Source organism: Hyperolius riggenbachi, chromosome 9, assembly GCF_040937935.1.
Source record: "Hyperolius riggenbachi isolate aHypRig1 chromosome 9, aHypRig1.pri, whole genome shotgun sequence".
Lineage (NCBI taxonomy): Eukaryota > Metazoa > Chordata > Amphibia > Anura > Hyperoliidae > Hyperolius > Hyperolius riggenbachi.
The window spans coordinates 151,498,797-151,642,975 of NC_090654.1; the positions used below are offsets into that span (position 1 = coordinate 151,498,797).

Consider the following 144,179-nt stretch of genomic DNA (forward strand, 5'->3'; position numbering starts at 1 on the left):
GGCTCCCTACTGCGTCGTGACGCTCAAACTCCGCCAATTCTACGCAGATTGCGTCCATAGCTCTCAATCTGTGTGCTAGAATCGGATCGGACGGTTTTGCGTGTTCACGGCCAGTGGGGCTCTTGTGACAGTGGTCGGCAGCGTTTGGGATCTGTGTGTGCTGATAGTATCTCAGGTAGGGCTATCGAATTAGCCCTATCGAGAAACGAACTAATTCGTTGGTAGTGACTGAGTGCAATATATTTTTCATATATACAGAGAGACTGTGTAACCAGTACCCCTCCCCTAAGTTTTCTTTTATTTGGCATGGAAATGTCCGGGAATTACAAGGTCATGGTCCTATCCGACCTGCAGAGTCTGTGCGAGGCGAGAGGCATGGACATCCGCGGCAAGAAACAGCAGGACCTGATAACGGACTTGTACCGATGGGATAGCCAGAATCTGCGGACGCTGGAGGTGTCCACTGTGGAGGACACCGGCTCATCTAACGCAAGTCGAGGGGAACCAGAGACTGAAGATCCTGTGCGTACCGAGGTTGAGCAACCCGCGGGCAATGCGGCAACAGATACGCAGGAGGCTGTCAGTGTGAACCCCGACCCCAGAACCCCTGAAAGTACTCGCCTGGAACCGGCCAGTACTGGACTGTCCAGTTATGTTGATCCAGTAATGCAGCAGGCATTGCAAAAGCTGATGGAAACTGATGTGGACAAGTACCTGCAGTACATGGCGGAGCAAAAGCGAGAGGAACGCCAATCTGCAGAGGCGCGGGAGAGACGACAGCATGAGCTGAACATGGCGAAAGTGCAGCAAGCCAGCCGGAGTTCAACGCCCAGCCTCCCTGCTGAAGGGACTGCCGCTCCAGTAAGTGCAAAATTTAAATTTGCTATTATCGAAAAAGACACTGACATTGACTTGTTTTTGAGGTCTTTTGAAAAGGCCTGCCGTCAGTATCGTCTGTCCCAAGACCAGTGGGCCAGACATCTGACACCCTTGCTGCGCTACAAAGCGCTTGATGCTTTCTCAGAGCTGCCTGTGGAAAAGGACAATGATTATACCGCTATAAAGGAGGCTATAATCACTAAGTACCAGCTGACGCCAGAAGCCTACCGGAAAAGGTTCAGGTCCTGGCAGAAAAAATCTACTGATTCTTATCAAGATGTGGTCAGCAGTCTGCTCACCACACTCCGCCAGTGGACGCTAGGCCTCACTAAAGGGTCTTACGGTGTCCTGGAGGACTTAATCGTCCTGGAGCAGTTTCTGAACATTTGCCCGGCTGATGTACGCCAGTTTGTGCTGGAGCGCCGACCGGCGTCAGCGACGGTCGCTGCAGACCTCGCTGAGACCTTTGCAACGACCAGGGTGCCGGAGACCCGCAGGACTGCCCCATCTAGCTGGAGAGGAGGTCAGTCCCACAATTTTGCAGACTCTCCTACCTCTGTGAGCCGTGCGCCCCAGAGGCCCTCCAGCGCAGCTGCTGCGTCCAGGCCTGCAGTAACAGAGGGCATCACCTGTCACTTTTGCCGCAAGCCCGGACACATGAAGTTTAACTGCCCGGAGCGGAGGCAGACCGCGCCAGCTCCTGCACCACCTACACCTCGCCCACGGCAACTGCCGCCAGCCAGCGCACCCCAGCCTGGAGCACCCAACAACGTCATGTTCGCAGGTGGGAGAGGGATCCACTCCGCTACGAGCAACCACCAGCTGGTTACAGTGAACGACCAGCTTGTTACCGGTTTCCGCGACACTGGAGCGGATGTCACCCTGGTGCGTGCGCACCTGGTCCCGACGGAAAATATCCTCCCTGACAAATACCTTACCCTCACTGGAGTGGGGGGCACTCTTTCTCGCATTCCCCAGGCTCGGGTGTCCATCGATTGGGGGGTGGGGGTTCAAGAGAAGGTTGTTGGGGTCCTGGACCAACTGCCGGTCCCAGTTTTGTTGGGGACCGACCTGGGCAAGCTTGTGTCCTATTATGAACCTGCCCCAAGCCCCTCAGACTGCCAGGAGGGAGACGGACTCTCCGCCCACACTAAGGTACTTTGCACCAAGGGGCAAGAACAGGGGGGAGGTGGGTTGAATGTGCCCAGTCCAGGGGTACCGAGTCCAATAGTACCTGTGTCACAGGTACCTGTGTTTGATATACCGATTGTTTGTGATGAAAATGTTGTTGTACCTGTCACTGTAATTCATGCATGCAGCCAGGATGTGAGTAATGCCAGTATGTGCCAGTCTGAAGGTGTACCTGTACTGGCAGTAACACGCAGCCGCGCTGCTCAGAACCTGGGCTCAGAGCAGGTGGAAGAGGTTCCGGCCTCCTCCCCCTCCTCTGACCACAGGGATGGTAGCCTTCAGCCACTAACTGCATATGCCACGGGCCAGCTGGCTGAGAGCGAGAGTGCTGCATTTGTGCAAGCACTCCAGACTGACCCTAGCCTCGAGGCACTCAGAAGACAGGCTTCGGAGCCCCTCACGAATGAAGATACCTTCAAGGTATATTGGGAAGGTGGTAAGCTGTACAGCGAGCCTGTACAGCCCACCGAAGGTGAAACAAGTGTGGGTACCAAGTTGCTTGTGGTACCCAGTGCCTTCCGGGGGCATGTGCTGAAGTCCGCACATGACATTCCCCTGGCAGGGCACTTGGGAATCCACAAGACACTTGACCGTATCCAGGGTCATTTCTACTGGCCCAGGATGCGGATCGATGTGACCAACTATTGCCGCTCATGTACTGTTTGCCAAAAGGTAAAACGGGCTGGGAACCCCCGCAAGGCTCCCTTGTGTCCACTGCCAATCATAGGTGAGCCCTTTCACAGAGTGGCAGTCGACATAATTGGACCATTGCCCACTCCCAGCAGCAGTGGCAAAAGGTACATCCTGACGGTGGTGGATTACGCCACCCGCTATCCTGAGGCCATGGCGCTTTCCTCCCTGAGGGCGGACAAGGTAGCAGACGCGCTACTTAACATTTTCTCCCGAGTCGGGTTCCCTGCGGAGATGCTCTCCGATCAGGGATCCCAGTTTATGTCCGAACTCATGGAGGCCCTGTGCAAAAAGATACACATGACGCACATTGTCTCCAGTCCCTACCACCCGCAGACCAATGGACTGTGTGAACGGTTCAACGGGACGCTGAAGCAAATGCTGACCACGTTTGTTGAGTCGCAAGGTGGGGACTGGGAACGATACCTGCCTCATCTGTTGTTTGCGTACAGGGAGGTGCCGCAGGAGTCAACCGGGTTTTCCCCGTTTGAACTCCTGTATGGGAGGAATGTCCGAGGACCCTTACAATTGATGCGGGAGACATGGGAGGGCAAGGGCGACCCCACTGATGTCTCCGTGGTCGATTACGTCCTCAAGTTCAGGGACAAAATGGAGTCCCTGTCCGCAGTAGTGACCAACAACCTGGCCCAGGCTCAGGCCAAACAAAAAGCATGGTACGACCGCACTGCTGGAGAGCGGTCATTTGATGTGGGTGACAAGGTATATGCCCTTCTTCCCGTGAGGCAGAACAAGCTGCAAGCAGCCTGGGAGGGGCCTTTTACTGTAGTGCAGCGGTTAAACCCTCTGACGTATCTAGTGAACATGGGGGGCAGGAAGCAGAAGAGCTTTCATGTAAACATGCTGAAGGCCCACCATGACAGGACCCAGTATGCGCTGCCAGTGTGCAGCCGGTTAGAGCAGGGAGAGGCAGACCCCCTGTTAGACCTGCTGGCTGACGTACGAGATGTGGACGGCGACCTAAACGTCAATCCACAGCTCGCCTCAGCCCAGCAAGAGCAGTTACAGAAGGTGCTGGGCCAGTACCAGCACACCTTCTCCGGTATCCCGGGGTGGACCAGTATGGCGGTGCATGGGGTAGATACAGGTACCCATCCCCCCATCAGGCAATCCGCTTACCGTGTCTCTCCCGAGGTACAGGCGGACATGCAGAAGGAGGTGAGGGAGATGCTGGAGTTAGGGGTGGTTCAAAAGTCCAGTAGTGCCTGGGCAGCCCCTGTTGTCCTGGTCCCCAAGAAGGACCAGACAACTCGGTTCTGCGTAGACTACAGGAAACTGAACGCCATCACCACTACAGACGCCTACCCCATGCCTCGCATTGATGAGCTGCTAGATACACTGGCATCAGCCAGGTACCTATCAATCATGGATCTGAGCCGGGGGTATTGGCAGATACCACTTGCACCTGACGCGAGGCAAAAGTCGGCCTTCATCACCCCTTTCGGCCTCTTCGAGTTCACGATGATGCCCTTTGGGATGAAGAACGCCCCCGCCACGTTTCAGCGGGCCGTGAACGACCTGCTAGAGGGAATGCAAGGGTTCGCTGTAGCGTATCTGGATGACATTGCGGTGTTCAGCCCCACCTGGGAAGAACACCTCAAACACCTGTCCCAGGTACTAGAGAGGCTGGCCACGGCCAATCTGACGGTTAAACCGAGTAAGTGTCAGATTGGCATGACCGAGGTGCAGTACTTAGGTCACCGGGTGGGGGGTAACACCCTGAAACCTGACACGGGAAAGGTGGACGCCATCCTGGCATGGCCTCGACCTATCACGAAAAAGCAGGTCCAGGCGTTCCTGGGGACCGCCGGCTACTATAGGAAATTTGTTCCCGCCTATAGTACACTGGCGAAGCCCCTGACCGATGCCACTAGCAAGAAGCACCCCAAGGTTGTTAGCTGGACCCCCGCTTGCGAGAATGCCTTCCAGGCCTTGAAGCAGGCCCTCGCAAGCGCCCCTGTGCTTCAGGCCCCAGACTTCAGTCGTCGGTTTGTGGTACAAACCGATGCCTCTGACTACGGTCTCGGCGCAGTCCTCAGCCAGGTGGATGGAAAGGGGGATGAACACCCTATCCTCTACCTGAGCCGGAAGCTCCTGCCCCGAGAGGTAGCCTACTCCACAACTGAAAAGGAGTGCCTGGCGATCGTGTGGGCCCTACAGAAACTGCAGTCGTATCTGTACGGCCGCTCCTTCACGATCGTCACTGATCACAATCCCCTGAGTTGGCTAAACCGTACTGCTGGAACCAACGGCAAGCTCCTACGGTGGAGCCTGTCATTGCAGCAGTACGACTTTACGATCCAACACAAAGCAGGCAGCCGACACCAAAACGCTGATGGGCTGTCGCGGTGTCAGGGGGAACCCGACCCAACAGCGCCAATAGCTGCTACGGAAGGCGTCCTGTTGACACCTCCCTGAGCAGAGCTCGGGAAGGGGGAGGTGTGACGCCGGGCGACGCCCAGTCGTCCGAGGATTCGCGGCCGATTGTCCGATCGCAACCGTGATCGGAAAACTGACATTCTTTATTTTTAAAATAGAAGTTTTTCCTTCCTGCCTTCCCCCCCCTTTTGCCATGAGGGCTGAATGGGCCTGCGTTAGCATATGGCTAAAGCAACCTGGTTTAGCAAGAAATCCTGTTAAGGCTCCCGGAAAAGCTCTGGTGACACTAATGTGCTAATTGGGCAGAGCTGAAATACCAACAGAGTCTATTCAACAGGGGAAGCTAGCACAGCATGAGGTCTATTGACACCTACATTCCTCCCAGTCCTGACGGCACCGACTAAACTGAGTATGGAATGCATGGTGTTGATAACTTTGTCACATTTTGCAAATACCATCCATGGGAGGGATATGAAAATTACATAATTTTGTTTCCCTAATTCTGTAGAATATGGTGATACTAGACATAGCCAGGTAACCCGAGCAGGGGCTGAGATATGAATAATGGGGTCCCCGTGCGCCCCAAATATTGCAAGTTTGATGTCCTATGAACGTGTATTCTCAGCCCAATCTGAATATGAAATCGGTTTGCATGTGCGACAAAACCCCGGCGGGGTATGAAATTGGACATATTTTGTGGATGGCTGGAAGTTCCTCCCCTGAGAACTCACTGCCTGACACGCCCCTGGGCTGAGCTTGAGACTCCGCCCAGAAATGTCAGTGCTCAAAACTGATTGCATGAGGACCCCCAGCGAATTCCCCCACTTTCCATCATACCGAAAAGACTGCCACTGCTTGGGGAAATAGCAGTGGCCATCTTGCAGGCGGAGCAACGGCCATGTGGTTCGGCCATATTGCGAACTAACTGCAACAAAGGAACTTTGTCTTTTCCCGAACGGACTTTCCACAGAGTCATAAGTATTCGTTCTTTTTATCCCTTTTTCTTTTATGTACTGTGTTATCACTGTCTCTCATCGTTTAATTGTTCACGATTGTCTGTATATATCAATTATTTATATTGTAACAAATAAAGGCTTTTTAAAAGGTCTTTACCTCTCAGTAAAACCTTCTATTCAGTATACACAGACGAGACCTAAACTTCCGAAGGGACGCTACTGTTTTGATAGATAGATAGGAATTGCACAGTTTTAACCGGTTGTTTGTTTCACAGGTCTATAGCCAGTTAGCAGTTTTCTCTGGGCTGATAGAAAACAGAGATGGTGGCAAATCTACCCCTGGGTTGGAGTAAAAGTGTATTTTCGTAACCTCACAGGCTCCCTACTGCGTCGTGACGCTCAAACTCCGCCAATTCTACGCAGATTGCGTCCATAGCTCTCAATCTGTGTGCTAGAATCGGATCGGACGGTTTTGCGTGTTCACGGCCAGTGGGGCTCTTGTGACAGAGCCCCACCCCCCCTTATACAAGGCAAGGTCCTTGTGCCGTTTTACTCACTAGTCTGCCTACACTAATTAGTTAAGGGACAGCTGCTGACAGACTCTGCTAGGGAGAGTTTAGTTAGGCTCTTATAGGCTTGTTCCTAGCTAATTGTTGTTCCTTACATTCCTCACTCCCATCTTCCAGGGAAAAACAAAAATTTGCTTTCCTAAAACAGAAAGAATTTGCGATAATTCAGGTTAGAGTGAGCTCGAGATGTCTCCCAGAGCACCACTGCTGAATATATGCAAATTAACCATGGGTACAAGGGTACAATGGTTAATTTGCATATATTCAGCAGTGGTGCTCTGGGAGACATCTCGAGCTCACTCTAACCTGAATTATCGCAAATTCTTTCTGTTTTAGGAAAGCAAATTTTTGTTTTTCTTAACATCTTAGTAAGGGGGCTTTTAGGACCATTGTAGTCCCTTACACACTCCAATGAGGTCTGGGTCACCATGAGCTTGCTGGTTAGTCTGTACCTCTCGGTTTACAAGCCCTACTCCATAGAGCCAAATTAATCCATGCCATGCACTGATGAGGATCAAACAATCCGAAACAGTCTGTATGCATGTTGGATTATTATGGCTCTGTACAATTTAACAAGCTGACACATCATTGCATTCCAGCGGTTCTGGAGGTGTGTTTAGCTTCTAAGGGTACAATGGTTAATTTGCATATATTCAGCAGTGGTGCTCTGGGAGACATCTCGAGCTCACTCTAACCTGAATTATCGCAAATTCTTTCTGCTTTAGGAAAGCAAATTTTTGTTTTTCTTAACATCTTAGTAAGGGGGCTTTTAGGACCATTGTAGTCCCTTACACACTCCATTGAGTTCTGGGTCACCATGAGCTTGCTGGTTAGGCTGTGCCTCTCAGATAATAGTCATCATAAATAATTTATACTGTAATAGCTCTGCTTAGTCCATAAAAATGTACCATTATCCTAGAGAAAAATTAGCTTGCTTAAAGATTTGTAGGCTTTCAAAAGCCAGCTTACATAACTCGGCCGGGAATTGAACCCAGGTCTGAGTGCGTGGTAGATAGCGCTCTTAACGGCTATACCACCACCAACACTACATTCTGAAACCAGCCTAGCATGCACCATTATGATATATCCTAGAGAAAAATGAGCTTGCTTAAAGATTTGTAGGCTTTCAAAAGCCAGCTTACATACCTCGGCCAGGAATTGAACCCAGGTCTGAGTGCGTGGTAGATAGCTCTCTTAACCGCTATACCACCACCAACACTACATGCTGAAACTTCTTGGAGCAGACTTACGTCCTCCCTCCAAAAGCCACACATACATCCCCATAAAATCATTCAACAGCAACTGCGTGCACAGTCTTTGTGGTACAGAGTCTCTGTGGCACAATTGGTTAGCATGTTTGGCTGTTAACTAAAAGGTTAGTGGTTCAACCCCACCCAGGCATGGCCTTGCCTTTTGTGTTCAACATTTGTCCGAAGAGAACCCCAGATAGCCATGCAGATTCATCTCTCTTTCTCTCTCTCTCTCTCTAGTAGGGATGGTCATCGCTTTCCACGGAATTGTATTTTCCACAATTCCATTCCGTTTGGTCGGAACGGAATTGCTTTTTCAATCCGGCAGAATTCCGAAATTGCCTGTGAAATTCTGCTGGTATCCGTTGATGCCATTGAAGTTAATTTACAGCTTAAAACCATCAAGTCCTAGAGAGAGAGAGAGAGAGAGAGAGAGCAAGCTCATTTTTCTCTTGTGTATATCACAAAGGCACATGCTAGGCTGGCTTCAGCATGTAGTGTTGGTGGTGGTATAGCGGTTAAGAGAGCTATCTACCATGCACTCAGACCTGAGTTCAAATCCTGGCCAAGGTATATAAGCTGGCTTTTGAAATTCTACAATTCCCTGGAAGATGAGACCCTTCTCCCTCCGGGAGGAGGGAGAGAGGGATACACTGTCTGATGTTGTAAAGCAGTGCAGGCCTGTAATTGAACATTGCGTGAGATTTGTGACCTTAAAATAGGGGTTTATGTGAAATCTAGATTTTTGCCTGGGACTTTTGATGTGTATTTCACTCAATCATGTCTTCCTCCAGGTATTAGAACCCTTGAAACATGTTTTCTATCATTTTTTAGCCGGTAGAAATTCTTCTAAAATTTAAAGTTCACCTCCCCATTGAAGTCTATTGCGGTTTGCGAAAGTTCGTGCGAACCGGGGTTCGCGAACTGAAAATCGGAGGTTCGCGACATGCTGACCTAATCTGATGTGCAGTGGAGAGACCTGTTCTGCCAGAGGCTGTGCAAGATGTCTGAGAGGATGCGGCAGCCGCCAGGGTGACGTCAGACACGGAAGCAGCGGCCGCAGCACTCTCCGCTGGTGAGGTAATACTGCTATACCTGACAGTAGCCATGTATAGATGCCCCCAGTATAGTTTAGCCAGCTATAAGTGCCACAGGACAGGTTAGCCAGTATATACATTCACCTAAAGGATTATTAGGAATACTTGTTCAATTTCTCATGAATGCAATTATCTAATCAACCAATCACATGGCAGTTGCTTCAATGCATTTAGGGGTGTGGTCCTGGTCAAGAAAATCTCCTGAACTCCAAACTGCATATCAGAATGGGAAAGAAAGGTGATTTTTTTTTTTTTACGCACAACCATTTCTAGGGTTTACAAAGAATGGTGTTAAAAGGGAAAAACATTCAGTATGCGGCAGTCCTGTGGGTGAAAATGTCTTGTTGATGCTAGAGGTGAGAGGAGAATGGGCCAATTGATTCAATCTGATATAAGAGCAACGTTGACTGAAATAGCCACTTGTTACAACCGAGGTATGCAGCAAAGCATTTGTGAAGCCACAACACGCACATCCTTGAGGTGGATGGGCTACAACAGCAGAAGACCCCCACCGGGTACCACTCATTTCCACTACAAATAGGAAAAAGAGGCTACAATTTGCACGAGCTCACCAAAATTGGACAGTTGAAGACTGGAAAAATGTTGCCTGGCCTGATGAGTCTCGATAGAGTCAGAATTTGGCGTAAACAGAATGGGAACATGGATCCATCATGCCTTGTTACCACTGTGCAGGCTGGTGGTGTAATGGTGGGGGGGATGTTTTTCTTAGCACACTTTAGGCCCCTTAGTGCCAATTGAGCATCGTTTAAATGCCACGGGCTACCTCAGCATTGTTTCTGACCATGCCCGTCCCTTCATGACCACCATGTACCCATCATCTGATGGCTACTTCCAGCAGGATAATGCACCATGTCACAAAGCTCAAATCATTTCAAATTGGTTTCTGGAATATGACAATGAGTTCACTGTACTAAAATAGCCCCCACAGTCACCAGATCTCAACCCAATAGAGCATCTTTGGGATGTGATGGAACGGGAGCTTCGTGCCCTGGATGTGCATCCCACAAATCTCCATCAACTGCAAGTTGCTATCCTATCAATATGGGCCAACATTTCTAAAGAATGCTTTCAGCACCTTGTTGAATCAATGCCACGTAGAATTAAGGCAATTCTGAAGGCAAAAGGGGGTCAAACACTGTATTAGTATAAAGTGTAGAGAAACCGAGAGCCCAATATAGTGTAGTATGTTAAGCATAAATGAAGTAAAGGTTATCGTGAGAAAATTATACTCACACACATGGGTTACCACAAAGGCAACCACTGTATAGGCAGGTGAGTAGATTAGACCTGTCCTCACTCAGGGATAAGAAGTCGCTCTCTGTAGATGCGAAGGGAGGTAGATTACCCCTCCACCAGGGGTGGACACGGTATAGCAGTAGGAGAACAGAGGCGCCAGCAGGATAAAAGCAGATAAAAACTTTAAAATTTGCTGGGAGGAAGTGGTGGACTTACCTCCATAAAGCAGACACGAAAGACTGTCTGAATAGCAGCAATCACATTTATTAAATAGTACCCCAAAAAAGTGCAACACGTTTCGCAGGCCCAGCCCGCTTCATCAGGCAATAAACATGGGGACAAAACAGAATTTCGGCAATAGCAGGTGCTACACTGCAAAACCGCCGCTTTGATGATCCCAAGATCGTCATTCCCCTGATTGCGATTTTTGGTTTTAAACAGAAAATCGTTCAGCCCTACACCCTAGTATGGTAGGTAGTTGTGGCCCACCCTATTATGGTAGGAAGATGGGGGGCCTACCCTCTTACCCACGCTGGTATGGTACCACCCACCCTATTATGGTAGGTAGATGTGGAACCCACCCTCCCTTCCACCTACCCTAGCATGGTATGTAGTTGTGTACCACGCACCCACCCACTTTCGTATGGTATGAAGATGTGCCGCACTCTCCCTCTCTTGCACTCACCCTAGTATGCAGGGGCGCCGTGAGGCATAAAGCGAACCAAGCGGTCGCTTGGGGCCTCAAGATCTTAGGGGCCTCGGCGGCTCCGTGACGTCGGCGTGACGTCACTTTTTCCCCGCAGCCCCGCGGGGCTGGCAGAGCAAAGCAGGGCTACGGGAAGATGGCCGCCGCCGAAGCCCTGCTCTGGAGACTATGTCTCCAGTACAGGGCTTCGGGTAACCATCTTCCCTTAGCTCTGCATGAATCAGCGCGGGAGATTGGAGGAGGGAGCCAGGGAGGGAGCTCCGTGGGAACTGCGCGCCTGAGGAGCCGGCCGGGAGAGGAGACGGGGAGAGAAGACTTCTGCCAGTGCCAGCCTGCCAGGTGAGTAAATTCTTTTCTTTTTGCATCCCTAATTGCGATTGATTTCTGCTGAACTGTGCCCTAATTGCGTTTGATATCTGCTGAAAATGTGGCCCTAATTGCGATTGATTTCTGCTGAACTGTGCCCTAATTGCGTTTGATATCTGCTGAAAATGTGGCCCTAATTGCGATTGATTTCTGTTGAACTGTGCCCTAATTGCGTTTGATATCTGCTGAAAATGTGCCCTAATTGCGTTTGATTTCGGCTGAAAATGTGCCCTAATTGCGTTTGATTTCTGCTGAAAATGTGCCCTAATTGCGTTTGATTTCTGCTAAAATGTGGCCCAAATTGCGTTTTTATTTTCTGGTGTCTGGGGTAACTGTTGCTGCATTTATTATTTAATGGTCATAGTTGGCTATATTTGCTGTTACGGTTAAGCTTCGCCCATACAATGTCATGGCCACGCCCATCTTTCGGCGCGCTACGCGCGCCTCAATCACCCTCACATCCATTTTTTCCCCGCAAACAGCCCCGCCCCAATCCACCCTCCTGCTCCACCCACATGTCATGGTCACGCCCACTTATGCGGGATAACCACACCCATTCTTTGCCGCGGCGCAGGATAGGGCCTCTTGCTACAGTCCGCTTGGGGCCACAAAAACCTTAGCTGCACCCCTGCTAGTATGGTAGGTATATGTGGCTCACCCACCCTAGTATGGTAGGTAGATGTGGCTCACCCACCCTAGTATGGTAGGTAGATGTGGCTCACCCACCCTAGTATGGTAGGTAGATTTCTACCGCCATTTTTAACCTCCTTGGCGGTTAATTTTTTTTGCCTAATTGGCAAAAATCCTTTTTTTTTTTAATTTTTTTTTTGTTTCATGTAAAGCTACCAGAGTGGTAGCTACATGAAACACCACTAGAGGGCGCATGTGTCCCTCTAGTGCAGCTGTGCCCAACCTACGGCCCGCGGGCCATTTGTGGCCCGCGAGGCCAGTTTCTGTGGCCCGCGTGGCGGTGTCCTGCGGAGGGGGAGGCTGGGGGAGACTGAGGAGGCTGCCCGCGGAGGGGTAGAGGATCGGGTGGTATTGCGTAGTAAAGTATCGGCATAGTCCCGCGCATACACGCTGGTATTCAGCCCCGGGTAGCGCTGGGATAGTTAGAAATCCTCGCTCATTGGTTAGTGCAGGAACCTTCCTCCAATAGGAATTAGGCTGATTCCTATTGGAGGAAGGTTCCTGCACTAACCAATGAGCGAGGCTTTCTAACTATCCCAGCGCTACCCGGGGCTGAATACCAGCACATTCTCAAGTATGCGCGACTACGCCGATACTTTACTACGCAATACCACACGATCCTCTCCTCCTCGGGCAGCCTCCTCAGCCCCACACAGAGCGGGCAGCCCACTCAGCCCCACACAGACAGGGCAGCCTCCTCAGCCCCACACAGACAGGGCAGCCTCCTCAGCCCCACACAGACAGGGCAGCCCCCTCAGCCCCACACAGACAGGGCAGCCTCCTCAGCCCCACACAGACAGGGCAGCCTCCTCAGCCCCACACAGAGCTGACAGCCCCCTCAGCCCCACACAGAGCAGACAGCCCCCTCAGCCCCACACAGAGCAGACAGCCCCTCAGCCCCACACAGACAGGGCAGCCTCCTCAGCCCCACACAGACAGGGCAGCCTCCTCAGCCCCACACAGACAGGGCAGCCCACTCAACCCCACACAGACAGGGCAGCCCCCTCAGCCCCACACAGAGCTGTCAGCCCCACACAGAGCAGACAGCCCCCTCAGCCCCACACAGAGCGGGCAGCCCCACACAGAAACTGGCTCACGTTCTCGCATCACAGATGATCATCTTCATTCTGTATTAAGAATAAATGTTACAAATTTGGAGCCAAATATCCAGAAATTGGTTTCTGAAAAACAGCCGCAAACTTCTCATTAAGAAAATGTGCATCAAATGGTGAGTACAACAATTCTTATATTGTCGTTTTCTTTCCATTTCCAACACCATGTTAACTGTTACTAGAAAAACGTTTAAAGTTTTACATCGAAAATTTGTATGCATGTGTTCCAGCCCTCGAGATTTTTCTTGATTTAAAGTTCGGCCCTCGGGCCAAAAAAGGTTGGGCACCACTGCTCTAGTGCGATCGTCGCCGGCATCTATAGCAAACAGGGGAACGCGTATATAACGCGTTCCCCTGTTTGGCTTCTCCTGTCGCCATGGCGACGATCGGGATGACGTCATGGACGTCAGCCGACGTCCTGACGTCATGCGCACTCGATCCAGCCCATAGCGCTGCCCGGAACTCATTGGTCCGGGCAGCGCAGGGCTCTGGCGGGGGGGCGGCGGCTTGAGCGGCGGCGATCAAGCTGTGCGCGCGGCGCACAGCACTTTACAGAATAAAAATCGCCCCACCAGGGGCTGAGATCTCCCCCTGCGCGGCATAGCCCGAGCTCAGCTCGGGCTTACCGCCAGGGAGGTTAATTATCGGTGGGGTCACATGCAAGGCGGTGGAGTCGGAGCTGAGGAGTCAGAGTTGGGGCAATATTTGGGTACCTGGAGTCGAAGTTAAAGCCTCAAGCCACTCTCCCTCTGCGCAGAGCTTACAGGAGCTGCAGTCGGCGAAAAAGCATGCATGAACTGGGTTCATTCACGCGTCGCCTAATGTGAAAGAGCCCTAAGGGCTCTTTTACACTTGCTAACGTGTGCTTGAACCTAGTTCATGCATGCTTTTTGCGACGCAGGGCTAGACATCGGAAAATGTCGATCAGTGGTGTTAGCACTAATTAACTCGACGGTAAACACTTGCGTCATGCAATTAAATGTTCCCGGGAGCATCCCAACGCACGGAAACACAGTGTTTCATTTTACCTAACAAAACATAGAAAATGTCCGTTGCGTTAAAACAGCCATTTTCATGCCTAGTGCAAAAGAGCCATCACAAGATTTGGCAAAGTTAACTTTGCCAAATTTATACTTTTGGAAAATATTCTGAAAGGCAGGTCCATTGGACAAAAATAAATGCCTATAATTTTATCCGACTTGGTATGAAAAAAATGATTAAGTAGGATATCTAGACAAACTCACATATCTAATGTCAATTAATCCTGGTAGTTCAAATTTTAATAGTATGATACTTTGACATCTTCTTATCAATTGTCAATTAATCCTACCAGGTAGTTCAAATTTTGATAGTATGATACTTTGATATCCTCTCATCAATTGTCAATTAATCCTACCAGGTAGTTCAAATTTTGATAGTATGATACTTTGACATCTTCTTATCAAGTGTCAAATAATCCTACCAGGTGGTTCAAATTTTGATAGTATGATACTTTGACATCTTCTTATCAATTGTCAATTAATCCTACCAGGTGGTTCGAATTTTGACAGTATGATACTTTGACATCTTATCAAGTGCCAATTAATCCTAGCTAGTGGTTGAAATTTTGATAGTATGATACTTTGACATCTTCTTATCAATTGTCAATTAATCCTACCAGGTGGTTCGAATTTTGACAGTATGATACTTTGACATCTTCTTATCAAGTGTCAATTAATCCTACCTAGTGGTTGAACTTTTGATAGTATGATACTTTGACATCTTATCAATTGTCAATTAATCCTACCAGGTAGTTCAAATTTTAATAGTATGATAGTTTGACATCTTCTTATCAATTGTCAATTAATCCTACCAGGTGGTTCGAATTTGGACAGTATGATACTTTATGGTGGTCTACTTCACAAGAGACAAGCAGCTCTAAGCATGAGCTCCTGAAAGCCCACCTAATTTTACCTTGTAATGAGCAACTAAAGGGAAATAATGTGAAAAATTAAGCAGCCTATGGAAGACTAAAGCTTAAAATGCAAACAATCTGAATGAAATCTGAATGAAAAGAAGGAAAAACAATAAAAGACACCAAAAAGGATTATCAAGCTGGACCACTCAGAGGAAATGTAGAGAAGATTAAAGGAAAGCAAGCAGCAGCAAACCAAATCCTGTCAACCAACAGATCCTAACAACAGCAGAAACCATCTCCAGAACCGGCCAAGTCTGCAGAACTGAGTCCTTTGAGGTAAGGGCATTCTGCTAAATATTACATACTCTATAGAAATAAGAACAGTTTACTTAGCCATTTTACAATGGAAAGCTTAAAACCAGCAGAACAAAAGACTAGCCATGTAACAGAGGAGCCCAGCACAGCCAGCAGGGGGTCTCTGTCTGACACCCTGGAGATTGTTTACACACCCAAGAGGAAAAGCAAGAAAGCTCAAAAACAGAAAATAATTCAAGATAACCCAGAGACTCTTTATGCAGACTTCTCATCAAAACCCAGAATAAAAACAGATCTGTTATTTCACACAGAGGAAACCGAGGCCTGGCATACTGCTATCTGCCACCAATTCAAGAACACTATATTAGGAAGTATGCCAAATGGGAAACAAATAAGAATTATGGATCAGGAAGACTCAGAGACTGTTTTGCTGACTGTTAGCGTGCACCACACTGGCACAATCATGATACAAGGTGTACAACACTACCTGGATGAGTTTGAAAAGCTGTATCCTCACATGCAAAATCAAGTAATAAGTCAAATAGAAAACCAGCCAGATCCAGATGCCATAAACAGTGGACATAAACATACCAAACCATCCTCCAGAGGCAAGGCTGCATCTGGTGTGATAACATCACATACTTCACAAGACATCCTCAAAGACAGTTTATCTGAACTGGAAAGAGACTTTCACCTTTTCAGAGAGCAGATTGCAAAAAACAAAAGTGACAATGAGATTACAATTAACCAACTAAAAGTGGAATTGAAGTCACTCAAAGATGCAAGTGATAGACTGCAAACTGAAAACAACCAGCTTAAAGAGTAAAGGTAGCCATACACTGGTCGATTTGCCATCAGATTCGACCAACAGACAGATCCCTATCTGATCGAATCTGATCAAAAAGGGATTGTATGGCTACCTTTACTGCAAACAGATTGTGAACCAATTTCAGCCTGAAACCGTTCACAATCTGTGGTGGTGGTGGTGCTGCCGCCGCTTCCCCCCATCCCGCATACATTACCTGCTCCGCCGGCGCGACTCCCGGATCTCCGCTCTTCTTCTCCGCTCTGGTCTGGTCTGGTCTCCGGCATGCTTCCCTTCTTCCTGTCTGGGGGAAGTTTAAACAGTAGAGCGCCCTCTACTGTTTGAACTTCCTGCAGGGACAGCAAGAAGGGAAGCATGCCGGAGACCAGACCAGAGCGGAGAATGAAGAGCGGAGACCCGGGAGCCGCGCCGGCGGAGCAGGTAATGTATTGCAGCTCTATTGCGTCGGTCGTCGGGTACTCGAACGCCGCTAGCGATGCTCTCTTTACCCGCGGGCGATCGACGGTTATTTTCCGCACGGCGCGATCGACGGGATCGGACGGAATGGATCGAAATTCGGCGTGTAGCGCAAACGATTGGCAGCAGATTCGATCCCAGTGATCGAATCTGCTGTCGAAACGGCGGCAAATCGGGCCAGTGTATGGCCAGCTTAACTGTTAGGCATGAATTTAAAAATAGTTTTTTATATCCCTCTTTAATAAAGCCTACAAAGATGATAAAAAGGCACTGGCACATTGAAAAAACATTCACACTTTTACATTAATATGATTTATAAATTCTCTTGCCCCCAGCTCCTAATTCGTATGCAGAGCCGCAAGAGAAGTAGCAGTGAATGCTGGGCGGCTTTTTTTTCTCCTTTACTGTTCCCTGTGCCTCCCCTTCATTTCATATTCCTCCCCTGTATGCAGTAGTGCAGCCCGATTGGCTGCTTCCTCTGCCCCTCACATTTTCCCCAGCCACGCCTCTTCTCCTCTCTGATTGGCAATACAGAGAAGTCACTGTCAGCGACGTCATCTGTAGTTGCCGGAGGAGTGAATATGAGGCTGTTTTCAGCGGCGACCAGAAGACAGGAGAGAGAAGACAGGAGATAGCGGAGAACGGATCCAGACCCGGAGGAGGGTAGACCCTATGCGGACGGACGACTAATCCAGCTGGAGGGGAACTTGCCGAGGCTGCTGACAGAGAAGAGTGACGTGTGGTAATGTATTTTTTTTTTATTACACGCACCACCGCTGCGCATCTCTGCATACTAATGAGGGCAGACCTATACCTACACTGGGGGTAGATCTATATGGGGGGGCGGACCTATAACTACACTGGGGGAAGACCTATATCGGGGGCAGACCTATACCTACACGGGGAAAGACCTATATGGGGGCAGACCTATACCTACACTGGGGGAAGACCTATATTGGGGGCAGACCTATACCTACACTGGGGAAAGACCTATATCGGGGGCAGACCTATACCTACCAGGGGAAAAGCCTATATGGGGGCAGACCTATACCTACACGGGGAAAGACCTATATGGGGGCAGACCTATACCTACACTGGGGGAAGACATATACCTACACTGGGGGAAGACCTATATCGGGGGCAGACCTATACCTACACTGGGGGAAGACCTATATCGGGGGGCAGACCTATACCTACACTGGGGGAAGACCTATACAGGGGCAGACCTATACCTACACTGGGGGAAGACCTATATGGGGGGCGGACCTATACCTACACTGGGGGAAAACCTATATCGGGGGCAGACCTATACCTACACTGGGGGAAGACCTATATCGGGGGGCAGACCTATACCTACACTGGGGGAAGACCTATATCGGGGGGCAGACCTATACCTACACTGGGGGAAGACCTATACAGGGGCAGACCTATACCTACACTGGGGGAAGACCTGTACAGGGGCAGACCTATACCTACACTGTGGGAAGACCTATATAAGGGGCAGACCTATACCTACACTGGGGGAAGACCTGTATGGGGGCAGACAATTACCTATACTGGGGTCAGATATATACCTGTACTGGGTGAAGAACTATACTAGGCGCTGAGCTATAGCTAAACTGGGGGCAGATCTATACAAAGGGCAGACTCATACCCACGCTGGGGGCAGACCTATACCTATACTGGGGAAGACATACCTACATGAAGGGGGAGAAGACCTATACCGGGGACAGACCTCTACCAGGTGCATACCTATACTGGGGGAAGACCTATACCTACACTGGGGGCAGACGTGCACCTATGCTGGGGCAGAAACATACCTATACTGGGGACAAAACATTAACTATACTGGGGCAGAAGCATACCTATACTGGGGGTATACCTATGCTGGGGGCAGATGCGCCCCTATATACCGGGGACAGAACTATACCTATACTGGGGGTATATGTATACCTATACTGGGGCAGAACTATACCTATACTGGGGGTAGATGTATAGGTCTCCCCCCAGTATAGGCATACATCTGCCCCAGTATAGGCATACATCTGCCCCCAGTATAAGCATACATCTACCCCCAGTATAAGCATACATCTTCCCCCAGTATAGGTGTAGGTCTCCCCCGGTATAGGTCTGCATCTGCCCCCAGTATAGAGCTTCAACCAGTACAGTTATATATCTGCCCCTAGTATCGTTATAGGTATAGGTCTGCCCCATTAGCTTGCAGAGATGTGCAGTGGTGGTGCCTGTAATGAAAAAAAATACATTACCACACGTCGCTCTTTTCCTTCTTCCTCTTTCAGCAGCCTCAGCAAGCAATGCGGTGGGGTTCCCCTCTGCCGGTCTTCCGTCTGTCCACATAGGGTCTTCCCTCCTCCGGGTCTGGGATCCGCGCTCCGGCATCCGCCAACGATCTCCACCGTCCTTCTGGTCACCAACGCAAGCAGCCTCCTGTGCACCGTCGGCAACTACAGATGACGTCGGTGACGTCTCTCTATTGCCAATCAGAGAGGAGCCGAGGCGTGGCTGCCTCTCCTCTCCCTCCATAGGACAGTACATGCAGCCTCCTGCCTCTCCTCCCCTCTCCATAGGACAGGACAGTACATGCAGTCACCTGCCTCTCCATAGGACAGGACAGTACATGCACCGTCCTGCCTCTCCTTCCCTTAGGACAGTACATGCAGCCTCCTGCCTCTCTTCCCTTCTCCATAGGACAGTACATGCAGCCTCCTGCCTCTCCCCTCTCCATAGGACAGTACATGCAGCCTCCTGCCCCTCCTCCCCTCTCCATAGGACAGTATATGCAGCCTCCTGCCTCTCCCCCTCTCTATAGGACAGTATATGCACCCTCCAGCCTCTCCTCCCCTCTCCGTAGCACAGTACATGCACCCTCCTGCCTCTCCCCCTCTCCATAGGACAGTACATGCACCCTCCTGCCTCTCCATAGGACAGTACATGCACCCTCCTGCTTCTCCTCCCCTCTCCATAGGACAGTACATGCACCCTCCTGCCTCTCCTCCCCTCTCCATAGCACAGTACATGCACCCTCCTGCCTCTCCCCCTCTCCATAGCGGAGCAGTGCTTTTTAGCGCTGCTAGATTTGGGCGCAGCCGGCGCCTCCATAGACTACAATAGGAATCACTCCTATTGCAGCGCTCAGTGAGTAACGTCGGCTCCGTCAGGAGACGGAGCCGAGGTTGCTTAAAAAACACAATAATTCGGCCTCCAGCAATCGCTGGAAGCCGAATTATTTCATTCCCCCACTATCCATGTCGGCCTGGAGGTGGAATAGTAATTAAAACGGCCGGGACTTGTGCAGAAGCAGGATCAGCCATATACCGCTGTATCCTGCGCCCAAGTCTACCGGCGCCGATTTCAAATGTACTCCTCCATAGGACAGTACATGCACCCTCCTGCTTCTCCTCCCCTCTCCATAGGACAGTACATGCACGCTCCTGCCTCTCCTCCCCTCTCCATAGCACAGTACATGCAGCCTTCTGCCCCTCCTCCCCTCTCCATAGGACAGTACATGCAGCCTCCTGCCTCTCCATAGGACAGTACACGCATCCTCCTGCCTCTCCTCCCCTCTCCATAGGACAGTACATGCACCCTCCTGCCTCTCCTCCCCTCTCCATAGGACAGTACATACTGCCTCTCCCCCTCTCCATAGGACAGTACATGCACCCTCCTGCCTCTCTTCCCCTCTCCATAGGACAGTACATGCACCCTCCTGCCTCTCCTCCCCTCTCCATAGCACAGTACATGCAGCCTCCTGCCCCTCCTCCCCTCTCCATAGGACAGCATATGCAGCCTCCTGCCTTTCCCCCTCTCCATAGAACAGTACATGCACCCTCCTGCCTCTCCCCCTTTCTATAGGACAGTACATGCACCCTCCTGCCTCACCTCTCCATAGGACAGTACATGCACCCTCCTGCTTCTCCTCCCCTCTCCATAGGACAGTACATGCACCCTCCTGCCTCTCCTCCCCTCTCCATAGCACAGTACATGCACCCTCCTGCCTCTCCTCCCCTTTCCATAGGACAGTACATGCACCCTCCTGCCTCACCTCTCCATAGGACAGTACATGCACCCTCCTGCTTCTCCTCCCCACTCCATAGGACAGCATATGCACCCTCCTGCCTCTCCTCCCCTCTCCATAGGACAGTACATGCACCCTCCTGCCTCTCCTCCCCTCTTCATAGGACAGCATATGCACCCTCCTGCCTCTCCTCCCCTCTCCATAGCACAGTACATGCACCCTCCTGACTCTCCTCCCCTCTCCATAGCACAGTACATGCACCCTCCTGCCTCTCTTCCCCTCTCCATAGGACAGTACATGCACCCTCCTGCCTCTCCCCCTCTCCATAGGACAGTACATGCACCCTCCTGCTTCTCCTCCCCTCTCCATAGGACAGTACATGCACCCTCCTGCCTCTCCTCCCCTCTCCATAGCACAGTACATGCAGCCTTCTGCCCCTCCTCCCCTCTCCATAGGATAGTACATGCAGCCTCCTGCCTCTCCCCCTCTCCATAGGACAGTACATGCACCCTCCTGCCTCTCTTCCCCTCTCCATAGGACAGTACATGCACCCTCCTGCCTCTCCCCCCCTCTCCATAGCACAGTACATGCAGCCTCCTGCACCCTCCTGCTTCTCCTCCCCTCTCCATAGGACAGTACATGCACCCTCCTACCTCTCCTCCCCTCTCCATAGCACAGTACATGCAGCCTTCTGCCCCTCCTCCCCTCTCCAAAGGATAGTACATGCAGCCTCCTGCCTCTCCCCCTCTCCATAGGACAGTACATGCACCCTCCTGCCTCTCCTCCCCTCTCCATAGGACAGTACATGCACCCTCCTGCCTCTCCTCCCCTCTCCATAGCACAGTACATGCAGCCTCCTGCCTCTCCCCCTCTCCATAGGACAGTACATGCACCCTCCTGCCTCTCTTCCCCTCTCCATAGGACAGTACATGCACCCTCCTGCTTCTCCTCCCCTCTCCTTAGGACAGTACATGCACCCTCCTGCCTCTCTTCCCCTCTCCATAGGACAGTACATGCAGCCTCCTGCCCCTCCTCCCCTCTCCATAGGACAGCATATGCAGCCTCCTGCCTCTCCCCCTCTCCATAGAACAGTACATGCACCCTCCTGCCTCTCCCCCTTTCTATAGGACAGTACATGCACCCTCCTGCCTCTCCTCCCCTCTCCATAGCACAGTACATGCAGCCTCCTGCCTCTCCCCCTCTCCATAGGACAGTACATGCACCCTCCTGCCTCTCCTCCCCTCTCCATAGCACAGTACATGCACCCTCCTGCCTCTCCTCCCCTTTCCATAGGACAGTACATGCACCTTCCTGCCTCTCCCCCTCTCTATAGGACAGTACATGCAGCCTCCTGCCTCTCCCCCTCTCTATAGGACAGTACATGCACCCTCCTGCCTCTCCTCCCCTCTCCATAGGACAGTACATGCACCCTCCTGCCTCTCCTCCCCTCTTCATAGGACAGTATATGCACCCTCCTGCCTCTCCCCCTCTCCATAGGACAGTACATGCACCCTCCTGCTTCTCCTCCCCTCTCCATAGGACAGTACATGCACCCTCCTGCCTCTCCTCCCCTCTCCATAGCACAGTACATGCAGCCTTCTGCCCCTCCTCCCCTCTCCATAGGACAGTACATGCAGCCTCCTGCCTCTTCCCCTCTCCATAGGACAGTACATGCACCCTCCTGCCTCTCCTCCCCTCTCCATAGGACAGTACATGCACCCTCCTGCCTCTCCTCCCCTCTCCTTAGGACAGTACATGCACCCTCCTGCCTCTCCTCCCCTCTCCATAGGACAGTAAATGCAGCCTCCTGCCTCTCCCCCTCTCCATAGAACAGTACATGCACCCTCCTGCCTCTCCCCCTCTCTATAGGACAGTACATGCACCCTCCTGCCTCACCTCTCCATAAGACAGTACATGCACCCTCCTGCTTCTCCTCCCCTCTCCATAGGACAGTACATGCACCCTCCTGCCTCTCCTCCCCTCTCCATAGGACAGTACATGCACCCTCCTGCCTCTCCTCCCCTCTTCATAGGACAGTATATGCACCCTCCTGCCTCTCCTCCCCTCTCCATAGCACAGTACATGCACCCTCCTGCCTCTCCTCCCCTCTCCATAGGACAGTACATGCACTCTCCTGCCTCTCCCCCTCTCCACAGGACAGTACATGCACCCTCCTGCCTCTCCCCCTCTCCATAAGACAGTACATGCACCCTCCTGCTTCTCCTCCCCTCTCCATAGGACAGTACATGCACCCTCCTGCCTCTCCTCCCCTCTCCATAGCACAGTACATGCAGCCTTCTGCCCCTTCTCCCCTCTCCATAGGACAGTACATGCAGCCTCCTGCCTCTCCCCCTCTCCATAGGACAGTACATGCACCCTCCTGTCTCTCCTTCCCTCTCCATAGGACAGTACATGCACCCTCCTGCCTCTCCTCCCCTCTCCATAGGACAGTACATGCACCCTCCTGCCTCTCCTCCTCTCTCTATAGCACAGTACATGCAGCCTCCTGCCTCTCCCCCTCTCCATAGGACAGTACATGCACCCTCCTGCCCCTCCTCCCCTCTCCATAGGACAGTATATGCAGCCTCCTGCCTCTCCACCTCTCCATAGGACAGTACATGCACACTCCTGCCTCTCCTCCCCTCTCCATAGGACAGTACATGCACCCTCCTGCCTCTCCTCACCTCTCCTTAGCACAGTATATGCAGTCGCCTGCCTCTCCTTCCTCTCTATAGGACAGTACATGCACCCTCCTGCCTCTCCCCCTCTCCATAGGACTGTACATGCACCCTCCTGCCCAGGGCCGGCCTTTGACCTGAGCGACCGGAGCGATCGCTCAGGGCGCCGGCTTCAGGGTGGGCGCTCCTGCCTCTGGCAATAACAAGTAGGCGGACAACTAGGGCACAAACTGCGAGCAGAGCAGGCTGTTGTCCAGTGCAGAAGCGGGCACTAGGACCTGGAGGAGACATACTTCTCCAACGCTCGGACTTCCTTATCAGCCCCCCTCCCCGCCCCTTCAAGCACGCTGGATGGATAGAGGAGCAGTCCGAGGTGGCGAGGTAATCCTCTTGTGGGCTGTTAGAATTTGTGTCGTTTTCTTTCTGGAGCAAGCTCCTACAAACTGTCTTGTCCTGTCTGCCGCTGCTAGAATGTAGTGTGTGTAGCTGTGTGTATATATAGACTGTGTGTGTGTGTGTGTGTGTGTGTGTGTTTGTGTGTGTGTGTAGTATGTGTGTGTGTGTGTGTGTGTGTAGCTGTGTGTAGCTGTGTGTGTGTATATAGACTGTGTGTGTATATATAGACTGTGTGTGTATAGACTGTGTGTAGCTGTGTGCATATAGACTGTGTGTAGCTGTGTGCATATAGACTGTGTGTGTGTGTGTGTGTGTGTGTGTGTGTGTGTGTGTGTGTGTGTGTGTGTGTGTGTGTGTGTGTGTGTGTGTGTGTGTGTGTGTGTGTGTGTGTGTGTGTGTGTGTGTGTGTGTGTGTGTGTGTGTGTGTAGCTGTGTGTATATAGACTGTGTGTGTAGCTGTGTGTATTGTGACAGGGTGTCACAATGTTTATCAGAGAAAGTGCTGGATGGTGTATATGTTGCACCACGATTCCAGCACTTCATGTGTTAAAAGGCTCCAGGAATATTGTTGTTTTCTTCTTTCCTGAAGCCTATTGGGAAAAAGAAAACCAGTCTAGGGTCCTGGAGCCGGTCAGGGAAGAGCTGGGTGGGTTCCCTGACCACCTGGAGCCAGTCCGGGTTTTTCCTATCTGTGTGCTGCTCACACAGGTGTAGTACTTAAGTTAGCAGGCTGGACAATGGGAGAGCTTCCTGTATGCAGTCTGCCTGAAAGCTGCAAGGAAAAGGAGCTCTGTGAGTAATTGCAAACCTGCTAAACTGTAAGTTGCTCTGTTTTGTTTCATGGACTGTGATCAAATATATTTGTGTTGCTAGTATAGACAGGACTGCTGAGTGAGGTAGGCAGGAGCCAGACGGCTATGTTTATTTTCCTTTTTGTTTATTGTTTTGAGCAACTTGCAAAATAAAGCCTGAGCAACAGACTGGTTGTATGGGAAAAACTGGTCACTACCCCTGTTTGTGCATGGTGGAATCCTGCAAGAGGCTGCAACAGTCCACAATTGGTGCTCGGATGCGGGCATAAAGATTCCCTACCAAGTGCGTTTCATCTAGCAAGTTGGTTGCATTGCATCACGTCTGCTGTTTGTAAAAACGATGGAAGATCTTGTGTTACGCTTGGCTCAACTTAGTGCAGCCCAGCAAGAGGCAAATGTGCTGCAGCGAGAGACTAATGCACAGCAGGCTGCCCAGCAGGAGGCGCTGGCTGCACAGCAGGCTGCCCAGCAGGAGGCACAGCAGGAAATTGTACGTCTGCTGAGTGCTCAGGTGACAGCCCTGGCTGAGGCAGCAGAGAGAGATAGGAATGTGCAAGCTGAAGCTGCCAGGAAAGACAGAGAAACCCTTGCGGAGGTTCTGCAGCAGCTGAACTTGCGCCAGGAACAAGCTGGCAGTGCCACTGGTAACAGTGGCTTGGTTAAAGCAAGCCACTTTCTCCAAAAGATGACTCCACATGATGATGTGGAAGCATTTCTGAATACATTTGAGCGTACAGCAGAGCGAGAGGCGTGGCCTAAGACCCAGTGGGCAGGCTTGGTTGCTCCGTTTCTAACCGGTGATTCTCAGAAAGCATATTTTGATTTGACTGCTGAGGATGCTCAGGACTATGAGAAATTAAAACTAGAAATTCTCCGCCGGTTGGGGGTCACTCCAGCTGTGCGGGCCCAACGAGTGCACCGTTGGAATTACCTGTCTAATAAGTCTCCCAGGTCACAGATGCATGATTTGATTTATCTTGTGCGAAAATGGTTACAACCTGAGATACTCACTGCACCCCAGATTGTCGAAAGGGTCACGATGGATCGATTCTTGACAGCTCTGCCGCATGAGTTAAGAAAGTGGGTTAGTCATGCTGATCCAAAGTCCGCAGATGAGTTGGTTGAGATGGTAGAACGCTACCTAGCGGCAGAAGGGTTTTTAGCAGGTGTGTCGGCTCCAGAGAACTTACCTGCAAAGCGGCGTCTGCCAGCAGGGCCAGGAAGAGGCACATCAGCCCTAAGTTCTCCTGGGGGTTCTAAAACATGGGTGAAGACCAACATGGATACCAGGTGTTCGAAAGATACTCTACCAGGCTCCAGTATCCAGTGCTGGCGGTGTAAAGCTTGGGGGCATGTAGCTGCCAAGTGTCCTATGGTCACAGAGCCCATGGAGTGTGAAGCAGCACGGCGGTTATCCTTCTTTGCCCATCCTGCGTGTCTGACATCTGCTGTGGCCCACATGGCGCTGGTCAAAGTGGGTGGAAGGAGTGTCCAGGCATTGCTAGACTCTGGGAGCCTGGTCACGCTTGTACATTCAGATCTGGTAGCACCAGACCAGATGAAAAAACAGTGTATTGGTGTTTTGTGCATACATGGTGATGCAAAGAGTTATGGTACAGCGGTGGTCCCAATTGAAACCCAATTTGGTGTAACACCCCATGAGGTTGGAGTGTCTAAATCATTGATGCATAGTGTTATACTGGGACGTGACTTTCCCTTGTTTTGGGAACTCTGGAAGGTCGAGTTCCCACCCCAGACTCCCTTAACTTTGGGAGATGAATGTTCAGCTTCTTTGCCAGAAATTGGGGACTCAAGTTCTGAAGTCTCAGCTGTAAGGGTAGCCCCACTTGAGCCTGACCAATTCCCTCTCTCTGTGTTGGTTGGGGACACTGAAGCGTCCCAGGAGACTGTGGAAGAGTCACCTATGCCAGAACTGGAGTATTCTCAGGATAACTTTGGCACATCCCAGTTAAGGGATCCAACCTTAGCTCATGCTTGGGAAAATGTGGCTGTGATTAATGGTGTTGCCCAGGGTACAGGATTGGAGAATGTGTATCCTCAGTTTGTTGTCAACCATAATCTCCTTTATCGTGTTGATAATATAAGAGGTGAAATGGTGGAACAACTGGTTGTTCCTAGTTCACACAGAAAAATTGTACTTGACCTGGCTCATAAAAACCCAATGGGAGGACACTTGGCTGCTGAGAAGACTCAGCAACGAGTGCTCCAAAGGTTTTTTTGGCCTGGGGTGTTTTCAGAAATCAAACGTTACTGTGGGTCTTGCCCAGAATGTCAGTTGACGTCCCCTGCTCCTCATTTCCGGGGCCCCTTGGTACCACTACCCATCATTGAGGTACCTTTTCACCGGATTGCTATGGATCTGGTGGGGCCCCTGGTGAAGTCTGCAAAGGGACATCAATACATTCTGGTGGTTTTAGACTACGCCACAAGATATCCAGAGGCGATTCCCTTACGGAACACATCAGCTAAAACAATTGCCCGGGAACTGTTTCACATGTTTGCTAGAACAGGTATACCCAAAGAGATCCTGACAGATCAAGGAACGCCCTTTATGTCTAGGGTAATGAAAGATTTGTGTAAATTACTGGGTATACAACAGTTAAGGACATCAGTCTACCACCCTCAAACTGACGGGTTGGTAGAGCGATTCAATAAAACTCTCAAAAGTATGTTAAAAAGGGTCGTTGATGCAGACGGGAGAGACTGGGATTGCCTACTCCCTTACTTGATGTTTGCAGTTCGTGAAGTACCTCAGTCATCTACTGGGTTTTCCCCGTTTGAGCTTTTGTACGGGCGACACCCCCGGGGACTTTTAGATATTGCAAAAGAATCATGGGAAGAGGAGCCTTCTCCTCACCGCTCAGTTGTGGAACATGTTTTACAGATGCAGGACCGCATCACAGCAGTAATGCCCATAGTTCAGGAACATATGAGGCAGGCTCAAGAAGCCCAGAGTCGTATCTATAATCGGGGAGCCAGACTCAGGGTTTTTGAGCCAGGTGATCGGGTCCTGGTTCTGGTCCCCACAGCAGAAAGTAAATTTCTAGCAAAGTGGCAAGGTCCCTATGAAATTGTGGAAAAAATGGGGGATGTGAATTATAAAGTACACCAACCTGACAAACGGAAAAAGATACAGATCTATCATGTTAATTTAATCAAGGCCTGGAAGGACCCTTTAGTCTCAATGGCAGCTGAGCGTCTCAGTCCTTCACTCCAGGGAGGAGTTCCTGAGGTGAGGGTCTCGGAGGCTTTATCAAGGCCCCAAGCCCAAGAAGTAAAAGAATTCCTCCTTAGAAATGCTGACGTATTTTCAGATTTGCCAGGGTGCACTCATGTCATTGAGCATGATATTGTTACCGATCCACAAGCTCGGGTTCGCCTGAAGCCATATCGTATTCCTGAAGCCCGCAGGCAGGCAGTAGCAGGGGAAATTCAGAGAATGTTGGAACTAGGGGTTATTGAACCATCACATAGTGAGTGGAGTAGCCCTATTGTCTTGGTACCAAAACCTGATGGTTCATTGCGGTTTTGCAATGATTTTCGTAAACTTAACGAGGTCTCAAAGTTTGACACTTATCCGATGCCACGGGTGGATGAGTTAATAGAAAGATTAGGGCCAGCAAGGTACATTACCACCCTGGATCTAACCAGAGGGTACTGGCAGATTCCACTTACTCCAACTGCTAGAGAGAAGACAGCATTTTCTTCCCCACAGGGCTTGTTCCATTATGTGCGAATGCCATTTGGGCTTCATGGGGCCCCAGCCACCTTCCAGAGGCTGATGGATGAGGTCCTCAGACCACACCAGCATTTTGCATCGGCGTACCTTGACGACGTTGTGATATTCAGTTCGGACTTGGAAAGTCATCTTCCCAAAGTTCAAGCTGTTATCAACTCCATTCGGCAGGCCGGTCTGACTGCCAATCCAAAGAAATGTGCCCTGGGCCTCGAAGAGGCACGATACCTAGGGTACATTATTGGAAAAGGCCTCATCAGACCCCAGGTCCAAAAGGTACACGCAATCAAGGAATGGCCTCAACCTTGCACAAAAAAGCAGGTCAGGACATTTCTGGGCATGGTAGGATATTACCAGAGGTTTGTCCCAGATTTTGCCACCATAGCTGCCCCACTTACGAACCTAATCAAAGGCAAAAGCTCAGGGGGAATTACTTGGAACAAAGATGCTGAGGTTGCATTCTGTAAACTCAAGGAAGTGTTATGTAGTGGGCCAGTCTTGATTGCTCCTGATTTCAAAAAAAAGTTTGTGGTACAAACGGATGCGTCCAATGTGGGCCTAGGCGCTGTGTTGTCACAGATGGTGCATGGAGAGGAGCATCCAGTGGTATACTTGAGTAGAAAATTAACTCCGGCTGAGAAAAACTATAGTATTGTGGAGCGTGAGTGTTTGGCCATCAAATGGGCCTTGGAGGCTCTACGATACTATCTGCTTGGCCGTCGGTTTCGTTTGGTGACTGATCACTCCCCCCTTACCTGGATGGCACAAGCAAAAGGTCAGAATGCGAGAGTAACTCGCTGGTTCCTGTCTCTACAAGACTACAACTTCTCAGTGGAGCACAGAGCTGGAAAGCTGCAGGCTAATGCTGATGCTCTCTCCCGTACTTATTGTATGTTTATGGAAAGTGTCCGTACCCACGGGTTCGAACAGAGGGGGGAGGTATGTGACAGGGTGTCACAATGTTTATCAGAGAAAGTGCTGGATGGTGTATATGTTGCACCACGATTCCAGCACTTCATGTGTTAAAAGGCTCCAGGAATATTGTTGTTTTCTTCTTTCCTGAAGCCTATTGGGAAAAAGAAAACCAGTCTAGGGTCCTGGAGCCGGTCAGGGAAGAGCTGGGTGGGTTCCCTGACCACCTGGAGCCAGTCCGGGTTTTTCCTATCTGTGTGCTGCTCACACAGGTGTAGTACTTAAGTTAGCAGGCTGGACAATGGGAGAGCTTCCTGTATGCAGTCTGCCTGAAAGCTGCAAGGAAAAGGAGCTCTGTGAGTAATTGCAAACCTGCTAAACTGTAAGTTGCTCTGTTTTGTTTCATGGACTGTGATCAAATATATTTGTGTTGCTAGTATAGACAGGACTGCTGAGTGAGGTAGGCAGGAGCCAGACGGCTATGTTTATTTTCCTTTTTGTTTATTGTTTTGAGCAACTTGCAAAATAAAGCCTGAGCAACAGACTGGTTGTATGGGAAAAACTGGTCACTACCCCTGTTTGTGCATGGTGGAATCCTGCAAGAGGCTGCAACAGTCCACAGTATATAGACTGTGTGTGTGTGTGTGTGTGTGTGTGTGTGTGTGTGTGTGTGTGTGTGTGTGTGTGTGTGTGTGTGTGTGTGTGTGTGTGTGTGTGTGTGTGTGTGTGTGTGTGTGTGTGTGTGTGTGTGTAGCTGTGTGTATATAGACTGTGTGTAGCTGTGTGTGTGTAGCTGTGTGTATATAGACTGTGTGTAGCTGTGTGTGTGTGTGTGTGTGTGTGTGTGTGTATGTATATGTGTGTGTGTGTGTGTGTGTGTGTGTGTGTGTGTGTGTGTGTGTAGCTGTGTGTATATAGACTGTGTGTGTGTGTGTGTGTGTGTGTGTGTGTGTGTGTGTGTGTGTGAAGCTGTGTGTATATAGACTGTGTGTGTGTGTGTGTGTGTGTGTGTGTGTGTGTGTGTAGCTGTGTGTATATAGACTGTGTGTAGCTGTGTATATAGACTGTGTGTGTGTGTAGCTGACTGTGTGTAGTGTGTGTGTGCAGCTGTGTATATAGACTGTGTGTAGTGTAGTGTAGTGTGTATGTAGCTGTGTGTATATAGACTGTGTGTGTGGCTGTGTATATAGACTGTGTGTGTAGCTGTTTATATAGACTGTGTGTAGTGTAGTGTGTGTGTGTGTCTCTGTAGCTGTGTATATAGACTGTGTGTCTAGCTGTGTATGTGTAGTGTGTGGCCGTGTATATAGATTGTGTGCGTGTGACCGTGTATATAGATTGTGTGCGTGTGACCGTGTATATAGATTGTGTGCGTGTGACCGTGTATATAGATTGTGTGCGTGTGTAGCGCGTGGCCGTGTATGTAGATTGTGTGCGTGTGTAGCGCGTGGCCGTGTATGTAGATTGTGTGCGTGTGTAGCGCATGGCCGTGTATGTAGATTGTGTGCGTGTGTAGCATGTGGCCGTGTATTTAGATTGTGCGAGTGTGTAGCGCGTGGCCATGTATATAGATTGTGCGAGTGTGTAGCGTGTGGCCGTGTATATAGATTGTGTGCGTGTGGCCGTGTGTATAGATTGTGTGTGTGTGTGTGTGTGTGTGTGTGTGTGTGTGTGTGTATAGTGTGAGTGTGTAGTGTGTGTGCGCATACGTGCATAGATCTGCTGTCTGCCTGTTTTCTGTTTTGTGGCTGGGGGTGCCTGCATTATGCTGGGCATACACGGCTCATTTTTGCCACTCGATCGTTTCGCCGCTTGATTCTGCAGTCGGTTCTCTTATCTTCCGCTCGTTTTTCTTAACTTTTCCATTCAGTGCTGTCACAAATCGAGCAGCGAAACGATCGAGCGGGAGATCGGACATGTCGGAAATTATCTATCAAGCCATCTAAATGGCTCAAAAACAAGCCGTGTATTCCCAGCATTGTTTGTGGTGGATTGCCCAGTGGAGGGGATGGGGGGCAGATAGATGGGGGACATCCCAAAGTGTGTGCGTACGCGCAACCGCACGTGCAAAGAGGACGAAACGGGGGGGGGGGCACCAAAATCAGGTTTCGCTCAGGGCGCTGTGAAACCTAAGGCCGGCCCTGCTCCTGCCTCTCTTCCCCTCTCCATAGGACAGTACATGCAGCCAAATCCAAATCCAAAAAAGCTTTATTGGCAGGACCAAATACATTTAGCATTGCCAAAGCAAAACAAAACAAAACATTAACATGGGGGGGGGGGGGGGGGGATTGTGGGAATAAGGGAAGGATAAAGGGGGTTGGGGTATATAGTCCATAGGTGTGTGGAGGATGTAAGGGACAGCATGCGGGACTGGGATATACAGTCCATAGGGGGGTATTGGGGGGGAATACAGCCTCCTGCCTCTCCCCCTCTCCATAGGACAGTACATGCACCCTCCTGCCTCTCTTCCCCTCTCCATAGGACAGTACATGCAGCCTCCTGCCTCTCTTCCGCTTGACATAGGACAGTACATGCAGCCTCCTGCCTCTCCTCCCCTCTCCATAGGACAGTACATGCAGCCACCTGCCTCTCCTCCCCTCTCCATAGGACAGTACATGTAGCCTCCAGCCTCTCCTCCCCTCTCCATAGGACAGTACATGCAGCCTCCTGCCTCTCCTCTCTCCATAGGACAATACATGCACCCCCCTGCCTCTCTTCCCCTCTCCATAGGACAGTACATGCAGCCTCCTGCCTCTCCCACTCTCCATAGGACAGTACATGCAGCCTCCTGCCGCTCCCCCTCTCCATAGGACAGTACATGCACCCTCCTGCCTCTCTTCCCCTCTCCATAGGACAGTACATGCACCCTCCTGCCTCACCTCTCCATAAGACAGTGCATGCACCCTCCTGCTTTTCCTCCCCTCTCCATAGGACAGTACATGCACCCTCCTGCCTCTCCTCCCCTCTCCATAGGACAGTACATGCACCCTCCTGCCTCTCCTCACCTCTCCTTAGCACAGTATATGCAGTCGCCTGCCTCTCCTTCCTCTCTATAGGACAGTACATGCACCCTCCTGCCTCTCCCCCTTTCCATAGGACAGTACATGCACCTTCCTGCCTCTCTTCCCCTCTCCATAGGACAGTACATGCAGCCTCCTGCCTCTCCCCCTCTCCATAGGACAGTACATGCACCCTCCTGCCTCTCTTCCCCTCTCCATAGGACAGTACATGCAGCCTCCTGCCTCTCTTCCCCTCTCCATAGGACAGTACATACAGCCTCCTGCCTCTCCTCCGCTTGACATAGGACAGTACATGCAGCCTCCTGCCTCTCCTCCCCTCTCCATAGGACAGTACATGCAGCCACCTGCCTCTCCTCCCCTCTCCATAGGACAGTACATGTAGCCTCCAGCCTCTCCTCCCCTCTTCATAGGACAGTACATGCAGCCTCCTGCCTCTCCTCTCTCCATAGGACAATACATGCACGCCCCTGCCTCTCTTCCCCTCTCCATAGGACAGTACATGCAGCCTCCTGCCTCTCCCCCTCTCCATAGGACAGTACATGCACCCTCCTGCCTCTCTTCCCCTCTCCATAGGACAGTACATGCAGCCTCCTGCCTCTCTTCCCCTCTCCATAGGACAGTACATACAGCCTCCTGCCTCTCCTCCGCTTGACATAGGACAGTACATGCAGCCTCCTGCTTCTCCTCCCCTCTCCATAGGACAGTACATGCAGCCACCTGCCTCTCCTGCCTCTCTCCATAGGACAGTACATACAGCCTCCTGCCTCTCCTCTCTCCATAGGACAATACATGCACCCCCCTGCCTCTCTTCCCCTCTCCATAGGACAGTACATGCAGCCTCCTGCCTCTCCTCCTCTCCATAGGACAGTACATGCAGCCTCCTCCCGCTCCCCCTCTCCATAGGACAGTACATGCACCCTCCTGCCTCTCTTCCCCTCTCCATAGGACAGTACATGCAGCCTCCTGCCTCTCTTCCCTTCTCCATAGGACAGTACATGCAGCCTCCTGCCTCTCTCCATAGGACAGTACATGCAGCCTCCTGCCGCTCCCCCTCTCCATAGGACAGTACATGCACCCTCCTGCCTCTCTTCCCCTCTTCATAGGACAGTACATGCAGCCTCCTGCCTCTCTTCCCCTCTCCATAGGACAGTACATACAGCCTCCTGCCTCTCCTCTGCTTGACATAGGACAGTATATGGCTAGGTACACACCATACATTTGTCTGGCAGATTTACCTGCTAGTTCGATTATTTTCAATGTGTTCCATCTGAACTAAAAAAAAGTTTTTCAAAGCAATTTTTCTGATGAAATTGTGTTCACTTCCATGAAAAACAAACGGCAAAACCATTGAAAATCAGAACATATTGGTAATAATCGATCTGGCTGATAAATCTGCCTAATGCTGGACATACACGGCACGTTTATGCGCCGGCATCGAGCCACTGGCTCGATGCTGGCGCATCCCTGCTCGTCTGCGCGGATCGATTCCCGCTCATCCCCGTGGGCACTTCCTTATCAGCGATTCGTTTTCTGCATTGTCCGCCCGCGGGGATCAAGCACGGTATCGACCCGCTGCGGTGATCGGACAGGTTGAATATTATCAATCGAGCCATCAGCGGCTCGATTGATAATATAAAATGCGCCGTGTATGCCCAGCATAATAATTGTGTGGTGTGTAGCTACTAGCTAGCATTCAGAATGCATGGAAGGAGGCTCTCTGCTGGAGGCTGGCGCAATTATAGTGGTTGACATAGGAGCTATTTTACACAGATATACGCCCATGACAAACTGCAACACTATAAGTGTGCAGAGGAGTTGTGACATGACATGTTTGGTCTGTCTATCATTAGCCAGTAACTGATCATGCTGTCACACACCTCTAAAGAGGATTCAGTGTGCATGAAAAGTAACGTGTAACGAAGGATGAAACCAAGTGCAGTCTTTAGGCTATGTCACTGCTGCAAAAAAGTACATGCAGACAGGATTTCAGTAAGTTGGGAAATCACTCATCCTCTTTAGCAGTTTTTGACATCCTGTCATAAACAAGCTCCACAGAGTCGCACATTGATGATGTATGAGAAGCCATACCTTGGTGGGAGTGTCTGAGGGCTGGGAAAATGGAGTGCTAATGCATACTAAATCAGAAGGAGGAGGGCAAACAGTAAGGGAGGATATGACATCACGATTTGCTTCACACACAGCCATCCTAAAATGGAACCTCCCAGGAATAGAAATCTCTTTATTTACTATATATAACTCGCTGCAAAGCAAAACATGGACAGTGCAATGCATATGTTATGTAAGTACAGCAAGTATTTATCTACTTATATAAGTGGTTTTTTTTTCCGGAGACACTATGCCTAACAGCTCCTCTTTAAACAAGAGATTGCAAGCCTTAAACAAATAAACACCCAGCCCAGGGAAATGGCTCCACACACCAGAGAAACAAATCAAGAGATCTGCATTTCAAGATTACAGGACAGTGAAACAAAGCAAATGGAAAACACATCCCAAAGTTCAAAGAAAGGCAATAACACCTCTGCAGAGAGACTCCAGCCAAAGAGACCAAGCTTTGACATAGCACTGATAATTGATTCTAATGGGAAATACATCAATACAAGACTTCTTTTACCTGGGAAACATGTTAAAACTATACCCTGCCCAACAATTGAAAAAGCAGCAGAGGTCATCAACAAGCCAAACTTCACTGCCCCTAAGCATATCATCATACATACAGGGACAAACAACCTGGACAATAGACAAGACCTCATTGCAGACAAACTGTCCTCCTTAATAATGGCCACAGAAAAAAAATTCCCTAGCTCCAAAATCATTTTGTCTAAATTGCTACCAAGAAAAGACATCTCTCCCCAGACAATCCAGGATATAAATAAGCAGCTGACTACCGAAATCAGCCCATCAGCAAACATACAACTGGCAGAACATTTCTCTATATCAGATCAGCATCTATATGACAATAAACACCTCGATAAGCGAGGAGTGACCCTGCTGGCAAAAGAGTTTAAAGACCTGGTGCTTAACAGGCCCCTGGCACCCAGACCGCAGACAGCGGCAGCACCAGCCAATCCAAGCCAGACTACCCCCAAAAGGCATAACATAAATCGCTCTGTAAACCAAAATGTGAATCCCCTGAGATGGCAACAAAGGAGTAACCCAGTCACCACAAGACCTACAACTGAGATAACACCACAGAGCACTGACATGGCAGAAGAACTAAGGAAACTGCTTCTCGCCACACACAATATGCTGAAGGATGGACTGTGGAAAACTGACTGCCCTATAAACAGCTCATTACAAGGTAAACAAAACCAAACACAGCATGAAACCCCTCATAATTAGCAGCTGGAATATTCAAGGCTTGAATGCTTCAAGTTTTGGAACGAAAATAAAAAATAAACGACCCAGACTTTGAAGAAAGACTTAAGGCCCATACAGACGTCGGATTTTTCCAAACAACGGGTCGTTTGAACGTCCCGTCGTTCAGTCGTCCGCACGCCAAATTGGGTGTGTGTACAGACTGTCGTTTGCGTGATAAGACTGAGTTTAAGCGATCCGCCCGGATCACTCAAACTCAGTCTTATCACGAGAACGACAGTTTGTACACACGCCCGATTTGGCGTGCGGACGACTGAACGACAGGACGTTCAAACGACCCGTCGTTCGGAAAAATCCGACATCTGTATGGGCCTTAAGAAAGGTGGACATACAGATCCTCCTAGAGACATGGACCCAGACAGAGGACGAGTCATCAGCACCCATTGGTTATTGGGAATTCATTGTCGCAGCCCAGAAACACAAATATATCAAGCAGGGCCGCTGCTCAGGAGGGATTATAATCTGGTATAAGGAGGAGCTCCAAGAATACATCAAACCAGTGAAGAGAGGGAACAGCCACATCTGCTTAAAGTTAAGCAGCCCCATCATCTCTTCTCAGACTGACATTTACTTCTGTGCAGCATATATTGCACCAGCAGAATCACCATACTCTGATCCAGAGAGCTACCAAGTCCTACAAAGGGAAGCTGCTCACTTCCAAACCTTGGGGAAAATACTTAGCTACGGTGACCTAAATGCCAGAACAGGAACAGAAAAAGACTACCTCACTTCAGAAGGCAATTTCCATATATTTGGACCTGAGACCCAGTACCCTGAAACCATACAGAAAGATAGAAACAGCTATGACAGCACAGTCAATAAGTATGGGAAACAACTACTGAACCTCTGCAAAGGTCTAGGACTTCACATCCTTAAATTATGTTAGTGGGGCACAGAGGTTGGTTGTGCACACTAACACCAGCCTCTGTTGCCCCATGGTGTACCTCCAAGACCCCCCTGCGCACCGATATCCCCTCCGCAGTACTAGCGACACACAGCGTGTCGCCAGCACAATGTTTACCTATGCGGTGTCAGTCAGCGCCGCTCCCCCGCCTCCTCTGTATCGGCGCTACCCGCCCTCGACCCTTCCCTCACGCTGATTAGAGGGAAGGGACGCGGCCGGGTAGCGCCGATACAGAGGAGGCGGGGGAGCAGCGCTGACTGACACAGCATAGGTAAACATTGTGCTGGCGACACGCTGTGTGTCGCTAGCACTGCGGAGGGGATAGCGGCGCGCAGGGGGGTCCTGGAGGCACACCATGAGGCAACAGAGGCTGGTGTTAGTGTGCACAACCAGCCTCTGTGCCCCACTAACATAATTAAATCCCACCTCGGGTTCTCTTTAATGGCCGAACCAAGGGGGACTCTCTAGGGAGATATACACTAAACTCCCATGTAGGTAGTAGTGTGGTGGACTATGCCATCAGTGACCTGGACCCTGCAAGCATCCGTGCTCTCATAGTCACCCCACAATCACACCTGTCAGACCACAACCAAATCCTACTTTACATCAATTCCTCAAGCAAACCCTCTGTACAACAACATCTTGGAAGCCTGTGTAACCTACCACCCACTTTTAAATGGTCCAGAGCAGGGCCGCCATCAGAAATTTTGGGGCCCCTCACACAACATCAAGCCTGGGCCCCCCTACAGACTGCTGTGCACGCCCAGTACAGTGCCCCAGTATAGCCAGTATAGTGCCCCAGTATAGCCAGTACAGTGCCCCAGTATAGCGCGCCAGTATAGTGCGCCAGTATAGTGCCCCAGTATAGCCAGTATAGTGCCCCAGTATAGCCAGTATAGTGCCCCAGTATAGCCAGTATAGTGCCCCAGTATAGCCAGTATAGTGCCCCAGTATAGCCAGTATAGTGCCCCAGTATAGTGCCCCAGTATAGCCAGTATAGTGCCCCAGTATAGCCAGTATAGTGCCCCAGTATAGCCAGTATAGTGCCCCAGTATAGCGCCCCAGTATAGCTAGTATAGTGCCCCAGTATAGCCAGTATAGTGCCCCAGTATAGTGCCCCAGTATAGCCAGTATAGTGCCCCAGTATAGCCAGTATAGTGCCCCAGTATAGCTAGTATAGTGCCCCAGTATAGCCAGTACAGTGCCCCAGTATAGCCAGTATAGTGCCCCAGTATAGTCAGTATAGCGCGCTAGTATAGTGCCCCAGTATAGCGCGCCAGTACAGTGCCCCAGTATAGCGCGCCAGTACAGTGCCCCAGTATAGCCAGTATAGTGCCCCAGTATAGCTAGTATAGTGCCCCAGTATAGCCAGTACAGTGCCCAGTAAAGCCAGCACAGTACCCCAGTATAGCCAGTATAGTGCCCCAGTATAGTGCCCCAGTATAGCCAGTACAGTGCCCCAGTATAGCCAGTATAGTGCCCAAGTATAGTCAGTATAGCGCGCTAGTATAGTGCCCCAGTATAGCGCGCCAGTACAGTGCCCCAGTATAGCCAGTATAGTGCCCCAGTATAGCTAGTATAGTGCCCCAGTATAGCCAGTACAGTGCCCAGTAAAGCCAGCACAGTACCCCAGTATAGCCAGTATAGTGCCCCAGTATAGTGCCCCAGTATAGCCAGTACAGTGCCCCAGTATAGTGCCCCAGTATAGTCAGTATAGTGCCCCAGTATAGCCAGTATAGTGCCCCAGTATAGCCAGTACAGTGCCCCAGTATAGCCAGTACAGTGCCCCAGTATAGCCAGTACAGTGCCCCAGTATAGTGCCCCAGTATAGTCAGTATAGTGCCCCAGTATAGCCAGTATAGTGCCCCAGTATAGCCAGTATAGTGCCCCAGTATAGCCAGTACAGTGCCCCAGTATAGCCAGTACAGTGCCCCAGTATAGCCAGTACAGTGCCCCAGTATAGCGCGCAAGTATAGTGCCCCAGTATAGCCAGGATAGTGCCCCAGTATAGTCAGTATAGTGCCCCAGTATGGGTAGGTGGTGCTCGTCCCCGCCGCTGTTGTTACCTTAACAGCGGCGCTCTCCCCTCTCCGGCGCGTACTTTCCAGCAGCATCTCCCGGCTGCTCTGTGTGAGGCGGCAGGAAGCATGGCAGCGGCTTCCTGTAACGGTGATCTGTATCGCCGTTACTATGGGAACCAAGCCATGCTTCCTGCCGCCTCACACAGAGCAGCCGGGAGATGCTGCTGGAAAGTACGCGCGGCGGAGAGGGGAAAGCGGTCGCTGCTAAGGTATTAACAGCGGCGGCCGCTGGGGGAGGGGACATGGGAAAAGACCTCTCAGGAGGTTAATGCCTGGGGGGGGGCCCCGAGGCTGCGGGCCCTAGGCCCGCCCCGGGCCCGTGACGGCAGTCACGCTTGTACCCCCCTGATGGCGGGCCTGGTCCAGAGAATCAATCATAAAGTACAAGGAGACTCTCAACAGACCAGAAGCAATACAGCTACTTCTGGACTATCAAACGTATACCTACAACCCTGATCAACAAGGTGTGCAGCAAGCAGCAAAGTACCTCAACCAGATATTACACACCATTGCAGAAATGTTCAACATAAGAAGGACTGCCCAAAAGAGACCATCAAAGAAAAACTCAAACAAATGGTTCGACAGGGAATGCAAGTCACTAAGAAACAACCTACGAGCCATATCAAACAAAAAACACAGACATCCAAACAACATAGAATTGAGGACAGCACATGACGCCGCACAACGTCAAAATAAAGCAACTATTAAAAAGAAAAAACAAAACCACATCCAAAATTGACTCCAACGGCTTGAAGAATCCCTGCAAGACAACTCCTTTTGGGAGACCTGGAAACAAATTGGCAAAAAACCCAAACAAAATAATCAGCACATCCAAAATGGCCTAGTCTGGCTACAATACTTCAAAGACCTATACAGAGATATTCCTATAAAATAACTCAGCCCAGAACAAGTACAAATATTCAGAAAATTAAAGAACCTGGAGGAGAAGGTGAAAGATTTTCAAAACCCACTTGACACACCTTTCACACTGGAGGAAATAAAAGAGAAGATAAAATCCATGCAAGGCAAAAAAGCTAGTGGCACAGATGAAATTCTATCAGAAATGATCATATCTGGCTCCCCAGAAATCCATGCTGCAATATGGAAACTATTCAACCTGGTCCTGTACGCCGGTTACTTCCCTGAGGTCTGGAATGAAGGACTCATAACTCCCATTTACAAGAGTGGAGATCGCTATGACCCAGCCAACTACAGAGGCATCTGTGTGAGCAGCACACTGGGAAAACTGTTCAACAGCATCCTGAATAAGAGAATCCTCACCTTTCTCACACAGCACAATGTTATCAGTAAGAGCCAAGCAGGTTTTATGCCAAACCATCGCACCACCGACCACATCTACACCCTGCACACCCTTATCAAGCACCATGTACACAGACGAAGAAAGGGAAAAATATTTGCCTGCTTTGTGGACTTTAAAAAGACTTTTGACTAAGTGTGGCATCCAGGTTTGTTCCTGAGACTCCTAGAGAGCGGAATAGGAGGGAAAACATGATGTCATAAAGAGCTCATACACTGGGAACAAGTGCAGTGTGAAAGTAAATGGGAAAAGAACACCTTTTTTCCTCCAGGGTCGGGGGGTAAGACAGGGTTGCAGCCTGAGTCTAACACTTTTCAACATATACATCAACAAATTAGCCTCAGCCCTAGAGGCTTCACCAGCACCAGGACTCACCCTGCATGACACAACAGTGAAATTCTTACTGTACGTAGATGACCTCTTACTGCTATCACCAACTAAAGAAGGTCTACAAGACAGCCTAGAAATCCTGAAGTAATTTAGCACAACATGGGCACTCCCCATTAATCTAAAGAAAACCAAAACCACGGTGTTCCAGAGGAAAAACAGGTCAGCCCAGAGCTCATCCTTTATACTCGAAGACTGTGAAATCAGCAGAACCGATAAATATACCTACCTTGGTCTGGAAATCAACAAATCAGGAAGCCTTAAGTCAGCCATGGAGGCCCTAAAAGCCAAAGCATGCTGAACGTTCTATGCCATCAGGAAAGAACTGTACCACATCAAACCACCAGTAAAGGTCTGGCTGAAAGTATTTGACAAAGTCATCACCCCAATCCTACTGTATGGAAGTGAAGTATGGGGCCCCACCACCTACCCAGACCAATCAAAATGGGAATCCAGCCCAACAGAAATATTCCACCTTGAGTTCTGCAAACACCTTCTCCATGTCCATCGGAGTACCTCAAACAATGCCTGCCGAGCTGAGCTGGGGAGATTCCCAATACTGCATGAGATACAGAAGAGAGTGTTGTCCTTCTGGGCCCACCTACAGAGCAGCAGCCCCGACTCACCCCACTACAAAGCCATGCTGCACAATGAAAACCAAGAAAAGCCGTGTGCACTGAAAGTCGTGGTCAGCTCTATACTCCCTCCAACCCCCGACCCACAGGTCATAACAAAAGTCCAGATAAAACACACCACAGCTAAGAGCAAAGAAGACTATGTGGAAAAATGGAGGAGTGAAATAAAACAGTCACAAAAGCTAACCATATACCAGTCTCTACAAAAAGAATATAAAATGGCCCCATACCTGGAAATGCTGCAAAACTCTCAAGAGAGGAAAATCCTGAGTGTCTACAGATTGAGTGCTCACAACCTCGAAATAGAGTCTGGGAGACACAGACAGACGTACAAACCCAGGGAGGAGAGACTATGCCAACACTGTGAGCAGAAGACCCTTGAGGATGAAAGTCACTTCCTATTGCACTGCCCCAAATATACTGCAACCAGGGACACTTACTTTAAGAAATTGTTGGAACTATTCCCAGACTTTCTCACACTAGAAGACGAGAGACAAACATATATCCTACTGGGAGAAGAGGAATCCACAATGACAATCGCTGCACACTATGTCACAGCATGCCACAGACTGAGAGGAGCATAATGGAACTGTAAACCTAAAAAATGTCCACAGACTGCTTAGCCACTGTCCCCCTACCCCACCCCCTCCCATGTCCCCCTTTTTCCCCTTGCTTTGGCAATAACTGTAATGAATCTTGGTCATGCCAATAAAGCTATCTTTGACTTTGACTACTTTGACATCTTCTTCTCAAGTGTCAATTAATCCTACTAGGTGGTTCAAATTTTGATAGTATGATACTTTAACATCTTCTTATCAATTGTCAATTAATCCTACCAGGTGGTTCGAATTTTGACAGTATGATACTTTGACATCTTATCAAGTGTCAATTAATCCTACCAGGTAGTTCAAATTTTGATAGTATGATACTTTGAAAGTTACATATCAATAGTCAATTATTCCTACCAGGTAGTTTTAATTTTGACAGTATGTTACTTTGACACTTATTTATCAATTATTCCTACCTGGTAGTACAATATTTAGCAGAATGATACTTTGACATTTCATTCTATCTAATTGCTCTGCCTAAATAGTCCGGGTAGGGTCCCTTGACAAAGTATATTACTTAGACACTACAGGTATTCTGTCGAAGACATTGTGGGGCCCTGAGGACCACAGTTAAGTTGGGGGTGAGTGGAGAGGGAACGCAGCCCTGTGGGGATATATGCCTGCAACAAATGGGCCCTAATGCTGCTTTATGGTTGGAGGGAAGAGGGCGTCTGTCAGGGGGGCCCCTGGGTTCACTTTGCCCAGGGTCCCCATTGTTACAAGAACCGGCCCTGATACTATGTTGTACGGGTCATCAGGGCTTGTTTGCTGGATGAGAGGTATGTTTCCCCACTATTTGGACTATGGTTCCATTAAGAACTATATGTGGCTGGAATGAAGTCCGGATATTGTTTGGCAGCAAGCCAGTTGCTGCCTCTGTTGTTTATTTCCAGAGCTGGAATGGGAGAGAAGAAATGGCAGACCTTCCCATTCCGCCCAGGTCACACCTGGTTTTCTGTGGAGCTGAGGAAGCTCAACCAACAATTTGCATATCAAGAAGCAGCTCACATGCAGTCTGGGTGGAGTTGATGTGGAGGAGCATGTGTGCTGCTGAGCTCCTGAGCTCCTGACAAGTCTGTTTGGAGACATTGCTGGAAGCCAAACCATACTTTGGACTGATGTTTGTATGGTTTTGGTCTAAGGAAATGAACTGTATTTGTATAAGTTGGACCCTTACTACTGCTCTGGACTACAAAGCTGAAGTAAGCTTCCATTTACTTTCCAAGTTATGCTGAAGTACAGCTGTTTATGTTACAGCTGCAAATAAACAGACTTTTGTATTATACAACTGTATACTGCGTGCTGGCTGCAACCCCTCTAAACTTCACAACTGATGCTCGGATGCGGACAGCGCAGCACTGCAGAAAAGTTCAGTTTAAAAAGTGACATTTAAAGGGCCAGTCTCCTTGTTTGCATGATGGAGGAGTTGGTGAAGCAGTTGGCCTTAGCAACTGTGCAGCTGCAGCAGAGCATGGTGACTCAGCAGGCGAGCATGGTGACTCAGCAGAAAGCTGCAGAAGCCCTGTGAGAGACCACAGAAGCACAGTCCAAAATGCTGGTTGAGGCAGTGCCACAGCTAGCCCAAGGGAGAGGGGCAGCAGGAGTTGCCCCTAGGAACCAAGCAATGGTTAGAGCCAGTCACTTTCTGCAAAACCCCACAGATGATGTGGAAGCCTTTCTAAAAACGTTTGAAAGGACAGCAGAGCAGGAAGGGTGGCCGAAAGACAAATGGGCTGGTCTCCTTGCACCATTCCTGACTGGAGAACCCCAGAAGGCCTATTACGACCTCACCCCTGCAGATCCTCTTAACTATGATCGGCTAAAGGCAGAGATCCTGGCCCGGCTAGGTGTGACCACAGCGGTCCGGGCACAGCGGGTGTACAGATGGAGGTACCTGATGGATCGTCCAGCTAGGTCGCAAATGCATGATTTCATCCAACTGGCAACAAAATGGCTGCAACCAGAGTTACTCACCGGTTCCCAGATGGTGGATCGATTTGTGCTAGACCGGCTTTTGCATGCCTTGCCAGTGGAACTACAGCGATAGGTCTGTCATGCAGATCCTAAAACAGCAGAGCAGCTGGTGGAGATTGTGGAGAGGTACAACGCAGTGGAGTATCTGCTCTCCCCAGAGCGCCAGGCCGGCCCAACTTCCTCCCGTGTTGCAAGGTTCTCTTACACTGGAAAGGGTACTTTACGGAGCCCTGGAACCAGCACCAACAGCTACAGTGAGTTATCACCAACATCTCCTCAGAGGTTGCCACCTGCTTATGCGGCACCTCGGAAGGAAGGTTCTATACAGTGTTGGCGATGTTCTGCCTGGGGTCACACCAGAGCTCAGTGCCCGATACAGGAAGAACCCATGCAGTGTGATGTACTACAGAGGGTTTCCTTCTTTGCCCAGGAGGTGTGCCTGGCAGAGTGCCATTAAAGTTTTGTATGCACAATTAGTGTGAACCAGGTACCTGCTAAAGCCTTGCTAGACTTGGAATGGTTGTGTGTCATGATTACTGAATAAACTAGACTTGGTACTAAAGAGTGTGTGGACCCTCTGGAATTTCTTCAATCTTAAGAAGGCAATATTCTGTTTTGTACGGCATTTTAGTAAGTAGGCTTTTTAGTTTCTTTCAGCCCCTTAGGGCTCGTTCACATCTAGGGTGTTTTCTGGCTTTTTTCAAGGGCTGGTGATTTTCAAAATCGCAGACAAAACGCTTATGCAATAATTTTCTATGAGAAGGTTCATATCTGAGCATTTTGTGCCTGTACCATTTTTGGGGCGATTTTGCTCTAATGGAAGGTAGAGGAAGAGCGCTAAATGCTCACAAAACCGCTTTTGCGGTTTTAAGAATAAATACATTGTATCTATTATTTTCCGGGTCAAATAGTTCACTTCCTGACGTTAAAAAACAAAATCGCTCTGCAAAGCGCTTACAAAAGCGTTTTGCATAATCGTACCATGCAGTGCAGCGCCGGGAGGGGGAAAAATAAAAACGTGCAAAAAATCTAAAATCTTTGCCGTTAGCGATTTCGATTTTAGATGTGAACCGAGCCTAACACACTCCTAAGGGTTCTGGTTCACCATGAGCTTGCTGCGCAATCTGTAACTGTATTTTTTATTAATTCTGTATTTTGTACCAATTCAGTATTTTGTATTTTGATGTACACCATTGTATTATTTTGTACCCCATGATTGTTTGTTACTTTTTACAGTATTGTATGTCATGTGGTACATATGGCTCTAGGGGCTTGATTCACTAAAGCGTCATAACTGCTATCACAGCAGTTATCACGTGATCTGCTGTGGGTGAAGGTTTGCGCACGTAAAGGATTGCGATCACGTGTAAACAAAGGTTTGCACATGATCACGTGCGCAAACCTTTGTTTCTCAGGTAGAGTAATCCTTTGCACGCGGCAGATTGCGTGATTATCACGATTTAGTGACTCAAGCCCCATGTGTATGCATGGTTACTATAAGCTTCCCTCTTCACTGTTTACTGGGTCATATAGAACTTTTTTTTCACTATAGCTACTTTTCAAATGCGGTAGCTATGCACAGCATGGGGGATCAATTTTTCTGCCTTTTACAATCTGGCATGGGACTATCCTCTCTAGTTGTGGCTTCCAGCATACTATGCAGGGCCGGCGCTACCATAGAGGCAAAGGGGGCAATTGCCCCAGGGCCCCAGAGCCTGTAGGGGCCCCCAAGGAGTCTCCCCACCAACTTAACTGTGCTCCCCTGCCACATCTTTGGCAGAGTAGCATTTCACCTGTCCTAGCGGGCGTGGGTGACAGAGGAACATGCATGCTGGGACAGGTGAGTTAGTACTCTGTCGAAGACACTATGGGGCCCTGAGGACCACAGTGAAGTTGGTGGTGAGTGGGGAGGGGGCGCAGCCCTTTGGGGATATATGCCTGCAACAAAGGGGCCCTAATGCTGCTTTATGATTGGGGGGGAAGAGGGCATCTGTCAGGGGAGCCCCTGGGTTCACTTTGCCATTATTGCAAGAACCGGCCCTGCCTGGGCAGCAAGTCAGTGTTGAGCTGCAATTAAACCACTGCAAAACAAAATGGGTGTGGCTAAGTGTTGGAAAGTGGTTGTGGGTGGGGCCATATGTACTTGAACTTAGCAGCAATGTAACCTAGGCTATGTTCACAGTGGTGCAGCATGACAACTGTTTTGCTTATTAGATAAAACCTCATCTACACTTTTACATTTCCTTGCCCCATCTGCCAACTAAGGGCTGGTGCTCACCGGAGCGGTTCTGGAGCGGTTTTTAAAACGCTTGCAGGGGGGAAACCGCTTGGCTAATGAAAGTTAATGGGATGGTGCACACCAGAGCGGTTTGTTTTTTCCACAAAATGCTGCAGCATTTTTTAAATTTCTGAGGCCTTTCTGCCTCAATGTTAAAGTATAGGAAAGTGGAAAAACGCTAGATCAGAGCTTTTTTCTTTTGCCCATAAGGTCGCTGTCTTGCGCGGGCGCGCGCACAGACAGGACCTTTATGCTAGGAGGAGAGGCGTCAGCTGACCTGCTGGTCCACTGACGTCAGAGGAGACTCACGGCGCCCCAGGATTGGCTGATGGCAGGGGGCGTGCCAGTGAGGTCTCCTCTGCTTCTTAAGCCTCCGGGCTTCATTCAGGAAGTGTCTGCTGTTGTGAATACATCCAGTGTTAGCGCTCAGACCTTAGACTAGATCCCAGGTGTTGAAGCCAAGGACTTCACACCTAGACTAGGATATTATTTATATTGTGATTGATATTCTGTGTTTGACTCTGGCTATACTCTGACTCTGCTCTAAGCTTATCGATTCTGTACCTCTGCCTATCTGCCTACGTTGCTGAACCTCTGCCCGATTACCGACTACTCTTCCGCCTTACGATTCTGCTCTGATACTGTGCTCTCTGTTGCCAACCCTTGCCTGTCTGACCTTTCTGCTCACCGGTGGGCCCTCGCCACTGGTGAGGTGTTAGCTTCTCCAGATCCTCTGGTGAAGTTATTGGCTAGTGACCATTGCTCCTGCTACTAGGCTGCAGTACAGTCTGAATCGCCTGCTCCTCAGGTGATCACCAGTTACAGTACTGCTGCTACCTCCTGCTCCTAGGCTGCAGTACGGTCTTATTCACCTACTCCTCAGGTGATCATTAGTTACAGTTTGTGTATTTATAGTACCTTACCAGCCCCTCTGGTAAGGTCTCGCTTAACTATTTAAGTTCTGTACTTTATTACACGGTCAGTGTACCGATAGTACCTCACCAGCCCCTCTGGTGAGGTCTCGTCAAGCTATTAAGTTACGGTTGCACCAAGCACTACATACTCAGCTCCTTGTGCTGCTATACTGGTATTATTGGTGATTCTGCAGATCACACATAATCAGGTATAGCGTCTGCATTATTGGTGATTCTGCAGATCACCAAATAATCAGACATCTGAGTTGCGACACCCAACCGTTACAATAATTAATGGTAAGTTTGATTGCTTTACACTTAATTTGAAGAGAATCGACAAACTCCACTAGGGTCAAGTAGAGATGACCTGAACGGTTCGACCGCGAACATCGGAGGTTCGCGTTCGCGACAAACCTCAAACTATATGCGAGTTCGACCCGCCCCCTATACTACATCATTGGGCTAAACTTTGACCCTCTACATCACAGTCAGCAGACACAGAGCAGCCAATCAGGTTAGGCTTGTTAGCTTGCTCCTTGCTGATACTTATTGCTAAAAAGCACCCCACAACAGCTCTTTTGAGAGCTAATGTTGTTCTTGTGATCTGTTTTTTGGGGGTTTTTTGCGGCCCACTGACACTTGCATATACAGCCCTGTCAGTTAGTCGCAGCTGGCCCTTGGTAATTCCTACTGTGCCACTGCCAGGCCCAGCACATTCAGTGCCTACCTTTTCACTGCACATGTGTGACAGCTGCACATTTGTAATACCAGTCCAACCATGCATACCTGTTCACAGTACCTGTGTGTGACAGCCGCACATTGTATTGATACCAGTCACTGCATACCTGTTCAGTGCACCTGCGTGACAGCACGCAGTGTTATATTATATACCAGATACTGCATACCTGTTCACGGTACCTGTGTGTGTGACAGCTGCACATTTGTACTACTAGTCACTGCATACCTGTTCACAGTACCTGTGTGTGTGACAGCTGCACATTGTATTGATACCAGTCACTGCATACCTGTTCAGTGCACCTGCATGAACATGCACGCAGTGTTATATTATTATATACCAATCACTGCATACCTGTTCACGGTACGGTACCTGTGTGTGTGAGACAGCTGCACATTTGTAATAAGAGTCACTGCATACCTGTTCACTGCACCTGTATGACCGCACTCAGTGTTATATACCAGTCACTGCATACCTGTTGACGGTACCTATGTGGGTGACAGCTGCACATTGTATTGATACCAGTCACTGCATACCTGTTCATGTTTATTGCACCAGCGTGACAGCAGCACGCAGTGTTATATACCAGTCACTGCACCTGTTCACGCTACCTGTGTGTGTGACAGCTGCATATTTGTAATGCCAGTCACTGCATACCTGTTTACTGCACCTGCGTGACAGCAGCACGCAGTGTTATATAGACAAGACAAGACAAATAACATTTATATCGTGCTTTTCTCCTGGCGGACTCAAAGCGCCAGAGCTGCAGCCACAAGGACGCGCTCTATAGGCAGTAGCAGTGTTAGGGAGACTTGCCTAAGGTCTCCTACTGAATAGGTGCTGGCTTACTGAACAGGCAGAGCCGAGATTCGAACCCTGGTCTCCAAGGTCAGAGGCAGAGCCCTTAACCATTACACCTTCCAGCCAGTCACTGCACCTGTTCACGGTACCTGTGTGTGTGTGACAGCTGCACATTTGTAATACCAGTCACTGCATACCTGTTCATGTTTACTGCACCTGCGTGACAACAGCACGCAGTGTTATATACCAGTCACTGCACCTGTGTGTGTGTGTGTGACAGTTGCACATTTGTAATACTTGTCACTGCATACTTGTTCACGGTACCTGTGTGTGTGTGTGTGTGACAGCTGCACATTTGTAATACTAGGCACTGCATACCTGTTCAGGTTTACTGCACCTGCGTAACAGCAGCACGCAGTGTTATATACCAGTCACTGCACCTGTTCACGGTACCTGTGTGTGTGACAGCTGCACATTTGTAATACCAGTCACTGCATACCTGTTCATGTTTACTGCACCTGCGTGACAACAGCACGCAGTGTTATATACCAGTCACTGCACCTGTGTGGGTGTGTGTGTGACAGTTGCAAATTTGTAATACTTGTCATTGCATACTTGTTCACGGTACCTGTGTGTGTGTGTGTGTGTGTGTGTGTGTGTGTGTGTGACAGCTGCACATTTGTAATACTAGGCACTGCATACCTGTTCAGGTTTACTGCACCTGCGTGACAGCAGCACGCAGTGTTATATACCAGTCACTGCACCTGTTCACGGTACCTGTGTGTGTGACAGCTGCACATTTGTAATACCAGTCACTGCATACCTGTTCATGTTTACTGCACCTGCGTGACAACAGCACGCAGTGTTATATACCAGTCACTGCACCTGTGTGTGTGTGTGTGTGACAGTTGCACATTTGTAATACTTGTCACTGCATACTTGTTCACGGTACCTGTGTGTGTGTGTGTGTGTGACAGCTGCACATTTGTAATACTAGGCACTGCATACCTGTTCACGGTACCTGTGTGTGTGGCAGCTGCACATTTGTAATACCAGTCACTGCATACCTGTTCATGTTTACTGCACTTGCGTGACAGCAGCACGCAGTGTTATATACCAGTCACTGCACCTGTTCACGGTACCTGTGTGTGTGACAGCTGCACAATGTATTGATACCAGTCAATGAATACCTTTCACTGCATCTGTGACTGCACATTGTATTATACCTGGGAGTCAGTGCATACCTTTCACTTGAATGGATGACAGACTTGCCCTCCATAGCAGATTCCCGTTAAAGGCAAGTGGTGTCATCTCTGGCACTCTGCATTTGGTGAAGGGTCCATCTGACCACAGATGCCTGGTCTGCAAAGCACGGTCAGGACAGGTACATTACTTATACAGCACATTGTGTCCTTCCTTGGATGTGTGGTGGTAGCAGTCTCTCAGGCTTCCACTCCGGATCGGAATCAAACCCTGATTCCCCGGCCATTATGGTGCAGAAAGTACCAAAGAGAGTTGACCGCACAGTTAAATGGATGGCAGACTTGCCCTCCATAACAGATTCCCGTTAAAGGATTTCAAGTGTACTCATCATTATACAGGGCCTTGAAAGAGTACTGTATTGTTATTTTTCGTCACTATCTCCCCGAGTCGGGACTTGCATGCTGTGCCTGCTGCCTTCCTTGGATGTGTGGTGGTAGCCGTTTCTCAGGCTCCCATTCCGGACCGGAATCGATCCCTGATTGCCCGGCCATACGCTTTCTTTAACAATGGTAGAGAAAGAACCATCGACAGTCTGAGCAGCGATGAACCCCTGGACTACTGGGTGCGCAGGCTTGACCTGTGGCCAGAGCTGTCACAATTTGCCATCCAACTTCTGTCTTGCCCTGCCTCAAGCGTCATGTCAGAAAGGACCTTCAGCGCAGCTGGAGGCATTGTCACTGAGAAGAGAAGTCGCCTAGGTTAAAAAAGTGTTCAGTACCTCACCTTTATCAAAATGAATGAGGCATGGATCCCGGAGGGCTACTGCCAGGGAAGTCAGTCCCTGCACACAGCATCTCTGCCTGCATGTCGTGTGACTGCCTGCTTCAAGACTAAGTCAGTCCCCAGTCCCCACACAGCATCTCTGCCTGCAGGCCGCTTGACTGCCTTCTTCACCACCACCAACAGGGTCCAGGACTCCAGGCGGATTCCTTAATAACAAAACCAATAACAATTTTTTCTGTTGCGTGTACATGCCTGCCTAATTTTTCTGGCTGCACTGCAGTTGCAACAACAAAACAAAAGGCATGCACATGTGTCAATTCCCCTTCGTGATCGTTACCTTGCCGCGGTGTAGGGGCTTGCGTATCACAATGAAGCAATGACCGCAGGCTATATGAGTGTGTCGGGGGCACACCCAACATAATAAGGTCGTTGCTTCATTGTGGACAGACCAAATTCAATCAGCTGGACAATCACTGTTGTTCTAACATTGAGCTACCTCAGCCTGGTGACCATATGGGCTTGAAAACCGCCATGGCCTGCACTCTCACCATGGTGCGCACCAGTCCAGCACGGCCGTCACTACACAAACAGCTGTTTGCTGTGCGTTATACAGTGAGTTTGGTCTGTCAGTGTGAAGCAGTACACTAATTACACTACCTGATTGATGTATACACATGCAAGATGTTTTAAAGCACTTTAGGCCTCCAATTTAGCATGCAATGTGATTTCTACCCTTAAAACGCTGCTGTGCGTCAAATCCTGATTTTTTTCCCCGCAACTTTTGGCGTGTATCCCATTCCGCCATGCCCCCCTCTAGGTGTTACACCCAGAGCCGGATTAAGACCACACAGGGCCCCAAGAAGAGCAATACATTTGGGGCCCCCCTCCTCAGCCACCCTGTTGAAAGGATGCTTCCCCCCCCCCCAGTATAGGTGACCGGATGTCCCTGCAGCATAGGTAGTTGGATGTCCCCCTACTATAGGTAGTCGCCAGATATCCCCCCAGAATAGATAGCAAGACAACCCCCCCAGTAAAGGTAGCCAGATGTTCCCCCAGTATAGGTAGCCAAGCGACCCCCCCCCCCACTATAGATAGCTAGATGACCCCCCAGTATATATAGCCATCTGTCATCCCCCAGTATAGGTAGCCAGATGTCAACAGATGTATGGCCACTTTAATTCCCCAAGGCTCATTCCTCCCCCCCTCACTTATGCCCTCCCCTTTGGCACCATCTCCCTCTGTCAGGCCACACATCTTTACTGACCTCCCTCCTGGCACCATGATCCCTGCCTCGCTAATGTTAATTTTTGAAGTTTCGGTACCCCTCCTTCCATCACTGTTTTCACTCCCCCCCCCCTCATCATCCATGCCTTTTTGGTGGTCAGTGGCAGTGCATCACTGCCTGCACACAACCCACTTTACTATAGTATGAAACCCTATAGGCCACATCCATACTCAGTACGGACAGGTGGAGAAGCCATTATGATTCGATCATAGTGAAGTAATCTGCCTGTAACAAATGATGAATGTATGGCCAGCTTTAGATTCTGGTTTCTAATAACAAGACTGGAAAGAGGAGAGAGAAGGCAAAGCAGGTGGCTTTGGTGCATGGCGCTCGGCACAAGTTACCCAATCCAGGAGCCCCATAGCAGCAATAATATGCTGTGCAGGCGCGTAAGGGTAATTCGGGGTTCCGGTGAACACCGTACCCCCAATTACACCTCCCACAGAGTTGCGACGACTTGGAGGGGGAATAGTATTTAACGCCGCCGGGAAGTTTAGTGGCAGCAGGAAGAGCCATCATTTGTAGTGCCCAGCGCCCAACTTACCCGCAGCGTACAAATACTAAGGACTATAAGCGATTTTCTGAGTGCTTTTAGCCATTTGCTAGCCAAATTGCTAGCGATTGCTATTGCGATTTTGGTGTGTTCTAGCCCAGAGAGAGGAGGAGTAGAGAGAAAATGAGAATAGCCTGAGATGGAACAGAGATCCTATCTGTATTGCAGTCCCACATCACACAGGGGCTACTTGCCTGTAATCGGACTCCTGTCCCTGTCCAGTCTCTCACACAAGTCAGAAAGCAGCCCTCCTGGAGTCTAGGGACTGTCAAAAACTTTTCAACTTGTTTAACACCTTATCAGCACATGCAGTCATTATAACAATGGGGAGAGACCAGACAGATATTTTCCCACAGACCCTCCAGGCAAGCTCTGCATCATGCTGTGTATATTTACTAGCTTGCCTGCCCTCTAATTGCACTTTTATCAGCTAGCCTAGTGTTTCACATTGCCTTACAACAACAAACCTGAATACACCAGACACTGGACCAGCCCTAAATCACCCCCTCCCCCCTTGTAATAGATACTTTGCTCCCCTCCACTCACACTCTGCAAATTGCATCTTTTTTGCTGCCAGCATGTCAAACTGAGATTCACGTCTGAGCATGGCTGTGGCCACGCTCAGGTATAACTCGGGTGATAAAACTAAGGATAAATGATGATGCTATCATAGAAGAAAAATTAACTACAGATGTACCTGTAGCATTGGCCCTTGCTAGCAAGTAGTTCTGCTGTTTGTTTTCAAAACATTTTTATTAGTGGAGAATGCTGGACGAAGATCACACAAATAACATTAGTCATTCCAGACCCCCAGCCTGTGTCTGACAGCTAAACTAAGGAGGGGAGGGGAATCCAGGAGAAAACACTGTCTGAATGTGTCTTATTATCTATGTTACGGAGAGCATTCCTGAAGACTGTTTTTAACAGACCATAAAGAGTTACATCAACAGGGGCAATAAATCTTTATTGAGGCTGCCGGGGCCCCTGACCTTTCACTAGATCAAAGCAACTGCTTGTTTTGCCTGGTGGATAAGCTGGCTCTGGTTACACCCCTTGAAACATATTTTCCATCACTTTTGTGGCCAGCATAAATGTTTGTAGTTTTCAACGTTCGCCTCCCCATTGAGGTCTATGGCGGGTCTGAAAGTTCGCGCGAACCTGAACTTTTGCGGAAGTTCGCGTTCGAGGTTCTGGAACCTAAAATCGGAGGTTCAAGCCATCTCTAGGGTTAAATGTGGCCCCGCCCACACGCAAAACGTCATCGATATAACGCCACCAGCACTTGGCGTATTTCTGAAATATCGGTGACATATAAACAAATGCCTCCTCCATAGAGGCCCATGAATAGATTTGCATAGGTAGGGGCCACACTCGACCCCATCGCCATCCCTCTGCGCTGGAAAAAGAAACGCCCATCAAAATAAAAATAATTGTCATGTAAAATTATGTTCAAAAGTTTGAGCAAAAAGTCCCTCTGTTGATCATCAAAATCGGAGCATGTGAATAGATAATGTTTGATAGCCTCTACACTCCCATCATGTGGGATGGATATGTAGAGGCTCTCCACATCCAGTGTCGCCAAAAGCCACTCATCCTGTACTTGACCAAGATCATGCAAAAGTTCTAAAAGCATAGCAGTGTCCCTAACATATGAGGGCAAACTCATCACAAATGGTTGAACAATGCGGTCCAGGAATCCATCAATAGTGGCGATGATGGGAGACCGGTAGGGTGTAGAATATTTTTATGTATCTCAGGGAGTGTATAAAGAAAAGGAGTGATAGGATGTTGGTTAATCAAAAAACGCCGAAGATCACCATTAATAATCCCAGACCTATGGGATTCAACCACCAATGTCTCAATCTTTTGCATGATCTGAAGTATTGGATTATAACCTAACTCTTCATATACATCCCCATTACTCAATTGTTGATAAATCTCCTCTTTATAATAGCTTTTATCAAGAAGCACAACAGCACCCCCCTTGTCAGCAGGGCATATAATAACATCATAGTTTTGTTCTAATTTTCTAAGGGCATCTCTTTCTTCCTTATTAAGGTTATGTTTAACTTTATAATGACCCAGTCTAACTGAATTCTCTAAAGATCTTATCTCATTGGTCACTCGTTTGATAAACAGATCAATGGCAGGGTGACTACTAGGGGTAAATGCTCTTTTATTCCTAAGCCCAAGTCCTTGTAAAGAGAGTCGACCCTCATCATTAGGACTCACAAAAGTGGGCCTCAATTCTGGTTGTGGAGTCCCAAAAAAAATCTTTAATTTTTAAAGTTCTGAAAAAAACATGAAGTTCCATATCCAATGTGAAAAAAATTAGTAAAGTTAGTTGGACAAGACGACAGTCCATATTCCAAAGCCTTGGTGTCAATGGGAGTTAGAAAATGTTGTGAGATGTTGGTAACAAGGAAAGGTTCATCCATCAACGATTTCTCAGTTTAATCGGGCTCCTCATTCCGGATCTTTTTGTGTTTCCTGCCCCCTCTCCTGTTCTTCCTGTATTTCTTACCGGAGAAGGATCCCGGGATGACAAAAAAATCAGAGGACGAGGCATCACACTCAGAAGTAACTGCTTCGGAATGTCTACGGTTGGCAACTGGGCGTCTGCTTATTTCTACGTCTATTCTTATTCTTCCTCAGAAAACATTGTGATTGATTTTTGCCCACAGGTAAACGTCACTGCCAGCCATACACATAGCCCGTGGTATTATCAGCCCGATCTCTCTGAAATTTGGATCTCCTAATGTCCTCATTATCTGCAGTAATGACACCACTTTTATCTTCAATGAGGCCATGAGGTAAAAGTTTCTTGAGATCCGATTCCAACTGTTTGCTCTTTTCTTCAAGCTTTGACAACTCCTGGTGTATCCTCCAGATGGTATGCAGCATAGTATCAAAAGAGGCTTTGTTCCAGATTTTAATCAATACCCCAGTAAAATCATCATCATCCAAAAATAACATTGGAGCCACCTGCGATCTAACAGATCTTGGAATTCTACCAGCTCTATGATATTCAGCTAAAGTCTTAGCATGCATATCGAGGGAGATCCAGGTCTTCTTTGTTGCTTCTAATTCATGCTTGAGCAGTTTCACATTAGGTTTACTCAAGAAGGTAGAACCGTCATCGGCCATAGCTAGAATGGTAGCTGCCTGGTCATTATTATAGGAAAAAAACAATTCCTTAGTATTGCTTCCACCTTCAGCCATGGTGCAGGTGCCTCAGTGGCTGAATGGAGTAATGGTTAAGGGCTCTGCCTCTGACACAGGAGACCAGGGTTCGAATCTCGGCTCTGCCTGTTCAGTAAGCCAGCACCTATTCAGTAGGAGACCTTAGGCAAGTCTCCCTAACACTGCTACTGCCTATAGAGCGCGTCCTTGTGGCTGCAGCTCTGGCGCTTTGAGTCCGCCAGGAGAAAAGCACGATATAAATGTTATTTGTCTTGTCTTGTCTATATAACACTATACCCATCTCAACCAATCATAGATCACGCCACTGTTTGCGGACGTGATGGGGAACTGCTCACTAATATGCACTGCTCAAGTCACATGCTCATTGTAATGCGCTCTACTGGTCGCTACCATCTCCATTGGAATACATAGTCTCACCAGCGTAATAGTCACATGATCTGCAAACAGTTCATGATAGGTCTGACCCTTGGAGAGGGTATGGCCAATTGAGTACGGTTCTGCAAATTTCAAAAACTGCTAGGGGGTTCCAGGCCTTAGATAGAGATGCTAGCGAACAGCTCGCCAGCGAATTTCTATGGGCATTCTGGCCATGTACTACTTCTGGGTCGCAATGTCCTGGAGTAGTACGCCTGCCCGTGTCTGCACTCGTCCTTTAGTATGCATGCCCTGGCCCGGCGGTGCCTGTCCCTGATTGCAACAACGCGCTCTGCCGGGCCAGGGCATGCGCACTAAAGTGTACTACTCTGGGACATTGCGACCCGGAAGTAGTACAGGGTTCGCTGTGAGCAGCTCGCGAGCTGTTCGCCTACATCTCATGGCCATACAATCAAATATAATAATAATTGCAGTATTTGTATAGCGCCTTTCTCCTGTCGGACTCAAAGCGCTTGCGAGGCAGCCACTAGAGCGCACTCAGTAGGCAGTGTTAAGGAGACTTGCCCAAGAAACTCCTTACTGAATAGGTGCTGGCTTACTGAACAGGCAGAGCCGAGATTTGAACCCAGGTCGCCTGTGTCAGAGGCAGAGCCCTTAACCAATCAAAGAGTGGCAGCACACATCTATATAAACAATATAAATTAATTTCTTCCTTCTAAAAAAGTTCAGAACATTAATTGTTGCACCAGACATGCATCCTTTACATACAGGAGTGGTACAAATCAGTACAGGGTCAACAGTTTTGCTCTGGACCAACCGGTGCTTTGTCAGGGCAGCACGGTGCAGGGGAGGACTGGGACCTTTTGGCCTGGAGGGAAAACACAAACTAGAGGCCCGCTTTCACGGCAGCCTCAGCACAAATGACGTCATGCCCCACATGCTATATGCCGGTAGTCACGTGGGGCGCCAATGCAGAAATACAGAAAGGACACTCAAGGGACAGCGTGACAGGTAAAGTACAGTATAAATGCACTGGCACCAGGGGGCAAATACATTTTGAGGGACAACGGCTGGGGTTTCCGTCGCATTCATTGTTCGTGATTATCGCACTTGATCAATGACATCGGCCCGAGATTTCCCAGCATCTCAGATCAATGCATTCAAATAATTTCCACCGGAAATCGGTAAAATCATTGACTGAGCATGCTTGTGGCGGCACAGATTTTCATCCGATTCAATTATTATCTAAATGGTTGATGGATCATCTGTCACGTTGAGAGATGTATGGCCATTTTAATTCTCCAAGGCTCATCCCCCTCAAACATTTATGTCCTTCCCTTCACCACCATCTTTACTAATCCCTCAAATATACCCTTTTTCATCTCTGATACCCCCCTCCCCTTTATCAGACCACCATCTCCCTCAGTCATGCTACACATCTTTACTAACCTCCCTCCTGAAACCATGATCTCTGCTCTGCTAATTCCAGAAGTTATGGCACCCCTCCTGAGATGGAGCAGAGAGCTTATCTGCAGGGATGAGATCCGGATCAAATTTGGATGAAATCCGAATGAGTTTCATTTGGATTTCATCCTCCTAATTAGCGCACCTGAGTGGGTGTATGCAGGGGGACTTGTGTGAGAGATTGGCGGGGACAGGAGTCATATTACAGGCAAAGTAGCCTCTGTGTGATGAAACAATACAGATAAGCAGTGATGAGCTACAGTTGAAATCCAAATGAGTTTCATTCAGATTTCATCTTCCTAATTAGTGCATCTGAGCGGGTGTGTGCGGGGGTTTAAACTTACCCAGCAGCCTTCTCCTTTAATTCGTCCTACGGCGCGTCCCAAGCTGCATTCCACGCTGCGTTCCAAGCCGCGTCATGTGACTACTACGCTTCCTCCATCAACCCGGAAGGAGTAAGTGTTTGTAGTCATGTGACCGCAGTTCGGAACGCAGCGTGGGATGCGCCATGGCTGCTGGGTAAGTTTAAACCCCCGCACACATCCGCTCAGGTGCACTAATTAGGAGGATGAAATCTGAATGAAACTCATTCGGATTTCAACCGTAGCTCCTCACTGCTTATCTGTATTGCATTTCATCACACAGAGGCTACTTGCCTGTATTATGACTCCTGTCCCTACCAATCTCTCACACAAGTCCCTCCTGGAGTCTAATGACTGTCTGCCAGCAGCACTCCTGGAGTTTAGGGACTGTCTGCCAGCAGCCCTCCTGGAGTCTAGGGACTGTCTGCCAGCAGCCCTCCTGGAGTCTAGAGACTGTCTGCCAGCAGCCCTCCTGGAGTCTAGGGACTGTCTGCCAGCAGCCCTCCTGGAGTCTAGGGACTGTCTGCCAGCAGCCCTCCTGGAGTCTAGAGACTGTCTGCCAGCAGCCCTTCTGGAGTCTAGGCACTGTCTGCAAGCATCCCTTCTGGAGTCTAGGGACTGTCGAAAACTTTTCAACCTAGACAATACCTTATGTAGCTGTGCACATGCAGTCATTTTAACAATGGTGAGAGACCAGGCAGATTTTTCCCCATGGACCCTGCAGGCAGGCCTCTGCTCTGCATCATGTTGTGTATATATACCAGCTTGCCCACCCTCTAATTGCTCTGTAATTTGGCATTTATTTCCCTCAGCCAGCTAGCCTAGTGGTTCAAATTGCATTATACAAAAACCTGAATGCACCAGGCACTGTACAAGCCCTAAATAATTAAATGAGAGGCAGCCTGGGGGAAAATCTCCCCCCTACCCCACTGGTCAGTCCTCCCCTGGCATGGTGGTGTAGTGGTTAGCACTCTCACATTGCAGCGCTGGGTTCCTGCTTAAATCCAAGCCAGAGCAACATCAGCACGGAGTTTGTACGTTATGCCCATGTCTGTGTGGGTCTCTTCTGGGCACTCCAGTTTCCTTGCACATCCCAAAAACATACAGATAAGTTACTGTATTTTTTTGGACCATAAGACATACTTTTTCTCCCCTAAACATGGGGGGGGGGGGGTACCTGTGTCTTCTGGTCCAAATGCTACCCGGCACCAGGTATCCCTTCACTGGGAATCCCTGTGGTAATGCGCCCCCCGGCATCCCGTCCCCCTTGTCCTCCTCTATTTTGTCCCTGTGGCTGTCCCATCCCTCTGTCCTCCTCTATCTTGTCGCCGTGGATGTCCCATCCCCCTCTGACTCTGTCTTCTGTGTTGAGTGTGCAAGTGGCTTACTGCTGCAGGCTAGTGATGATGAGCGGTAAGCTGCGGGGGAGTCCATGCACGCTGACAACATTTCTATCCCTTCACTTCTGCTGACTGTCCACAGAACGCGGCTTACCACTGCAGGCTAGATATGATCAATGGTAAGCCTCCGGGGAAAAGCCGCAGGGGTATCCATGCACGCTGCCTAAGTTTCTCTACCTTCACTTCCGCATTGGTGATGTAAGCGGAAGTGAAGGTAGAGAAACTTAGGCAGCGTGCACGGACACCCCCGCAGCTTTTCCCCGAAGGCTTACTGCTGATCATTTCTAGCCTGCAGCGGTAAGCCGTGATCTGTGGACGGTTAGCAGAAGTGAAGGGATAGAAATTTTGTCAGCATGCACGGACTCCCCCGCGGCTTGTCATCATCACTAGCCTGTAGCAGTAAGCCGCGATCTTGCTCACTCCCCACAGAAGACAGAGTTAGAGGGGGACAGGACAGCCGTGGGGACACGGGGGGGAGACAAGAAAGAGGAGGACAGAAGGAAGGGACAGCAGGTCACAGGGGACAAGATTGAGGAGGACACAAACTGGCACATAATAGTTACATACATAGTTATTTGAGTTGAAAAAAGACATACGTCCATCGAGTTCAACCACAAAACAAAGTACAACACCAGCCTGCTCCCTCACATATCCCTGTTGATCCAGAGGAAGGCGAAAAACCCTTACAAGGCATGGTCCAATTAGCCCCAAAAGGGAAAAAATTACTTCCCGACTCCAAATGGTAATCAGATAGAATCCCTGGATCAGCATCATTGGGCATTACCTAGTAATTGTAGGATGGATGTCTTTCAATGCAAGGAAAGCATCTAAGCCCCCTTTAAATGCAGGTATAGAATTTGCCACAACTACTTCCTGTGGCAATGCATTCCACATCTTAATCACTCTTACTGTAAAGAACCCTTTCCTAAATAAATGGCTAAAACGGTTTTCCTCTATGCGCAGATCGTGTCCTCTAGTCCTTTGAGAAGGCCGAGGGACAAAAAGCTCATCCGCCAAGCTTTTATATCGCCCTCTGATGTATTTATTCATGTTAATTAGATCCCCTCCAAGGCGTCTTTTCTCTAGACTAAATAAACACAGTTTATCTAACCTTTCTTGGTAAGTGGGACCTTCCATCCCACGTATCAATTTTGTTGCTGGTCTCTGCACCTGCTCTAAAACTGCAATATCTTTCCTGTAATGTGGTGCCCAGAACTGAATTCCATATTCCAGATGTGGCCTTACTAGAGAGTTAAACAGGGGCAATATTATGCTAGCATCTCAAGTTTTTATTGCCCTTTTAATGCATCCCAAAATTTTGTTAGCTTTAGCTGCAGCGGCTTGGCATTGAGTACGATTATTTAACTTGTTGTCGATGAGTACTCCTAAGTCCTTCTCCAAGTTTGATGTCTCCAACTGTATCCCATTTATTTTGTATGGTGCTAGACCATTGGTACGACCAAAATGCAAGACTTTGCATTTTTCAACATTGAATTTCATCTGCCATTTATGTGCCCATATAGCCATCCTGTTGCAATATGTCCCTATCTTCCTGAGAGTTGAGGATTCTGCACAATTTTGTATCATCTGCAAAAATAGCAACATTGCTTACTACTGCCTCTACTAGGTCATTAATAAATAAATTGAAGAGCACTGGACCCAGTACAGACCACTGTGGGACCCCACTGCTAACAGTCACCCATTTTGAGTATGATCCATTGACCACAACTCTTTGTTTTCCGTCCATTAGCCAGTTCCCTATCCATGCACACAGACTCTTCCCCAGTCCTTGCATCCTCAACTTTTGCACCAGACTTTTGTGGGGAACAGTGTCGAAGGCCTTTGCAAAGTCCAAGTATATCACATCTACAGCATTCCCAATATCCACATTAGCGTTCACTACCTCATAAAAGCTGAGCATGTTAGTCAAACAGGACCTGTCTTTAGTAAACCCATGTTGATGCTGAGAAAGTATTATTATTATTTATTGTATTCATAAAGCGGCAACATATTACGCAGCGCTGGACATTAATTTAGGTTACAGACAATATTTAGGGGTCACATACAGCAATATGACAATACAGGAATACAAGAAAATCAGATCACACAGCACAGTATGAGTACAAGGTAATGCTTAGTCAGTCTTTGGATGGGAGCACGTTAGGTTCACTCAAATGCATAGCATGGGTTTACAGTAATGGAGGTGCATGATCAGGTAGGACACAAAAGGAGGAGGACCCTGCCCAAAGGCTTACAATCTAGAGGGAGAGGTAGGGACACGAGAGGTAGGGGACCAGAGTTCTGCTGTGGGTTTAGAGCAATTGTGAGGGGTGGTAGGCCAGAGTGAAAAGGTGAGTTTTGAGGGCCTTCTTGAAGATGTTGAAGGAGGGGGCTGCCCTAATGGGAAGAGGTAGGGAGTTCCATAGTGTTGGAGCGGCTCTTGAGAAGTCCTAGAGGCATGGGACTGGGTGATGCGGGGGACGGTCAGGCGAATTTCATTGGATGAGCGGAGTGAGCGGCTTGGTGTGTATCTCTGAGTAAGATCAGAAATGTAGGTTGGACAGGATTTGTGGATGGATTTGTAGGTCAGACACAATATCTTGAATCTGATTCTGGACTGGATAGGAAGCCAGTGGAGGGATTCACGGAGGGGAGCCGCCCTGGTGGAGCGATGGGAGGAGTGGATAATTCTGGCTGCCGCATTCATGATGAACTGCGGTGGGGCTATACGGGTCATAGGGAGACCAGACAGAAGGGCATTGCAGTAGTCGAGGCGGGAAATTATGAGGGCATGGATGAGGAGTTTGGTGGTGGCAGAGGTCAGGAAAGGGCGAATCTTACAGATGTTACGAAGGTGGAAGTTGCAGGACTTTGTGAGGTTTTGGATGTGGGGAGTTAAGTAGAGTGCGGAGTCCAGGGTGACACCCAGACAGCGGGCTTGAGATGTAGGGCGAATGGTAGTGTGGTTAACAGTGACCTGCACATCTGGAAGGTCCAGGGATGACCGGGGTGGGATGATCAGAAATAAGATCATTTTCTACTATGAAGTCATGTATAGTATCTCTTAGTAACCCCTCAAATAGTTTGCATACAACTGATGTTTAGCTTACAGGTCGATAATTTCCTGGATCTGATTTTTTGCCCTTCTTAAATAATGGGAAAACGTGGACTGTACGCCAATCCACTGGGACTCTGCCAGTAGATAGAGAGTCACAAAAGATAAGATAATGGGGTTTATCTATAACTGAACTTAATTACCTTAGGACCCGAGGATGCATGCCATCCGGGCTAGGTGCCTTGTCTATTTTTAATTTATTTAGTCTTGCCTTCACTTCTTCCTGCGTTAAGTATTTAATATTACAGTTGGAAGATTGAAACTCTTCTACATCTGTAATTTGCAACAGTGTTCTTTCCCTTGTGAAGACAGAAGCAAGGAAAGCATTTAATAACTCTGCCTTACCTTGGTCATCAACCATTTAGTTCCCACCCTCATCCTTTTGGAGTCCAATACAGTAATACAGTCTATTGTGCCACTACAGTGCTAATCAGAATCACTGCTGAGAGTTGGACGCTAACTGTGATAGTAAACCTTATGCAGGTTGCCGGGAGTGTGACATGGAGTACTGACTGCCACAAGGCGAGACATCGCCAGAGTGGTGAAGCAAGGTTTCTAAAACTTCTACTGCTAATATCCAGCAAATTCAACTGGTGACTACAAATGGTGAGACCGTTCCATACTTTATTTTCCTCTGTTACACTCATGGCCAATATCAAGCACAGCTAGCGGCTTTATATGAACTTTATATCTACTGAGGCCCAATCGGACTATGCAATTGTTTATGCGCATTGTTGAAATTTACGCAATTTATTTTTCCTCATGGACTATTGCACAATTATGAATACGCATGTTTTTTGAACACTGCAGTTACAGATGGATACATTTTTATGGACATTGTGATAGTCATTTGAGGCTTTATATTAAGTGCATAGGCGATTTTTATTGCCCTGGGTTATATATACAGTGCGCACTGTGGGACTTTCACAGGTAGTACCCTATTAGAGGGTGTTTTAAATATAGGGTTTTGTAGGATTTGGTATTTTATGTATACGCAATAAAAGTTAATTTTTATATTGCAGTGTTCCGTGCTGTGGTAGTGATTTTGATAATTTATGTAACTTGAACTTTGTCCCATTAGCGTATTTAGTGGTGACTTTTTTTTTTAGAGTTGATGTACTAGAGGAACAGGGGGACTGCACAGCAACAGGAAACAGGGGGACAAGATAGAGGAGGACAGGACAGCAGCAGGGACACTGTGGACAAGATAGGAGGACTGAGGGATAAGATAGATGAGGACAAGGGGAAATGGGCATGGAATAGAGGAGGATGGGACAGCAGCAGGACACAAGGGGAAAAGATAGAGGGGGACAGGACAGCAGCAGGACAAAGGAGGACAAGATAGAGGAGGACAGGGGGACAGGACAGCTGCAGAACACAGGGGGACATGATAGAGGAGGAAAGGGGGACGGGGCAGCAACGGGGACACGGGGATAAACGAGAACACAAGGGGGACAGAGGATGACACAAGGGAGACATTAAAGGTACAAAAGGGGCACAGAGACACAAGAGGTACGAGGGGACATAATAATTGGGGAGGGGAGAAGATCCACAAGACACCCCTGTACCATGGATGCACCATGTTTAGTTTTTTTTTTCCCCCTGGTGCATCTTATGGTCCAAAAGATACGGTAATCGGCTTACCCCCCCCAAAAAATAGATTCTACACTGTGCTTGACATATGACTATGGTGGTGATTAGATTGTGAGCTCCTCTAACAGACAGTTAGTGGCAAGGCTCTGTAAACAATTCAATTTTTGTTTCACAGAAGACCAGAAGTCTTCTTCTTTGTCCAGATGAGCATTTGCAAAGGCCAAGCGAGCTTTGGTGTGCCTTATCTGGAGAAGTGGTGTCCTCCTTGTTCTGCATTAGTGGAACCCAGCAGTGTGCAATGTCCATTGGATTGTCTGCCTTGAGAAATTGCCACCAGCAGAGCCCAGATTCACCAGGATGGCCTTGGTGGTGATCCCTGGATTCTTTTATCACCTCTCTCACTATCCTCCAGGCCAGCACAGGTGTTACTTTTGACTTCCGACCACATCCTCTGAGATTTTCCACAGTGCAGAACATCTTGTATTTTTTAATAAAACTTTGCACTGTAGCCACTGGAACTGGAAAACATTTAGAAATGGCCTTACAGCCCTTTCCTGACTTGTGAGCAGCCACAATGTGCAGCCACAGGTCTTCACTGAGCTCCTTTGTCTTAAGGTGGATACACACATCAGATAAGAGTCTTGGAAAATGAAAGATCACAGACCAATTTTACCCCATTCCATGTAGTATGAGAGCATACTCTACACAGTCTATTCTATGGAGCTGAACTCCCCATCAGATAAAAATCTTTATAAGCTGCTGCACACAAAGATGCTGTACACATGCAAAAGATCAGTATCTGCAAAAGATTAATTCCTGCAAAAGACCAGTTCCTGCTAAATGCATTTATAGTCTATGATATCTGCAGATCCTCATACACACCTTGTTTAATGGACAACCATCTGCAGATCAAATCCAACAGGATGGATCTTCAGATCAGCAGATAATTGTCTAATCTGCAGATGAATGTCTGTTAAACAAGGTGTGTATGAGGATCTGCAGATATCATAGACTATAAATGCATTTTGCAGGAACGGATCTTTTGCAGGAACAGATCTTTTGCAGATGTACAGCATCTTTGTGTGCAGCATCTTGCAAAGATTTTATCTGATGGGGAGCTCAATAGAATAGACTGTGTAGAGTATGGCTCTCATACTACATGGAAGGGGGTAAAATTGGTCTGTGATCTTGCCTTTTCCAAAGACTTTTATCTCAAGTGTGTATGTAGCCTTAGCCATGACTGTCCACAAACCAACTGCAGAGAGCTGATGTTTTTCACCTATTGAGTTGATTAACTGCTTGAGGACCACAGTGTTAAACCCCCCTAAAGACCAGACCATTTTTCAATAAATTTGCCACTGCAGCTTTAAGGGCTCGCTGCATGTCAGCACACAAGTTAATTCCCCCCCCTCCTTTTCTCCCCACCAACAGAGCTTTCTGTTGGCGGGGTCCAATCGCCGCACACACACACCCTCCCCAAAGTTTTGTAAATATTTCTTTTTTTATACTAATAAATTTCCTTTTTTTTCTCCTAGTCCCTCCCCTCCCCCCGCCAGCCAATCGCTGTGATCGGCTGTCATACACTTCAGCCTATGACAGCGGATCACCTCCGAGGCCACAGAGGGGACAGTCGTGTCACACGGCTGTCCCCAGTACAGCGCTGCCATGGATTGCAGCGCTGTACAAGCTAATTAGATCATGGCAGTTTCACCGTCTAACAGTCTCCTAACGTCGCCTAACGTTGATCGCTGCTGAGACTGAAGGAGGAGCAGAGCTCCGCCTACCAAGCGGAGATGCGATATCATGCACAACAGGATATTGTTAATCGTCATTGGATTTACAGAAAGTGTGCAATAATGGTTTAAATAAAATTAGGCAGGTGCATACATTTGGGCACTGTTGTCATTTTATTGATTCCAAAACCTTTACAACTAATTATTGGAACTCAAATTGACTTGGTAAGCTCAGTGACCTACATACACAGGTGAATCCAATTATGCGAAAGAGTATTTAAGGAGGTCAATTGTACGTTTCCCGTCTCAAAACAACTCTCAAATGACCTGAAGACAAAGATTGTCCAGCATAATGGTTTAGGGCAGGGGTCTCAAACTCGCGGCCCGCGGGCCATTTGCGGCCCTCGATACAATATTCTGAGGCCCTCGCCGGCAAAAGCTTCCTTATAGTTCACTTCAGTGTTCCCAAGTAATCCACCGCATCCCCGCCGCTAAACAAGGGCTACAGAGCCCCCAAATCGCCCGGGGGCAATCCGCCGGCATTTCCTGGAAGGGGCAGAGCTTTCAGTTTCAGCTCTGCCCCTCCTGACGTCAATCGCCGCACGGATCGCCGCCTCTCCTTGCCCCTCTCTGTGAAGGAAGAGTGAGAGGGGTGAGCAGAGGCGGCGATCCGTGCGGCGATTGATGTCAGGAGGGGCAGAGCTGAAGCTGAAAGCTCTGCCCCTTCCAGGAAATGCCGGCGGATTGCCCCTTGCGCGATTTGGGGGCTCTGCAGCCCTCGTTTTGCGGCAGGGACATGGCGGATTACTTGTAATGGGAGCACTGAAGCGAGCTATAAGGTAAAATAGGCAAAATAGTTCGCTTCAGTATGAATTTGATTTTGAAATAAAAATCAATGCAAGGGACGGTGGGGGGGGGGGAATGGACGGGGCGGGAGCTGCTGATTGTGAAATCCCTTATGCGGCCCAGCCTCATCCTGACTTTGCCTCCTGCGGCCCCCAGGTAAATTGAGTTTGAGACCCCTGGTTTAGGGGAAAGGTACAGAAAGCGGTCTCAGAGATTTCAGCTGTCTGTTTCCACAGTTAGGAACATATTGAGGAAATGGAAGACCACAGGCTCAGTTCAAGTTAAGAGAGACCGTCTTATACTCACAAGCTGCGGATTGGCGGCGGGAGCAGAGCGGAACCAACGAGCCTGACCGGGAGGCACGGGGGAGAGCCCGTTCTTAAACTCTGAGCGCAGTCACTTGATCCCATGTTTGTGAGTACTTTTAAACAATTAAACGTCATTTTACCAAACGGAACTGTACTATGTGAGGTTTCTCATCCTATGAGGTGCATGTGCATATGAAAACGGTGATAATCAGGAAGAAGGAGGGATGGAGCGGATGCACTGATCAGGCAGGACAACACTGATCGAGGAGGATAATACATGAGCGTTTCTTTGACCAGTCTAGCAGTGGTCAATAGGAGTCGGTGAGTGTAATCACATATACAAGATCTTAAATTGTGTATACATAAGGTGGAGCGCTATCTTCTATACCAAAGGTCAGTTCAAGTTAAGGCTCGAAGTGGCAGACCAAGAAAAATCTTGGATAATCACAAGCGACAAATGGTGAGAACAGTCAGAGTTAAGACACAGACCAGCACCAAAGACCTACAACATCATCTTGCTGCAGGAGTCACTGTGCATCGTTCAACCATTCGGCGCACTTTACACAAGAAGATGCTGTATGCGAGAGTGATGCAGAGGAAGCCTTTTCTCCACCCACAGCACAAACAGAGCCACTTGAGGTATGCTAAAGCACATTTGGACAAGCCAGCTTCATTTTGAAATAAGGTTCTGTGGACTGATGAAACTAAAATTGAGTTATTTGGGCATAACAAGGGGCGTTTTGCATGGAGGAAAAATAACTTTCTATCATCAGGCACCTGTAGGTGGGAACGCAGCACTGGAGAACCCCAATCTCCATAAGAAATATATAAATACAGAGGGTACTGCAGCACACAACAGGAAAACAGTGACAGGGGCTCTTGGCTACGCTTTAACGCGTTTAAGCTCACCAACTGCGCCAAAGTGTCCCCGATCTGGTGAGTCCTACTCTAACCAGGCAAAAATGCTAGTTTTTATCAGCGTTCTAGTGGGAACCACGCCATATGCCCAGGGGTCAGCTAAATGGGAGAAATGAAATTAAAAACACCTCACCTTCTACTAGCTACTAACTGAACTATGAGCACCGCTCATTTATATGCTTAACTGTGCTAGAGGTGGGCGTGGTTATGCACACTCACAGGGGAAAATAATATAAGCCGAGGGATGAGCAGCACAAACCGAATTTTATGCAATACTATGCAAAGCATGCACGCAGCACTGGAGAACCCCAATCTCCATAAGAAATATATAAATACAGAGGGTACTGCAGTTACTTTGGCGCAGTTGGTGAGCTTAAACACGTTAAAGCGTAACCAAGAGCCCCTGTCACTGTTTTCCTGCCGTGTGCTGCAGTACATATATATATATATATATATACAGTGGGTTGCAAAAGTAATCGGCCCCATTGAAGTTTTCCACATTTTGTCATATTACTGCCACAAACATGAATCAATTTTATTGAAATTCCACATCAAAGAGCAACACAAAGTGGTGTACACATGAGAAGTGGAACGAAAATCATACATGATTCTAAACATTTTTTACAAATCAATAACTGCAAAGTGGGGTGTGCATAATTATTCAGCCCCCTTTGATCTGAGTGCATTCAGTTGCCTATAGACATTGCCTGATGAGTGCTAATGAGTAAATAGAATGCACCTGTGTGTAATCTAATGTCAGTACACATACAGCTGCTCTGTGAGGGCCTCAGAGGTTGTCTAAGAGAATATTGGGAGCAACAACACCGTGAAGTCCAAACAACACACAAGACAGGTCAGGGATCAAGTTATTGAGAAATTTAAAGCAGGCTTAGGCTACAAAAAGATTTCCAAAGCCTTGAACATCCCACGGAGCACTGTTCAAGCGATCATTCAGAAATGGAAGGAGTATGGCACAACTGTAAGCCTACCAAGACAAGGCCATCCACCTAAACTCACAGGCCGAACAAAGAGAGCGCTGATCAGAAATGCAGTCAAGAGGCCCATGGTGACTCTGGATGAGCTGCAGAGATCTACACATCAGGTGGGAGACTCTGTCCATAGGACAACTATTAGTCATGCACTGTACAATGTTGGCCTTTATGGAAGAGTGGCAAGAATAAAGGCATTGTTAACAGAAAGCATAAGAAGTCCCGTTTGCAGTTTACCACAAGCCATGTGGAGGACACGGCAACCATGTGGAAGAAGGTGCTCTGGTCAGATGAGACCAAAATGGAACTTTTTGGCCAAAATGCAAAATGCTATGTGTGGCAGAAAACTAACACTGCACATCACTCTGAACACACCATCCCCACTGTCAAATATGGTGGAGGCAGCATCATGCTCGAGGGGTGCATCTCTTCAGCAGGGACAGGGAAGCTGGTCAGAGTTGATGGGAAGATGGATGGAGCCAAATACAGGGCAAACTTGGAAGAAAACCTCTTGGAGACTGCAAAAGACTTGAGACTGGGGCGGAGGTTCACCTTCCAGCAGGACAATGACCCTAAACATAAAGCCAGGGCAACAATGGAATGGTTTAAAACAAAACATATCTATGTGTTAGAATGGCCCAGTCAAAGTCCAGATCTAAATCCAATTGAGAATCTGTGGAAAGATCTGAAAACTGCTGCTCACAAACGCTGTCCATCTAATCTGACTGAGCTGGAGCTGTTTTGCAAAGAAGAATGGGCAAGGATTTCAGTCTCTAGATGTGCAAAGCTGGTAGACATACCCTAAAAGACTGGCAGCTGTAATTGCAGCAAAAGGTGGTTCTACAAAGTATTGACTCAGGGGGCCGAATAATTACGCACACCCCACTTTGCAGTTATTTATTTGTAAAAAATGTTTGGAATGATGTATGATTTTCGATCCACTTCTCACGTGTACACCACTTTGTATTGGTCTTTCACGTGGAATTCCAATAAAATTGATGCATGTTTGTGGCAGTAATGTGACAAAATGTGGAAAACTTCAAGGGGGCCGAATACTTTTGCAACCCACTGTATATGCTCCACAACAATTGGGTGAGACTATTTCATGTTACTTTCGATACTGCTGATGGATACTGTTGATGCGATACAGTCACCTTGTCCATGCGAACTGTGATACCAATGACATATACACTGAGGGATCTGTGGCTGCGATTTGGCCTATATATGCATTGTTTGTCGCTTCAAGGATCTATACATGCACATGTTTGTCGCTTGGGACTAATCTAAGGATGTATGGCTGTGATTGGGCCGTTACCAGAAGATGGGTAGCTGTGCTTTGAACTCTACGTGCTATGTTTCAGTGATATCAATGAACTATCCAACCATAGTTTTTTCATATGAGCATCTACCTTTGGAGGATTAAAGAAACTTCAAGAAAACCTGAACAGAAAATTAAAAGTCAAAACAACGTCATGCTTACCTCCCGTGTAGTCTACTCATCCATCTCTTTCTCCTCTCCTGCATCCCGTTTGTCCACTGTGATCAATGGAATTATCCATCCTCCATTTTGAAAATGGCCATTACCCCATAACCACTTCCTGATCGGCACACTGGCAAACTGAAATATCGACCACCTGAGCCATAGAGAAACATGGACATTACATTGATCATCAGTTGTCCTCTCGGCTATAACTGACAGCAACTGATACAAAATTGATAGGAACTGATATATTTCAGTTCTGACAACATTTTTGTCAGAACTGGAAAAGATTGTTGTGAGAAGAAAATGGTGAGCTTCTGAGAGGAACTGATGGCGAGGAAAGTATGTAATATTCATCTGCAGGTACATCATGTGTTTAGTTTAAATATTTTGCCTCAGTTCAAGTTCCCTTTAAGCACTTTTTGTAATTGACTGGGGATGCCCAGTTTATAGTAGATATTGTTCAGACAGTTGCATTGTGAGGAGTTCCATGCCATGATGAGGGGAAGGTTATGTTTTTATGAGGGTTGGTTATGGGGTGGCTTGTGGGTATAAGTAAGGATTTGTAGAAACTTTTTAGTCGTTGTTCTAATAAAATTTGATACTTTGATTATATACATAGTTACATAGTTATTTTGGTTGAAAAAAGACATACGTCCATTGAGTTCAACCAGAGAACAAAGTACAACACCAGCCTGCTCCTTCACATATCCCTGTTGATCCAGAGGTGTGAAGAAACGCAGAAAAGCCGCCGCATGGACGCAGGATGAGGCGGCTGTTTCCACGGCTGGCACAGCGGAACGTGGAAAAACCGCCGCGTCTGACGCGGTGGTTTGCGCGCACAGGCCTGCTACTGACGGTCTGACCAGGCGCGGGAAGGCCACCGCATGTGCAGATAGCGGTGCGTCTCACCCTGCGTGCAGGCCAGCAGAGACATTGCAAAATGTGACTGGTGTGGCTGGGACTGATAGTCCACACAGGTTCAAAATGACGCGCGCGCGCTGAGAGGCAGAGTTTATATGACAGCCAGAAGAAGGTCAGCTGACCAAGCTGGTCAGCTGACATCTCCACCACTTTTCATTGGTCCAGCACTTAGGGTGGCGCTGGAGAGCGCTATAGTATATATACTGGGTGCTGGTCATTCTCTGGTTGTCTGTCGTTGCGATCACTACGTGGTAGCACTCAGGCCTTGTCTGTTTCTGTGTTCTAGCATAGTTTCCAAAGGTGTTGACATCAAGGAGCTCACACCTTAGCATTAGGAATATTGAATTGTATTATTTGTTATGACCTTCTGCCTGCCTGACTATTCCTCTGAACTCTGATCTTGTACCTTGCTATTTCTGATATCCTGTTGCCAATCTCTGCTTGTTCCTGGACTCTGTACCTGCCTCCTGATTCTGTACCTCGTTATTCTGATTCTCCGTTGCCTGACCCTGCCAGTTATTGGATTCCCTATCTGCCTTCTGATTCTGTACTTTATCTGTCTGTGTGTTGACGACCTGGCTTGGCCGACCTCGAGAACTAGCCTTACTGTTAGAGGCAGTTCCCAGATCTGTTAGTGACACCTGCTCATTGGTGTCACTCACGCTCTGTCCTTCTCACATTCTGCTTAGCTCCTCCCCCGGGAGAGTCTAGGCTTACGGAAGGAGCATTCTTCTGTGCAGTATTCCTTACTGCCTCTGTACCTACTCCTTAGGTACAGTCTACTGTGTTACTGTTACACCCAATCACTCACTTGTTACCTCAGGTGTCCAGAGGTTAGTAGATATATCTGATTATCGGTGATACTGCAGATCACCGATAATCGGGTAAATTCTGTATTCTCGGTGATACTGCAGTTCACCGGTAATCAGACCCTCTCTGTGTTACACCGATCGTTACAAGAGGAAGGCGAAAAAACCCTTACAAGGCATGGTCCAATTAGCCCCAAAAGGGAAAAAATTCCTTCCAGACTCCAGATGGCAATCAGATAAAATCCCTGGATTAACATCATTAGGCATTACCTAGTAATTGTAGCCATGGATGTCTTTCAACGCAAGGAAAGCATCTAAGCCCCCTTTAAATGTAGGTATAGAGTTTGCCATAATGACTTCCTGTGGCAATGCAGTCCACATCTTAATCACTCTTACTGTAAAGAACACTTTCCTAAATAAATGGCTAAAACGTTTTTCCTCCATGCGCAGATCATGTCCTCTAGTCCTTTGAGAAGGCCTAGGGACAAAAAGCTTATCTGCCAAGCTATTATTTTGCCCTCTGATGAATTTTTTTAGTGGTCCCGCTGCTCTGTGGCCTATTAGTCACCAGATCAAACGTTATCATGTTGTGATCACTATTTCCCAAATGTTCTTGAACCTGCACATTTGATACATTATCTGGTCTATTAGAAATGATCAGACCCAGTAACGCATTCCCCCTAGTTGGTTCCGTTACCATTTGAGTCAAGTAATTGTCCTGTAGTGCTGCCAGAAATCTGTTGCTTTTACCAGAATGGGTAGCCTCAATACTCCAGTCAATGTCTGGAAAGTTGAAGTCGCCCATAACTATGACCTCATTTTTACTTGCAGCTTTTTCAATCTGCTGTAGTAATCGCAGTTCTGCAGCTTCATTAATATGAGGTGGCCTGTAGCATACCCCAATAAGCAATTGGCAACTTTTATTTCCACCATGAATATTTACCCAAACGGACTCCACATCTTCGCAATCTTCCTCCATCTCATCGTTGAGGACAGCTGTAAAAGAATTCTTAAAGAGACAAACCCCTCCACCTTTTTTCCCTGTTTCACTCAAATTCATGAGGTTGAATGATTTGTTTAGATGTCAAGTGGGGGACTAATGCCTGAGAGTTGTGTTGTTGTGTACACACGTACACACACACACATACGCGTATGTACACACACACGCGTATGTACACACACGCGCGTCTGTACACACACACACACACGCACGCACGCACGCACGCACGCACACACACACACACACACACACACACACGCTTTGGAATTACATGGAGTTCTGCACAAATTGGTCATAAAATGTGATCTGATACTCATCTAAAGGTGGCCACACACGATACAATAAAATGATCTGATTTTACAGCAATTTAATAAATATGCTCGGTTCTCCTGAAAAAAATCGAAAGCTTTTTTTTTCATTCGACTGAAAAATCTGATCAGATTTCCCTTTCTTTTATTTTTCTCGATCCGCAATGCTGGAAATTTTTCTTCAATTTTTCCAAAGATTGTATGGTGTGTGTTAGATTCTCAATTTATTAATATACACACCCTCGCAATTTTCTCAGAGTTTCCAATACTTTTTATTAGAATTGGGGAAAAATTGAACATATGTGTCTGGTACAGCTCATATTTTTGAATTGTTACAATCAGTCAGAAAAATTGATTGCAATTTTTGAATTGAACAGATATTTAAAAAATATCTGTAAGGTGGCCACAAACCGTACAATTTTTAAATATCTGTTCAATTCAAGAATTGCAATCAATTTTTCTGACTGATTGAACATTTCAAAAATCTGACCAATGTACCACACTCCTATGTTAAATTTGTCCTCAATTATGATTAAAATGATTGGAAACTTTGAGAAAATTGCTGGATTGTATATATTAAAAGGGTTCTGTGGATCATAAAAAAAAAAAAAAACTGACACTGAAAATCTTCCATAGGCCCCCTGCAACTGTCATGTCCTGCGCCATCCTCCTATGATCCTCCGTTCCCTGCCGTCGGTCCAGGTCCAATTGATCCAGACGATCAACTGCGGCTGCTTGGCCGTGGCCACGTGCATCATCGGGAGCTTACTGTGCAGGCGCAGTACGAGAAAACCTCATACTGCGCCTGCACAGTAAGTTCCCAGAGACACGAGCAGGAGTGAGCATTATTCGCCTACTTAGACAAATAATAGACCAGTGCTGGCGGCAGGGAATGGAGGATCGTAGGAGGACAGCGCAGAAGATGACAGCTGCAGGGGCTGATAGAAGCCCCATGTAAGAGTCAGTTTTTGATTTATTTTTTTTTAAATCCACAGAACCTCTTTAAGAAATTGACAATCTACCACACACTATTCAACTTTCATAAAAATTGATCAGAAAAATCCAGCACTCCTGATCAACTTTTATCGAATAAAAACAGGAGATCTGATCGGATTTCTTGCTCGAATTAAAAAAAGCTTGTGATTTTTTGGAAATTTCTTTTGTGTGGTCACCTTAAGTCACAACAATAGATAATCACAGTCTCCTTAAACTAATACCACACAAATAATTAAATGTTTCCATGTTTTTATTGAACACACCATGTAAACATTCACAGTTCAGGTGAAAAAAAGTATGTGATCCCTTGGATTTAATAACTGGTTGTACCTCCTTTGGCTGCAATAACTTGAAACCAAATGTTTTGTGTAGATGCAAATCAGAAGTGTACAACTGTCAGGAGTAATTCTTAACCATTTCTCTTTACAGAACTGTTTCAGTTCAGCAATATTCTGGGATGTCTGGTGTAAATCGCTTTCTTGAGGTCATGCCACAGCATCTCAATTGTATTGAGGTCAGGACTCTGACTGGGCCACTCCAGAAGGTGTATTTTGTTCTGTTTAAGCCATCCTGTTGTTGATTTACTTCTATGATTTGGGCTGTTTTCCTGTTGCAACACCCATCTTTTGCTGAGCTTCAGCTGGTGGACAGATGGCTTTATAAACTTCAAAAGCTGCAAAATGTCTTGATAAACTTTGGAATTCATTTTTCTTTCGATAATAGCAATCTGTGCAAGCCCTGATGCAGCAAAGCAGTCCGAAACCATGATGCCCCCACCACCATACTTCACAGTTGGGATGAGGTTTTGATGTTGGTGTACTGTGCCCCTTTTTCTCCTCACTTTGGCCCATATGCAATTCCCTTTTTCACCTGAGTTTTCTCCTAGGTGATGTTTTTAAATTTGTCAATAAAATGTCTTTTAAACCATCAGCAAGCAGCCTATTTTGTCAGTGCTGCTGTGGAACATCCAGGTGCTCTTTTGCAAACTTTAAACATGCATCAATATTTTTTGGGGGACATCGTAAAAACTGTGTCAATCGCATCTGATGAAAAAATTGTACTGTTAAATTGCATCTTTACACTGACTGATTAGCACTGCACTGGGCAGGAGGCAATCTGCAGAATACAGTGGGTTGCAAAAGTATTCGGCCCCCTTGAAGTTTTCCACATTTTGTCACATTACTGCCACAAACATGCAACAATTTTATTGGAATTCCACGTGAAACACCAATACAAAGTGGTGTACATGTGAGAAGTGGATCGGAAATCATACATCATTCAAAACATTTTTTTACAAATAAATAACTGCAAAGTGGGGTGTGCGTAATTATTCGGCCCCCTGAGTCAATACTTTGTAGAACCACCTTTTGCTGCAATTACAGCTGCCAGTCTTTTAGGGTATGTCTCTACCAGCTTTGCACATCTAGAGACTGAAATCCTTGCCCATTCTTCTTTGCAAAACAGCTCCAGCTCAGTCAGATTAGATGGACAGCGTTTGTGAGCAGCAGTTTTCAGATCTTGCCACAGATTCTCGATTGGATATAGATCTGGACTTTGACTGGGCCATTCCAACACATAGATACAGTATGTTTTGTTTTAAACCATTTCATTGTTGCCCTGGCTTTATGTTTAGGGTCATTGTCCTGCTGGAAGGTGAACCTCCGCCCCAGTCTCAAGTCTTTTGCAGTCTCCAAGAGGTTTTCTTCCAAGTTTGCCCTGTATTTGGCTCCATCCATCTTCCCATCAACTCTGACCAGCTTCCCTATCCCTGCTGAAGAGATGCACCCCCCGAGCATGATGCTGCCTCCACCATATTTGACAGTGGGGATGGTGTGTTCAGAGTGATGTGCAGTGTTAGTTTTCTGCCACACATAGGGCCATATTCTATTGCTGAACTCGCCAGCGCTTAACTTAGGTGATGGGGGCATCGCCTAATCTAATTAAACTTTAGACCCCCCCAGGCGGAAAAGAACTCGCTTGGGCGATATAATCGCCCAGCGAGCTCTTACCACGGAATCCAATTACCCTTATCTTCCCGGCAGACATGAGCATTAGCTTAGACCTGCAAAAATCAGGTCTAAACTAGCTAACGCACGTCGTCGCCGCAGCATCTGGGGGTCTCCTTTAATAAGGAGACCCCCAGAGCTCCCCGTCGGGTGGCCGCACAGTTTAGAAGCCCCCGTGCAGCTCTGCAAAGGCTCCCGTCATTATAAATACCTCCGCCGATCACCCGCCGCCTCTCGCCGCAAAATCCGTCACGTAATTACAGTGTATCTAACACTGTAATTACTGTCCACATAGGAGCCCGGGCAAAGCATCTTTGAATCTGCAGCCGGGCTCCCCACTGGTCCTCTGTCTGAGCCATTTTTTGTGTATTTAAATGCCGGCTCTTACACCATTCGTTTCTCCGAGCTCCTGATGACGCGTTTGCGAAACCTGGTCGAGCGGAGGATTGGTGAAGGGGAGAGCGGCACCCCACGTATTGATTGATTACACTGCTTTTTACTACTGTGGGTCCCTTTCAAAAGGACCCGGAAGTGAGTATCTTGTATACACCATTTTAGTGAATAAAAGTTGTTGTCCTTCTTAAACGGAGTACACCTAGATCTTTATTCATTTGTTATACATATGCTGGGAATGTCTAAATGCTGAGGAAGGAGGCTGGACAGAAAGCATAGAAGATAAAGACAAGAGATGGTGATCGTGGTGATTTACATTCACATACGCTTTAGACTTTATAATCTGGGTCTCACTAAGAGCTGGTAAGCCTGCACTTTGAAGGGTGTTGGTGGAGGAAAGAAGTACCGTGTAGCGCTAAAGTTTTATTTATGTGGAATTTGATGGAGTCTATCTGAAGACTTTTAACTTGGCAGCTTTATGGAACTTGTTTGGATCCTAAAAAGGACATTTTAATATTCCTTTGCGCGGATATAACGTTTGTTCATCAAACAATGAGCAAGGCTGACACTCTCCGGAGTGTTTCACAGAAAGAATCCTTATGACCAGCAAAGGTCTGTGATATCACATGGTATATATAGAGCAAGCCTACAAGGGATGTGGCTAGACAATTCCCATGACAAACGTATGCAAATTCTTCAGCAGCAGCAAGCTGCAAAACTGACAAAAGGTCTCTCCTCCAGAGACCTGCAGAATGCAGACCTGAACAATGGTCAAAAAGCTGCCTGCCTGCACAGGCAGCTGAGCAGATCATTACAGTATCCCCCCTCTAGGGTCGAATTCCAGACGACCCTCAAAACTGCTATTAGCAAAAGACTCTAACTGAAGACTCATGAAGGTCGGGACAGCCGGACAAGGTCCAATTCCAGAGTCAGTCCACCCGAAATCGACCTCATCGGAAGCAGAAGCCACCGAAACATGCCCATCAGTACTACAAGTCTCAGTGTTACACCCATCAGGACTGTGAATGCCAGAGAAGAAGCCATCGACACCCTCCAGACCATACCCACCACCTTCCAAGGAGCGTCCGAAGACACCATACCTGCCACAATACCTGCTCGAAGTGTCTCTTTCAAGACCAAAGCCACTGTTGATCCTATCCAGGGTATCAAGCAAAATCTCTCCCGGAATCTCCCAAAACCCTTTGGAGCTCTGCAGAGATCCCAAGAGGCCAGAACGCTCACCAGGCTCACATGGAGAACCGCCAAGAACCCCTATGGAACCAATGATTATTCTGGATTCAGAATTACCCAGACACCCATCAAGATCAGGACTTTCCGGGACCACTTCTGGGCATGCGACCAGGCAGGCCATATCAGAGCATGTCTCCACTGAGGAAGCATCTGAGTATGCTGGTAACCGAGGCACACTTGGGCTTTCTGGGTCACAGAGCACATTGGGGTACACCAGCACAGGAGAAACCTCAGGACATGTTGGGGAACTGCCAACCTCAGAGTCCGAGACGAGAAAACCAAAATCAGGACCGGCATAAATTCATCACGAGTAGAGGCCACAGGCACTAGTCTTTCAAAAAAAGACTCGGACTCAAATTCAGAAATTTCTGTGACTGCAATATCATCATTGACTACACATGCGTGAAGCTCCACCAGAGCTGCAAAGGTAGCCAGCACAACAGCAATGCCCACTGAAGTGGGTAAAACCTCAGACGGATCTGGGGGGGAGGAGGTATCTCCCAGAAGTTCTGCACCCTTTAGGAGGGACTTGGAAACCTCCAAAACATCAACTAAGACCCCAGAAATGTCATTTTCCAAGTTTTCTAAGAAGGGTTCTGAACTATCCATGTTACAGGGCTGAACATCAAATACCTCATGCAGGCAGGGCAAATGTCCCAGGAATGGTTCCACCATAAGCTGAGACTGAATTTCATCATCATGAGGGGAATGTACAGGTATATTTACTGGAACACACACTGACTCCCTAACTTCAATCTCACTGCACCCAGAATTCTGTGTAGCAGTCAAACTAGCTTGCAACTCCAAAACTGCAGAAAAACAGGTGAGAATAGCAGCAATACCTAGACGAGCCTCTAGGGGCAGTGCAGGAGATATTGTACAAGGCAATATTGACTCATCCAGAGTACAGGGTGGAGAGTCAGAACTTTCTTCAAAGCAAGAAAGGGACTCCCAAATGTCAGTGTGATTGGACATCATATTGTTATTCATGGTACAGGGCAGGCTCAGAGAAACCTTCTCTGGACCCAGCAAAGATGCTTCAGAGTCAGATTCGCAAAACCAAAGCACTGTCTCACTCTTAGACTCGACCAACGATGTTGAATCAGAGGAGACAGAACGCAAAATTTGCGAATCCAAGATCGCTTTAGGTTGTGAAACTGACGCTTCCATAGCGCAAATCTCCGCGATCTGCAGAGCAGACTGCAAGGCGTTTAGGACAGAAACACTGGAGCAACTGTCATCAGGCAACAGGCCCTTACAGGTGTGAACAGGGTGAGACAAAGACGCATTTGCAGTAGAAATAGTGACAACATCAGGAAAAACTTTATTAGACATATTAATTTTACTTTTGATGCTGCATAATTTAGGAATTTTCCCCATAGCAGGATCACAGATGGAAGATCTTAAAGATCTGTCTCTAAATGACAAGGGGTCCCACACATCCTTGAGAAAACTGGCACATTCATGCTGATCACAATCTGCAGGAACATTTGAGAAACAGGCATTAGAATGCATAGATTCAAATTGCACACAGTCAGGAGAGATTCTTTCAGGATCCGCACAGGAATCAACCACAGTGGTACACCTATTCATTTCAGATCGCACAATGTCAAGACTCACATGCTTTACCCCAGAAAGGCAGGAACAATCATCCGACAACGATGTCTCTTTATTGGAATCAATTGATTGGTGTGTGTGCAACTCATCCAAAATCGTCTGCCACACATACAACACCGGATCCACAAAACACCTGTCACACTCATCAGAATCTATGAAAGTGTACACGGAATTGAGACAATCATTCAAGACATCTTCGCTTTTTGCGATGTAAAAATCGCAAAAGGCTTTCCAATCAAAATCAAATTTCTCCATCAAGGCCCCAATGTCCCATGAGGCAAATGGAGGTTCAAACAGGCCGGTATCCAGATAATCTCCATATAGGTGGAGTTCAGGAACAAGAACAGATTTTTTAACTGCTTTAATATAGTGTGCGATCCTACCTATAATAGGATCCACATAAGCTTTGGATTGGGGCAAAAAACCCGGAGACGGAACAACATCATTGTAAACATCATTATCATACTGCATGGTTTTGCACATTTCAGACTTGACAGAAATAACCTCTTTATTTGTGGTTGCTAGGGGCAACAAATCTTTTGGCCGACAAGCCAAATCAGCAGATTGGCCTGCAAGCACCAACTCATTAAAATATGGTAATGACACAGAAATGTTGCATAACCTAATCTGATCAGTGTCATGCACTGCAGGAAAAAAACTCATAGAAATAACGTGGCAGGGGAATTCTAAGCTTACGAGAAAATACCTGACTCAGAAATCTGCGAGGGTTATGTCTCAGATTTTTGTGTCTGGCATCCTCATCCGCCCACATGAACAGATCCCCTTGGAAAAGATTGTAAGCAATCTGACCACTCCAAGTGGAAATATTGGTGGCCTGAAACTCAGGATTTGCCAAAAATCTGAAACATTCTGATATAAACTCATCTCTGGTTTCAGAGTCCAGTATCTTAAACCTCTTAAAGACACAGGAGCCATATTTGACCAAATCGTACAAATCGGAAATTCCCTCTACACTGGGAATTTCGGTTTGGCTGGTCATACTGTAACGATTGTGGAATTCTCTCCGTGATCAGCGCACAAGGCGTGCGCTGACACTGCGGAAATCCTCCACAAGCGTATAATTTGAGGGAACCCAGCAGAAGGTGCAATGCACCTGTAGAGGGAAATTCCTGTCGGCAGGTGGATCTGTGGAGTGCAGAGGAACAGCTCCTCTGCCCTACCACACACGCCAGACAGGAATTGTACGAAGGGAAGAAACGCAATCGCAAGAGAAGCGATTGAGAGTGAGCACAGAGACAGATTGTATGTGTGTGCACCAAACTAGTCGACAACCCGCGACGGTGCACACACAACAGCAGATATGAAGTAGGAACGCAATCGCGGGAGAGGCGATTGCCAGAGGTGACACAAGGCTACAGCAAGGCAGAGCACGAGAGTAGCAAAGGCACAGCAAATCATACAATGAGGAGATAAGGAAAATAACAAACGCTAGCTAAACGCGAACACCGCACTCATTTGCAACAGTGCACGCGTTTGTGTGCGGTCTCCACGTGATAAGCACAATCGAGACAAGCACGCCTAACTAACCATCGACAGACAAACATGAAACAGAGGACGCAAGCGCTTGCTTAACGGTTACCTCACCGAGCCTCCAGCAAGCGTTCGTAGCAGACAAGACAGACACACGAAAACAGGAACAAGCGAGAAATAGGATCCACAGCACTAGCGAAAAGAGGCCAGTGCGATCCAGGGAGACAGAGCGATGGAGATCAGACGGATCCACAGCACTAGCGCTAGGCGAGTGCGATCCAGGCAAGACAGATAGAGGAGATAGCTGGTAGCAACCGCTGCTCCAGCTATACTCCAAGAACAAAGATCAGAACGACTTCCTGTCGACCACCGCAGGGACAGGACAATCGCAACAGACAGACAAAACAGATATGCAATCCTAACTGCACTAGGGAAACCTGCCTAGTGCAGTCCCAGAAATTACTCTAAGCTAATCTTCAAACAATGAGCAAGGCTGACAGTCTCCGGAGTGTTTCACAGGAAGAATCCTTATGACCAGCGAAGGTCTGTGATATCACATGGTATATATAGAGCAAGCCTACAAGGGATGTGGCTAGACAATTTGCATGACAAACGTATGCAAATTCTTCAGCAGCAGCAAGCTGCAAAACTGACAAAAGGTCTCTCCTCCAGAGACCTGCAGAATGCAGACCTGAACAATGGTCAAAAAGCTGCCTGCCTGCACAGGCAGCTGAGCAGATGATTACAGTCAGCTTGTTAATTTGTACAGAGCCAGAATAATCCAACATGTATACAGACTGTTTCAGATTGTTTGATCTTCATCAGTGCATGGCATGGATTAATTTGGCTCTATGGAGTAGGGCTTGTAACACCGAGAGGTACACTTAAAGAGACTCCTCGCTTTGCCGTGGGATAGCGGTGTTTTAACAGGGATTATACTGATTTACATGACTGCCTGTTAAAAAAGTAAATTTAGACTCGCTTCAGAGTCTCTTTAAGCCCACAGGGTTGTTCATTTTTTGTATCTGAACAACTTTCACCTCCCATTCATTTGCCAATAACTTTATCACTACTTATCACAATGAAATTATCTATATCTTGTTTTTTTCCACCACCATAAATTTTCCACCACCATAAATTAATTCTTAGCAAAATATACCCTCTAAAGAAAGCCTAATTATTTGGAGGGTACATTTTGCTAAGAATTAATTTATTCTAAATCCATTTTAACAGGAAGATTAAGCAAGAAATGGAAAAAAATCATTATTTCTCAGTTTTTGGCTATTATAGTTTTACATTAATACATGCTACCGTAATTAAAACCCATGTATTTTATTTGCCCATTTGTCCCGGTTATTACACCATTTAAATTATGCCCCTATCACAATTTATGGCACCGATATTTTATTTGGAAATAAAGGTGCATTTTTTCAATTTGCGTCCATCACTATTTACAAGGCTATATTTTAGTTTCAAAAGGTTTTATTGGTTAATTATAACAGTTATTCATAACAGCAGTTGTAAAAGTGTCCATTTCAGGACTAAGCATATCATAATTATAAAAGTAGATGTTCAACAGGAACATAACAAAGAATAGGTATGCATATACAGTGGTGTGAAAAACTATTTGCCCCCTTCCTGATTTCTTATTCTTTTGCATGTTTGTCACACTTAAATGTTTCTGCTCATCAAAAACCGTTAACTATTAGTCAAAGATAACATAATTGAACACAAAATGCAGTTTTAAATGATGGTTTTTATTATTTAGTGAGAAAAAAAACTCCAAATCTACATGGCCCTGTTGTTAAAAAATAACTTAACTGTGGTTTATCACACCTGAGTTCAATTTCTGTAGTCACCCCCAGGCCTGATTACTGCCACACCTGTTTCAATCAAGAAATCACTTAAATAGGAGCTATCTGACAAAGAGAAGTAGACCAAAAGCACCTCAAAAGCTAGACATCATGCCAAGATCCAAAGAAATCCAGGAACAAATGAGAACAAAAGTACTGTAATTGAGATCTATCAGTCTGGTAAAGGTTATAAAGCCATTTCTAAAGCTTTGGGACTCCAGCGAACCACAGTGAGAGCCATTATCCACAAATGGCAAAAACATGGAACAGTGATGAACCTTCCCAGGAGTGGCCGGCCGACCAATATTACCCCAAGAGCGCAGAGAAAACTCATCTAAGAGGCCACAAAAGACCCCAGGACAACATCTAAAGAACTGCAGGCCTCACTTGCCTCAATTAAGGTCAGTGTTCACGACTCCACCATAAGAAAGAGACTGGGCAAAAGCGGCCTGCATGGCAGATATCCAAGGCGCAAACCACTTTTAAGCAAAAAGAACATTAAAGCTCATCTCAATTTTGCTAAAAAAACATCTCGATGATTGGCAAGACTTTTGGGAAAATACCTTATGGACCGACGAGACAAAAGTTGAACTTTTTGGAAGGTGCGTGTCTCGTTACATCTGGAGTAGAAGTAACACAGCATTTCAGCAAAAGAACATCATACCAACAGTAAAATATGGTGGTGGTAGTGTGAAGGTCTGGGGTTGTTTTGCTGCTTCAGGACCTGGAAGGCTTGCTGTGATAGATGGAACCATGAATTCTACTATCTACCAAAAAATCCTGAAGGAGAATGTCCGGCCATCTGTTCGTCAACTCAAGCTGAAGCGATCTTGGGTGCTGAAGCAGGACAATGATCCAAAACACACCAGCAAATCCACCTCTGAATGGCTGAAGAAAAACAAAATGAAGACTTTGGAGTGGCCTAGTCAAAGTCCTGACCTGAATCCTATTGAGATGTTGTGGCATGACCTTAAAAAGGCAGTTCATGCTAGAAAACCCTCAAATAAAGCTGAATTACAACAATTCTGCAAAGATGAGTGGGCCAGCGCTGTAAAAGACTCATTGCAAGTTATCTCAAACGCTTGATTGCAGTTATTGCTGCTAAGGGTGGCCCAACCAGTTATTAAATTCAGGGGGCAATTTCTTTTTCACACAGCTCCATGTAGGTTTTGAGTTTTTTTTCTCACTAAATAATAAAAAACATAATTTAAAACTGCATTTTGTGTTCAATTATGTTATCTTTGACTAACAGTTAACGGTTTTTGATGAGCAGAAACATTTAAGTGTGACAAACATGCAAAAGAATAAGAAATCAGGAGGGGGGCAAATAGTTTTTCACACCACTGTATATTCTATATGAAAAACAGTGTCACAGCATTTAAAGGTAGACCCATTTCCCCACATTGAGCCCAGCACCAGTGAAAGGATCATGGTGAAAAGGTACAAGAGCGGAGGCCAGTTAGGTCTGAGGCATTCAGCCAGGGCTGCCATGTTTTTATAAAAGTATCAAAGGTGTCATTAATGATTGCTAGAATCCTTTCAGAGATCATTATGTCTAAGATAATATTGTCAGTTAGTTGAATGGAGAGCATTTGCTGCATCCATTGTCTTGCAATGTGGGATCTGGCGGCTTTTGCTATATGCTGTGCTAACCGGTGAGGCGGGTGTTTCCATTTTGGAGGTTTATCTCCAAGTAAAAGAAGTCCTGGATCTGGTCCTAAAGCAGTGCCCAGTGCTGTGTTTATGAGGGTGGTGATCTTCGTCCAATAAGTTTGTGCCACCGGACAAAAACACCACACGTGTGACATATCTCCTATTCTCCCGCAGTTTCTAAAACATAGGTTACTTTTGTTTGAATCAATGTTGTGTAATTTTAGGGGAGTAATGTAAGCATGATGGAGAATTTTATAATTAGTTTCTATATGAGAGTAGTACGTGCTACCTTTAGTGAGAGTTGTGCAGCATTTGGACCATCTTTCTGGTGTAAATGTAATTCCCAGATCTGATTTCCAGGCTAGCATTACTCTAAGTTTGCGTAAATCAGTGGGTTGAGAAAGTAGAGAATACAGTAGTGAAATGAGACCACCTTCTAAGGGTCTGAGATCACACCAGGCTTCGTAGGAGGTACGCTGTGGAAGATGGGAATTTTTCGGGCCTAAGGTGCTGAGAAAGTGATACAGTATATCTGCATTGCTGCAAAATATTCAGATGGTGGAAACTCAGTTTTAGCTTTGAATTGGTCCCAAGTTGGAATTTTGTCATTTACCAATAGGTGCTTGAGATGTGTAATATCCTTGGATTTCCACCATCTGAAGGAGAGTGGGTCAAGGCCTGGGGTAAACATGGGATTACCATAGAGTGGGAGAAGCATTGATAGTTTTGTTTGTAGGTTTTTTTTGAATCTAAGTAATCTCCATATAGAGAGAGAATGGGCCGATAAAGGTGATTGGAGTTTCACCAGTGTAGGGGTTAGTTGTGTGGACCATTGGAGTGCAGGAAGGGTATAGGGTTGGAGCAGATCCGTTTCCAGCTGTGCCCATAGTGGGGAATTAAGGCTAGAATGAATTTGTGCCATTTGGGCTGTTTGGGCTGCTCTATAATATGATATTAAATTCGGGTGTGAGGAAACGTGGAAAAGCCGCCGCAAGAACTCAGAGTGAGGCGGCTGTTTCCGCATCTAACATGGCGGCACAACGCGGAGAAACCGCCGCATGTCGCATGGGCAGAGCGGTGGATTCCGCATTGGAGGCGGCAGATTGCACGCAGGGCAAAGCAGCTGACATTGCGGCCGGACGCGGGGACACCGCCGCTCGCTTAGAGAGCGGGGCGGAGGTCACCGCGCCTGAGTCAAGGGTTACATTGCAAGACATGTCTGGTGTAGCTGGGACTGCTAGTCCACATAGGTTCAGAAGGACGCGCACGCTGAGAGGCAGAGCTTATATGACAGCCAGAAAAGGGTCAGCTGACCAGGCGGGTCAGCTGACAATTTCACTACCTGCCATTGGTCCAGCACTTAGGGGAGGCGCTGGAGAGCGCTTTACTATATATACTGGGTGCTGGTCATTCTCTGGTTGTCTGCCGTTGCGATCACAACGTGGTAGCACTCAGACCTTGTCTGTATCTGTGTTCTAGCATAGTTTCCAAAGGTGTTGACATCAAGGAGTTCACACTTTAGCATTAGGAACATTGAATTGTATTATTTGTTATGACCTTCTGCCTGCTTGACTATTCCTCTGAACTCTGATCCTGTACCTTGCTATTTCTGATATCCTGTTGCCAAACTCTGCTCGTTCCTGGACTCTGTATTTGCCTCCTGATTCTGTACTGTGCCATTCTGATACTCCGTTGCTGAACTCTGTCTGTTTATTGGATTCCGTATCTGCCTCCTGAATCTGTACCTTATCTGTCTGTGTGTTAACGACCTGGCTTGCCGACCTTGAGAACTGGCCTTACTGCTAGAGGCAGTTCCCAGACCTGTTAGTGACACCCTCCTTCTCGGGTGTCACTCACGTTCTGTCCTTCCTATCCTTAGCCTAGCTCCTCCCCCCTGGAGAGTCTAGGCCATAGGAAGGAACATACTTCTGGAGAAGTACTCAAAGTATACTGTTGCATCTAACACTCACTTGTTCTCACTGGTGTCCAGAGGTTAGTAGATACAGTGGTGTGAAAAACTATTTGCCCCCTTCCTGATTTTTTATTCTTTTGCATGTTTGTCACACTTAAATGTTTCTGCGCATCAAAAACCGTTAACTATTAGTCAAAGATAACATAATTGAACACAAAATGCAGTTTTAAATGATGGTTTTTATTATTTAGTGAGGAAAAAAAACTCCAAATCTACATGGCCCTGTGTAAAAAAGTGATTGCCCCCCTTGTTGGAATCTCTAGGGATTTTAAATAAAACGCACAGAGGTAAAAAAGGCGGCCAGGCCCATAAAAAGTGCCACACTCAGTCTCAGTCCAACTTCAGGGACCCAGGTCCATTCAAGGAAAAGAACTTTCCAGCGATCTCCAGTGAGGTTTACTGGAAATCAGAGGCTGAAAGTAGCAGAAGTTACCATGTCCCTAGTCAGAGATGCAGTAACACCCCAGCAGTGAACCCAGTCGCCATTGCTAAACCCCATGCAGTGACCGCATTGCTCTGCAATGCCCGCTCTATAAACAATAAGACAGCCATTATTGCGGACCTTATTCAGACATGCGATTTTTCATGCATCACTGAAACCTGGATTGATGCCAATGCGGGCCCCACACTGGAAGCAACCATCCCATACAATTACTCAGTCCTAAGTGAGGGAAGACGAGACCGCAGAGGAGGGGGTGTAGCAATTTGTGGCAAAACAACTCTGCAGCTCAGGGCCCTGAATGTTGGCTCAACAAAGTCCTTTGAATGTATAGGTTCCCAGATCTCAGCTGGTAAAGGCTTCAAAATTTTAGTGGTTTATCGTCCCCCCGGAGATGCTGACCCTTTCCTACAGGAATTCCCAGAACTTCTGGCCATGCTAACTCTGTCTTATTCGAGATGGATCATCCTTGGTGACTTCAATGTCCGGGCTGATAACACTCAATCACAAGATGCAAATGAACTAATAAATCTCATGGGTGGACTAGGCTTCACACAAGTTGTAAAATCAGCTACCCACAGAGGAGGGCATACGCTAGACTTACTGTTCCACCTTGGAATGGACATTAGTAACATAACAGTAACCCCAGTGGTGTGGTCAGACCATCACATAATACAGTTTACTATTGAACATCACCCTATCAAGCAGCTCCCTAAAGAAACAATCAAAACCCGTCCCCTGAGTAAATGAACACCGGAGAGGATAACTGCCAACCTGGATTTTACAAATCTGCTCCACAGCCAAATGGACCCAAACACTCTAGTAACCCAGTACAACAACACGATATATGAAACACTTGACAGTATTGCCCCATGGCGCACCAAATCAGCAACCAAAAAGCAGAAAGCTAATTGGTTTGACAAAACCATCATGGATCTAAAAAAGAAAGGGCGCAGACTAGAAAGACAGTGGCGTAAATCAGGGACTGAGGAGCACAAATCTAGCCTAGTTCAACACCTCAGACAATACCAACAAGCAATAACCAAGAAAAAAATCAGACTTTATCTCGCACAAAATATCTACAGCCAACAACAGAGCTGCTCAACTCTTCCACACAGTGGAATCACTCTGCAATCCTTCCTGCCTAAAAGCCCCAACCACATACTCCAGGGAAAGGTGTGAAGAATTCTCTGCCTTCTTCACAAACAAGGTGTCTACCATCCGTGCCAGCATTACACCAACTACATCAATTGACCACTGGACGTTGCATATGCCTACTACCGTACCACCATGGCAAGTCTTTGACACTCTGAGTGTAGAAGATTTTGGAATTCTCATTCAAAGTCTCCGCCCCACTACCTGCGACCTGGATCCTGGCCCAACTGGATCCTTAATGCAGTGCCCAGAGCTGATCAGGCCAGCACTTCACAAAATCACTCAGTGCTCCTTGCAAAGTGGTCTTTTCCCAGAAGAACTAAAGAAAGCAATCATAAAACCCCTCCTGAAGAAACCATCACTAGATCCTGATTCTGTAACCAACTACAGACCGGTGGCGAACTTACCATTCCTATCAAAAGTTATCGAGAAAGCAGTCGCCAACCAGCTAGAAGCCAGGCTTACAGATAACAACATCTTTGATACTTTTCAGTCAGGATTCAGGAAAAGGCACAGCACTGAAACAGCATTAGTCCGAGTAATGAATGATCTACTTACTGCAAGGGACAAGGGTGATTGCTCAATTCTGATTCTTCTTGACTTGTCAGCAGCATTTGATACTGTGGATCATGAAATTCTTATCCAGCGACTGAAGAATTACTGTGGCCTAAGGGGTACTGTTCTTAGATGGTTTTAGACCTTCCTATCTGGCAGGACACAGCAAGTATGTCTGGGCACACACTACTCTAATCCAGTGCCACTTGCCTATGGAGTTCCACAGGGTTCTGTACTATCACCATTACTCTTTGCAGCCTATATGCTCCCACTGGGCAAAATAATCCAGAACTATGGCCTAGGATACCATTGTTATGCAGATGACACACAACTGTATCTGTCCTTCAAGCCTGGCACCCAAGACCCATCAGCATCCATAAATGCGTGTCTAGTGGATTTACAAAATTGGATGAACACCAGCTGGCTGAGGCTGAACTCTGACAAAACAGAGGTGTTGGTGGTAGGTGGTCCACACATGATGGATAAAGTTCAAAACGCTCACCACCTCAAACTAGCAATTGGGGGAGATACTGTACAGTATAAAGACTCTGTGCGAAACCTTGGGGTGATCCTGGATGGAAATCTAAAACTCAGACAGCAGGTATCAGCTGTCGTCAAGTCTTCCTTCTTCCATCTAAGAAATATAGCGAAAATCAAACACCTTATCCCAGCTGAAGACCTACCTGCCCTGGTTCACGCATTTGTATCCTCCCGCCTAGACTACTGCAACGCCCTGTTCATCGGATCTACAGATAAGGCTCTGCGCCCCTTACAGCTAGTACAGAATGCTGCAGCCAGACTCCTAGCCAATGCCCCCGCAGCTCACACATCACCCCAGTACTGCAAACTCTTCACTGGTTGCCAGTAAAATGGAGAATCAATTTTAAGATCTGCCTGCTGACAGTCAAGGCTCTACACCACATGGGACCCAAATACATAGCGGATCTATTGGAACTTTATGCCCCTTCACGCACCCTCCGCTCTGCCAACAAGATGAAGCTGGTTATTCCCAGGATACACTTAACATTTGGTGCTCGGGCCTTTTCCTACGCAGCCCCTACTCTATGGAACTCACTTCCACAATCAGTACGAGAGGCTCCTTCTCTGGACAGCTTTAAAAAAAGGCTAAAAACTCACCTCTTTTCCCGAGCCTTTGAGACTGCATAATGCAGGGTCACAGCGCTTTAAGTCCCCAGGGAGAAAAGCGCTATATAAATATTATTGTTATTGTTGTTGTTGTTAAAAAATAACTTAACTGTGGTTTACCACACCTGAGTTCAATTTCTGTAGTCACCCCCAGGCCTGATTACTGCCACACCTGTTTCAATCAAGAAATCACTTAAATAGGAGCTATCTGACACAGAGAAGTAGACCAAAAGCACCTCAAAAGCTAGACATCATGCCAAGATCCAAAGAAATTCAGGTAAAATGAGAACAAAGTACTGTAATTGAGATCTATCAGTCTTATAAAGGTTATAAAGCCATTTCTAAAGCTTTGGGACTCCAAAAGCCACAGTGAGAGCCATTATCCACAAATGGCAAAAACATGGAACAGTGATGAACCTTCCCAGGAGTGGCTGGCCGACCAAAATAACCCCAAGAGCGCAGAGAAAACTCATCCGAGAGGCCACAAAAGACCCCAGGACAACATCTAAAGAACTGCAGGCCTCACTTGCCTCAATTAAGGTCATTGTTCATGACTCCACCATAAGAAAGAGACTGAGCAAAAATGGTCTGCATGGCAGATATCCAAGGCGCAAACCACTTTTAAGCAAAAAAGAACATTAAGGCTCGTCTCAATTTTGCTAAAAAAACATCTCGATGATTGGCAAGACTTTGGGGAAAATACCTTGTGGACCGACGAGACAAAAGTTGAACTTTTTTGGAAGGTGCGTGTCCCGTTACATCTGGCGTAGAAGTAACACAGCATTTCAGCAAAAGAACATCATACCAACAGTAAAATATGGTGGTGGTAGTGTAATGGTCTGGGGTTGTTTTGCTGCTTCAGGACCTGGAAGGCTTGCTGTGATAGATGGAACCATGAATTCTACTGTCTACCAAAAAATCCTGAAGGAGAATGTCCGGCCATCTGTTTGTCAACTCAAGCTGAAGCGATCTTGGGTGCTGCAGCAGGACAATGACCCAAAACACACCAGCAAATCCACCTCTAAATGGCTGAAGAAAAACAAAATGAAGACTTTGGAGTGGCCTAGTCAAAGTCCTGACCTGAATCCTATTGAGATGTTGTGGCATGACCTTAAAAAGGCGGTTCATGCTAGAAAACCCTCAAATAAAGCTGAATTACAACAATTCTGCAAAGATGAGTGGGCCAAAATTCCTCCAGAGCGCTGTAAAAGACTCGTTGCAAGTTATCGCAAACGCTTGATTGCAGTTATTGCTGCTAAGGGTGGCCCAACAAGTTATTAGGTTCAGGGGGCAATTTCTTTTTCACACAGGGCCATGTAAGTTTTGAGTTATTTTTCTGACTAAATAATAAAAACCATCATTTAAAACTGCATTTTGTGTTCAATTATGTTATCTTTGACTAATAGTTAACGGTTTTTGATGAGCAGAAACATTTAAGTGTGACAAACATGCAAAAGAATAAGAAATCAGGAAGGGGGCAAATAGTTTTTCACACCACTGTATATCTGATTATCGGTGATACTGCAGATCACCAATAATCGGGTATATTCTGTATTCCTGGTGAGACTGCAGTTCACCGGTAATCAGATCCTCTCTGTGTTACACCGATCGTTACAGAACGGCAGACCAAAAAATGCAAATGGACGCACACACTGACCGTCTGGGGGCACTTGCCACTTCGGTGGAAAACATCAACCAAGTGCTGGGTAGTCACAAGACTATGATTGAAGCCTTGTATGGTTCTTTACAAACCCTCCAGACAGCAGTGGATGAAGTGCGATCCCCTCCTAGCTCTGACATACGTTTGCCTGTACCCGAGAAACTTTCTGGCGACAGATCTGACTTCTGAAATTTTAAAAGTAGAGTGTTATCTTACTTTGAGTTGAGACCCCGATCTTCTGGTAATATGGCCCAAAGGGTAACATTTATTAAGACTTTGTTATCAGGCGATTCTCAGACGTGGGCGTACAGTTTGCCCACTGGGGATTTGGCCCTCTCTTCAGTGGATGAATTTTTTAAACCCATGGCAGTAATTTACGACGACCCAGACCTTGCCGCGACCTCTGAGCGGAAGCTCAAGCTCTTGCGTCAAGGCAAGGGTCCGGTCGAAGATTACGCAGCCGAATTTAGAAGGTGGTCAGTTTCAGCCAGGTGGGACACCTATGCCCTATTAGATTGTTTCTTATCAGGGTTGTCAGATGAAGTTTCAGATCTCATGTTAAGTCTGCCTGAACCTAAGACAGTCGATGAGGCCATTTCATCGGCCATTCGAGTCGACCGCAGACTGCGCTATCAGAAACAGACCCGGGGTAGTAGTCATGTAAGAATGGTGTCCTACGCTGCGCCTCCAGTAACTCCACCTCCTCCTGTCTCGCCTCCACCCGAACCAATGCAAATTGGTCGGTCGAAACTGTCCCAAGTGGAGCGAAGACGCAGGATGTCTGAGCGGCTGTGTCTTTACTGCGCAGAGGGGGGTCATAGAGTACGTAATTGCCCTAACAAGCCGGGAAATGCTATCGCCTAGGAGTTGTAGGGGGTAGCACCCTAGGCACACAGCTTTTACCCCTAGAAGATAAACGGTTACTCCTTCCCTGTACAGTCACATGGGAAGATAAAACTGAGATTTTTGAGGCTTTTATTGATTCAGGCTCTGCAGCCAATTTTATGGATTTTGAATTTGCAAAGAGATTGGGTATTCCGTTCACCCCAGTAAAACCACCCATTCAGGTTACGGCAGTAGATGATTCCCCCCTGCAAAGTGATCATCCGCTGTCTCAGACACCAGAGGTGGAAGTCACTATAGGGGTGTTACATAAGGAGAGACTACAGTTTTTTGTGTTACACATGACCACCTCCACAGTCATCCTTGGCATGCCATGGCTGCACTTACACTCTCCACAGATCAATTGGGCTACCGGTCAGCTAACTAGCTGGTCAGCTCACTGTTTTGAGCAGTGTTTAGGGAGAGTGACATTGGGCCAGACCAGGATCCAGTTGGAGGGGGTACCAGTACAATATTCCGAGTATTCTGATGTGTTCTGTCCCAAGGCCGCAGATAAGTTACCACCACATCGCCCCTTTGATTGCCCCATCGATCTCCGATCGGGTTGTATGCCCCCTAGGGGCCATCTTTACAATTTGTCTGGTCCAGAGAAAGTGGCCATGCAGGAATACATTCGTGAAAATTTAGCCATGGGGTTCATTCGCCCTTCCCGGTCGCCTGCTGGCGCAGGTTTCTTTTTTGTTAAAGAGACTCCGTAACAAAAATTGCATCCTGTTTTTTATCATCCTACAAGTTCCAAAAGCTATTCTAATGTGTTCTGGCTTACTGCAGCACTTTCTACTATCACCATCTCTGTAATAAATCAACTTATCTCTCTCTTGTCAGACTTGTCAGCCTGTGTCTTCAGTGTTGTGGTTCTGCTATGAACTCCCCTTCCAGGCCCCTCTATGCACACTGCCTGTGTGTTATTTAGGATTAGAGCAGCTTCTCTCTTATCTTTTACAAGCTGGATAAATCGTCCTCTGAGCTGGCTGGGCTTTCACATACTGAAGAATTACAGACACAGGCAAAGCTGTTTGCAGGAAGAAACGAGCAGCCTGAAACTTCAGTGCATGAGAGATGCAGGGGGAAAGAAACACACAAATGATCTCTTGAGATTCAAAAGGAATGCTGTATACAGCCTGCTTGTGTATGGATGTATTTTCTATGTGTGGAAATACTGTACATCAACCTACTTCCTGTTTTGGTGGCCATTTTGTTTGTTTATAAACAAACTTTTTAAAACTGTTTTTAACCACTTTTAATGCGGCGGGGAGCGGCGAAATTGTGACAGAGGGTAATAGGAGATGTCCCCTCTGTATTGTTAAAATCGCACAAAAGTAAACATACCAGTGCGGTATGTTTACTTTTGTGCGATTTTAACAATACAGATTCTCTTTAAGAAAAAAGATGGAGGCCTGCGGCCTTGCATTGATTACCGGGGCCTGAATAAAATCACAGTAAAGAATCGCTACCCTTTGCCCTTGATAGATGACTTGTTTACACAGATAACCGACGCTAAGATCTTTTCAAAGTTGGATTTATGGGGTGCATACAACCTGGTGCAGATCAGAAAGGGCGATGAATGGAAGACGGCCTTTAACACGCCCGACGGGCATTATGAGTACCTGGTGATGCTTTTCGGGCTGTGTAACGCCCCGGCTGTCTTTCAGGAACTGATTAATGAAGTATTCAGGGAGGTATTGGGCAAGTTTGTATTGGTATACTTAGATGATATACTTATCTTTTCTAACAACCTCGCTGAACACAGGACACATGTCAAGTTTGTATTGGATAAACTGAGGCAAAACATGCTTTACGCCAAATTGGAGAAATGCATCTTTGAGGTAACACCTGTCACCTTTTTGGGGTACATCATTTCCACCTTGGGCCTGTCTATGGATCCTGCCAAGGTTTCTGCTGTGTTAGAATGGCCTCAACCAGTGGGGTTAAAATCTCTTCAGAGATTTCTAGGTTTTGCCAATTACTATAGAAGGTTCATAAAGGGGTACTCCACTGTCATTGCACCCCGCACCTGTCTCACTAAGAAAGGGGCAGATACTACCCACTGGTCTCCAGAGGCTCTGCATGCATTCTCCACTTTGAAACATTTGTTTTGCTCTGCACTCATCCTGAGACACGTTGACACTTCCTATCCCTTTATTGTTGAGGTGGACGTCTCAGAGGTTGGGGTAGGGGCTGTGCTGTCCCAGCGGTCAGGGTTGCAGGGTAGATTGCACCCATGTGCCTACTTTTCTCGTAGGTTCTCTCTGGCAGAGAGAAACTATGATATAGGCAACAGGGAGCTCCTGGCCATCAAATTGGCCTTTGAAGAATAGCGTCACTGGTTGGAGGGAGCAGAACATACGATTACGGTTTACACTGACCACAAAAATTTAGAATACATCGAGGGAGCCAAGAGATTAAGCCCCGTCAGGCTCGATGGTCATTGTTCTTCTCGAGATTTAGATTTATAATTACGTACACCCCAGGGAGCAAGAACATTAAGGCAGATGCCCTGTCTAGATGCTTTGAGCCAGAGAGAGCACAGCCCTCCCCCCCAGAAACCATTGTCCCACAGAGATTGGTACTAGCAACAACTGAGACTTGGGAAGATTGGACAGAGACTTTGGGTCCTTTTCAGCAGGACATCCCGGAGGGAAAACCCAAAGGGCAGGGGCGGCGCCAGGGGGGTGCTTGGGCTTGGAATTGTCCAAGCACCCCCAAAGCACCCCCTGGAGTGAACTGACTTCAGGCGTCTAAAAGACGCCAAGTCAGTTCACACAGCGGCAGCACGGAGCAGCAGGCAGGGCTACGGTAAGATGGCCGCCCGGAGCCCTGTTCTGCAGACTTCGAGTCTGCAGTGCATGGCTTCGGGCGGCCATTTTCCCGTAGCCCTGCTCTCTGCATGCAGGCAGGAAGTCTCGTCGTGACGTCGGCAAGGAAGAGGATCGTGGGCGCGCGGGCGCTGCGCGCCACAATGAGGTCGGGACTCGGGACAGGAGGTCGGGAAAGAAGGTCTTCTGGCTGTAGGTGAGTAAATGGGTTTTTCTTTTCTTTTTCAGGTGATGCTGATTGTGCATATTGGGGTCATATCTGCTACGGATTGTGCATATTGGGGTCATATCTGCTACGGATTGTGCATATTGGGGTCATATCTGCTACGGATTGTGCATATTGGGGTCATTTCTGCTACCGATTGTGCATATTGGGGTCATTTCTGCTACCGATTGTGCATATTGGGGTCATTTCTGCTACCGATTGTGCATATTGGGGTCATTTCTGCTACCGATTGTGCATATTGGGGCCATTTCTGCTACCGATTGTGCATATTGGGGTCATTTCTGCTACCGATTGTGCATATTGGGGTCATATCTGCTACCGATTGTGCATATTGGGGTCATATCTGCTACCGATTGTGCATATTGGGGTCATATCTGCTACCGATTGTGCATATTGGGGTCATATCTGCTACCGATTGTGCATATTGGGGTCATATCTGCTACCGATTGTGCATATTGGGGTCATATCTGCTACGGATTGTGCATATTGGGGTCATATCTGCTACGGATTGTGCATATTGGGGTCATTTCTGCTATGGATTGTGCATATTGGGGTCATATCTGCTACCGATTGTGCATATTGGGACCATATCTGCCACCGATTGTGCATATTGGGACCATATCTGCCACCGATTGTGCATATTGGGACCATATCTGCCACCGATTGTGCATATTGGGACCATATCTGCCACCGATTGTGCATATTGGGACCATATCTGCCACCGATTGTGCATATTGGGGTCATTTCTGCTACCGATTGTGCATATTGGGACCATATCTGCTAACGATTGTGCATATTGGACCATATCTGCTACCGAATGTGCATATTGGGGCCATATCAGATAACGATTGTGCATATTGGGGCCATATCTGATAACGATTGTGCATATTGGGGTCATATCTGCTAACGATTGTGCATATTGGGGTCATATCTGCTACCGATTGTGCATATTGGGGTCATATCTGCTACCGATTGTGCATATTGGGATCATATCTGCTACCGATTGTGCATATTGGGGCCATATCTGCTACCGATTGTGCATATTGGGGTCATATCTGCTACCGATTGTGCATATTGGGGCCATATCTGATAACGATTGTGCATATTGGGGCCATATCTGATAACGATTGTGCATATTGGGGCCATATCTGATAACGATTGTGCATATTGGGGCCATATCTGATAACGATTGTGCATATTGGGGCCATATCTGATAACGATTGTGCATATTGGGGCCATATCTGATAACGATTGTGCATATTGGGGCCATATCTGATAACGATTGTGCATATTGGGGCCATATCTGATAACGATTGTGCATATTGGGGCCATATCTGATAACGATTGTGCATATTGGGGCCATATCTGATAACGATTGTGCATATTGGGGTCATATCTGCTACCGATTGTGCATATTGGAGCCATATCTGATAACGATTGTGCATATTGGGGTCATTGGACGTGTTTTTTGTTAAAATCTGCTCACATTACGTGTATTTTCTTGAGAAAACCTGCACAATTATGTGAATTTTCTGGGAAAAGGGTCACCAAAACTTGGGCCCTCTGTCTTTGCGTTGCACTTTTAAAGGGAACCCGAGGTGAGAATAATATTGAGGCTGCCATATTTATCTCCCTTTAAGCAATACCAATTGCCTGGCTGCCGTGCTGGTCCTCTGCCTCTTATTCTTTCAACCATAGACCCTGAACAAGCATGCAGCAGGTCAGGGGTTTCTGACAATATTGTCAGAACTGACAAGATTAGCTGCATGGCTTGTTTCTGGTGTAATTCAGTTCACTACTACAGCAAAATAGATCAGCAGGGCTGCCAGGCAACTAGTATTGTTTAAAAGGAAATAAATATGGCAGCCACCATATCACTCTCACCCTGGGTTCACTTTAAATTACAGTTAGCCCCGCCCTCATCCGGTCATGACCACGCCCATTTTTTCGCCGTGGCGCGCTTTGCGCGACGCAGGTTGTAGCCACACCCATTTTTTGCCGCGCCGCAGGTCGTCAGCTCCCCCAGAAATTGGTCCAGCACCTGCATAGCACCCCCTAAAAAAATTTCCTGGAGCCGCCACTGCCAAAGGGGTTATGTTTATCCCACTGCCATTTCGCCTTCATATTTTACAGATGTTCCATTCACACAGGAATGCGGGACACCCTGGGGCCTCCAGAACACAGGACCTTATAGCCAGATGCGCTTGGTGACCTTCTCTAGCAGCCGATTGCAAAGAGTTTGTTAGAGAGTGTGTGGTGTGTGTGAGGAGTAAGCCCTCCCGACTGGCATCTGTGGGAAGATTGCAGCCCTTGCCCACCCCGAGTGAGCCATGGACCCACTTGTCCATGGATTTTGTGGGTGAGCTCCCCAGTTCTGAGGGCATGTCGGTCATTTGGGTGGTAGTCGACCGTTTTAGTAAAATGGCCCGTTTTGTGCCCTTGAAAGGACTCCCCTCGGCCCAGGAATTGGCCGATTTGTTCATCAACCACGTTTTCCGATTGCATGGCATTCCGGAAAACATCGTGTCAGATAGGGGAGTCCAGTTTGTTTCCAGATTTTGGAGGGCATTCCGTCACCAAATGGGCATGGAACTGTCATTTTCGTCGGGCTACCACCCACAGACCAATGGTCAGACGGAAAGAGTCAACCAATCATTGGAACAGTTTTTGAGGTGTTACGTTGCAGAAGCGCAAAATGACTGGGTCAAGTTTTTACCCTTCGCAGAATTTGCGCACAATAATTTGAAAAGTTCCTCTTCTGGATTTTGTCCATTCCAGGTAGTGACCGGGAGGTTGCCTAAATTCTCCCCATTGCCAGTCGCCTCCACTCCGTTTCCAGCTCTGGAGGCCTGGCAAAGGTCATTTAAAGATATATGGTGGATTGTGAAAAATAATTTGGAGAAGGCGTTTCATAATCAAAAAGGTCAAGCTGACAAGAGACGTTCATTGGAGTGGATGTTTTTGCCAGGAGATTTAGTCTGGGTGTCCACACGTCACTTGACCTTGAAACAGCCCTCGGCTAAGTTGGGGCCCAGGTATGTGGGTCCATTCCCAGTAACTAGAAAGATCAACGATGTCACTTATGCCATTAACCTCCCTGCCAGTATGCGCGGCGTGAGATCCTTTCACGTGTCCCTGCTTAAACCTGCAGTTCATGTGGGTCCCACTCCTCCTCCTCCGGTGATGATAGATGACCAACCTGAGTACGAAGTAGAGAAGATTTTAGACTCTCGCATAGTTCAGAACTCAGTGCAATATCTGGTTTATTGGAAAGGGTATGGTATTGAGGAGAGATCATGGGTACCTGAATGTCGCATGCATGCTGACAAGTTAAGAAGGGAGTTCCATGCGCTGCATCCTGAGAAGCCTGGTAGGAGCTGTCCGGAGTCCACACCTCAGGACGGGGGGGGGGGTACTGTGAGGAAACGTGGAAAAGCCGCCGCAAGGACTCAGAGTGAGGCGGCTGTTTCCGCATCTAACATGGCGGCACAACGCGGAGAAACCGCCGCATGCCGCATGGGCAGAGCGGTGGATTCCGCATTGGAGGCGGCAGATTGCACGCAGAGCAAAGCAGCTGACATTTCAGCCGGAAGCGGGGAAACCACCGCTCGCTTAGAGAGCGGGGCGGCGGTCACCGCGCCTGAGTCAAGGGTTACATTGCAAGACATGTCTGGTGTAGCTGGGACTGCTAGTCCACATAGGTTCAGAAGGGCGCGCGCGCACTGAGAGGCAGAGCTTATATGACAGCCAGAAAAGGGTCAGCTGACAATTTCACTACCTGCCATTGGTCCAGCACTTAGGAGAGGCGCTGGAGAGCGCTTTACTATATATACTGGGTGCTGGTCATTCTCTGGTTGTCTGCCGTTGCGATCACAACGTGGTAGCACTCAGACCTTGTCTGTATCTGTGTTCTAGCATAGTTTCCAAAGGTGTTGACATCAAGGAGTTCACACCTTAGCATTAGGAACATTGAATTGTATTATTTGTTATGACCTTCTGCCTGCTTGACTATTCCTCTGAACTCTGATCCTGTACCTTACTATTTCTGATATCCTGTTGCCAAACTCTGCTCGTTCCTGGACTCTGTATTTGCCTCCTGATTCTGTACTGTGCCATTCTGATACTCCGTTGCTGAACTCTGTCTGTTTATTGGATTCCGTATCTGCCTCCCGAATCTGTACCTTATCTGTCTGTGTGTTAACGACCTGGCTTACCAACCTCGAGAACTGGCCTTACTGTTAGAGGCAGTTTCCAGACCTGTTAGTGACACCCTCCTTCTCGGGTGTCACTCACGTTCTGTCCTTCCTATCCTTAGCCTAGCTCCTCCCCCCTGGAGAGTCTAGGCCATAGGAAGGAACATACTTCTGGAGAAGTACTCAAAGTATACTGTTGCATTTCACACTCACTTGTTCTCACTGGTGTCCAGAGGTTAGTAGATATATCTGATTATCGGTGATACTGCAGATCACCAATAATCGGGTATATTCTGTATTCCTGGTGAGACTGCAGTTCACCGGTAATCAGATCCTCTCTGTGTTACACCGATCGTTACAGGAAGCCTTTTCTCTGCCTGTAAAAGGGGTTTAAAGTTAGTTTAAAAACAAAGTCTTCAGGAGACAGTAAAATGTGGATTTTAATTAAACGTTATTGATCTCCATAGATGTTCAAAAATCAACAAGGTACAGTTCTTTGGTACATTAAAATCAGTTACAAAAGATATAAAAACAGAAATTAAATTGCTGTGTAATCTGTATATGGAATCTATTGTCTGTAGTAGTCTTCTGTAAAGAGAATGAATGAATGTGTGTCCAGACCTTCCTGCTGGTTTTATATATATATATATATATATATATATATATATATATATATATATATATATATATATATATATATATATATATATATATATATATATATATATATATATATATATATATATATATATGTGTTGGTCCTCGGTATCCCTACTGTTCTGCCTCCTGTTTGGACCAGCAATAATGCTATGATGTAACTTTTGAGTTCTTCAACTACATATGGTTAATATCATGAACAAAGCCTCTTTTCCTAACTCAGAATAACCTAGGGTTGAATCATGTCACACAACAACCAGCTGTTGACTATGAAGTCAAGATACAATTTCTGCAACCAGAAGCCTAGCTTGACAGAGATCTATTTTCTACACTTCTAATGATGATTGGTCTTGACATCTGTGACCTTAAATTCGACAAGGAAAGGAACACATGCTCAGCAGACCTTTAAATGTTCATTCTAAACCTTAGCATTATATACTGTATATCTATTAACCAATATTGTATAAGTATCACTATATTAAACAATAGCTTTGATATCTCAATCGCATGACATCATACAGATATAATTTCTTGTTCGGCAGGGCCCTTAGCCAAATGTAGAAATCAAAATCTGTCAATGATATATCATTTGATTAAAATCTCAAACCATTCAACATATAACACCGCCCACAGCACAAACAGAGGTATGAAAAAGCACATTTGGACAATCCAGCTCCATTTTGGAATAAGGTGCTGTGGACTGATGAAACTAAAATTGAGTTATTTGGGCATAACAAGGGGCGTCATGCATGGAGGAAAAACAACACAGCATTCCCAAAAAACACCTGCCACCTAGAGCAAAATATGTTGGTGGTTCCATCATGCTGTTGGGCTGTGTGGCCAGTGCAGGGACTGGGAATCTTGTCAAAGTTGAGGGACGCATGAATTCCACTCAGTATCAGCAGATTCTGGAGACCCATGTCCGGGCATCAGTGACACAGCTGAAGCAGCGTCGGGGCTGGATCTTTCAACAAGGCAAAGACCCTAAACACTGCTCAAAATCCACAAAGCATTCATGCAGAGGAACAAGTACAACGTTCTGGAATGGCCATCTCAGTCCCCAGACCTGAATATAATTGAAAATCTGTGGTGTGAGTTAATGAGAGCTGTCCATGCTCGGAAGCCATCAAACCTGAATGAACTAGAGATGTTTTGTAAAGTGCAATGGTCCAAAATACCTTCAACCAGAATCCAGACTCTCATTGGAACCTACAGGAAGCGATTAGAGGCTGTAATTTCTGCAAAAGAAGGATCTATTAAATATTGATTTCATTTCTTTTTTGTGGTGCCCAAATTTATGCAGCTGCCTAATTTTGTTTAAACAATTATTGCACTCTTTCTGTAAATCCAATAAACTTCATTTCCCTTCTCAAATATCACTGAGGGTGTCTCCTATATGCAGGGCCGGCCTTTGCCCTGTGCGACCGGAGCGATCGCTCAGGGCGCCGGAACGCCAGCTTCTAGGGGGGCGCTCCTGCTTCCCCTGCCGCCTGGCCGCATATGTTACTGCTGCTGCGACTGAGGGCTCTTGCTTTGTGCATTACTAGTGGCTCCGGCTCCGCCCCCTGGTGCCGCTGGGGGCGAAGACCAGCAATGGTTGTGGGTGGTGCTGGCTATTGGAGTCAGCACAGACTCAGAGCGGCAGGCGGCTGCAGAGCGGAGCGATCTTAGCCCATGCTGGGCTGGCTGTGATGCTGGGTTGATGCGGAGTGATACGCACTCCAGCCGCATCACCCAGAACTCATTACAGGCCGGCTGGAGGGAGATCTCACTGTCGGAGCTGCGTGAGGAGATCAGCGCTGGAGTAGTCATCTGGCAGGTGAGTTGATTATATTGATTTTACAGGTTTACTGGGCACATAAATGTATATTGGAGGGTGCAGGAGCCCAGAGGAAGGGGGAAACGCTGCCAATCTGATTGCATTTGTGGGGACTAGCCTGCCAATCTGATTGCATTTGTGTGGAAACGCTGCTAAATTGATTGCATTTGTGGGGACTCTACTGCCAATCTGATTAAATTTGTGTGGAAACGCTGCTAAACTGATTGCATTTGTGGGGACTCTGCTGCCAATCTGGTTGGTCTCCTGTGGGGAGACTGCTGCCAATCTGGTTGGTCTCCTGTGGGGAGACTGCTGCCAATCTGGTTGGTCTCCTGTGGGGAGACTGCTGCCAATCTGGTTGGTCTTCTGTGGGGAGACTGCTGCTAGGTTTTTTTTTGTTCTTGGGGGGGAAAAAAATATGGCCTTCCATGCCCGCGAAGTTGAACAGCACTGTCCTAGTGTGTGTGTGTGTGTGTGTGTGTGTGTGTGTATAGTGTGTGTGTATAGTGTGTGTATAGTGTGTGTGTATAGTGTGTGTAGTGTGTGTAGTGTGTGTGTGTGTATAGTGTGTGTGTGTGTGTATGTGTGTGTGTATAGTGTGTGTGTATGTGTGTGTGTATAGTGTGTGTGTATGTGTGTGTGTATAGTATGTGTGTGTGTATAGTGTATGTGTGTGTGTATTGTGTGTGTGTGTGTGTGTGTGTGTGTGTGTGTGTGTGTGTGTGTATAGTGTGTGTGTGTGTGTGTGTGTGTGTGTGTGTGTACATACGCGTATGTGTGTGTGTGTACGTGTGTACACAACAACACAACTCTCAGGCATTAGTCCCCCACTTGACATCTAAACAAATCATTCAACCTCATGAATTTGAGTGAAACAGGGAAAAAAGGTGGAGGGGTTTGTCTCTTTAAGAATTCTTTTACAGCTGTCCTCAACGATGAGATGGAGGAAGATTGCGAAGATGTGGAGTCCGTTTGGGTAAATATTCATGGTGGAAATAAAAGTTGCCAATTGCTTATTGGGGTATGCTACAGGCCACCTCATATTATATATAGTGTGTGTGTGTGCGTGCGTGCGTGTGTGTGTGTGTGTGTGTGTGTGTGTGTGTGTGTGTGTAGAGGATGAATGGGGGGGCACCAAAATCTGGTTACGCTCAGGGCGCTGTGAAACCTAAGGCCGGCCCTGCCTATATGATATATTTAACTGACATTTTTTGTCATAACAACCAACGATTTATACAGGAAAATTATGACCATTAACAAGGTTGCCCAAACTTTTGCATCCCCACTGTAGCTGTCCTCCAGAAATCCTCTAGCCCACAGGCCGCCAGGTTCTGTTAGGACAACAGGCCAGACAACATCATTATAACCGATGTGTATTATTATTATTATTATTTATTGTATTTATAAAGCGCCAACATATTACGCAGTACTGCACAATAGATAAAAGGGTTAACATACAAGGTAGGACATACAGGAAACTCACAACAAAACAAGATCATGCAAATGATTTGATAATACAGTGTCATAGGTCAAAATAGAGATTGTTCTAGTCCACAAAAAGGGTGATTGTCAGTAAGATTGCATAATCAAGCTGGAAACACTAAGGGAGAGGGCCCTGCCAGAGGCTTACAATCTAAAGGGTGGGAGTGGAGACAATAGGTACATCTGTTGAGAGGGTGTCTAACAGAACATATTATGGTGCTGGTGTAGGGGGGTATGCGAGCATGAAAGGGTGAGTCTTGATGTGTATCCCATGCTTCGAATCAGTGATCTGTTGGATTGGCTGGCGTATGCCAACTACTTAATAATCATGGATCTGAGTCACGGATAATGGTAGATTCCAATCATGTCTGAAGCGTGCAAGGAATCCATGTTCATCATGCCATTTGGCCTGGACACTTTGATGCAGATGCTTTTTGGGGTGATGAATGCCCAGCCACCTTTCAACAAGCCTGGAGTGACCTGTTGGAAGGCAAGCACAGTTGTGCAGGCGCTTACTTGGATGACAAAAAATTGCTTTCCTAAAACAGAAAGAATTTGCGATAATTCAGGTTGGAGTGAGCTTCTCAAGCTCACTCCAACCTGAATTATCGCAAATTCTTTCTGTTTTAGGAAAGCAATTTTTTGTTTTTCTTAACATCTTAGTAAGGGGGCTTTTAGGACCATTGTAGTCCCTTACACACTCCAATGAGTTCTGGGTCACCATGAGCTTGCTGGTTAGTCTGTATTACTTGGATGACATCACTGTGTTTTGCCCGACATGGGAGCAACACCGCAATCGCTCGTTCCTGGTTCTAGGACAGCTGTCAGCTGCCAATCTGACCGTTGGATTAGACGCAGATCAGATTGCCATGACCAAGGTGCAGGCTGAGGTGAAGAAAGAGATTGGGGAGATGCTGCAATCAGGAGTCACTCGGTCTCCTGTAGTCAACCCCAAATTAGATGGCCTTTCTGTGGTGAACCCTAGAAAGCCAAAGTAGTAAGTTGCTCAGTTCAAGGCATTGTGGGAATGCCTATCCTCACCACAATGAGCTTGGGTGAAGGTGTCACAATTTCACAAGCGCCATTTGTGCAATCACATGAAAATATGCATGAAGGTGTGATGTAGAATGTCTCTTTAGGCTCCCAGCCTCACTTAAAAAAATAAAATAAATAAAAACAAGAAAATATTCTACATGTCTAAGCCAGCCACACACTAGAGGAAATGGTGTGGGGTTTATTCTGCCTTAGAGAGTGTTCAATAAACCATGATGGCAGAGTCAAATCAAATCAAAGATAGCTTTATTGGCATGACCAAGATTCATACAGGTATTGCCAAAGCAAGGGGAAAAGGGGGACATGGGAGGGGGTGAGGTAGGGGGACAATGGCTAAGCAGTCTGTGGACATTTTTAGGTTTACAGTTCCATTATGCTCCTCTCAGTTTGTGGCATGCTTTGACATAGTGTGCAGCGATTGTCACTGTGGATTCCTCTTCTCCCAGTAAGATATGTTTTTCCCTCATCTTCTAATGTGAGAAAGTCTGGGAATAGTTCCATCAATTTCTTAAAGTAAGTGTCCCTGGTTGCAGTATATTTGGGGCAGTGCAGCAGGAAGTACCGTATACACTCGCCTATAAGTCGAGAAATTTAGGACTGACTCAAAGTATAAAAGTGGGGGGGGGGGGTCGCCTTATACTTGAGTAGTCCTAAATTTCACAACTAATAGCCGAGAATTGTAGGGGAGCCTCTTTCTCTCCCCTTACCCAGTCCTAACGCTGGCAGCTTTCCACAAAGCCCCCCTCCCTCCTATCACCACGTAAAGGATGGCTGCTTCTCCCTCTCTCTCCCCCCTCTGCCTCATCTGATGGTCAGCGCTGAAGCGGAAACTCACTGATTACACAGCGCGCATCCTCTCTTGTCCCTCTGCTCACGCTGGTCTGTTTACAATACCACAGCTACGGCTCCGATGTCACATGACACATGAAGTCACATGACATCGGAGCCCTAGCCATGGTATTGTAAACTAACAGACCAGAACGAGCAGAGGGACAAGAGAGGATGCCGCGCTGTGTAATCAGTGAGTTTCTGCTTCAGCGCTGATGCTGCATTGATGACACAGAGGGCTGAGCGAGAGGGAGAAGCGGCCATCCTTTGCGTGGTGATGGGAGAGAGGGGGGCTTTGTGGAAAGCTGCTGGGGAGGGAGTGAGTGAGAGGGGGGGGCCTTTCCTTGGTGGTGGGAGGGAGGGGGGCATTTCAGCAAGCTGTGTGCTGTAGCACTTCGAGGAAGGGGAGACAGATGCTGGCTGCTGCAGCTCCTGTAAAACAGGGGACACACAGCTAGGGGACACACAGCCAGGGGGACATGGGCCACATAGCTACAGGGGCCACACAGCCAAGGGGCCACTGGGGCCACAAAGCTGGAGGGGCCACACAGCCTAGCGGACACAGGGGCCACACAGAGGGGTCACAGTGACCACGCTGAGACATCCTGGTGCCCAAGTCAGTTTTTAACTTTCCTGGGTAGACTTGTACTTGAGTAAATAAACAAATCCAGCTTAAGAGAGTCAAATATTGGGGTCGACTTATACACGAGGTCGACTTGTATCCGAGTATATATGGTAGCTTTCATCCTCAATGGTCTTCTGCTCACAGTGTTGGCATAGTTTCTCCTCCCTGTGTTTGTATGTCTGTCTGTGTCTCTCAGACTCTATTTCGAGGTTGTGAGCACACAGTCTGTAGACACTCAGGATTTTCCTCTCTTGAGAGTTTTGGAGCTCTTCCAGGTATGGGGGCATGTTATATTATCTCTGTAGAGACTGGTATATGGTTAGCTTTTATTTCATTCCTCCATTTTTCCACATAGTCCTCTTTGCTTTTGGCTGTGGTGTGTTTTATCCGGACTCTTGTTATGACCTGTGAATCGGGGGTTGGATGGAGTATAGAGCTGACCACTACTTTCAATGCGAATGGCTTTTCATTGTGCAACATTGCTTTGTAGTGGGGTAAGTCAGGGCTGCTGCACTGTAGGCGTTCCCACAAGGACAACACTCTCTTCTGTATCTCAAGCAGTAATGGGAATCTACCTAGCTCAGCTCGGCAGGCATTGTTTGAAGTACTTCGATGGACATGGAGAAAGTGTTTGCAGAACTCCAGGTGGAATATTTCTGCTGGGCTGGATTCCTATTTTGATTGGTCTGGGTAAGTGGTGGGGCACCATACTTCACTTCCATACAGTAGGATTGGGGTGATGACACTGTCAAATACTTTTAGACCATTACTGGTGGTACAGTTCTTTCTTGATAGCATAGAACGTTCGGCATGCTTTGGCTTTTAGGGCCTCCATGGCTGACTTAAGGCTTCCAGATTGGTTGCTTTCCAGACCAAGGTAGGTATATTTATCAGTTCTGCTGATTTCACAGTCACTGAATGTAAATGATGGGCTCTGGGCTGACCCTGTGTTTTTCCTCTGGAACACCATGGTTTTGGTTTTCTTTAGATTAATGGGGAGTGCCCATGTTGTGCTTTACATTCCTGGTTCCTTTTGGGACCTTTTACACTTAATCAGTTGGTATGCGTTAGTGTGCGTTAGTATGCGCTAGTCCGCGTTTTTTCCATAGCAGTGCATTGGGAAGAAGATTTCAGTGAAAACGCGCTAAGGCCCCGTTTACACTTAACCCTCCTGGCGGTTTGCAAAAAAATCGCCAGGGGGCAGCAAATCTTTTTTTTTTAATTTTTTTTTTTTTTCATGTAGCGAGACAAAGTCTCGCTACATGATAGCCGCTGCTCAGCGGCATCCCCCCAGCCCCTCCGATCGCCGCCGGCGATCGGAGATCCGGAGATCCCGTTCAAAGAACGGGATCTCCCGGAGGGCTTCCCCCGTCGCCATGGCGACGGGGCGGGATGACGTCATCGACGTCGTGACGTCAAAGGGGATTCCGATCCACCCCATAGAGCTGCCTGGCACTGATTGGCCAGGCAGCGCACGGGGTCTGGGGGGGGGGCGGCTGCGGCGCGACGGATAGCGGCGAATCGGCGGGTAGCGGCGGCGATCGGGCACTGCACGCAGCTAGCAAAGTGCTAGCTGCGTGCAGCAAAAAAAAAATTATGCAAATCGGCCCAGCGGGGCCTGAGCAGTGCCTTCCGGCGGCTTACCCCGAGCTCAGCTATAACTGAAAGGTCAACTGATTTTCAAAGTAAGTCCCATGTTTTCCTATGGCACTTTTCACACTTAATGCGTTTTAACTGAAATGTTTTTCACAATGCACTGCTATGGAGAAGAAAAAAAATGCGTACCAACTGATTAAGTGTAAACGGAGCCTAAAGGTAGCCATACACTGGCTCGATTCCCGGCCGTTTCGACAGCAGATTCGATCCTGGGATCGAATCTGCTGCCAATCGTTCGCGGTAAACGCAGCCGCCGATCCGATTCCCTCCCGAAATCGGATCGGTCCGTCGATCGCGCCGTGCGGGAAATTACCCTCGATCGCCCGCGGGTAAAGTGCGCGTCGCTAGCGGCGGCCGATCCGATCAGGTATACATTACCTGAGGCTGGCTCCCGGGCGTCTTCTCCGTGCTGCACGGCTCTGTTCCGGCTCCATCCATCCCGGCGCTTCCTGTGTCACTGCAGTGACCAGGAAGTTCTAATAGAGGGCGCTCTATTTGAACTTCCTGGTCACGGAGTAACACAGGAAGCGCCGTAATGGATCCGGAACAGAGCCGTGCAATGCGGAGAAGATGCCCGGGAGCCAGTGTCAGGTAATGTATACGGGGGGGGGGGGGGACAGGCGGCAGGAGCAGCTCAGCAGATGGTGAATCGGTTTCAGGCTGAAATCGATTCACAATCTGTTTGCAGTAAAGGCAGCCATACGATCCCTCTCTGATCAGATTCGATCAGATAGGGATCTGTCAGCTGGTCGATCTAATGGCACATCGACCAGTGTATGGCTACCTTTAGTGTAAAAGGTGCCCTAGGAAAACATGGGCATTATTTTGAAAATCAGTTTTCTTTCAGTTATCACTGAGAGCAACTGATTAAGTGTAAAAGGGGCCTTACAGTCACTTTACATTCCTGGTTCCTACTTCAAAAGAGCCACACACAGCTTAGTCAGAGAAACAGTCCAGTCATAAAACTATAAAAGTCAATGGGACATTCACCATGCCTTTCCTTCAGAAACCCAGAGACAATGTCCCTTACAGTGTACCACAGCTCAATGAAACAAAAAGTTTTATCCATACCTAGGGGTTCCTCCAGCCCCATCTACTTCAAAAGAACCACACACAGCTTAGTCAGAGAAACAGTCCGGTCATAAAACTATAAAAGTCAATGGGACATTCACCATGCCTTTCCTTCAGAAACCCAGAGACAATGTCCCTTACAGTGTACCACAGCTCAATGAAACAAAAAGTTTTATCCATACCTAGGGGTTCCTCCAGCCCCATCTGCTCGGATCGCTCCCACGCCGCCATCCTCCACCGCCCACAGCTTCGGGAACTGGGTCCCGTCACTTACGTCAGTCGGAGCCAGTCTACGTAGGAGAAGTGTGCTCTTTGCGTATCTCTCCAGCTGTCGCACGAACAGCGGTGGGGGTAAACAGATACTTTGCCGGGGGTCCTGCGCGTGTGTACTACATACTTCTTCCTACTTCCTGTTCTTGCGTTACATTTCCCTGTAACAGTGCCCCCTGGGTGCTGCTACAGGGAGATGGAACGCAAGGACAGGAAGAAGAAAGAAGTAAGTAAGCATGTGAAGGACACCTGGCAAGTGACTATTTGTATACCTTCGCCGCTCCATCCCCCCTCCCCCCATACCTGGCTATCTTTACTGCGGGCACCTATTCCTGGCTATATATACTGGCTGCACCTATCCCAAACTACCTATACTACAGGCATATATTACTAGCTACACCTATCCCTGGCTACCTTTACTGTGACCACCTATTACTGGCTACATCCATCCCAGGCTACCTATACTGTGGCCACCTATTACTGGTGAAATATAAATAAGTTGGGATTTGAAAGATTGTTCTTTTAAAAGCAAAGTCCTCAGGAGATGGTAAATTGTGGAAATGGATTTTAATTAATCATTATTGAATCTTCGTAGATGTTCAATATTCAATAAGGCACCGTTCTTTGGTACATCAAAAATCAGTTACAAAAGATATAAAAACAGAATGAATAAATAGCTGTAAAGTCTGTATATGGAATCTATAGTTTGTAGTATTCTTCTTTGAGCAGAAGTATATTTATATCAGTGCCTGTCATGTAAAGAAAATGAGTGAATGAATGGGTGTGTATGTGTGAGTGAGAGTGAGTGAGTGAATGAGTATGAATGAGCCCTTGTCCAGACCTACCTGCTGCTTTTTATACACATCTTAGGCCTCAGTCTTCTACTGTCTTGCCATATGATTGGACCAGCAAAGACGCTGCTACATATGGTGTGAAACCTCTTTTGCTAACTCAGGACTAACATATTTTGAACCTTCTAACACATATGGTCATGTCATGAATGAAGCATCCTTTCTCTTAGCTTAGAATAACTTAGGGTGGAGTAACACCGCCCCCAACAACCACCTGTCTACTACGTAACCATGACACTATTCCTGTAACTAGAAGCCAGGCTTGCCAGAGATCTATATTTACACTCCTAATGAGGATGGTCTCAACCTCTGTGACCCCAAACTCCAAAAGGAAAGGACACATGCTAAGCTCAGCTCCACTTCTGACAGTCCACTCTAAACCATGTTAGCATTATATATTTTACATCCATTAACCAATAGTGTATAATTATCACTATATTAAACAATAGCTTTGATATCTCAATCTCATGACAACACACAGGTATAACTTCTCTCTTCAGCAGGGCCCTTGCTGAATATAGAAATCAAATCCGTCAGTGATAGATCATTTGATTAAAATCTCAATCATCCAACATATTACAACTGGCTACATTCATCCCTGGCTACCTATACTGCGGCCACCTATTACTGTCTACCTATACTGCGGCCACCTACTACTGGTTACAACTATCGCTGGCTACCTATACTGCAGCCACCTATTACTAGCTACACCCATCCCTAGTTACCTATACTATAGCCACCTATTACTGGATACACTCTTTCCTGGCTACCTATACTGCAGCCACCTATTACTGGCTAAACCTATTCCTGGGTACTTATACTGGGGGCACCAATACCTAACTAGCTATACTGGAGGCACCTATATCTGGCTACCATACAGGGTGGGGGGAGGGGGAGTGGAGCTCTCTGAAAACAGCGCTGCAGATTTGGGTGCAGCCGGTACCTCCATAATTCGTAATAGGAATTGCGGCTATAGCGTCGCTCAGTGAGTAATTTGGGAGCCGTCAAAAGACACAGCACAAATTACTATTAAAACACTGTAATTTGTCTGCCAGCAATAGCTGGAAGTCGAATAACATCTTTCACCACTATCCATGGCGACCTGGAGGGGGAATAGTATTTAACGCTGCCAGGACTTTTGTAGGAGCAGGGTGAGACGTTTTACAGCTTTACCTTGCATTTAAATCTCCTGGTGGTTTAAGCATATGTATGCCGAGGGAGTGGGGCACATCTGGCTACCATATTGATGTGGGGGAGCGGTACATTATTTAACCACTTGAGGACTGCCGTGCTAAACCCCCCTAAAGACCAGGCCATTTTTTACAATTCAGACCACTGCAGCTATAACGGTTTATTGCTCGGTCATACAACCCAAACGAATTTTACCTCCTTTTCTTCTCACAAACATAGCTTTCTTTTGGTGCTATTTGATTGCTGCTGCGATTTTTAGTTTTTATTATATTAATAAAAAAAGACAGGAATTTTGTCAAAAAAATGATATTTTCTATTTTCTGTGGTAACATTTTTCAAATAAAGTAACATTTCTATACAAGTTTTTGTCCAAATTTATTGTGCTACATGTCTTTGATAAAAAAAAAATCCAATAAGTGTATATTTATTGGTTTGGCTAAAAGTTATAGCGTTTGCAAACTACGGTACAAAAAAGTGAATTTGCGCAGTTTGAAGCAGCTCTGACTTTTCTGAGCACCTGTTAGTGATGGGTCGCTCACGAACGAGCCGGCTTTAAGAGCCGGCTCTTTGCTGCGAACGACAAGAGCCGGTTTTAAAAGAGCTGATGCCTCAGTCGCCCCACACAGCTCTGCTTTGCTCTGTGATAAAGGGCGCTGAGGCATGCTGGGAGATGTAGTCCTCCTCTTTCAGCTTGGAGTGTATTAGCGGAGCAGAGCAGTAGCAGGAGGGATTGCCCCAGTCAGATAAGCAGTCATGGAGACGGGGCGGGGCTTTTACTCCGATTCTGAGTGGTGTCTAGTGACATTTAATGAAGAGCCTATTCAGAGCCGTAAGAGCCGGCTCTTTAATGGGAGCCGATTCAGAAGAGCCGATTCTCTGAGAAGAGCCGGAATTCCCATCACCAGCACTTGTCATGTTTCTTGAGGTGCTAGAATGCCAGAATAGTATAAATACTCCCCAAATGACCCCATTTTGGAAAGAAGACACCCCAAGGTATTTGCTAAGGGGCATGGTGAGTTCATAACAGATTTTATTTATTGTCACAAGTTAGCTGAAAATGACACTTTGTGACAAAAAAAATCAGAATAAAAAGTGTTTCCATTTCTGCTAACTTGTGACAAAAAAAATAAAATCTGCCACGGACTCACCATGCCCCTCAGTGAATACCTTGGGGTGTCTACTTTGCATTCCAAAATTGGGTCACTTGTGGGGTACGTGTACTGCCCTGGCATTTTTTTTTGGGGGGGGGGGGGCTAAATCGTGAGCACCCCTGTAAAGCCTAAAGGTGCTCATTGGACTTTGGGTCCCTTTGCGCAACTAGGCAGCAAAAAAAGTGTCACGTGGTATCGCCATACTCAGGAGAAGTAGTATATTGTGTTTTGGGGTGTCTTTTCACACATAACCATGCTGGGTGGGAGAAATATCTCTGTAAAGGACAACTTTTTCAATTTTTTTACACTAAATTGTCCATTTACAGAGATATTTCTTCCACCCGCGGAAGGTCCAAAAAGATTTTACATTTGGAAACTGTGACCTGTTTCCACTGAAAAGGCTGCGCATGGGAGCTGTTCAGATTGGCAGTAATAAATTGTGTGGCATTACAGTTGGTCTCTGCCAGGACTAAGTCGTAGAGATCCTTGGTGAAGATCAGATGAAAAGCATCTAGGGACGATCCTAGATGATCTGTCTCCACCTGGACTCCAGACTGGGTGGTGAAAGGGGGCACTATGGGTGTGGCGGAACCAGGGGGTTGCCAATCGGGATTTGTCAGCACCTCTGGAAGGCTAGGGGTACAACGGGGCCCATCTTTCTGGTGGCTGCGACCGGGGTTTTACTGCACGTGCCACCGAACCAGTTTCAACTGCCATGCTGGTGCTCGCCACTTCACCAGGGTCTTCGGCAGTAATGATTCCAAGTCCAGGAAGTGCTGCGCTGCTGGTGCATGCCCAGTGGCGGCGCCACACTGGGGCTTACCCAGGCTTCAGCCCCAGCTGGCGACTTAACAGCCCCCCCTAAAGCCCCCCCCCCCGCCGTGGCCACCGCAAGTTCCTTCAGGAGGAGGACTGTCTGGACACGTGAGGAGGGCCTGGCGCTGACTGTCACCATCAGCTATCAGTCACCGCTCTGGCCCGGGACATATACATAATGCTGGTACACTAGCAGCCACACAGAGCGGCCTACATATAAAAAATTCTGTCACGTGACGACGTCCTGCGTCACGTGACACTTGCAGCGCGTTTCCCTCGCCTGGCCCGCACAGGCAGCTTCAGCAAGTTGCCGCCGAAGAGGCGAAGAAAAGAGACTGCGTGTCTGCAGCATACCCAGCACTCACACCCACCCAGCCCAGACACCCACGGACAGCACAGGAAACGTCCGAGCGGCGTCGGACTGGAGCCGGGCCAGCCAGAGCTGAGGCAGCAGCAGCAGGAGGAACTCGTTACTCTGAGCGAGGAAGGAAGGCTCAGTCAAGGCAGCTCAAGGTGGGTGTCCTCCTTTCCTGTGTCCAGCCAGCCAACTGCCAATTTTATTTTTTTTGCACAGGCCTGAGCTCAGCTGCCCTGGGGGGCCCCAGCCAACCACACCAGCCAGGCTTGAGGCCTTCCCACCCACCACCAGCCAGGCCTGAGGTGCCCCAGCCCACCACCACCAGCCAGGCCTGAGCTGCCCTAGCCCACCACCACCACCAGACAGGCCTGAGGTGCCCCAGCCCACCACCACCAGCCATGCCTGAGGCCTTCCCACCTCCATCCAGGCCTGAGGTGACCCAGTCCACCACCACCAGCCAGGCCTGAGCTGAGCTGCCCTGAGGTGCCCCAGCCCACTACCATCAGCCAGGCCTGAGGCCTTCCCACCACCAACCAGGCCTGAGGTGCCCCAGCCCATCACCACCAGCCAGGCATGAGGTGCCCCAGCCCACCACCACCAGTCAGGCCTGAGCTGTCCTGGGGCCCCCAGCCCACCACCACCAACCATGCCTGAGGCCTTCCCACCACCATCCAGGCCTGAGGTGCCCCAGCCCACCACCACCAGCCAGGCCTGAGGTGCCCCAGCCCACTACCACCAGACAGGCCTGAAGTACCCCAGCCCACCACCACCAGCCAGGTCTGAGGCCTCCAGCCCACCACCAGCCAGGCCTGAGGTGCCCTGGGGCCCCCAGCCCACCACCACCAGCCAGGCCTTAGCTGCCCTGGGGCCCCCAGCCCACCACCACCAGCCAGGTCTCAGGCCTCCAGCCCACCACCAGCCAGGCCTGAGGTGCCCTGGGGCCCCCAGCCCACCATCACTAGCCTGACTACATATACTGGGGACAGCTATACGCCTGGCTACATATACTGGGGACACTGGCTGCTCCAACTATTTTAAATTTCATGACCAGTTTTACATACAGCGACAAGGGGCGAGTATGGGTTCTCCGGCTGCACCATCTATTGCCAACATTTTTGTGGAGTCCCTGGAACGCACAATGTTTTTGCGCAATCCCAAATATGTTGGCCATATATTTCAGTATTATCGGTTCGTGGATGACGTGTTGTTGTTGTGGAGGGGCCCTGAGGAACTGCTTCTTGAGATGGTAAGGGAGGCCAACCTTATTCATCCCACTATTAAATTTTCTCTAGAGGTGTCTAAGGACACCATCAATTTCTTGGATGTGTCGTTGAAAATGTCTGAGGGTCACTTTGTGACTAAGTTGTTCCGTAAACCCACGGATCGGAACAATTTATTGCGCCCTGATAGCCATCATTACAAACATGTAGTTAAAGCCATTCCTAGGGGGCAGTTCCTCAGGGCAAGACGCATATGTACATTGGATGAAGATTACGAGAAAGCAGGCCGATCTTTGACTGTGAAGTTCACACAAAAGGGCTACAATCCCCAAAAAATTTACGCTGTGAGAAAGGAAGTTGGTGGCATAGAGAGGTCAGCTCTGCTACACAGTACTGTTAAAAAGGTGAGATCTAAAGGCATACCTTTCGTTACCAGCTTGGGGAAGAACACTGAGCTGATCAAAAACACGGTACGCAGGTTTTGGCCATTACTCAGTAATGACAGAGAGTTGGGAGCATTGTTCAAGGAGGAACCTATTTTTTCCATCAGAAGAGGTAAAACTATCTACGATAGGGTCAGACACACTGACACCGCCCCTATGAAGAAATTGAGTAGTACAGGTAGGGCGGGGACCTATCCCTGCCTTAACTGCAATGTATGTAACGCCATTATTAGAGGTAACACTTTTGGACATCCTCACACAGGCCGTAATATTGAGATCAAAGGGCGACATTACTGTTCTACTACATGGGTAGTTTACGGGCTTAAATGCCCGTGCGGGCTCATGTATGTAGGGGAAACCACTAGAACTGTAAGGACCCGCATACAGGAGCACAAGAGGGCCATTAGTAACTTCGCAGAAGGAAAGCGGGGCAGTTATGATACCTCTGTTGCCAGACACTTTGATGCAGCAGGACACAATGCAGCACAGCTTAGATGGTGTGTTTTAGAGGCTGTGACACCCACTAATAGAGGTGGGAATTTAGAGAAGGTTTTAAAACAAAAAGAGGCACGATGGATCCACGATTTGGATGTTGTATCCCCTAGGGGGATGAATGAACGTCTGCCCTTGAAATGTTTTTTGTAGTGCTATATGTCATTGTATAAAATGCGGCAGTGCAATATTGCTGTAAAGGTTGCTATGTATATCAATTTTAATTGCATGTTTTATTCACAGGTGGTCTTGTGGCAGTCCCCTATCGGAAGTGCCTGATACACGGTCAGTTCTTTATGCCCTTTATTTATCTTTTGGTAGCCGATGAGGAGTGCCATATGACCGCTTGAATTACATAACCTGGAATCGCAGGGTTAATGTATTGGTGGGTGGATCCACTAAGGGTGTGGTCCTTTATATGGGTTTGTATATATATGTGGCTGGGTATGTTTCAATGCTGTTTTACACCTGATGAAGGAGGTTGTTCCTCCGTAACATGTAGTGTTCTTGTTCGTGAATACACAGCATCTTGATTGCAGCCAGTGGAGTGCCGTCTCTTTCTTTACGTTTAATGGGATACAAGCTGTATGAGCAATCCAGCTGAGGCAAGGCACCGGCATAGTGTCTCTAGTAGTTTCTACTTGAGTTGCTGCTTATCCAACATCATCTTCTTTTGTTGCACCACCAGCCAGGCCTGAGGTGCCCTGGGGCCCCCAGCCCACCACCACCAGCCAGGCCTTAGCTGCCCTGGGGCCCCCAGCCCACCACCACCAGCCAGGTCTCAGGCCTCCAGCCCACCACCAGCCAGGCCTGAGGTGCCCTGGGGCCCCCAGCCCACCATCACTAGCCTGACTACATATACTGGGGACAGCTATACGCCTGGCTACATATACTGGGGACACTGGCTGTCTGTCATTATGTGCATTAACTGGTGAAACGCTGTCTCTCATTACATGCATTTACTGGGGAAACGCTGTCTGTCATTATGTGCATTAACTGGTGAAAAGCTGTCTCTTATGTGCATTTAATGGGGAAACTCTGTCTGTCATTACGTACATTAACTGGCGAAAAGCTGTCTCTTATGTGCATTTACTGCAGAAACGCTGTCTGTCATTACGTGCATTTACTGGAGAAAAGCTGTCTCTTATGTGCATTTAATGGGGAAACGCTGTCTGTTATTACATGCATTTACTGGTGAAAAGCTGTCTGTCATTACGTGCATTTACTGGTGAAAAGCTGTCTGTCATTACGTGCATTTACTGGTGAAAAGCTGTCTCTTATGTGCATTTACTGGTGAAAGGCTGTCTGTCATTACGTGCGTTAGCTGGTGAAAAGCTGTCTCTTATGTGCATTTACTGGTGAAAAGCTGTCTCTTATGGGCATTTACTGGTGAAAGGCTGTCTGTCATTATGTGCATTAACTGGTGAAAAGCTGTCTCTTATGTGCATTTACTGGGGAAATGCTGTCTGTCATTATGTGCATGAACTGGTGAAAAGTTGTCCCTTATGTGCATTTACTGCGGAAACGCAGTCTGTCATTATGTGCATTAACTGGTGAAAAGCTGTCCCTTATGTGCATTTACTGCGGAAACGCAGTCTGTCATTATGTGAATTAACTGGTGAAAAGCTGTCTCTTATGTGCATTTAATGGGGAAACTGTCTGTCATTACATGCATTAACTGGTGAAAAGCAGGCTCTTATGTGCATTTACTGCAGAAACGCAGTCTGTCATTATGTGCATTAACTGGTGAAAAGCTGTCTCTTATCTGCATTTAATGGGGAAACGCTGTCTGTCATTACGTGCATTAACCGCTGAAAAGCTGATTCTTATGTGCATTTACTGGTGAAAGGCTACCTGTCATTATGTGCGTTTACTTCATTTTTTTTTCCATGTAACTACGTTACCTGGTACAAGAAATATGATATACGTCATTTTTTGACTTGTCAGACAAAGTTTGTCATCTATCTCATTCGCTGTCCCTGTGGTCTCCTATATGTGGGAGAGACTACCCAGAGAGTTAGGAACAGGATTTCACAACATAGGACCACAGTTAGATCGGGCACTTTGGATCTACCCATCCCTAGACATTGCAAAACGAAAGGGCATGATGCTGATGACCTCAAATTTATGGTGATAGATCATGTACCCCCACTACAGAGAGGGGGGGGACCGGGTACTCATGCTGAAAAGGAAAGAAGTTTTCTGGATAAACAATTTAGGTACATTGTCTCCTGATGGTTTAAATCATGATTTTGATTTGCATTTATTTCTCTGATTTACAGGTTACCTTCATGGACTTTTTGTATTAAGAAAGGGACAGAAGGGAATGGACTTTAACCACTATACGAGGGAGAGTCGCAGGATGACGTAAATACAATTGTATGGTTTTTTTCAATGATTATAGGTTTTTTTCAATGATTATAGGGTTAATTGTTATCCAGTTATATGCTAATTATGTTAATGGTGGATTATGCGTAATGTGATGTGATGTCATTTCCTGCTTGTGCTGATATAAGTCTTTGCTGTTTCATTTTGTGATTAGCTTGAGGAAGGACAGGGATTGTCCGAAAGCTTGCATGTATCATTTCCAAATCTAGCTCCAATAAAGAGCTTGTGTGCTGCAGACCCACGCTTTTTTGTTACTTATTCAGTGGAGGTGGGGACCTTCGCTGTCTGCTTGCACCTATCTGCATTTGATTGTTCCAGTGCTGCTGACCCTTTGATTGATATACGTTACCTGGTACAACTACATTACAGTTAGCCCCGCCCACATGACATCATGACCACGCCCAATTTTTCGCCGCCGTGCACTTCGCGCGCCGCAAATTCCGCCCCTTCCCCCCCCCAAGCCCGGCCTGCCAGCCCTCGTGCCCCCTTTGAGCCCCCCAAAAAATCTGAAGCTGGAGCCGCCACTGTGCATGCCTCACCATGAAAACCTGGATTAGCGCTAGCACCAATCTGTTGCACTTGAGGTTGATCCTGCGCCACCTGCAGTCCACTGACATGGGGTCAGATACGCCTGGCGCTAGCAGGGACCCCAACCTCGTCATCGTCACTATCGATCAGAGAGCCACTGCTATCTACAGGTTCGTATTCTGAGCCGGATGATTCATCGGATGAGAAGTCCCAATCACTCTCACCCGACTCGGCCAGAATCCTGTAGGCCTCTTGCAGGGAATACACCTTTCTTGCCATTTTGTGCTGCTAAATTTAGGGGGTATTCCTCTGAAACTACCCAGAAAAGAGAGCACACCTACCTAGCAAAAAGAAGTGCTTGTGAAGTAAAAACCTGCGGTCGCTCAGTTTTGATAAAAAAAGAATCAAAAGTGATCTTTAGAGCACCGCAGCTATTGTGTTGTGTTTTTGCAGTGATCAGAAACAGGTGACAGGCAATCAGATGTCAATTAACAGTGCACAGATGATAAAATGTCACTCAGATCTCACTCAATGTCACTCAGACCTCAATCAGAGCTGGTGACGGGCGACCAGATGTCAATCACACTGCAGCTGTCAGATGCCAAACGATGTAAACAGAGATCAATCACAGGGCAATCAGAGATGATCAAAGACCAATCAGAGCTGATGACAGGCAATCAGATGTCAAGTAACAGTGCACAGATGATAAGATGTCACTCAGATCTCACTCAATGTCACTCAGACCCAGGGCCGGATTTGTACTCTTTACCGCCCAAGGCCAATGTCACCAGTCGCCCCCCTTCAGTATAGGTAGCGAGATGACCCCTCCCCCTTCCCTCTAGTATAGGTAGCCAGATGACCCCTCCCCTTTTCTCTTTAGTATAGGTATCCTGATGACCCCTCCCCCTCCAGTATACGTAGCCAGATGACTCCCTTAATCCCTCCCTTTCCCACTCCCCCACTTTCAGTACAGCTCACCTCCACACTGCAGCATCCATTAGTGTCACTCACTTCTCTGCTCATCTCCAGTGCAGAAGCTTCCTCTTCCCCTCCATCTCCAATGCTGCCCAAGTCCACAGCCACCCACCACAACACCAACGTGCACAGAGAGCAAGGTGGCTGCTCCACAGGTGGCTGGCAGCAGGGAGATTAGGCGCTCACCTGATCTCCCTGCATTGCAGCATTTGTAAGCTTGCAAATGCTGCACCAGTTTAGTCTGCTGCTTTGGTGCCCTTGCTCCTGTGGTTCCCTAGGCCATGGCCTAGGTGGCCTAGGCCTAAATCCGTCCCTGCTCAGACCTCAATCAGAGCTGATGAGAGGCGACCAGATGTCAATCACACTGCAGCTGTCAGATGCCAAACGATGTAAACAGAGATCAATCACAGGGCAATCAGAGATGATCAAAGGCCAATCAGAGCTGGTGACAGGCAATCAGATATCAATCAACAGTGCACAGACCATGAGATGTCACTCAGATCTCACTCTATGTCGCTCAGACCTCAATCAGAGCTGGGGACAGGTAACCAGATATCAATCAGACCTCATCAGATGCCTGTCAGGGCCAGTGAGGGGGGTAGTGAGGGGTAATCAACGGCGATCAGGAGGAGCAGGAGCAGGGTCAGTATAAGCCAGTATAATACAGGGTCAGCAGCCAGTATAATACAGGTTGTTTACTAAACAACCTGTATTATACGCTTTCCATAGGCTGGATCGTATTCCAACAGCCCGCCGGCGCTGCTAATTGGCCGGCGGGCTGATGATGGAGGGGGCCGCAAAGCATGCTGGGCGATGCGTGCATGCGCGCACGCGATCGCCGGCAAAACAACGCTCCAGGACCTGATGCCAATTGCCGTTGGGCGGTCCTGGGGCTGCTGCCGTGGCCACGCCCGTGGGTGTGGAGCGGTCATAATGTAGTTAATAAAAGGGGGAGGCCTGGGTCAATTGTATAATACCGTAAACCGTGGTATTTTTTTAGACGGTTATAATACTGTGGATTTTCATACCGTTGTAACACTAGTGTGGACTCACCAACCAATCCTAAAGGTTACTTTGCCTGCAGTGCTGAATACCTTCAGCGTCTGAGGCTGAATGGTAAACTGCGGCAAATGGAACCAGAATTGGAGGGTGACCTCATTCCATCACAGGCTCTCTTTAGCTCACATTTTCAAACTCTCAAACTGACTCGGGGAAAAAGAGACAACACCCAGTCTGTGACCTGTGCATTTATAACCTCTCCCCCCATTATTTTAACCCCACAACTACTAGACCAATCTATTTGTAGTATTGTCTTGCACACACTAAAGGATCAAACCCTTTGTCTTTAAGGGGAGTGTAACAGCTAAAAAAGAGGGGTGACACTCTCTATGCAGTATTCAATAGAAGGAAGAGCTGGCACATCCAAAGTAAATATTTATTGGTTCCATGTGAAAGCATATGGCCAAGTTTTCGGAGCCACCTAGGGCCCCTTTATCAGGGCAATGTTTGCTCAGAGGCAAAAATCTGTATTCTGATTTACTTTGGATGTGCCAGCTCTTCCTTCTATTGAATACCAGACCAACTTGTCTGGTACCCTTCATTGTCTAGCCCCCTTGCTGTGAGGAATAGATGGACCGACCCATCCTTCCATCTATTCCAGGGTTTGGGCCCTGGTAAATAAAAGACATTTGCAACCTGCTGGTTACAAACAAAATCCATGGACTCCTATTTCCCAGCATTGGGGCTGTCTTAAAAGAGCCACAAGTGAAAAGCTGGCGATATATATCGCTTGTCCAGTACCGAGACCTGGAGTCCTGTACATATCCCCCGCCCTTGCCCCAACCCGGAGGAAGTGGAGGCACTTTGGAAAACCATAGAGTGTACTTGGGAAAGGGAATCAGCATTTTGATGCAGTCCCCGGGCCTATGTCCTACCATGAAGCTGAACTCCTGGAGATCAATGATCGGGTTACCCTGGCATTGGTGTGTTTATTTTTCTTCATCCATGTCAGTGGGGCATGATCAGAGATAGCTAGCAGAAAATACCACAATGAGTCAAGAGCCCATTTTATGGCTAAATATTCCCGTTCATTCCATTTCACTATGACTGAATTTCAACATTTTTCAAATCAGTCAAAGTGAGTCAGCCAGAGTGGCAAAGTTGGGTTCGAAACCCGTAGTACCCAAAAATGCCTAAAAACGCCCTTCTCTGTCTCTTTGTAAGTGGGTGGGGCCAAATCTCTATGGCTTTAATCTTGTTAAGCAGAGGCTTCACCAAACCCTACCAACAGTATACCCCAAGTACTTATTTTGCTCCATCCTGATGGCACACTTCTCTGGGTTTACAGTGAAATCCCCTGACCTAAGGGAGTCTAAGACTGTCTATACCCTGGGCAGGTGAGAGTCCCAATCTGTGCTAAAAATGACTATATCATCAAGATAGATGGAAGTGTACTTTTTATGGGGGCAAAGTAATTTATCCACAGCCCTTTGAAAGGTGGCTGGGGCTGTATACAACCAAAAGACATCCTCTTACAGTAGCAAGAAAAACTAGGTGATCCCTTTGGAATTATATGGATTTCTGCACAGATTGGTCATAAAATGTGATCTGATCTTCATCTGAGTCACAATTCTGTTTAAGCCATTCTGTTGTTGATTTACGTTTATGCTTTGGGCAGTTGTCCTGTTGCAACACATATATTCTGCTGAGATTCAGCTGGTGGACAGATGGTCTTAAATTTCTCCTGCAAAATGTCTTGATAAACTTTGGAATTCATTTTTCCTTCGATGATAGCAACTCGTCCAGGCCCTGACGCAGCAAAGCAGTGCTAAACCATGATGCCTCCACCACCATACTTCACAGTTGTGATGAGGTTTTGATGTTAGTGTGCTGTGCCTCTTTTTCTCAACACATTGGGCCATATGCAATTCTCTTTTTCACCTGAGTTTTCTCCTAGGAGATAATTTTTCAACTTTGATTTTAAATAATTTTTCAGTACTTTTCAACTAAAAAAGTACCAAAACGTTGGGGGAAAAGTACTAACAAAATTATTTCGAGTATTTTCTTGCCTTCTGGGGGCTTACTTTTAAGTAATAGCATTTTATTGACACGTTTAAAAATATCACCTAAGAGAAAACGCAGGTGAAAAAGTGAATTGCATATGGCCCACAGTGTTGTTTGTTTCTTCCAAACAACTCAACTTTGGTTTCATCAGTCCACAGAATATTTTGCTGTGGAACATCCAGGTGCTATTTTGCAAACTTGCAGCAATGGTTTTTTTTGGACAGCAGCGGCTTCCTTTGTGGTATCCTCCCATCAACTCCATTCTTGTTTAGTGTTTTACATATTGCAGATTCGCTAACATGGATGTTATCATATGCCAGCGACTTTTGTAAGTCTTCAGCTGACACTCTAGGATTCTTCTTCACCTCAATGAGCATTCTGTTCTGTGCTTTTGCAATTATCTTTACATGACGGCCACTCCTAGGGAGAGTAGCAGCAGTGCTTAACTTTCTCCATTTTGTCTTACAGTGGACTGGTGAACTGCAAGGCTTTTGGAAATAGTTTTATAACTCTTTCCAGCTTTATGCAAGTCAACAATTCTTAATCGTAGAACATTTGAGAGCTCTTTTGTGCGAAACATCATTCACATCAGGCAATGCTTCTTGGGAAAAGCAAACCCAAACCTGGTGTGTGTGGGGTTTTTTTTAGGTCAAGGCAGCTGTAACCAACACCTCCAATCTCATCTTATGGATTAGACTCCAGCTGGCTAACACCTCACTCCAATTTGCTCTTGGAGATGTCATTAGTCTAGGGGTTCACATACTTTTCCACCTGCCCTGTGAATGTTTACATGGTGTGTTCAATAAAAACGTGGAAACATTTAATTATTTGTGTGGTATTAGTTTAAGCAGACTGTGACTGTCTATTGTTGTGACTTAAGGTGATCACACGCGAAAGATCGGATTTTCCAAAAAATCTAAAGCTTTTTTTTTATATTCGAGCAAGAAATCCGATCAGATTTCCCGTTTTTATACAATAAAAGTTGATCAGGAGTGCTGGATTTTCCTGATACATTTTTCTGAAAATTGAATAGTGTGTGGTAGACTGTCAATTTCTTAAAGCGGTTCTGTGGACATAAAAAAAAAAAAAAAAAAAAAAAAAAAAAAAACTGACTCTTACCTGGGGCTTCTATCGGCCCCCTTCAGCTGTCATGTCCTGCACCATTCTTCTACGATCCTCCATTCCCCGCCGCCGCGTGATTGCCTATTGTTGTGGCTTAGATAAAGATCAGATAACATTTTATGACCAATTTCTACAGAAATCCATATAATTCCAAAGGGTTAACATACTTTTTCTTGCTACTGTATATTGAAAAAGGCCATCAGGGGTGGAAAACCCGGTTTTCTCCCTAGCTTCTGGGGTTAGGGGCACTTGCCGGTAACCCATTGTTAAATCTCGCTGGTAATGAACCGGGCGGATACCTACAATTGGTCAGAAGAAGCCTGTAAAGCGTTCAGGCAGCTTAAGACACTATTTTGTGCTGCTCCCATTTTACACCATGTGGATGTGACTTGTCCCTTTATTGTACAAGTAGATGTCTCCGAAGTTGGAGTGGGGGCTGTACTGTCTCAGTATTCAGGTTCGCAGGGAAGGTTACATCCATGTGCGTTCTTTTCTCGCAAATTTTCACCAGCAGGAAAGAACTATGACATCGGTAACAGAGAACTTCTGGGCATAAAGATGGCATTTGAGGAGTGGCGACATTGGCTGGAGGGGGCAGAACATGTGATTACAGTATATACTGACCATAAGAATTTGGAATATATTGAAGGAGCAAAGAGGCTCAACCCGAGACAGGCCAGGTGGGCACTCTTTTTCTCACGATTCCGATTCATAATCACTTACAAACCAGGTCATAAGAACATTAAAGCCGATGCTCTATCTCGATGTTTTGAACCTGAGACAGTTCAGCCCTCACTCCCAGTTAATATCTTGCCAGAAAAAGTAGTAATTGCTGCCACGGAACCCTTAGAAGATCTGACAACCACTCTGCTGTCTTATCAGTCTGATGCTCCTGAGGGTAAACCAGATGGGGTGCTGTTTGTTCCTCTGCAGTTGCGTCTTCAGATTTTACATATGTTTCATAGTCATAAGAATGCAGGCCATCCTGGTATTAGCAGAACAGAAGAGTTATTGTCTCGCAGTGTATGGTGGCCTTCGTTGAAAAACGACTGTAAGGAATTCATAAATTCCTGCACGGTCTGTGCTCGCAGCAAAGCCTCGAGATAGGCACCTGCAGGAACATTACAATTCTTGCCTATGCCCACAGAGCCATGGACCCACATATCCTGCCTCTAAAGGGTACACAGTGATTTGGGTGGTCGTGGACCGCTTCAGTAAAATGGTTCACTTTGTGCCATTGAAGAAGCTCCCCTCAGCTCAGGAACTAGCGGATCTTTTTATTGACCACATCTTCCGCTTACATGGGATACCAGTGAATGTCGTTTCTGATAGGGGGGTACAGTTCGTATCTAAGTTTTGGCGAGCTTTCTGCCAACATCTAGGCCTAACCCTGTCTTTCTCCTCAGGCTACCACCCTCAGACCAACGGTCAGTCTGAAAGGATGAACCAGCCATTAGAGCAGTTCCTGCGTTGTTATGTGGCTGAGTCCCAACATGAATGGGTCAAGTTTCTCTCCTTTGCTGAATTTGCTCATAATAATCTTCTGAATGCCTCCTCAGGTTTTTCCCAGTTTCAAGTAGCTACAGGGAAGTCACCCAAATTTTGTCCATTACCAGCTACTAATTCTCTTTTCCTGCTTTGGAAGGCTGGCAGAATTCATGTAAGAGAATTTGGTCATTAGTGAGAACCAATCTGGAGAAGTCTTTTGGTGTCCAAAAAAGACAGGCTGATCGAAAACGTTCACCAGAGTGGAGTTTTAATCCTGGTGAAATGCATTATAGAGGGCGCTATTGCGGCCGGGGACATGGATAATCAGCCGCGTTCCCACCCTGTCGGCCGGTGACGACCAAACCGGAAGTGGCCGCCGGTGAGTCCAGGTGTATCGGAGGGACACGGCGAGGGCACCGTTCAGCTGCAGGAGGCTGAGGGGAGCCTTGGGTGAGTAAAAGTCATTTTTTTTGCTCAGACTTGGTGGCTATCTCTTCTGCCAAAAGAGTGTCAGATTTACAGGCTTTGGGCTGCTCTGAAAACTTGATACAGTTTTTTCCGGATATTATTATTATTTTTTGTATTTATAAAGCGCCAACATATTACGCAGCGCTGGACAATAAATATATACAATGATACAAGGATGACAGACATAACAAGGTTATACAACATAGAGCAAAGTTATACACGCAAATTGTACAAAATACATGATCATGCGATATGGGCTGGTTAGGTAGGCCCAGTAATACAGGTACAGGCTGTCATAGGACAGGAGCACATGATCCTGTAGATTACACTAGGGAAAGGAGGACCCTGCCAGAGGCTTACAATCTAAAGGGTGGGGTGGAAACACAAGGTGGAGCTGTGAAATATTCAGTAGAGAGTTACTGTGTGGTAGGAGGTGGGTAGGCCATCATAAAGAGGTGGGTTTTGAGGGCTTGCTTGAATGTGTTGAAAGAAGGAGCAAGTCTGATGGGTGGTGGAAGGGCGTTCCTGAGGGTGGGGGCAGCTCTTGAGAAATCCTGCAGGCGGGCGAGGGAGTGGGAGATGCGTGGGGTGGTGAGGCGAAGGTCGTTGGAGGATCGGAGGGGGCGACCTGGTGTATACCTGTGAACAAGCTCCGAGATGTAGATAGGGCAGGTTTTGTGCACAGATTTATACGCCAGGCATAGAATCTTGACAGGTATCCTGAAATGGATAGGGAGCCAGTGCAGGGATTCACAAAGGGTAGATGTGGATGCGGAGCGGTGCGAAGAATGGATGAGTCTTGCAGCCGCGTTCATCACTGATTGAAGGTGGGCAGTATGTTTCAAGGGGAGGCCAGAAAGGAGGGAGTTACAGTAATCAAGGTGGGTGATGAGCAGTTTGGTCGTGTCCGGGGTTTATAAGAGGCGGATCTTGGAGATATTACGGAGGTGGAAATTGCAGACTCTGGTGATGTTTTGGATGTGTGGGATGAAGGAGAGGTCAGATTCCAAGGTGACACCCAGACAGTGGGCCTGGGAGGTAGGGCAAATGGTTGTGTTTTGTCGATTGTGAGGTGGAAATCTGGGAGGAGTGCAGCAGCATGGGGTGGAAAGATCAGGAGCTCAGTTTTGTCTAGGTTAAGCTTCAGGAACCTAGCAGACATCCAGGAGGAAATTGTTGAGAGGACACAAGGAGAACTTGTTTATGGTGGTGGATGAGAGATCGGGGGTATGGAGGTAAATCTGAGTGTCATCAGCATAAAGGTGGTATTTGAAGCCCAGGGAGGAAATACGCTTGCCAATTGAGGAAGTGTATATGGAGAAAAGAAGGGGGCCCAGAACAGAGCCCTGGGGGACCCCGACAGAGGGGGGCAGGGGTTGAGGAGGAGCCATTGAAGGAAGTTGTGAAGGAGCGATTGGATAGGTAGGAGGAGATCCAGGCCAAGGCAAGACCATGGATGCCCATGGACTGTAGTGATTGGAGGAGGAGGGGGTGGTCAACAGTGTCAAATGATGCAAAGAGTTCAAGGAGGAGCAGGATGGAATAAATGCCTTTGGCCCTGGCAAGGGTAAGGTCATTGACCACCTTGGTGAGGGCTGTTTCAGTTGAGTGTGCAGGTCGGAATCCAGACTGTAGGGGATCAAGTAGGGTATTGGTGTTGATGTGTTGGGTAATGCGTTGGTGGACTAGGCGTTAGAGGAGTTTAGAAGCATAGGGAAGGAGGGAGATTGGGCGGTAGTTTGAGGGTAGGGATGGGTCGAGTGAGGGTTTTTTCAGCAGGGGAAGTACAATGGCCTGTTTGAATGCTTTGGGGAAGGTGCCGGTGGAAAGAGAGAGATTGAACAAGGAGGTGAGGACTGGGGCCAGGTCAGGGAAGTGGGGCGAAGAGTATTTGTGGGTACAGGATCACAGGGGGAGGAGGTGGGGGGGAAGCCGCTAGCAGCAGGCTGACTTCATCAATGGTGACAGGAGCAAAGGAGGGGTGGATGAGACAGGGGAGCAGCTGGGAGGGAAGGCAAGGGGACAACCTGAGAGGCGTTGGGAAGGGAGGGATGGAAGTGGGAAATTTCATTGCGTATTGTTGCAATTTTAGTGGTGAAGTGGTTGGCAAAGTCGTTGGCTGAGAGGGAGGAGCTGGGAGGGGGAGGAGTGGGGTTGAGGAGGGAATTAAAGGTAGCAAAAAGCCGTCGAGGGTTGGAAGCTTGGGTTCCAATCAGTGCTGCAAAGTACCTTTGTTTAGCCTCAGAGAGGGCAGTGTGGAAAAGTAACAGTTTGGCCTTGTAATCTAGGAAGTCATAATTGAGACATGATTTCCTCCATTTCCGTTCGGCTGCTCGAGTTTCTTTCTTGAGGTTACGTGTGTGAGTGTTGTGCCAAGGTTGGGGGTTGGGGGGCTTGTTAGGGCGGAAGATTAAGGGGACAGCTTGATCCAAAGCAATGTGGGGCATGTGAGGGTGGGTAGGTGGGAGGAGAGGGAGAGAAGGGGACTTGCTAGGACATTTGGGGTGAGATTTCGTAGGTTTCTCTGCCATCGACCAGGATGAGGGGTGGGGAGAGAAGTGGTTGATGGGGAAATGGTAAAGGTGAGGAGGTGATGGTCGGAGATAGGGAAAGGTGCGATGTCCAGGTTGCTGAGGGAGGTGGACTTTGAGAATATGAGGTCAAGAGTATGACCAGCGTGGTGGGTAGTCATTAGGCCAGTCTTGCAACATACCCCTAGTTGCTTCCTCTTACCACATCAATCAGGCGCTGACTTTACCAACTTTTATGGAGGAGCAAAAGTTTTGTCCATTTATGTTAAAGCATATCTAAACAGCACAGAAGCTTTCAGATCCTCAGATCGATTATTTGTAAACATCCAAGGTCCTAAAAAAGGTGGTCCTGTAACAGCCAGAACTTTGGCTAACTGGTTAGTTAAGATCATTCAGCTGAGCTATAAAATGAAGGGATTAGAAATGCCTAAAGAAGTTCATGCACACTCAAGAAGAGGCATGGCAGCATCATGGGCTTCCATTTCCAAAGTCTCAATGGACACTATCTGCAAAGTAGCCAGTTGGCTCTCTCCACATACATTCTTAAAACATTATCATGTCAATCCTGCATCTCTTACTTCTCTTAAATTTGGAGAAGCTGTTTTGTCTGCTCATAAGAAATAAATTGTTTGTGTATGCATTTTCCCTCCCTCTCTGTCTGATTTTGTATATTCCATCAGTATGCCGACATCTCTGTCCAGGAAACAGGAAAATTGTATGCTTACCTTCGGTAATTTTCCTTCCCTGGAACAGAAGATGGCGGCATATGAATCTCACCCTCTCGTCCATTTGAAGACTGATTTCATGAGAATGGCGGGGGGGGGGGGGGGTTTCTTTTGATTTATAATTGAACTGTCCTATCGGGTTCAGGGGATGGGGCCTAAACCCATCAGTATGCCGCCATCTTCTGTTCCAGGAAAGGAAAATTACCGAAGATAAGTATACAATTTTCCTGTTTCCGGGCGCCGTTTGTAAACACTGACACCACACTGTGCTATTAAATAAGGAAGCCTTGCAAGATGACCTGCTGATGTAATCAGGTCTAACCCACAAGGGTTTGCTGCTGTGTGTTAAAAGTAAGGTGGCCCATCAGCAGCAGAGACCTTCCTAGGGAGGTTTCGGCGGCCATGTTAAGTGTGGCATAATGAATAAAAAAAAGTCGTGGGAAATTGAGGGCTAAAGATAGTATGGAGCCATAGTGGCTGGATAGTGTAATGGTTAAGGGCTCTGCCTCTAACACAGGTGATCGGGGTTCAAATCCTGGCTCCTCCAGTTCAGCAATCCAGCACCCATTCAGCACAGGGATCTTTAGTCTGAGAAAGTCATGTATTATTTAGTTACAGGATACAAGGCCGATATGATATTGCAACCACAAATAATTAATAAAATAAAATAAAAACCATAGAGAGGTGGCAATAATTAAAAACAATAATTAATAGTAAAATTGATCATAATAACAAAAAACATACATAGTTACATAGTTACATATAGTTATTTTGGTTGAAAAAAGACATACGTCCATCGAGTTCAACCAGTATAAAGTACAACACCAGCCTGCTCCCTCACATATCCCTGTTGATCCAGAGGAAGGCGAAAAAACCCTTACAAGGCATGGTCCAATTAGCCCCTAAAGGGAAAAATTCCTTCCCGACTCCAGATGGCAATCAGATAAAATCCCTGGATCAACATCATTAGGCATTACCTAGTAATTGTAGCCATGGATGTCTTTCAACGCAAGGAAAGCATCTAAGCCCCCTTTAAATGCAGGTATAGAGTTTGCCATAACGACTTCCTGTGGCAATGCATTCCACATCTTAATCACTCTTACTGTAAAGAACCCTTTCCTAAATAAATGGCTAAAACGTTTTTCCTCCATGCGCAGATCATGTCCTCTAGTCCTTTGAGAAGGCCTAGGGACAAAAAGCTCATCCGCCAAGGTATTATATTGCCCTCTGATGTATTTATACATGTAAATTAGATCCCCTCTAAGGCGTCTTTTCTCTAGACTAAATAAACCCAGTTTATCTAACCTTTCTCGATAAGTGAGACCTTCCATCCCACGCATCAATTTTGTTGCTCGTCTCTGCACCTGCTCTAAAACTGCAATATCTTTTTTGTAATGTGGTGCCCAGAACTGAATTCCATATTCCAGATGTGGCCTTACTAGAGAGTTAAACAGGGGCAATATTATGCTAGCATCTCGAGTTTTTATTTCCCTTTTAATGCATCCCAAAATTTTGTTAGCTTTAGCTGCAGCTGCTTGGCATTGAGTACGATTATTTAACTTGTTGTCAATGAGTACTCCTAAGTCCTTCTCCAAGTTTGATGTCCCCAACTGTATCCCATTTATTTTGTATGGTGCTAGACCATTAGTACGTCCAAAATGCATGACCTTACATTTGTCAACATTGAATTTCATCTGCCATGTATGTGCCCATATAGCCATCCTATCCAGATCCTGTTGCAATATGACACTATCTTCCTGAGAGTTAATGATTCTGCACAATTTTGTATCATCTGCAAAAATAGCAACATTGCTCACTACTGCATCTACTAGGTCATTAATAAATAAATTGAAGAGCACTGGACCCAGAACAGACCCCTGTGGGACCCCACTGCTAACAGTCTCCCATTTTGAGTATGATCCATTGACCACAACTCTTTGTTTTCTGTCCATTAGCCAGTTCCCTATCCATGAACACAGACTCTTCCCCAGTCCTTGCATCCTCAACTTTTGCACCAGACTTTTGTGGGGAACAGTGTCGAAGGCCTTTGCAAAGTCCAAGTATATCACATCTACAGCATTCCCAATATCCATATTAGCATTCACTACCTCATAAAAGCTGAGCATGTTAGTCAAACAGGACCTGTCTTTAGTAAACCCATGTTGATGCTGAGAAATAAGATTATTTTCTACTATGAAGTCATGTATAGTATCTCTTAGTAACCCCTCAAATAGTTTGCATACAACTGATGTTAAACTTACAGGTCTATAATTTCCTGGATCAGATTTTTTGCCCTTCTTAAATAATGGGAAAACGTGGGCTGTACGCCAATCCACTGGGACTCTGCCAGTTGCAAGAGAGTCACAAAAGATAAGATAAAGGGGTTTATCTATAACTGAACTTAATTCCCTTAGGACCCGAGGATGCATGCCATCCGGGCCAGGTGCCTTGTCTATTTTTAATTTATTTAGTCTTGCCTTCACTTCTTCCTGCGTTAAGTATTTAATATTACAGTTAGAAGATTGAGACTCTTCCGCCTCTGTAGTTTGCAACAGTGCTGTTTCTTTTGTGAAGACAGAAGCAAAGAAAGCATTTAATAACTCTGCCTTACCTTGGTCATCCACCATTGAGTTCCCATCCTCATCCTTTAGGAGTCCTATACAGTCAACCTTTCTTTTTTTAGAGTTAATGTACTTGTAAAACTTTTTTGGGTTAGATTTGATATCCTTAGCGATTTGTTTTTCAGCTTCAATCTTTGCCTGCCTAATTTCTTTTTTACAATTTTTATTGCACTCCTTATAATTGCTTAGTGCAGCCTCTGTCCCCTCCTGTTTTAAGACCTTATAGGCATTCTTTTTCCTCTTCATTTTATCTTTAACCTTTCTATTCATCCATAGAGGCCTTTTTTTATTCCTAGACATTTTGTTTCCATATGGGATATACATACTACACTATTGATTGAGTATAAGTTTAAAAGCTTGCCATTTCCCTTCAGTGCCTTCCCCTTGTAGTACATTATCCCAGTTCACCAAACTTAGTATAAAGAACGACTGAACCAACCTCAGTTTCTCAATCCTAGGTAAGGAGAGTAGGTGCCGGTGCACTCCTCCACGCAGGTACACCACCTCTGCTACACAACGTGATACTTGTATTCAAGAAGAAGGAGGCACTCCACAGGCTTGAACTTGCGTTCAGTTTATTGCATGTCGTTACACTACATGTTTCGGGCTCCGCCCTTCATCAGGTGTAACCACCTACTACCCCCACCTTCATTTTATATCACTGACCCCACCCACTAGGGGTGGGTCAGATTCACCACCAGTGATTACATTCAATTATCCCCTGTTAAGTCACAGGTTAAATATAAACATCATACATCCTCCATGCTTATAGCGGCTACTAAATGGAGGAGACTAGAAGCAAATATGATAAAAATTAAAAATACAAGTACTGAACAAATCATAATAAAACTAAAAAGTAAAAAGTCACTTTCACAGGGCACTACCCCTTGGGGTCTACCCTGGAGAAACTGATGAGAGAATACGCTCTAGACATGTTAGTTCAATTACTTCCATGATTATTTTACATACAGTTTCTTGTCAATTTCATGAGATACTTCAGCACAGTTCATTTCCTGCAACAGAATCATAGAAAGCATTTTAAATTTACTTGTTCATTCAGACCTCTTGGTGACACAGAATCAAGTCTTTTAATCCAACTAATTTCCTTCTGTAATAGCACTCGTTCTCTATCTCCCCCTCTGGGCAATGGTTCTACCTGATCTAATACTAGCCACCTCAATTGAATCACGTTATGGCCATGTTCCACAAAGTGTCTAGATACTGAGGTCTCATGTCTTTTTTCACCTTTAGCAAATCCTTTTATGTTGTTTTTATGTTCCTGGATGCGGGACTTCACCCCCCTGGTGGTTTTACCCACATAGAACAATCCGCAGGGACATTTAAGGGCATAGACAGTATGGTCGCTTTCACAAGTATAATATCCTGTACATTTGATTTTTTCACCTGTACGGGGATGTGGGAACCAGTCCCCTTTCATTACGGCTCCACAACAATTACATGAAAGACAAGGAAAGGTTCCGGTTTTTTTTGTTCCCTGGAATCTCGATTTCTTTTTTCTCGACAGATCTTTGTTACTCACTAATTCACCGATAGTTTTCCCTCTTTTATAGGCAAATACAGGATAATCCTTAAACAGGTGGCCACACTCTCTATCGTTTTGGATTATGGACCAGTACTTCCTTACAGCTTTGCGTACTGTGTTTGACAAGTCATTGTATTGTAATACATAGGGAATTCTCTGCTGTCTCTTTCTCCCTGGTCTACTTTGGAACATTAACTGATTCCTGTCCATGGTTCTTATCTGTTCTTTGAGATTTTTTAAAATTTCTGACTTATACCCTTTTGCCTTAAATTTCTCAATTAGATGGTCTGCAGCTTTCATATAGTCTTCCTCAGATGAAGAAATTCGTCTTGCTCTGAGGAACTGACTACGTGGTATAGCTTTCTTGCAGTTGGGCTCATGGTAACTGTCTGTTCTCAATAGGCTGTTCCTATCTGTGGCCTTACTGTATAAGCTAGTGACTAGTTTGCCCTCTTTTTTACTGATCATTACATCTAGGTAACTAATGGATACCTCTGATGTTTCTGCCGTAAACTTAATGGTGTTATGAGAGGAATTAACCTCTATCATAAAATCTGACAATAGTTCCTTTGAGCCGTCCCAGATTAGAAAAATATCGTCCACAAACCTGTAATATGCAAAAATATGCTTATTGTACTTCCTGTTATTCAAAAATAAATCTTTTTCCAGGTTATTGACAAAAATGTTTGCGAACGAGGGGGCCACCGGACTTCCCATGCTCGTTCCTTGTCTCTGTATGTAAAAGGAATCTTCAAATTTAAAGTAATTTTTGCGTAATATAATTTCCAAACAGTCGAGCAAAAAATAAACCTCTCTGTTAGGCATAGATGTCTCAAGAAGTAAATTTTCTACTGCATTCATACCCTCTTGGTGAGGAATCGAAGTAAATAAACTTTGAATATCTAATGTACATAACAGTGCCCTCTCAGGGATGCCTTGTAATTCATGCAGTCTCTGTAAAAAATCATTCGTGTCTTTCAAGCACGTGGGGATGTTGATAACAAGTTTCTGCAGAGATGCATCCACATATTGTGCCAGGGGATATAATATAGAACCTCTACTGGCAACAATGGGTCTGCCGGGGGGTTTAGTTAAATTTTTGTGTACTTTGGGTAATAGATATAATAAAGGTACTTGCGGATGTTCAACAGTGAGGAAGTTAGCCATAGATTTATCAATGAGACCTTCCAGCAAGGCGTCACAGATCAAATTATCAATACCTTTCTTAATGTCCCAAGTAGGATCGTATGCACAATTATCATAGTGGCCTGGGCATTCTAATTGCCGTTTAGCTTCAGCTATATAGTCACTGCGATTCATTACCACTATGGCTCCTCCCTTGTCGGCTCTCACAATAATAATGTCTTGTCTGTCGCTCAGAGTTTTAAGTGCTTTTCTTTCGTCATATGTCAGATTGTCCCTGACATGATTCTGTTTCTTGTGACTCTTGTCAATTTCCACCATTACCAATTTCTCAAACAAATTAATTGAGGCATTGTCAATGTCGGGCGACCAATCACTTTTTTTATGCAAACTGGTGCTTGTCACTTCAGGTTTATCTTTAAAGTGTACTTTTAGCTTCAATGATCTAACAAATCTATATAGATCCACTTCGGCCAACAGTTCATCTGATTTGTACGTGGGAACAAACCCCATCCCCTTATTCAACAATGAAAGTTCCGCTTTGGATAGTGCAACATCAGATATATTAATAACGAGGTTGCTTACCTCTGGCTGTGCTGAGTCCTTCTTGGATATTGGTCTCTTAGAATCGGTTGACGAGGGTTGCGGCGTCCTAGACGTGTGTCTGCCGCCCCGTCTGATTCTACTCTGCCTGGTCTGAGGTTCCCCTTCGCCTTGCGAAAAACCTGCTGGGATGACATACCGCTGGAATCAGCGCTCTCTGCTCCGGTAGATTCGCCTTCAGCGGCGCTGTCAGCGGTATGCGTCTGGCGTCTCTCCCACTGTACGCAAAGCTGTAAGGAAGTACTGGTCCATAATCCAAAACGATAGAGAGTGTGGCCACCTGTTTAAGGATTATCCTGTATTTGCCTATAAAAGAGGGAAAACTATCGGTGAATTAGTGAGTAACAAGGATCTGTCGAGAAAAAAGAAATCGAGATTCCAGGGAACAAAAAAAACCGGAACCTTTCCTTGTCTTTCATGTAATTGTTGTGGAGCCGTAATGAAAGGGGACTGGTTCCCACATCCCCGTACAGGTGAAAAAATCAAATGTACAGGATATTATACTTGTGAAAGCGACCATACTGTCTATGCCCTTAAATGTCCCTGCGGATTGTTCTATGTGGGTAAAACCACCAGGGGGGTGAAGTCCCGCATCCAGGAACATAAAAACAACATAAAAGGATTTGCTAAAGGTGAAAAAAGACATGAGACCTCAGTATCTAGACACTTTGTGGAACATGGCCATAACGTGATTCAATTGAGGTGGCTAGTATTAGATCAGGTAGAACCATTGCCCAGAGGGGGAGATAGAGAACGAGTGCTATTACAGAAGGAAATTAGATGGATTAAAAGACTTGATTCTGTGTCACCAAGAGGTCTGAATGAACAAGTAAATTTAAAATGCTTTCTATGATTCTGTTGCAGGAAATGAACTGGGCTGAAGTATCTCATGAAATTGACAAGAAACTGTATGTAAAATAATCATGGAAGTAATTGAACTAACATGTCTAGAGCGTATTCTCTCATCAGTTTCTCCAGGGTAGACCCCAAGGGGTAGTGCCCTGTGAAAGTGACTTTTTACTTTTTAGTTTTATTATGATTTGTTCAGTACTTGTATTTTTAATTTTTATCATATTTGCTTCTAGTCTCCTCCATTTAGTAGCCGCTATAAGCATGGAGGATGTATGATGTTTATATTTAACCTGTGACTTAACAGGGGATAATTGAATGTAATCACTGGTGGTGAATCTGACCCACCCCTAGTGGGTGGGGTCAGTGATATAAAATGAAGGTGGGGGTAGTAGGTGGTTACACCTGATGAAGGGCGGAGCCCGAAACATGTAGTGTAACGACATGCAATAAACTGAACGCAAGTTCAAGCCTGTGGAGTGCCTCCTTCTTCTTGAATACACCAAACTTAGTGCCTGCCTAATTTGAGTGAACTTTGCTTTTCTAAAGTTCATAGTTTTAGTGGTCCCGCTGCCCCGTGGCCTATAAGTCACCAGCTCAAACGTTATCATGTTGTGATCGCTATTTCCCAAATGTTCTTGAACCTGCACATTTGATACATTATCTGGTCTATTAGAAATGATCAGATCCAGTAACGCATTCCCCCTAGTTGGTTCAGTTACCATTTGAGTCAAGTAATTGTCCTGTAGTGCTGCCAGAAATCTGCTGCTTTTACCAGAATGGGTAGCCTCAATACTCCAGTCAATGTCTGGAAAGTTGAAGTCGCCCATAATTATGACCTCATTTTTACCTGCAGCTTTTTCAATCTGCTGTAGTAATCGCAGTTCTGCAGCTTCATTAATAAGAGGTGGCCTGTAGCATACCCCAATAAGCAATTGGCAACTTTTATTTCCACCATGAATATTTACCCAAACAGACTCCACATCTTCGCAATCTTCCTCCATCTCATCGTTGAGGACAGCTGTAAGAGAATTTTTAACAAAGAGACAAACCCCTCCACCTTTTTTCCCTGTTCTATCCCTCCTAAACACATTGTATCCTTTTAAATTAGCTATCCAGTCATGGCTTTCATCCATCCATGTCTCGGTTATTCCCACAATGTCATAGCCTTTGTCATTCAGAATGAACTCTAGTTCGTCTATTTTATTTGCAAGGCTCCGAGCATTGGTTACCATGCACTTTATATTTTTACCACCACATTTACCAATTTTGTTTACATGAAATTGGCTACATGAATTTTTATCAACCTCCTTAATCTTTACACTGTCCCCACCCCCCTCTCCACCCTCCATAATGATAGGTTCCCACTGTCTTTTTACCTCATCTTGTCTATGTATTGAGACTTTATCCTCCCGCCTCCCCCCAGATCCTAGTTTAAAATCTCCTCCAACCGTTTAGCCATCTTCTCCCCCAATGCAGCTGCACCCTCCCCATTAAGGTGCAGCCCATCCCTGCTGTAGAACCTGTAGCCGACTGCAAAGTCTGCCCAGTTCTCCAGGAACCCAAACCCTTCCTTCCTACACCAATTTCTCAGCCACTTATTTAACTCCCTAAGCTCCCTCTGTCTCTCAGATGTAGCACGTGGCACTGGCAGTATTTCAGAAAACACCACCTTGGAGGTCCTTGCTTTAAGTTTATCTCCAAGTACCTGAAAATCATTTTTGAGGACCTTCCATCTCCCACTAACTTTGTCATTGGTGCCAATGTGTACCATGACAGCCGGGTCTTCCCCAGCCCCACCCAGTAATCTGTCAATTCTTTCTGCTACATGCCGAACCCGAGCACCCGGGAGGCAACAGACTGTACGGCATTCGCGGTTTCTTCGACAGATTACCCTATCTGTGCGCCTAATAATTGAATCCCCTACCACCAGTACCTGTCTAGCCTTAGCTGCACTCCTATTCCCTTTCTCGTTACAGCAGTCTGCCCCCTGGTTGCTAAGGAGCACATCCTGCTGCAGCATTGCTACTCCTGAATCATCCTCCCCAATATTACGCAAACAAGCATACTTATTAGTGAGGGACAACTCGGGACTAGCCTCCCTGCCACTTTTTCCCCTACCCCTTCTAACTGTGACCCAACTAGCGGCTGCCTCAGCTTCTTGGTCCGGCTGTACTCCACCCTCCTCATCTTCAACGGTTCCATCCAGTGTCTGGATCGTGAGATCCAAGCTCTTCTCCATGTTGTGTATGCTTCTCAGTGTTGCGAGATGCTTATTTAGCTCTGCGACTTCCGCCTCTAACTGAGCAACACGCACACACCCAGGGCAACAGTAAATACCCTCAATCCGCTGATCAAGGCATGCATACATGTTGCAGGATGTACACTGTACAGCATAGTCCAACATGATGACTTTTGTGTGGGGAAAAATTATTTAAAGTAAACTGTGGTGGTAAAAGATGAAATGGGAGAGTGAGTGTAGCTGGGGAGGAGGAAAGGGAGAGTAAGTGAAGTTGGGGAGTGAGTGAAGAGGGGGGGGGGGAGGGGAGGAAGGGGAGGGGGGGAGGGGGAGGGGGGGAGGAGGAGGGGCGGGAGGGGTGGAGGAGTGGAGGTGGAGTGAGTGAAGTTGGGGTGGAGTCCTCAAAATTTAAAGACTACACCACAACGTGCCTAGCACATTCTAACCAATGCAAAAAACCACAATATTGATTGAAGGTTTTTTTTTTTTTTTTTTTTTTTTTGTCCTTACCTACTTCCTCTCACCACTCTCTTTGTGCCTGTGTTGTAACGCCTGTTTTTAACGCCTATGCCACTTGTGTCGCAGCCACTTAGTGAGCAAGCTCAGTACTGAGTCCTAAAGCTGACCAAATACCTCCTGTTGCAGCTAGTCCCTCCCCCTAGCCAATTGCCTGCTGCAAAACAAACTAGAGGGAAAAGAAAAAAAAAATTGTACTTTTAAAAACTGACACTTGCTGTTTAATATCAGATGAACCACACAGACAATCCACCAGATATTGCAGCAGCAAAAAACAATATACAAACAGCAATGCAATATAATTAGTGCTCACAATTTCCAGCAGTGAAGTGAAGCAGCCCACCACCAAGATAATAGTAGGCAGACTAGGAAAAGGTTAGAGCCTGTTAGAGAAATCTTAATGGAGTAAATAAATACATAGAAACTATGCTTGGACTCCACGGGCATTATTAAGTGTCCCCATGGGCGCAACCAATAATGATAATTAAAGTATGCATATTTAGATGTACTTGCATATGTCCTGTAGTGCTTTATTCAAGATCAATGCACATGTTACGGTGGTGCTCTGTTGACCACTCCACTGAGGTGAGAGAAACTCTTAGAGTGCGGAGTCTAAGTGCCCACGGGTGTTCACCAGAGCGCCCCGCAAGGGACGATGGACTTTCAGCAGCCTATTGTTCACCAGGTTTCACTCCAGAGCCCTCTAACAGTGAATAGGAGAACAGGGGGACACCCAGATGTGGAGGCTGGACTTGAAGTATCTCTGATAGACAAGTGACAAGGTTTCGTAGTGATTAGACAATCCGGGTCAGGGGCAGGCAGCAAGATTCAGAACGGTTAGACAATCCGGTCAGGTGCAGGCAGCAAGGTTCAGTACGGTTGACAATCCGGGTCAGGAGCAGGCAGCAAGGTTCAGTAGGGTTAGACAATCCGGGTCAGGAGCAGGCAGCAAGGTTCAGTACGGTTAGACAATCCGGGTCGGGGCTGGCAGCAAGCAGGAAGATCCAGAAACAAGCCGAGGTCAAACCAGAGGAGCAGAGATCAAGAGTAGTCAGGACAAGCTGGGTCAGCAACAGAAGATCAAAAGAAGGTAACACAGGACTGGCAAACAGACACTCTAGCTGACAGACAGATCAGCGCAGTGTGCTGGGAGCAGCTGCCTTTTATACTGCAGGGGGGCTGGCTCCGAGATTGAATCTCGCGGCGCGCATGCGTCATCACGTACGCCTGCCGCTGCACATGCGTACACAATGCCCAGGCGCCACTTCTGCCCACGTCTCCCGGCAACAGAGACCAATCCATCGCCAGGGACGCATGCACACACACGTACGCCATCACCCAGAGACCAACCCGGAAACGTGAGCCGCGGCAAACCACGGAACTCCGACTTCCCTGCAGCAATCCAGCCAGTCTGCACGGAGGATCACCCAGGAACCCCAAGAGATGGTGAGACTGTCGCTACATAACCCTGACAGCGCAACAGATAATTCAGTATAACCACAATAAGAAAAGAAAAATGATGGAGCACCGGTGCTGCTATTCAGGGTTTATTTGTATCACCAGCCTAACAGCCGTTTCGCAGCTACTGCCGCTTTCTCAAGTGCAGTGCCTTTGTGAAAGCGACAGTAGCTGCAAAACGGCTGTTAGGCCGGTACCTTCACCCTTCACTTTTGGTGTGCCTGTTATGCCTATGTGATACAAATAAACCCTGAATAGCAGCACCGGTGTTCCATCATTTTTCTTTTCTTACTGTGGATTTACTACTGATAAGGTGAGCACGGTAGCTGAAGGAGTATACACGTGGAGTCGGAGGTCAGCCAGCATCTGGTGCCAACCCTGTTTATCCCTCCTTTCTTTATAGTTCAGTATAAAAGAGTCATGTCTTAGTCTAAGCATTTTTTTCTGTTCTTAACCTGGAAACCCTGTTTGTAGGTATATGTTGCAGGTTAATGGATTAGATCTGGAAATGCTACTCAGGGATTTGGTCTGAAGATGTTTAAAGACAGATGTTCAGACCATCAGGTTGCAGTGTATTCAGCTGAAAAATCGAATACATATCCCTGGATTTTAGGGTTCCGTGTCTGTTTGGGGACTGTTCCGTAATATGTTCTATGGGGCAAATTTTTGTTCCTTCTATGCATTGATTGTGATGTAGTTTGAAGTGTTGTGATAGACCATGTTTCAAAAATCCTTTCTGTATGTTTCTCCGATGTTGTCCCCAATGTGTTCTGAGGGACTGGGTGGGTAGTTCTGCCCACATATTGCAGTTTACAGGGGCATGTGATTACATAGATGATAAAGTCACTTGAGCAGGACAGCGTACTCGTGATGGAAAAAAGTCTCTCCTGTGGCTGTTGAAGTAAAGTTCTGTTGTTGTTTTTGTAGTCGGGGACAACAAAGGCACCGGGACTGTTGGCATCTCCTAATGATGCCTCTTGATGGTTGCTCGGGTCCATTGGTGTTTGTGGTGGTTCTAAGTCTGCTGGTTGCAAGATGTTTTTTTAGGGTCTTAGCCCTACGAAACAAACATTTTGGTTTTTCCTCCAGGTTTGCCTGTAGGAATCGGTGATTTCATAATGAGGCCCAATGTTTGTTGATAATGTTTTTGATCAGTCTGTGTTTAGTCAAGTATCGAGTTATAAAGCTTGTGACTGCTGAAGTTTTATCTGTTTCAGGAGATTTGTTTCTTAGGAGGGATTCCCTTTCAGTTACTCTTGCTCTCCGTTTGGCTTCCAAAATAATTTTTCACGGAAAATGTTTTTCTTTAAACTTATTTGTAAGTACATCAGCTTGTTCATTGTAAGTCTTTAGGTCTGTACAGTTTTTTCTGATCCGTAAGAATTGACCATATGGTATATTTCTTTTCCATGGTTTATGATGACTGCTATGAAAATCTATGTAAGAGCAATACACGTGTTAGACCCTTCTGGGTGGCTGCAATACACCGGCGCAGGACAGCAGGCAGGTAATATGGAGGTCGGAACCTTGCTCTTCCATTGCCTATGTTCTACCTAGATAGTGACAGATTGGAAGCGCTTTTGACTGTTGCATACAATTGGGCTTGATTCACTAAACCGGCGCTAAGTGATAGCACTGGAGTGAAAAGCCACTTAGTGTCTGAAAAGTAGCTTTGCAGGCAGTAATAGCTGCGCAAAGCTACATCGCGCACAGCCCATTGTAGTGCGCACGCAGCTGTTAATAGTGCGTGGTGCGACGACAACATTGCACCCGCTGCCCTGCCATTTCGGGGGCACCCGATGCACTGTTTTCATTTACAGGGCAGCGGGTGCAACGTTATTAACAGCTGCGCGCGCACTACGATGGGCTGTGTGCGATGTATGGGCACAAACCACCTAACTTCGTAGTTTGCACCCACTAGCTATTAAGGCACACTAACCAGCTTAGCGCTGGTTAGTGAATCAGGGCCAATTGTGTCTTACAGACATAACTTTATTGGCATTACACGCCCAGATTGTATTACTGCACCTTGCTTGATTTTGCACTGCTATGCACTTTATAATGGAATGCACTTTAACATACATAGCAATTTTGGTGATGATAGCATGTATGGGGGCTTTGCTTATGAACCACTAGAGACGTCGGCGAACAGTTCCCGAACCGTTCCCCCTGGCGAACCCCTCACCCTGTACTACATCCGGGTCGCTATGACCCGGAGTAATACGGTTGCACTGGGCCAGCAGTGCGCATTCTTGATCGCACGCCTGTTGCCGGGCACTCTCTGCGCACCCGGAAGTAGTATCGGCGCATAGAGATTCGCTGGCAAACGGTTCGCCAAAATCTCTATTAACCACTACTTGGCATGAAATTATGTGCATATTAAGTGACAATTATCAAATGGATTACACAATATCAGTTGAATGTCCAAATTGTTATTACGTATGGCCGTAATTGTGAAAATATATGCAAAATTTTGTGTAATTGTAATAAGCAGATTACGATCATCACTAATTTCATGTTTTCCATATCATGTATATGGTCTAGTTCTCTGACTAGCTCTCTTAGGGTTGGGACTTGGGGTTTCCCCCAGTTGCGTACAGTAACTGTTGTAGCTGCATTTAAGGTATGACTCACCACCGAGCCTTTATAGGATTTCATGCTCCAGTTATTAAGATGTAAAAGACAGGTCAAGGGTCACTTAGCTTACCAAGCCAATTTGAGTTCCAATAATTCGTTCTAAAGGTTTTGGAATCCAAAAAAAGACAATTTTATGCACCTAAACACAAGAGTATAAAAGAGCGCACAATATTACGATATAGTTCAGGCCGACTGGGCCTACAAGCCTGGATATATACACCTATTGATCGGTGGAGCGCTGTCTTATTGGTAAATTCAATAGAGATAGCAGAAATAATGGAAGCGCTCAAACAGTCCTGTCCCAATACTCAATAGAGTCTATGCATTTCAAATGTCTCACGGAGATTGTAATATCAGCAGTTCATATAGGAGTGAGTGGCACCTGAATACCACCCCCTCAGTGGAATGACTCACCAGATAGAGCGGCCTAGATGGGCCCGTCTGCGCCTCAGGGGTATTAGCCACCCCTCAGCCTCTCTGGCAATCCTCCTCCACAGCGTATCTCCGGACAGAATAAAGCCTCAAAAAAGCACAGCGAACGCTTCACATAGCATAAAAGGGGGACACTTTCCCAAATTTATTATAAAAAATAAGAAGCAGGATAAAAACAAAGTGGGAGCCCCTGATGAGTCGCCATAGCGACAAAACGCGTAGAGCTGAGCTACGGCGCAGCGTGACGTCTGACGTCACCGGGCGCGGTGTCTAGTCGACGCATGCCACATTTGTTTGAACTAGCGGCGGTTTTGTATCGGAGGTACTGTACGTGCAGAATGCGAACCTACGATCCTGCTAAGGCTTATGGTCGCTAACTCCCCAGTCTCCAACCGCACTAGTAACTTTGTTTTTATCCTGCTTCTGATTTTTATAATAAATTTGGGAAAGTCTCCCCCTTTTACGCTATGTGAAGCGTTTGCTGTGCTTTTTTGAGGCTTTATTCTGTCCGGAGATACGCTGTGGAGGAGGATTGCAAGAGAGGCTGAGGGGTGGCCAATACCCCTGAGGCGCAGACGGGCCCATCTAGGCCGATCCATCTGGTGAGTCATTCAACTTAGGGGGGTGGTATTCAGGTGCCACTCACCCCTATATGAACTGCTGATATTGCAATCTCCATGAGACATTTGAAATGCATAGACTCTATTAAATTTATGCACCTGCCTAATTTTGTTTAAACAACTATTGCACACTTTCTGTAAATCCAATAAACTTAATTTCACTGTGTGTGTCTCCTATATGGTATATTTAACTGACATTTTTTATCGTAACAACCAATGATTTATACAGGAAAATCATGACGATTAATAAGGTTGCCCAAACTTTCGCATCCCACTGTATCTTTGCAGTCAATGGTGTGGTTGAACGCTATTTAACAAGTATGACCTTAGCATCTAGCAATTCAGACAAAGAGACAATATTAATGTGTGCTTTACCTCCTGTTTCATATACATTACTGGAGGTAGATACCCTATCAAAAGCTAAAGACAAAGACAAACACTTATATAGCGCTTTTCTCCTGGCGGACTCAAAGCGCCAGAGCAGCAGCCACTAGGGCACACTCTATAGGCAGTAGCAGTGCTAGGGAGACTTGCCTAAGGTCTCCTACTGAATAGGTGCTGGCTTACTGAACAGGCAGAGCCGAGATTCGAACCCTGGTCTCCCGTGTCAGAGGCAGAGCCCTTAACCAGCACACTTTCCAGCCCCCACACTATCCAGCTAGGAAAAAAAGAGGTAGAGAAACTTAGATCTCAAATACATAAGACCGCATCAAATGTCCAATATTTGCAATCTCAGAAAAGCCAATTAGGGAGAGAGCTCTTAAATCACGAAACATTGATTAGGGACCTAGAAACTGATGCTGAACATAGTTGCATAGCATACTGCAAGTTTAAAAAGGAATTTGGAGAGCTGCAGCAACGGTATTCCAAACGTCAACAGACATGTATACCTGACATGGAGAGATCTCCTCATCCTCCAGCAATCACTCCCCATTATAAAAATGCATCACCCTCTGCTCCTAAAGCCAAGCCG

General features: G+C 46.9%; 1 long non-coding RNA gene and 1 pseudogene across 1 annotated transcript; both read left to right on the forward strand.

Annotated features, from left to right (window-relative positions):
• Positions 1-23,721: 23,721 nt before the first annotated feature.
• Positions 23,722-117,674, forward strand: LOC137532753 (uncharacterized). The gene is made up of 3 exons (XR_011023982.1): positions 23,722-23,749; positions 115,501-115,542; positions 117,540-117,674. It is a non-coding gene; the product is annotated as an uncharacterized lncRNA (long non-coding RNA).
• A 25,852-nt stretch (positions 117,675-143,526) lies between these two features.
• Positions 143,527-144,179, forward strand: part of LOC137533575 (uncharacterized) — a 6,447-nt pseudogene continuing 5,794 nt past the window's right edge.